Source organism: Homalodisca vitripennis, chromosome 4 (assembly GCF_021130785.1).
Source record: "Homalodisca vitripennis isolate AUS2020 chromosome 4, UT_GWSS_2.1, whole genome shotgun sequence".
Taxonomy (NCBI): Eukaryota; Metazoa; Arthropoda; class Insecta; order Hemiptera; family Cicadellidae; genus Homalodisca; species Homalodisca vitripennis.
The window spans coordinates 119,427,956-119,565,817 of NC_060210.1; the positions used below are offsets into that span (position 1 = coordinate 119,427,956).

The window sequence follows — 137,862 nt, forward strand, 5'->3', positions numbered from 1 at the left end:
AAGTTTGTTTTAGAGAACCCATAATAATCTTCACTTTGGACGAACTTAACTTTGAGACACACTTTAACACCTTAGTGTTATCAATTGCTTTGCCACTTAAAACAACTGACCCCACCGTTACAACTTAAAATATAATCATCAACAAACTCAATTGCTAAAACATTATTTGTTGGTGTAAGTGAAACAGAGCTTATAAAATAGTCATTAAAATCATTAGTATTAACAGGTACTTCTTGACTAACTTTAGAACGGTTGGTCTCAAGCTTTATAATATTCCAAGCAGCTTTACATTTATTCTTAGAATTCTTTATATATTCGTCATTCGCAGATATTTTGCCTTCTAAAATTTTTAGCCTTATAAAATTTTTTTGCTTCATTATAAACGTTTTTATGCAGTTGTTCACTTTCTCCCCCTACCGATAACTTATATCTATCATATAAGGTAACAATAAAATCTCTAAATTTTTTTTAACTCTGGGTTGTGAACCATGTGATTTTTGGCCTTTTAAATTTACTTTTTTTTTTAGTTTTTACAGCATTCTTCAAGAGAAGTTGTCAAAATAAATAAGAAGTAGTCAAAAGCTTGGTTAACATTGGTGCACTTCGTAAGTTGTGACCAGTTAAATTGTGACAGTTGTTCCTTAAACTTTAAGACTGAATTAGCAGAAAGCATTCTTTTTAACAAAAATGAAACTTTTCACTATTGTTGTCAACTATGATCAAGTCAAAAAACACTGCAGATACACCAGCATGGTCAGACAAATTAGGATCTAACACTTGACACTGTACTATGTTTGACTCATTAAGGTTTGTTATTATATTATCCAAGCAGGCTTTCTTGTCTAGTGTTTTGCTCATTTAAACAGTATAAATTCAAAGAGCGAAGTATGTTCAGAAAACAATTACATTCATTAGATTTATTGTTAATATTTATATTAAAGTCACCAGTTAAAATAAGTTTTAAATTTGCAAATTTTTCATTTAAAAATTCTACGATAAACTGTAAACTATGGAAAAAAATTGGTTGGTATCAGAATTTGGAGTACGGTAAACAGTTACAACAATGACATTAATCTTTGACAAGATTATAGCAGCTGCCCTCAAAGGAGTAATCAACACAAAACTTGTCAATATCTAACAATTTAAAGTCAATACAATTCTTTACAAAAATTGAGCTTCCACCTCTTTTTAATGGTGGGGTTTCTACAAAAAATGCTGGCTAAGGTATAACCAGTTGGTATATACAGTGTTGATTCTTCTTTATCCAGCCAATGTTCATTAATTGTCAAAATATCAAACAATATTTGTCTAACCATAATTCTAGAGCCTCTAATTTATTTCTAATAGATTGCACATTCAAATGGTATACACTTTAAGTCCCTGGAGCAATACTGGGGTAGGCCTACCGGTTGTGGGTTGGTGTCTGGAGCGGAGAGTTTCCCCGATGACGTTGTACTGTCCCTCGGGTAAGTTGGAGTGCTGATCTCCGTCGTCATCATGGCGTCAGCTACTGATTCCCTCTGAGCCGGTCCTAAGAGTTGGTGAAACATTATAAGTCTCTTGCTCCTGTTTGCTGTCCAGGACTCTGGCTATCTGATGTGCTAGCCACATCTTCCCTCTTCTGTTGAGATGCATACCATGACGGGTGTGCAAGTGTCTTTCAGCTCTACTAACCTCCACCAAACTCACGTCTCTGAATTTAATTACACATTTCTTTAAGGGCACAGTTAGTCCTTTTTCACCTCTTGATTAACACAGGACCATTCCACCAAGTCATACCTCCTTGGTATATCTACTACAACGATTTTGGAAACAGTACTTGTTATTTTATTTAGCACCAACTCAATGTTTTTTATTTGCATCTTGAGCATTATTTATTGCCACGTCATTGGTCCCACAAAGAATCACTAGTCCATCTCTTCTCCCAATTTTTCCTCCTCGATTGTTGTGGTTGTCCAAAACTTGACCTGTACGACCACCCTGGTCGAAACAAAACCCACAGCTTCATATGTGTGTTGAGTTTGGTTTAGATTCCAAGCTAGGTCTCTTCCATGACTATCGGCACAAATGAGGAGCTTCTTCTTCTCTCTTGAAGACGTTTGTACTGGCTGTTCCTTTGGCCCATTTTCTTCTTCTTCTTCCTCCACCGACAGCACCTCATATTGATTTTTGGAAATAAAATTTAAATCTTTATTCTGAAAAATGATATTTGTTGCATGTTTTTGTTTTCTATTTTTTTACAACTGTATATGGAAGTTCTTTTATTTTTTTTCTGAGTCCAAAACGATTATTTTTATTCATAATACTGCTGACAGGGGTCGATAGTTTTGCAGGAAGACTCCTTCTTGGACCAGTTGCCTTGTATTTATTCAGGCACTTGCATTCAGACTTATTTTCAGAAATTTCCTTAACTTTCCTTTCCAGTAACTCAATACTTTCCTCTTTTTTAAGGACTAGAGTTTCAAGATTTAAGGTATAAGTACTTAAATTTTTTATCTCATCATTAGCTTTAGCAAGGTCCTCTGACAGATTTTTAATAATAAGTTCCTGGGATTCAAGTTCTTCTTTTAGTTCCACATACAAAACCCTATCCTCCACTTCAATTTCTTCATCAATGTCTGCCAACTCACAGTTTGAGCATAACCATTTTTTAATAATTGATTTTTAATTCTTTCATACTCCTCTTTACTTAAATCAGTGCATTTTAAATGCAACCATTGATTGCAGCTGCCTTTGCATAGCACTGCCTTGCTACACTTACTTTACATTAGCAAGACATTTTACCACAAGGATACTTGTTTGTTTTATTTTTCATGTTGTATAAAATAAATATATATTTTTTAATTATTATTATTTTGTATTATTAATGTTGGAAAATGTAAAATAATTTGTTTACAGTTCAATCCTGAAATATATATAATAAAAATCAACCAGCAAAAATATGAATGCAAATTGTTGGATTTGAACCGTGGATCCTCGACTTTCTAGGTCAGCACTTGGACCACTGAGCTACAACTCATGGAGCTACAACACAGCTTGAATCTCATTCCAAAGAATGTCCAGGTTACTGGTTTACGTTTGTACACCTCATCTTTTACTGTGCCCCATAAGAAGAAATCCAGTGGTCTAAGGTCTGGAGAGCGTGCTGGAAACTCGATTGGCCCCCTGCGTCCTATCCACTGGCCCGGCAAATTTGGATCCAGGTGAGCTCGTACGTCCCTGTGATAGTGCGGTGGGGCACCAACTTGTTGAAAATAAAAATTATCATTTACCGTATAATGCACGAATGGTAGGAAATATGGAATCAGCAAGCATTGTTAGGTAATTAATACCAGTTACAGTACCTTCAAATCGAAAAGGTCCAATGAGTCCCCCTTGAAGACAAACCGCACCACACATTTACACCAGGCAAATTTACAACTTTTTTAATTGTAATGTGAGGATTGTCTTCAGCCCAGTAAAACACAATTGTGCCTATTTACAGTTCCATTAAGTTTGAATTGGGCTTCATCCGACCAAATGATGCTACCCATAAATTCCGGTTCACGTATCACCATCTCCTGAACCCATTCACAAAATTGCAACCTTCGATCTGAATCGTCGTCACTTAGCTGCTGCACCAGCCTTGGAATGTAAACATGATACTTGCTTCTCTTCAGAATGCGTAGCACGCTGCTAGCACTTTCACGTGCCCCTTGCCTTGAAGATTTGTGTAGGAGAGCGTTGAAACAGTTCCAAGGACTGCCGTTGAAGACTCATCACTTGTAGCTGTTCGAGGTCGACCTGAATGGACCTTTATGCACATCACACACTGTTCCATGAACTTCGAATTTGTCTCGTATGCGTGTAATTGTTAATCTTGAAGGTGGTTCTGTATCATGATCCCTTCTCCACTGTCTTTGAACTTCATTTACATTCTCAAACTTCCAGTACCACTTAATAACCTGCTTTACGTTCTTCAAAACTCAAAAACGTACGTCCGCCATGTTGATATTACAAATTCCAACTAACAATATAACATAAAGGGACGATTATGCTGTCACCTGGCGAAGAAATATAACATTAGCCTTGTAGAGCGGGGGAAAACTACGATAGTTTAAAGTGCGTATACATTTTTTTGAAGCACCCAGTATATTGTGTAAGAAATACTTGATATATAGTTCGGTGGAGATGAACACTTGATTCTTGAATAGAATTTTGTCTGTTTGCTGAAACTAAGTGGATAGTACTCTCCTTCTTCAGCTATGGAACAAGTTAATTTAGTAAATGAAATAAGAATTAAGTGTGTTTTTTAAATCAAAGAGTTTTTGTTGTTGAAAAATAAATGGAATAACATACAAAAAGAGAGTTGGTATGAAGAACAGGTGTATCTATATAATATATATACATATAATTGCAATAAATATTGAATTACATCAAATACTTGCTCTGCCGGGAATCAAAGCCGGATCTTTCACTTGCCAGATGAGCATGATATTACATCATAAACACTAAAGTTCACTCATTTAACTTACAGTGTCTCCTTGTGTGGTAATGTTGGATTAGTATGTAAAGGATTTTTCCTACAGAAAAGAGCTGTGCGTTTAATTTCTGGAGTTTCGGTAGATGCACATTGTAGACTACTTTTGGGTCTTTTTCGTTTAAGGGCCAGCACCTTACAAACATACCTACTATACCTGACTGACAGTGCATTTAATCGTTTTTTTGGTGTTATTAGTTCGTAGGGCAGTAGTCCAGGTACTACTTCTAGTATAAACTCGTCTTATCAGTGATAAACACGCTCCACTTATCTTTTGCCTATAATGAAAACCGCGTTAGTTCTGTCTAGTTTTTCTTGTTCAATAAAGCGTGGTGAGTTGATCTGGGCTTGGACTTTGCAAGCTCGAGTTAATTTTTTTTCTAAAAGAGCAAGCAGCGCAGCGAGCAAGCATCGCGTGATCTGAATTTTGAATAGGCAAGCTAGGGTCTTTTGTGCTGGCCCTTAAACGAAAAAGACCCCTACTTTTTATTAACCTCTTAAATTTACTTATTAGACTCTTACTCTGCTATTTTATATGTACAGTATAGAAATACCCAAAATAGTTCCAGTTATCAGAGCATTATTATTTATTTGCATTATTTAACATTATTTATTGCATTATCACAGAATATTAAATATTTGCCTTGTATATTTCAACAATTTCTAGGATTTTTATAGCCTTGATTTTATTTAATTGTGACTATACTTACTATTTTAAACGTGTTTTAAAAGTGTAAAAAATATGAGACAGTAATTTGTTTCGCAGATCATATTTTTCTAAACTAAACACACTTAAAACTGACTGGACATACATAATTACATAATTATATTGTCAGATAACTAGATAAGAGATCAAAAATTGCTACTTACAGTCAAATAATTGGTCCAGATATTTGACCAATTAATGACGCTGATTTAACTTTTATTTGTCTGACAGTTTAAGATTTGTAAAGTAAAAAAATCTTTTAAAAAATTGCACTTAACCTCCTCCAAAACTACACCAAATGGCAATCAATTTCTTTCTTAAATGAAAATTCATCTATCGTATAAGAACAATGCCAGGTTATGTGCACATATAATGCCAATTGGTTCTCGGCTCATAGCCTATGTTCAACACAAAATAAAACACAGGTTGTGCAGACTATGTCAAATAGTACTCTTCGTAAGTAATTAAGTCTTTTGAACACTTTCCATAAACAATTTACTAATCTCACTCATCAGGACAAACATTGATCTGCAAAAAGGGGCTTTTTTGTCCTTTCATAAAACATATTTCATTTATCCTGGAATGCTCATTAGATCTATTCAATCAAGTTGTAATTCTTCTCAAGATAATTATTTTAAAATGCGCAAAATGTGTACAAAACCTGGCCTTACTACGTTGAACTGCTCTCCATACATTTGTGTGGCAAGTAGCAAACAAAAGAGCTAATTTTTACATTTTGGAATATCACATATAAAAGATTTATATGACAATATCTGATAGTGTAGGAATAATTTAACAATTTCTGGACGAAAGACAGGCACTGCCCGGCTGGCGTACTATGTCTCATTTCACTGAAGTATAAAATTAGTTAGTATTGAAACAATGTGTGAATTATTCATTTAGTACTATTTATTTTTGTGATGGCTGCACATACACATGGATTACAAATTAATGACATTAGTTATATACTAGATGGCAATTTAACATCCAGTGATAGAGACCAATTTGCCTCCTCCACCTGATCTAGGCGTAGATAGCCCTAATAATAGCGGTTTGTATAAATTTTATTTTTTTACAGTGTACTGGAGTGGAAATAATATCACAAAACAAAAGAAATAAGTCAAGATACACATAACATTTGTGCAAAATACCACAAAATACTTGTTTTAAGTATTAAATTAAAAATAAAAATATAATTGTGAAAAAACCATTGTTTTATACCTTGTGTTACTCTACATTTAAGAAAAATCATACATTACTCTTTTTTCAAAATAAAAATTGTTTGTTTAAAAAAATTAACTATACTTCAACTAAGTATTTAAATACAACCAGATAGAGAAATTAACACTTTTAAATAAGTATTGAAAGGGTTAATTATTTGAATGAAGTCAATACATTGTTAAAGTGTAATGCTTTTGATACACACAAATTTGCTGGGATTCCTGGACCCAGTCAAATGGGTAATTTGCCAATGCCAGTGGTCTACACATCTCACCTTTTTAATTTTACTAATGTCATGTACTATTGTTCTAGTTCTGTTAATGGCCCATATGAGTATTTACTTGTTTTCATCACTGGGTAATAAAGCATGTCTATTGTTCCACCAGTGGTAACACTAGTGTGATCAAATTGGGTTTATGGTTGAAACAAGTATAAAATTGTAGTTGTAACCAACTAACAGAACTGCAATAACAAGTTACACAAAAATTTACCTTTTTTATTTCTGAATTTAGGCATATAGAGCAAATAATTTACAAACTGTTTTTATGACGATAACATAGAAAAAGGTTATTGTAATTTTCTAGGCATTCTGGCGGTTGTCATGTTCAAACAAGTTGGCACCTGGCATAATAAACTAACAAAACCTGCTCAGTTACATCTATGTTCAAAATAAATAATTTTAAATAGCAATTTACAAAATTACACATCCAAGATAATAACTTTTAAAGGTTCCAAAACGAGATAATGCCACGTTGTTTGAACTGCCTAGTTAGGATGGTAATCTAATAACAAATTTTTTCATATAATTGAATTCTCAAAAACATACTTGTACATACCTATAATATTATATAAGAATGTAAAATATATTGGTCTAAAACAGTTTAGTTGTTACTGAAATCGTTGCAGCTATTCAATATAGTATCATGGAATGTTGGAGAGAAATTTCAGAGGTACTTATAAGGAAGAGGTTTACTCTCTGACTTCAGGACCCCATCTTTAAACTTATCTTTCAGTGACTATCACTTATCTCAGGATTGTTTGGAATACCATTAAAAAAACATATACTTACGATATCCCTGATTTTCAAAATGAAATTGCATGCAATAGCAGTCTTGTATAATATTTTTGTCATAATCAGATTATAGGTCTCCGGGTTATGCAGTTGCAGTTTAGTTGAAAAGTACAAAAACTGGTATCCTTTCAAGTTTGGTTATGAACATAACTGAAAGTTATTGTTTTTTAGATTTCATGTAATTCCCTTTGTTATAGCTCTACTACTTATTTTGTGATTAAATTTCAAACTCTGGTATCTATACTTTTTGATTTGAGAGTAAGTAATCGACTTTATAATTACTTAATGAGTGGCACAAAATATAATATCCCTAGTTCCACTAATAAACAAATTCCAAGCCAGTGTCACCTTTGTGGTTCTGGCGATGACAAACATTAGTATCATTTACTCTGTTCTACCAAAAATCTTCATGTCTATAATATAAAAAAATGTTCAGCAATAATTTGTCATTAGACACTTTCCTCATTAGCACTGATATTGGTAATTGATAATAACAGTATCAACATATTCCCTGTAATCACTGTATTTAAATTATGAGAAAGGATAGGAAACAAAAAGCAATATTTTCTTTCCAATATTTTTTTTAACAATAATAAATAATATTTACAAATATAATACAAAGTTAATATTCTATATCACAATTGAGTAAAAAAGCACAAAGGAAAACATACAAAAGTACTTTGATTACAATGTATATACAATATTATATCACATTTTATTACAATAAGGTTACTTTGTACTTTCACAATAACATGTTAAGACATTCAAATGTTCACAAATATGTCTATAATACATAAGCAGTTATAAATTTCTAGTAATAAATTATATCGATTTTAAACATTAAATGTAAAAATATTTATTATTTTAATGTATATAATATATATATATGAAGCATTTAATAAACCTTGGCATGAAAAGCATGCTTTAGTATAAACTAAAAAGTAACAAATTAATTATGCCGCAAATATGGACAGTATTTTTCATTATTTCTAAACAATAAAATAAATCAATATAACAAAGATGCAAATTTATGCTAAGGCAAAGTTTATGCTAGCTCTTTCACCATAACTATAATTTCATTAAAAATGTAACCGTAAAAATATTTAAAAAGTACATTTTTAAAATTATTTTTGGTTTTTTCTTACAAATTGCTTATCTATCTTGCTGAAAAAAATAATATGATATATAGACAACCTGAATTGACTAATACATTTTATGTGCTAATATAAGATTAAAAAATATTTAACCCTTTTAGTGAGTGAACAAACAATAAATATTTAAAAAAATCTCATAAATTATCAACATCTGGAAATTCAGTTGCAAAAGAGATTTGTGGAAATCCATATTTTTCAAGCGATCAATTGCTACCAGATTTATATTCCTCTCTGTATTCTTTTCCAAAAAAATATTATAAAAGTCTGGTGATCTTATGTTTGTTAGCTGACAACTAAATATTAGGTTTATTCAATTGTTGGTACAAATTTGACTTTTCTTATTTATATTGTTGCCAAGTTACAAAATTGTAAAAAATAAAGGTCTATTTATTTTCATTTTGGGTTCGTAATTTTAAATTTATTAAATGGACGAAAAAAATGAATTAGATAAATAAAAACGATTTAGATGACGAAGATTATTAATATTTGATTCTTTTATTAAGAAAAATAGGACTTCTAAAATTTTCCATGTTATGTCCATCCCTTCCATTGTCTTGTGCCAATTATAACAGTTGTACTACAATAGGGGATGGCAATGAAAGGGTTATTTCCTAATAGCAATATTATATTTTGTTAAACTTTTTACCACCAAATCTAGTTTTTCCACTGCCTGTTATAACAGATATGGTAAAAATGAAATGATATATGACTTCTTACTAGAAATAATATACTTTGTCACCTTCTCCGTTGTGTAGTGTTCTTGGTTCTATAGAGTGACATAGTTTGAGTTCATTCTCACCAGTCTGGACTTTATGCTGTTGCATCAGTCATGTATAACACTTCTTTTTTTTAACATAAGGCATATTATGTTGTCAAATTTATATTGAGTTTTAAATTTTTATTATAAACCTTATATCTTATACCTGAGGAAAACTCCAACCCTTGAAAAATTTGTTTTATTTTTTACATATAATGATGGCAGTGTTCAAGATCCTATTCTACTTTCTTACTTTGTTAACCCTTTTATTACTCTTGCCCTTTTTACATCTGATTTTCCTAGTGCCTAAAGCCTGTTGTAACAGATGGAGTAATGTTAGACGTGGTAATGAAAGGGTTTTACAACTTCTTACTAGCAATATTATACTTGTTAGACCTTTTACTACATCTTGTTTTCACACAGTTTGCTGTATGTTGTAACAGAAGGACGTGCCAGTAACAGAGTCATAATGTATTTCTAACAGTGCAACCTGATGTAAAAATTTATTTTGAGTACCGGTTTATTTTATCAATTATAGATATTACTAAATTGGTTTGTTCTGTCATTACTGATATCTAATCGACATATTATAACAATTCTGTCTTATACATGTTACAATAAAGGTAAATACATATATATTATTCTTTAGTAGATACAAAAATAATAGAAACTGCTTAAATTGTTAATTTACTAGAATTTTTTTCCTTTCTTAAGGCTTACCAATCTATGCTTCCTGAGTTGGAATTTAAAACTTTGGAGAGTGGTCATAGCACTTAAGGGTTAATATTGTGTTACAATTTTTAAATAAAATATAAGCTATTTTAAGTTATACAACACTATAATACTTCAATAGTTCAGAATTGTATCATTTTGTCATGTTACGATTCAGAGTTGATACTACCACCTAATAATAATGACAATCAAAACATTTATTGATTGTAATATAACCACTTGATCTGACGGTCTGTAATAAAATTAATTCTATTAAATTAATAGACAAAGTAAAATCCCTCGCAATAACTAAGTAAAATAGCACCTATGTCACATGAAAACCTGCATTGAATACTGTGCACTAATTGTAAAATCGATTATTACAAAACGTTGTACAAATTATTAACAATGGGTGAGCTCCAATACGAAAAATCAGTTCTCTACTGGAATGGTTACAAGAAATGCACTCACCTCCTCCCTATTAACAAACTAACCGACTCTATGGTAACAATGACGTGTGAGTGTGAAGGATAAGCAGGTCAGAACTGACGCCCCGAGAACGGTCGATCCGGCAGCTTGGGTGGCGGATTGGGCACTGGACGCCTGGGTAACAGATAACAGAGATACAACTAAACAGCTCTCATAACTTGAGTCAGTTTCTACAGATGAATAAACAGAAATAAAACAATTAGCAAGGGCTCAAAGGGAAAGCTACATAAATAATACAAGCACTTGTAAACTTTGTTGACATCGCCATACAATAAGCAGCAATTACGGAAACAGCAAACAATTACGGAAGACTTCACAAGATTCCTACTTTGTTATCAGGTAGTTTCAATAGTAAAGAACAGTAATAAATCATACCATGATATGTCACAGGTTTACCCTTTCTAAAATCTTAATACAATAGATATTGTATTTAATGTTTTCCTTATTACCCAAGTTTTGGTATATCTAGATTGGCTGGAGGACTCAATAAATTTAATGAACTGTTAATAAAACAGAATTTTATTTTTGAGTACATATGCTATTTATAATGGAAAAATAGATTTTAAAAATGTAAAAAACCATTACTTGGGTTTGAAAATACCCTAAGAATCCTTTAAAACTTTTAAACAATAATATTCAAACTGTTAAGTTTAGCTCCAGTTCACTTTCCTCCAAGTGCAGCGTCTGGAATCTGACACTTCACAGACTTCATTCCTGCAGTCATATTCGTCTGAAGAGGTCCAAAAACATCGTAGTGCACTCAGTTTTAGACAACTGATGAGACAATGAGAATACCTCTTTACCTAGATTACACTATATTTTGTAGTCTACGTGTCACTAAGGTGGACACGATGTACAGAGTTCATTTTGAGCTTCTTAGTCGCTGACTCTTCTTGGCCTCTGAAAGGAAGGTGAACTGGAGCTAAACTCAACAATTACATTGAATTAACCCTTTCCACCATAGCTACATTATGTAATTTTCAGGGAGATGCATTCTTTCTAGATATTCAAAGTTGAAATTTAAATTGAAGTGATGGTCTGTGCTTGTATTCAATACTTGCAGCTTATGTCCATGTCTGCCACTAGCAAAAACTACACAGCTCTCAATTGCTAACATATTCAAGTTTACAGTTTTTACATAAGATATTGTTTTACTGTAAAAAGTTTTTAAATGAACAAAACCTTTTCTCATAGTTATCCTATTGAATTTTAAGCATAACTAACAACTCCATATTTTTCTGAACATCCCTAAATAATTGGAACTGCCTTTGAACTGGTTAAGTTAGCACAAACTCAACACTTAAGATACATGTTAAGTTGCTATACTGATTTTACATTTATGTATCATGTGCCCCATTTTAATAGTGTAACATTATATTGATTAAATTCAGCACAATGTCTTTAAATTTTATAATCTGAAAGTACACATTACAATTATTTAAAAACTAAACATAACATATATGTTAACATAAATAAACTGGAATTAACATACAACTATAAATTAAAGTAATTAAAATTGTTGTATTTATGGGTAATTTTGAAAATTAAATTTAACAGCTGAAATTACATAAACACTCTTAGCCAAACATGAAGATTCATGTTATTACTGTTATATACGCCTGGGGCTGAAAGTGTTATATAGCAATACTGGACTAGCTACAGTACACAATGTTAATACAATAAGTGTATGAAATACTATTTTGTATACAGAAATATTAAGTAAGGATGAAAATCTTGTATTATTGAATGTTCACTTACCTGAACCACTTCCTGCATGGCTGAACTTCAACATAACAACATTCCTTACAGTTTACTATCTCTCTGAATGCTCTACTAATTTTAGGAGCTCATTATTTTACTCCAAACTCATGTAAAATACCCATTGAACAATATCCTAACCTAATTAGCTCTTTGGTTGTGGGATGTAAGATTTATTTGGAGAGCTGACAAACTGCTTTAGTCAAAATCCACCAGACGTTATAGAAAACACTTAAAAAGAATACTAAAAATATAACATTTTATATTTTAACACGTATTTAATACCAGTCCACATTAAAATAATTGTTCTCTCTGTTAAATGTATTAAATACAGCACAAACGCAGCTGATTAATCAATAGCATTGATGACCGCCGACAACTAATACAGCCAGGTGAAAATGTGCGGCAATTTTTAAAATGCAAAAGTATATTTTATTTTTAGATACAATTTGAATAAAGTGATTGCTATTTTTAAATTAGTGTTTTTAGTACGATAGGTTTCATTGAGAGTTTTTACGTCAGTAACTCCAAGAGCATCAATCCCAAGTAATTAAGTTTAAAAAAATCAATGTAAGATTTTATTCTTCTTCTCATATATGTGTAATATAGAGAGTCTAATAATAGTCTCTACATAAATTTTATTATATAGTTACATGGACCAAGTGGAGCCCAAAACTAAATGTAACTATCTCTTTTTGTTTACCGTCTATATGTATCTAAATTTCTAAACTAGATTAAATTTGATGTAGTGCTAAAAATATCGTGTTCACTATAATGCTTAAAAATTTTGCAGAAGTTATACAACAACAATATGTGGAAAGATTTAAAATAATAAGTTAGTTTTAATTATATAATTATCCTAATGCAATGCAATACATATAAAAATAATTTAAATGTTAAATTAATTAGCAAGTAAAAATACAAACATTAACTAAATACATGAACTATCACAAATAAATAATTGCTTGCTACATCTACACCAAGTGTAATGGCGGAGTCTCTAACAACACAATTCAGCTGTTGAAGACATCACTAACATAAATGATAATGTGTAAATTGTTAGTGTGGATCTTTTCATTTAATGTTTTACATATATTGCACGCATATTATTATCATACTATAACCAAAGAAAGAGTAATCAACAAGAAGGTCAGGTATCAATTTGAGAAATAATTAAAAATTAAATACGTAATTCTGGGTTAAGTATTAAACAGTAAAAAAAATCTGTTTGGGTTCTGTTAAAAAGATTTTCCTTTTTTATATTTCAGGAATTTATATTACCACAGCTGATGTCCTTTGTCCTTTAATCTCACATACTAAAAACGAAATTAATAACCAACATATAATTTTAGTTCCAGAAACAGTACAGCAAAGATGACATTCTTAACCAAATCTACTTACTGAAATTCAAGTTTGCATAATACTATGGCATGATTACATATTTGACACTAATTTGACAAAAACAAACTGTAAATAAACAGTACCCTGAGTGTATCTTTCTCCTATTTAATTACAACTTTTTTATGTATATCTCATAACAAATAATTACCAGCCTACTGCAATTAAAATATACAATAATTTGCTACCACTATAAATTAATATGAATAATATCGTCCTTTAAATATTTATAAAAGATGAGGGGTTCTATTCCCTATGTGCCCTCTGGAGAGTTAAGAAATTTCATGTTTTTTTGTGATAACACATCAGCTTATTGTATACAAAAAAATCAGATCATCTGAAGATTATTAAACCAGTTGTACACCATCTGAAGTTTTATCTTCCAATGCCAGACTTTGATCTGTGCCTGTGCAGAATTCTTGGAAATCAGGTTGCTTAGTATTTTCTCCAAACGTATTTTCTTTAAAATATCATACAATAAATAATTATACTTAAATTTGTTGGTTTACTACCCACTATATATATATATATATATATATATATATATATATATATATATAAACACTGGTTATTTAAACACATATGTGACAGAAACGGCCAAATACAAAATCGTAAAAAGTAAGGGCTCTGTGGTAGTGGTAGCGCGCTCACCCGGCAAGTGAGAGACGTGGATTCGAGTCCCGATGGAGCAAGTACTTTTGTAATTCAATCTTTATTCAAATAAAATTCAATAGGCTATTGCTGCTTATACATATTTAATAATTGTTTAAAAGGCGTTTGACAGATATTTGGTTTTAGGATCATATGTTTGTTTGGTTATTTAAACACATATATGACAGAAAGGGCCAAATACAAAATAATTAAAATGTAAAAAGTAAGAGTTCTCTTGTATAGTCGTAGCGCATTCACCCGGCGTGAGAAACCCAAATTTGAGTCCTGGCGGAGCAAGTACTTTTTGTAATTCAATCTTTATTCAAATAAAATTATATATATTTGTTTTGTGTGACAAAATGTCAATTTAATGTACATCAGATATTATGGCTGTATTAAAAATAAAAATATTAATGTAGTTTGATTAAGGTTTTATTGATAATATTGATAACATAAAACAAGAAAATATTAAAACATTGTTTAAAGTAGACATTAAAATTTTAGATAAATAAAAGCTATAAAATATTATTACATATTTAAAAAAACATCTGAATACAAATAAATAATCAGCGAGAATAAATAAAATTGGTGTTGTTAGAAACTACATTTACATAAAAAATGAAGTGTATCTAAACTAATTAAAATTCTTTCTATCAAATAATTCAAATTTTAGCCTTAGTGAGTTTTGCATAAAACTGCTTGCTCTGTGAGCAAATAAATTCTTTATACAGCAGTAAAAAACCAAATTATGGATTTTAGTGAACATTTTTGTATGTAAATCTAAGTTATACATACCTTTATAGAATCTTTCATTTGAAGACATGTTCAAGTTTTAAGATTTATGTTGTATTCTGCAAGTTATGGTTTTATCTACAAATTGTTATTTTTTAAGATTTTACAATATGAAGCCAACTAAGGGTTAATTGTCAATTATGGCAACATCTACAAAAGTGTTCCCTTCAAAAATATTTAATTTTTATTTCATCCTACACAAACAGTGCCTATATTACTAAAACAATTCTCCTCTTTATTCTGTTTCTATCAATAAACTACAAGGCTTGTTTACCGGAATATGATTAAATAACAGAAATAGATGTACAAAATAATCTGAAATTAATTGATATTAACTAATACTCAAATGTTTAGTATACGTCTTTTAATTTTTTGTTAAAAAACATTAACTTGTCACACTAAGACACTGTAGATTTCCACTTTCTGTTTTTATACACTAGACTACACATGGGTGATAGTGTGAATGGTGAGGTGGTGGTTGTGCATGAAACAAATGAGTGCAAAATTAAAATAGAGCCAAATCGGATGGTAACAAGTAAAATGTAGAAAAAAATTGTAGCAAGAGAGAAATTAATATGAAAAGAAAAACGAATGAACATGTGAAATTGAATGAAAGATTTGGGAGAGCAAAAATACTCGGACATGTCTTTTATATTTACATTTATTTGCAATACATTAACTAATATACACTAGCGACAATGAGGTGCAAATAACAGTTAACTTTGCACAAAACAATGGGTAATTGACTTTTATACAACTTAACTTTGCACACTATTAACAATATAGGAATGTTTCTATATTCCCCCTATGGCAAACAGGTAACACTTTACAACGGGCGGGCCCCTAGTTCTTGTGATTGTTGTTGGGCTACGTCAGGTTTACCACAGGGACAACAAATCTTTAGGCTTACTTTCTGCTGAGAATGTTTTTGAATTCGGTTATCTCCATCGTCAAAACTGCCTTCAACACAGGTTTTCCGCAATACTTTCTACGACTCGGTAATGTCACAACAACCTCAAGAACTTGGCCCTGGCCCTGACATTAAATTATAAGGCTTAACTAATGGAATTATAATGAGCGTACAAACCAATATAAATTGGTATTTTTAACCTGTTTTTGTTTACGTCAATAAGAATAAAATGTAAAAAAATGTACAAAAACACAAACTGTACTGTTCAGCTATTATTAGAAAGCACTGGCTCTAATATTAAAAGTAAATATATATATATATATATATATATATATATATATATATATATATATATATATCAGATCTCACTGTTATTGGAAATATAATATTATTATTAACTTATTATAAGAAAATTGTTCACAGAATTTAAAATCAGGTATAAATAATTTGAAGGTTTTATTAAATTATATAAGTTACAATAATGTTTAAAATTAATAAATCAGTGTTTTGTATATATATTAATGAAAACATAAAAGAATATATTTACTTACAATAAGAAATACATGATACAATTTGATATTCTGCAAAGATTAATAATTTTTAAGCTAAATATAAAATACTCTTATGTATTTTGTAAACAATTTTAGTATAAAAATAATTAATAAAAACTAAGGTTTGTAATAGAGAAGATATACACAATATATGTAAGATTTATCCTTCTGAACTGTACTAAACCAATGCCTCAACATCTACTTCTTTGCTTCATTTCAAAATCTAATATCTGTTGATAATAAAATGGAATATTTGAAAATTTTTAGTAATGCGACACCACATACTTTTATATGGCATGAAAATTGATCAATATGGGGTCACTTCACACACACAGGCTTGTAGTAAACAGACTGGGAAAAAAATAATGCCTTTCATAGGAGAATTCCAAGTTTTCATCAAAAGCCTTCATTTAAATTTGTATGTAAAAATATATTAGCATGTTAAACTTATCCCAAATACTGCATTATTTTTGTACAGAGTGATAAATAAGTCCAGAACCCAGCTATATACAATAATTTGTCAATGGGCTAGTCCAACACGTGTTGACTGAAAAACTACATAGAAAAATAATTTTTAAATTGTTCGTCATTCTAAAGGTCTTGCTGAAACAAGGACAAGGGCATAAAAAAACTAATAGAACGGAGTTCCGAAGAATCTAAAAAAGTGTAAGATGATTCCACAGAATTAATATAGAGAGAGAACACCTTATACAGTTTACCTTGCTATGAAGATGACGCTGTGGGTTGTTTAATTTTGTTTTAAACCAACAAAATAACTTCTAACATGTATAACATTTCACAGCATATTTATTTGGTTTATTCTTGCGTTTTTCTCATTGCTTCGACAATTTTAGTTAAAACTTTGGTGCCGTTTTGACCTTTTAATTTCAAAGTAGTTTTGCCTTGGGCCTAGAGAAATATATATGTAAATATGTATTCCTCCTGAAAAGTGTTCACTTATGTCTGGTTTATACCTGCTAGTAAAACCTAAACTGGGTACAGCAAACTGAAGTGTCACCAAATCTGGGCAACCAACCCTATGGATGTCCAGGATAGGCACATTATGTCACAAATGTTCAGATATGGGGGTAAAAAAAGCTTGGCCAATAGGTCTAGTTATTGCAGGGGTGACTATTGGAGCATGTGGGGCCCCATTATTGTTAAAGGTCTTTTTCAAGTCTGATCTCATCCGGTCTCTCCTATCCGCTTTGACTGGAAGAGCCTGGAACAGAGCTGGCTTCCCTTTTTCCAAGGTGACATGATTGAGATAGGACCCATTATCCCTCCCTTCTGATGGTTTCTCAACATAAGGCATTTCTAACCCCAACTTTACACATTCCTTATATTCCGTTAGTAACAATTTTAATTAGAGAGATATATAAAGTTAAACAAAGGAGTACATAAGGAATCAATTATACGCACTTAGAGATTTCTCTTCTCTAAAACAAATACAAAAGCTTTTATTGGGGCCCTCCCTCAACATTCATCTTACTTTTAGCTCTTTTACATAAATAGATTCGGTTGTTAATATTTATGTTCTAAAACCCTCAAGTAAAACATTATATTTCATGTTCAATATCTAATGCACAGACATTTTAAATTGCTTTCATCAAAGATTTACTCTTTTCCGATTCACTGCCATTGTTCTCGGCTCTTCAAGATCTTGAAAATTATATTCAACGTATTATTTGCTTACATGATTTCCTATCAACCCCTAATGGGTGGTGTAAAAACTATATGTTGTTGTCGATTTGCAGAATTTCTTTTTCAAAAGCTAAACTATCAACAATATTATTTTTCCTTCATATCATATAAATATTTTAAAAGCTTTTGTGTAAAGCTGGAAAATATGACTGGTGCTTTATTTCTTTCTATATTACCTATTTGTTTTAGCAGACCCAATAAAATTATTTTTTAAATTCGTATTGTAATGGTAAAAAACCTCCACCATTGAAAGGGTTAAAATAATTAAAAAACACCATAGTTTGTGATGTTTATAATGTAAACACCTCAATTTCTATATATGTTATAAAGAGACAAGATAAAAGTTCATGGTTTGAAGCACAATATTCTTAGTAAATTTAAATGTAAAAAATTACACAATTAAAGAATGTCTTGTGGATATAAATGAAAATTTTTTAAAATCATTGAACAGTTAGAGAAATATTTAGAAAAAATTTAATACTTTCTTGTTCCAAATAAATAAGAATTGAAAAATCCTAAATTTGTTTTATGTTTATATAACTTAATTTTATTTTACAAAATTATATAACAATACCCAATTTTATGTTACCCAGGATGTTATTATCTACATGTCTACCTGCCTGAAAAATATTATTCAATGCATTTCCTATTGATAACATGTTAATGCAAACTTCACATAAAACATCTTTTTCCATAAATTATAAATTGAATATACCTAGAACTATGGTTATATAAAAATTGTATTTACTTTGTAAAATATGCAACATAAACCAAAATTACTGTCATTTTTCAATATCATAACCAATTTTCTAAGGGTATAATAGTCTTAACAGAATTAAAATAAAAAAACAACAATTACTATTTTTTATTTCATTGCTTGTTACTAAATATTTTCAATACTAAAAACCAAAATATATTTAAATGGGAAACACACTGTACATGTAACCATGTCGTCTTCAAAGGTCCATTAGATAACGTGATGACAAACAATTTATTTGAATCATATAAACTACAATCTATTTCAATATTGAATTTGTTTATGACAAAATATTCTTGGTTAAATGAGTTTTGATGGCTTTATAAGGAATATAAAATTGTTAAAGAGATTTTGGAACTCTCCTAAATGCTAAATTTAGACAAACTTTCATTTCTTAAAGTTGTTTGTTAGCATGTTTAGGCAGATAAAACGTTATAACAGAGAAACAATCTTTTGTTTGATACAATGCCTCAAGAGTGAATACATCTGTAAAAATTGTAGAAACTTCTCAATGAAATACAAAAATAAAATTGAATAACTCTTAAAAGACAAAGAGTTAAAGAAAGGAAGATTATTGAGGGCCCGAGTCAGCACACGAACTACCGTAGTTGACGAGTTAAGCACTAAGAGTAGAGCTGTGAATACTGATCACCAACCTATTGCTAGATGCAGAGAGATCGCAATAGATCAAACTTACACAATAGTCAACATCAATACTATAGTACACCATAATTATACTGTAGGCCTACTAAACCACTAGTCACAGGATTATTGTAGTAGAGAGTTATAGGAAAGTCACAGTCATTCGTTATTGATCATCCCAAGTACTTAACAATTTTACGTTTCCTAGTTAAAAATAATTTTTCGGTGCATTAGAAAATAAAATAGATTTTTTACACTGTCTGAGAAGGCACTGTAACTGATGACGACAGAGTCGTGCGACCTGACGAGACCTCGTTGTCCCGTCTCCCTTGCCTTTCTACACTGTGCTCGCAGTGTTACCCGAAACGTTTTTATGAAAATAACTCCACACTACGATCGAGAATGACTATGACTTTGTTACTTATAATATATCTATGTCACAATATCGGTTATGAATATAAATCGTTACCTATTCAAGGGAAAACCGAATTAGGAATGCGTTAATATTTTGTAACCCAACACACTAAGCTACTGAACTCTGGTGTGTTTGTATTATCACATCTCAAACTAAGGCAAGACACGATCCTGTAGAACAAAAGACTATAGTGCGATAGAGATCAAAAACTTTGGTACACATTCGCGCGAATTGACCTTCAACTCAGATTTCTACTGGATATATTTTACGCAACGAACAAAAACACATTAAACGCTAAAGGTCTCTCTACACTTATGAGGATTTATAATGAAATAACCTAAAACCTACAAGAATGTCATAACACATTACTTTCTTTCTCTTATTATTTATATGCTAGTATTTTTCTAAATTAGTTATCGACAACAAAAAATACTAAAACAGTTTATACTTTTGCAAACTAACCAGGCTAATTAATTCAATTGAACACCAAACTCGAGGACTTAATACGGCTGCAAATGAACAACAGAAGATTGCCACTACTAATACTTGAAGGCTACACTCAGAACTGGAAGCCTGCCTGAGGGCGTATATACAACTGTACAGAACTGGTACAAGCAATTCTTACAATATATAGAAAAATACAATCACTAAATTATATAACCGTAAAACTGTGTACCATTGGCTAACAAAAATAACATTACGCTGAACTCAAAATATGTACAAATATAAAATTATACATGTTGTAAGTGTACGTTTTACTCCGGAAGTTTGGGTTCAACGTTAACCTCAGAAAAAATGGTGTTACGTTTTCAGTTCAGGTTTGCTCCCAATTTCAAAAACATATTATATCTCTTTTTAACAAGGTATTCGAAACTCAACACATATCATATAATTAATTAATTTGTTAACACAGAAGCCAAACTCCAAGAGAAAAACCGTCACCTCAAGACATTAAGCCACCTTCTACAGCCAAGCTTTTCAATTATTTTATACATTACAGTTATCTCTTTCAATGAAAAATATTACTTCATAGAAACTCATTTTCCTGATCCCCAAAATTAAAGCCTCAGTAATTGGCTCATATAATAACTAAATTTGGACATTCAATACACAATTTAAAACATGCCCTTTTGTAATATGAACATGAAACTTAATTTTGATAAATTAATTACACTTTTGACATTTAGAATATTAATGATTATCACTGGACTAGCTCGAAATAGGATTACTTTAAAAGATATATCCATTAGCAAGATTATATTGTACTGTAAACTATTCAGTCCAAAAAGAACATCCGGCTTTTAAATAACAAATAAAATAAATATTGCAACAATATTATAATATTGTTACATATAATTTGTAGCTCTTAAGAAGGTGGGTTAAGTTTTATTTTACTATTCGTTTAAAATATATGAATAGTATTTTATATTACAATATTTACTACATTTAAATTTACTTCAAACATATGTTTCTTTGGATCTTATATTTTACCGTTTATAATAATGAGCAATACCATGTATTTGTTTACACACATTTATTATCGAATTGTTTCCTTTTTTTGGCCAATCAGAAAGATCTTGTTTTGTTTTTCACTAAATTAGTTTGTTACATTATTATTGTATGGTTGACCTGTTTGTGTTTGCTGCGTCTGTGATCACATAGGTGATATGTTGGTCCGGACTAGTGCCATGTATTTTGAGTAAATGCTAAAAATATATATAAAAAAATTTAATTCATTTATATTAAAGCAGTAAAGAATTTGTATTTAACTAAGAATATTCGTATCAAGAACATTTTAAAGAACAAAATCACAAACATAAATAGCAACAAATGACATAAAAGCAACAATTTGCAACAAACAATCAGTGAAATAAATAACATTAACAATATTTATAAGCAAGACCAATCAAATCTTTTAAAAGATTAACGTATATATGAAATTGTTTTAACAACAATAAATAAACTCGTTAATTGTCTTTATTCAAATGTTGCATAAAGTGAAAGAAATCTTGAAAACAGTCTGTAAAAGAGAATTAATACTATGCAATCACAGGTGATTAATATTATATTATTGAGTGGTTGTAACTTTAGCAGTTTTATGTCAACAGTGGCTCAGCCATTGGTTAGTCCGGGGGTTAGCTCAAGCTCGGTACAGCGCACAGCACAAACACACTGTAACGTAACGTATGGTAACATGTGCCTACTTGAAGCGGCTTGCGAACGCGTTGGTTAACTCGTTGACTGCAGCTTGTGTAGCGGCTTGCATTGCGGCCTGCTGCACCCGCTGTGGTATCTGGGGCATGGGCATCCCCATCCCTCCCCCTCCACCTCTCCTGAGCCACACAAACAGGTTACAACCTAGCCCAACCTTTGTCCTCCACTTCCAACACTACTGGTTCACCAGCTTTGGTAAAACAGCATTCACTACAGTACAACACTATGCTATCGATTTAACATTTGACGGACCAATTATATAAAACTTACAAAACTATACCAAGCAAATGAAATCAATTTAAATCTAACTGATATTGATGTGTTACGTTTAACCTTTATTAATAGAACCCTTACAAGAAATGACATAGTCAATGTGTGAAATACAATTGATAAATGGTATTAAATGGCAATACAATACACTGAGTGGCATTATTATTTTACATTATTCTACCCTTGCCCTATCGACTATTTAAAGCTAACAATAAACTTAAATAAATCTTTTACTTGGTTTCATTGTGTGACACATTTTGATTAAAATCACACCAAAATAATATATGCAGCCAACAAAACAATTCTTAACACTGTAATATTTTGCCACGGCCTCAACGCTTACTGAGTTTGTATTACGTATGTACAATGTTCTATGAGCAACGATACACAAATACAGTATATACAAAAATCATCTCAACACTGAACCAACTCGGTTATATGCGAGTGAGAATGACACACATTTATACATATACTGTCCAGTAACGTTTCTAAAGCAAAGTACAGGTGCAAGAAGACAGAAGCACAGATTTCGTATTGCGTACGGAATAGTAGAGGAGTCTTGCGGGCGGCTTGCAGCTTAACGCCGCCTGAAAAGAACCACCACCATCACCACACCTCACTGGAATATCTACAATACTTTGCTACAACTAGCATACACACTTCGCTACAGTTAGCATATATCTATTAAACCCTAAGGATTGGTATTTGTACCATGACATCAGAAATAGTTTAGCATTATATATATTATACAAAAACTGAATTCTCAATACTTATACAGTTTGTTCAGTAAAAGGGTCCAATACTTTGGGATTTTGTTATCACATAAAAATGAGCAAAAAGTTCAGTGGCGGATGTTACTGGATTTTGAGTTATTTTGATGGAATAACTGAAACGTCCACCATTTTAAAACGGGTGAAAGGATTTTGTAAATACTTTATTTTCAAGAAGGTCTACCAAAGGTTAATACAATTCTCAAGTTTCATAACTTTATCTTAACTGGTTCAAAAGATATTTTTTGATAAAAAACACATACAGACAGATAGATGGAAAACTATAGGTTTTAAAACATTCGTTTATATGAACTTTTTTGGTCATTTTTATGTGTAGAACAAACTCCTAAAGTACTGGAACACTTTTACTAAACACCCAGTACAATATTATTGGAAGACTATGTTTGTTCAAAAATCTACTAACCAGATGAATTCCTCCACCATTAATATAAAAAAAAACATTCTTGAAAATTCAGTGCAACCTCGTTTATCCGGCTCTCCAAGTTATCGAGATATATTTTAACGGAGCGGAGGGATTTGAATTTAAAAAGTAAAACAATTTGTAGAATTTCCAGTATAATCTGTTTTTCCGTTAATACATGTTCAATACAGAATAATGTATACAATAAAAAAAAAACAAATGAACAATGTTGTAGTTGGCCTTTGAGAGGTTGATAATTATAAATTTTAAGATGTAAATGAGTGGCTTCAAACCAATAACACCATCTGTAAGATGACTGATGTAGAAACTGTATTAGAAGCTTGTTCTTCAATGGCAACAAAGGAAAAGGAAAACGATTATGATAATGAAGTAATAGACAGACAATGTCATGACATTCTGATACTATAACACAACCAGAAAGGCTGATTATTTATTTTAAGACAGTCTGACATATTTGTCAGCAGAAATTATGGCCTTGAAACGTCTGGGTGATCATTCTTCCCGGAAGCAGATTACCAAAATTAAACAACATTGAGACTTACTGATTATTTTACAAAACAGTAAATAACATCTTTTTTATTTATTATTTTTTTTAGTTTTTTATAATCAATCTCTGTGAAACAAAATAATAAATTAGCTCTCTTTACTGTTATATTTTTCAGATCACTTGTCGCAATTATTCTGATAAACGAGGTTGTACTGAACTAATTTCTTAAAATTTTCAAGATTTTACACAGATGAATCATTAATGTGAGTACACAAACAACAGTGTAAGAAACTTGACACTGATGTAGAGATGATAAGTAGCATACCCTCCAATACTGGTTATTTCTGTTTTCTTCATCCTTAAGCACTTCCAACGAATATGACTACAATTATCCAACTAGTGTAGTGTAGTACATGCAAAGTGATATCAATTCCTAGTTTAATACTAGGCCTATTTATTATTAATAATGTTGAACAATCTTGAGAAGTATGAATCTTTACATCTGCGACTTACTCTTTAACTGATCAGGGTGGTTTTGCTGTAGCAAAGTTAGCTCATATAAAACAGGGAACTTGGGAAGCAATTTATCAATAAATTAACATATTTCTTTGTAGAGTACATATACTATATAGCTGAATCAGCTGAATCTAATTGTCCTAAAAGTCTCTTGAACCAATCTCATCCCATGCAATACATGTTCAGAAGTCAACAGTACACTAATATATAACATTTCCGTATAATGCATGTGTTATTACAGAACAATGCAATTGAATATATCTCTATGTCAAAAATGTCCTGAAACAACCTAGTCCTGATAATGAACGTTATTATAATAAACAGATGTACAGATTTTAATCCCATAACAGCTGCAGACGTGTTCACACGTACCGTAGTGCCAAACCACTGCCGCGGCTAAATCAGAGGGTCACGGCACGGCCTGCTCTTGAACCTAAGAGTTAGATGGTGGAGGTCCGCGGGCTATTCAAAAACTGCTTATATTTAGAATAAAAAAAACTGTTTCTTTACGTAAATTTTAATTCAAAATTAACTGGTTAATAATACTGTTATGAGATCCCTCCTTTTCCGACAGGCGTTTTAGTTGTCTAATTAGGTCTTTCAAGAAATTGCCTTATTTCACTTTTGTTATTTGTGATCAGCCATATTTACCTCACATTCTGAAATAAACAAATCATAAAAACCGTCACATAACAAAACATACAAGGCGCTAATAAATTTGTTACGCACAAGCTAATACTTTGATGTGAACATGTGCTTTCGACATAGTACCAAAGTTGAGAACCAGGCTGAGACACTTGTTCAGTCATCATAGTACTGAAAATAGTCACCAGAGAGTAGTCAATGCTCTGTAGACAGGAAAAAATTATTTTAGACACCAGCTGTATCTAAAAACGTTTAATCACGAGAGTAGCAGGGAGGGCACTACATGTCAGAACATGTAAACATGACACATCAGAACGTGTGAACATGACATGTCAGAACGTGTGAATATGACAATCGTGCTGGAGGCCCGCGGCTCGCCGTATTGCTCAGCAGTTATGGAGGTTAATATTGCCTTTTACAAGAATGCAGCATGAGCACCTAATCATTTGACTTGCATCATGTTTCTGAATCAAGTAGGGAAGAATTACTGAGGAATTTTGAATCGAATCTTGATTGATAATTTGGTACTATCACAATGGTAAATGATATAATTGTATAAAATTAAACTAAATCATTATTGAAAATGTAAATTTTATAGTACAGAAAATTAATGGCTTATTTGGTGTCTAATTCAATTTGTGGATGAATTAAACACTACAATATACTGAACTGGCTGTTTCCGCGGCTTCACACGCTTTTCGTTAGCTTTGCCCATGTATTACGTACCATGTAACTTCTGGTGCAAGTGAGTTATATTTCCAATGCCGATGTAGAGCTTGCCTTGTTGCCACGATCAAAAATATCTGTCAAAAGTGTATGTTTATAGCCACTGTACATGAACATGTACTTTATTATAAAGTGGTCTCACACTCAAGCTTTAAGTTCAACCAGAAATTAATTTTAAAGCAATATATATATATATATATATATGTCAGAACTTAGTGCCTTCAAATTTAATATATGTAACTGACTCGTAATTGCAGTTTATAATGTGCAGGCGCTTTGAAAACTTTTGCAGTGCACCTGGTGACGAGTTACATCAATGAGCATATCAAATAAACCTTGTCCGTGGAAAAAACATATACATCCAAATTTTTAAAATGATTGGTCAAATAGTTTCCGAGTCTATCAATGTCAATGACGTATATATACAATCATCCTCATTTAATATAGATTTAAAATATATAAAAAATAATCTGTCATGTTTTAGAAGTTTGTTGAGAACGTTCATTTAATAAACAGATATTGCATTTTCTGTTTTATTTTTAGTGTTGATTTAATTAAGCATCAATTTTCTAAACTTAGTGTTTATTATTAGCCTATTTTGCATTATTCTCTTCAAAATTAAATTCTCTAAAAGTTTTGGTTAAGAAGTTTGTGTACATTACCTATTTAATGAAGTTAATGCACTTCAAATCTAAACAAAGCATGTTTTTTGAGACCGAATTTTACATATTTTATCTGATATCTCAGAAGTGGGTGGTCTTAAAAGGCCTGGGACGTATTTTATTCAACTTTTCAGTACATTGTACATAAAATCCAATAAATTTAACAACTATCTATACACAATAAAAATATCAGTTTCGCTTTATTTCTGTCCTTTCCTAGAAAATCAGAACAACCAATCTAACAAAGCATTTCCAGACATATGTTTATATGAACTTTTTTCATTATTTTTATGAGAAGAAACAACTTTTGGTCTGGTTACTAGTGGGACACCCTGTATAAAGATGTTTCATTAATCATAATCAAATTTCATGATGATAAAAAATTATACAGATCTAGGAGTTAAACACAGGCCAAACTTACTTAATTGATTTGGCATTCAATCAAGAGGTCAGAAGTTTGTTTAGATTACACTTTAATAATAGTAATTTAAACAAAATAAAATTCACCAATCTAACCTTAGTACAGAAAATTTACAAAAAAATTACAAAAATTGTTTTTTTATCAATTTTTAATAAGTTTCTTCAAATTTTAAGTTAATTAAATTCTATTATAGCATTGAGATTGTGAGAGGAAATTTCAAACATTTAAATTTTAAGTATTCGTTCGGTTTGGAACAAAGAGAGATGTAGCTAATACACACATCACAAACACCAACTAGTGACAGTATTTTATCAGATAATATGGTCAGGAACATCCACTGTGAATAACTCTAAAAACAAGAACTATAAAATGCAGCTATTTTCACTGTACTCCACTTGAATAATTAAGCAGTTCTTAAGCAATAAGCATTGAGAATGAACAAGTTACTACTACACAACTATTTCCACTATGCACCACATGAAAGTAAGCAGTTCTTGAGTGGTAAGCATCAAGAAAAGCAAAATCACAATGCAGAACAATATCACATTGCAGCTATTTCCACTGTACAGCACATATGGTGGTTCTTGGGTCTTAAGAACGAAGAATGAATATATCACAATACAGCTATTTCCACTATACAGCACATGTGATGGTTCTTGGGTTTTAAGAATCTAGAATGAATATATCACAATACAGCTATTTCCACTGTACACCACATGTGGTGGTTCTTGGGTCTTAAGCATCGAGAATGAATATATCACAATACAGCAATTTCCACTATACACCACATGTGATGGTTCTTGGGTCTTAATCATCGAGAATGAATATATCACAATACAGCTATTTCCACTGTACACCACATGTGGTGGTTCTTGGGTCTTAAGCATCGAGAATGAATATATCACAATACAGTTATTTCCACTATACAGCACATGTGATGGTTCTTGGGTCTTAAGCATCGAGAATGAATATATTACAATACAGCTATTTCCACTATACACCACATGTGGTGGTTTTTGGGTCTTAAGCATCGAGAATGAATATATCACAATACAGTTATTTCCACTATACAGCACATGTGATGGTTCTTGGGTCTTAAGCATCGAGAATGAATATATCACAATACAGTTATTTCCACTATACAGCACATGTGATGGTTCTTGGGTCTTAAGCATCGAGAATGAATATATCACAATACAGTTATTTCCACTATACACCACATGTGGTGGTTTTTGGGTGTTAAGCATCGAGAATGAATATATCAGAATACACCTATTACCACTGTACACAACATGTGGTCGTTTTTGAGTGTTAAGCATCGAGAATGAATATATCACAATACAGCAATTTCCACTATACACCACATGTAGTGGTTCTTGCGTGTTAAGCATCAACAACAACAACATCACAATAGAATTATTAATCATTGATAGCTTATTATTATGAAGAGGATAGCTAATAAATATTGATCTGAAGTATCTAAACAATAATAGCAATTACTTTATTTAACTTAATACTAAGGAAGTGTTTATGTACCAACAAAATTCTACAATAAATATTACCAACACAAAAATTATCAGTTTGTAAAAAGTATATTTAACTTGTATAAATGTATAGAAATAAAGTGTAAAGTAAAAGAAAATGTACAAATATAAATTTTTAAGTACTTAATTGTAATGAATAAATATATAAACTGAGAATACAGTGGTTAATTCCAATGATTTCCTCTGGTCCAATTTGATTTCAACAGTTTATTGAACAGACATTGTGGTATAAATGGGATGGACTGGGAAGAAACAGGTTTAGTTGGGGCCCTGAAAATGCAAGGACGTTAGACAGTTATACTACGTTATGGCTAAGAACAAATACAAAAAGTGTTTTTCTGTTGTCTTAGAAAAGCACTGGTTATAATAATATAATGATATTTTCTGTTTAAGAAACACAGACTCAAATAATGAGTAACACTAGGATATAATAATTAATGTTCAACATAGTAGCCCATTCACCATGAAATATTTTCCGAAAATATTGTTGTCAACATTCATACTTACGAGGGTATGAGTGGTGGCGGCAAGCCTTGTCCACCTGGTCGGCCAGGGGGCATGGGTGGGCCCTGAGCGGGGCCAGGACGGGAAGGGATGGCGGGGGCGGGGCGGCCAGTGGCGGGGGGTGGTGGTGGAGCTCGACTCCCTCCCATCTGGCCTCCCATCGTCATGGGCATTCCTCTTCGTGGTCCACCTGGTGATGGGGGTGATAACCTGCAAACAACATAAACAAGTTAATTTCACAGCCACAACATGAAGTAGAAATCAGTTATCATGAACACGTATTGCAAAAGATAAAAAATAATGATTCAATAAAAATTCTTCCAACACCCCAACATTATTGATAATACGAGGGCGGTTCAGAAAGTAAGTTTCTTTGTCGGCTAGTTGGCGAATGTGTGGGGGTAGCAGCATGATCCGAGTAGCGCTGTGTGGCTCCGTTCAGTGCGCGTCTGGCAGTGCCGCTGTGAAGGTCGTGATGTTATTTGTTGTGCTGCAACCTTGCTTTCAAAATGGCCGCCATTGTCGAGTCTCCCGCCTACTGTGAAGTACGTTCGGTTATCCGATTCATGTGGGCAAAACAAATGCCACCAGTGGAAATTCATCGTGAGATGTGTTTGGTATATGGAGAAAACAGAGTTACACTGCCGTGATAAAATGGTGCCAATTGTTTAATGATGGACGCACAAATGTCCACGATGAAAAGCGATCTGGCCGACCATCTGTCATTACTGACGACCTTGTTGCGAGCATTAACCACAAGATTAGGGGAAATCGCAGATTCATGATTACAGAACTTTCCGAGTTTTTTCCTAACATCTCAAGAACTCTAGTGTATGAGATAGTGACACAGAGACTTGGTTTTCACAAATTTTGTACTCGTTGGGTCCCTAAAATTTTGACTGATGAGCACAAAAAGAAGAGAATGGGATCCGCTTTAACCTTTCTTTCGCGCTACCATGAAGAAGGTGAAGAATTCCTTAGTCAGATTGTGACAAGTGACGAGACATGGGTCTCCTATGTGAATACCGAACAAAAAAAACAATCGATGGTATGGGGTCACACGTCATCGCCAAGAAAACCCGTGAAAGGTCGCCAAACATTTTCAACAAGAAAACTTATGGCAACAGTGTTTTGGGACAAAAAAAGGGATTATTCTAGTGGAATTCATGGAAAGAGGGACAACCATAAACGCTGCAGTCTATTCTGACACTCTCAAAAAACTGAGAAGGGCTATACAGAATCGTAGGCGGGGAATGTTGACTTCGGGCATTGTTCTCCTGCATGACAATGCGCGGCCGCATACAGCTGCCCGAACTCAGGACCTTTTGAACAGTTTTGGCTGGGACATCTTTGAACATCCCCCCTACAGTCCAGATTTGGCACCCAGCGATTTTCACCTTTTTCCCAATATGAAGAAATGGCTGGGATCTCAGCGCTTTACAGACGACGAAGAACTGAAAAACTCCGTTAGCGGCTGGTTACGTGCACAGGCGGCAGACTTCTACGCGGCGGGTATTGAGAAGCTCGTAACCAGATATGAGAAGTGTTTAAATAATTTTGGTAATTATGTTGAAAAAAAGTGTAAGAGTTGCTCTTTAAAATGTGTGTAATAAAAAATCTGAAAGTATATTCTGCATTTTTTTTTTAACCAAAGAAACTTACTTTCTGAACCGTCCTCGTAATTTATCCATATAGATTAATACGATATTTTTACCCTAATAATTTTTTTACAAAATTACTATTGTAATAACACTCTAAATAGCATTCGACTCTTTTGACTAGTAACACCGAACATTATGCGAGAGTGTGCCTTGTGCTGAACAAGCCGTAACGCTGATCGCTCTGTGAGATCTGCTACATCACTAAACAATACTTTCTGTCATAATTATTCACCGGAACACAGCCGGGAATAGAATAAAATTTTGCATAGTATCTGCTGTACCTTATACAGTATAAGTAATCGATGTGAGTAATGAGAATTCAATGCAAACACACAATGACAAAACAATCTCAAAATTACATTAGCAGCTGTCAATCATGACAGGAAGGCAAGCATTACCAGTAAAAGCGAGCAGTGGCAATACTGCAAAATTATACTGTGCTTCTCTCTTATACTGTTGCAGATTGAATCATTACAGAATTCAAAGATATTTAGCCAAATAAACGCTAGATCTTTCATAAAAGAGTTATGACAAGTCAACCCTTTGTGGTTGGATTGTCAGCACTGCTGCTCATCGCAATTTGTGTCAACTCAGTCAGTCATATCATATAGTAATTTTCTTTATCCTCTAAAGTTGAGATGTCCAGCATAGCTGGCCATTCTAAATTTGTAATTATATTCTATGTGGTTGGTGGGAAAACACAAGAAAGAAACCACAATGGCCATCCGACCTGAGACAACTTATTAGTAAGAGCAACTACTAAGCTGACGCAAAAATAATGGTGGCCAACATCGCTGACCAACCAATTTGATAGGACAATTCTTACCAATCCGAGGGAAAAGAATTTAAATATGGACCTATAAAAAAAGCAACCTCATCAGTTTTGATTTCTGAATTTTAAAGGAAAAATAAATTCCTGTCCGATTGCAGCCAAATTTCAAAAAATTTCTATTAACACACTCATGTGTGCAGATTTTACTATACAGCACCTTGGATTGTCCAGACCAGAAGCTAGCCAGTCGTTCTTGACAGGAGGTGGCACAGGCGTGCTGACTGTTGCCATGGAGACATCGCCAATGATACGCAGAGCCTCCTTACAGGCGTGATACATACGCAGCATCTCCTCCCTCTTGAGTGCTTCTTCAGGTGATTCTTCCATCATTGATGACTACAATATTAACACTACTCAGAATCCACTGAACATCATAATCAGAATACCATTGTATATTTAGTTTCAAACTTCAATTCATTTACTAGCATGTGGCACTTTTACAATTATTACAAAAGTAAGCACTATCAGTAAATAAACATAATGTGATATAAATAATAAATTACATACAAAGGACAATATTGTTATTACCAAAATACCTAAGCTGATATATTAGGAAGTAAAAAAGAAAATAATTCACTAACAAAGTAGACATTTAACTCTTTTAGGACCAACAAAGATTTCAAAAGTTGTAGATGACATTACTTATAATGATAAGCAGATTGGTATTGCAAGAAAACTGGGCCTAAGATGAATATTTTTATCATTTTTGTTTAAAAACTATTCATTCAAATAAATTTTAAGTATTATGTTTAAATATTTTTTTAGCATACACAATTTGTGCAGTAAAAATGTTTTAAATCTTTGAAGCAAGGAGAAACTATTTGTCCAAGAATCGTCTTTCACTATTAAGGTTAAAAAACATTTGGGCTATAATAATTTGGTTCAGAAAACAAAAAGTTCCCAAAACACTGATGCTTTAATACAAAATGGATTTTTCACAGACATAATACAACAATTTTTGTGTTGCTTTTCAAACCATATTAGACCAAATTTTAAACCTTAAAAGTCCTAAATAAAAATGTGATGTGCCTGACGAAAAGTCATAACACTGTTTGTATAAACTTGTAAATTAAAAATGGAAGTTTATTTTAGCGTAATATGTGTGAAAAGTTTCTTTGGATTTATATCAATATTTACACCTAAAAACGCATGTGTCTCAAATATGTTAATCAGTGAAACTTTAGCTTATTTTCAGAAATGTGATAACATTCTCAGAAACAAAGCAGCAGTAGGATGTAGATAATGAGAACGGATAAAACAGAAAGGATTCTGGTACACATATTTGGCATTTGACCTTTTACAGTTCATCTTATAATTTGATCCTTTACAGTTCGTCTTAGCATTTGATCTTTTACAGTTCGTCTTAATATTTGATATCTTTAAAAGTTCGTCTTAACCCTGCACTTTCCACCATCCTGAACTCTGGCAACCATCCTATTACACCTACTTCACCTCATCAGCTTCGGTTTCATTTCTAGCAGACATCTCACATAGTGTGAGGGGGCAGCCCTGGGGCTGAGGAGGTCTAAGTAAAAACATCTCTTTGGAAAATACTAATCACCTCCTAAATGACAAAAATATGATGTTATTTCTAACCTGATCCCCAGAAGCATAAAGATGAGCGAGCAGTTCTCCATTGATGAAGTCCTTGGCATTATTGATGATGAGGAACATTATAGTCTTGGGCACCAGATCCCTGGTAGTCTTGGTGACAATCTTCATGTAGGAGTCCACCAGGTTGCGGATGGTTTCGACCTGTCTCTCAAGCATCGGGTCCATGGATGATGTGCCTTCACTGCCACCCTGGCGATACACATAATCAGTACATGAGATGTGACAAGCACAGTCACTCTAAACTGCATAATAATTCATGTTTATCCAATCAAATACTTGAAGTCTTTCAACCAAGCCTACTGGGGGAAAAAACTATATTTTTTAGGAATTTAGTGAAAAGTATTCTACCCATATTCAATTTACTGGTATGCATATGATTTTTTTTTAATATTTTAGGTTGAATAAATGTTTGCTTTCTGATACTTTTTATAGAACGTTATTTTTTATGCAAATTTAAATATTTATCAATAGATTTTTGGTTTTTTATTATTTTATTGTTTACAGCTAAAGGTATAATTTGAATAAAATGTTGATCAGTACTGTACTTTGTTCACTCTTGAAAGTGTGAAATAATTGTGCTATACAGTAATATTTGTCATTATTTAATTGTATCTTTCAGGTTTTTACATTAACTAAAAATTTGTATGAAATCATGAACATCAAGGACACAGTACAAGCTAGTGAATTGAAATTGAAAACTTTATATAGGCAGAATTGGGGTAAAAATGGGGAGAGGGGGGGTAACAGTTATATCAGATAACAAATTATAAGATAGGGTAGAAATCTTAAAAATGTTTTATAGAATAAGATTTATTTTTACTATGTTTTTTTATGAAAGAATTGAAAATACAGGGAACGTTATGAAATCGTATAAATCAGATAATGATAATTATAGAGGGTGTTAGATCTTCATGTGAAATTTTTTAGATTGTGCTAAATACATATCACAATTTGATTATGAATCTTAGTAATTATTTTATTCACCATATACTGAAAACACAATTCAGTAGTATTACTTGGATATTTATTATTTAGTGATAAGTTACAAGATTAATATAGAACCAATTGTTCACTGGCAGTATATATCCAAATAGAGGTATTCTCATGATCCAAGTTTATAATGCTTGCTTTATATCATGGAACTTACACAAATTGAAACTAGTATAAAAAGGACATTTTTTAAGTAAGGGCCATTGTCTCATATAGCCATGTGATTCGGGCAAGAGCAGCAAAAAGTATGCGTGCCCCTTTCCAACTAAGCATCCTTTGCAAACAAGCACATGCAATCTTGCAGTTCTCTGTAGTTAACCTTAACACTGTTCAACATTACTGAATCGGCCGACGCATGTGACATGTTGTCAGTTATATGTTTTATTCAATGAAAACAAAATGTTGGCTGCAGACATTCTTTATGAGCTTTGAGTTAACCATTGATTTTATTGTAACAATACAATGAGCAAAGGTAAAGAAGGTAAAAGTGAGTCAAAGAGTTCAGAGGTGGCTATGAAAACGATCATGGCGAAGAACAATCATGATGACAGGGCAACTATAAATAAAAATAATCTTTAACAAAATGTGTTTAAACATTTTGTAATTTTAATATAATGCAGCCCATACTTAAAAAATGTCCCTTGTGTACACAATTAAATAATTTATAATCAAATAAGTTTTACTTTTGACTATAAAAATAGAAATAGCTTACAACCAACTGCTAACATTGAAACTAACAGGAAAACTATGCAAAATCACTAAATAATAACATAATACTGTATTGCAGACAGAACATGATTCCATCTTCAAATTAATCGTCTATTGAAGACAAAACATAGATTACATCCTCAAATTGATTGTCTACCATATAACATTATAAGAGTCTTCCAGAACTCTTAAATCTGTTTCAATGCAAATTACTTATTCATTATTCAAAAAATAACTTTTTATGTAAGAATAACATTTTTTTTAAAATTATGTTCTTTAATTTTAGTTTAGAAAATTAAAGTTAGTGATTAAATTCAAAATAGAAGATTATTTTTATATAATTATAGTCAAATTGCATATAAACTCGAAAAATATAATTAACCTTAATTATAAATTACTAATTAGAACATATTAATTTTCAATTCAAAAAACCCTTCATGCAATTATAAAAAAACAAATACTTCAACGATTTGATGTACCTAGTTATCAAACCATGCTTGACATCATACAGTAAAATATTATCACAGCCATGCTAACGAGTTTGGAAGTTGTGACAAATTAAATGGTGGTAACTAAATCAAACTGTAAACTAAAATATAAGACTATTTTTGACAACTCTATGAAAAATTAGAAGCTGTGAAATGATTAAAAAAATAAGGCTGTTACAAATTACTGATATATTGTAATAAAATACCATTTTGGAAATCATGAAAATAATTATTTCAGTTGTATTTATTTCCCAAATGTACTTTTAGGAAAGACATTGAACGTTGTAAACCGTTTCAGTATGAAAGCACTGAAGAAAGTTGTGGATCTGTACACTGGACACTTAACTACACTAGTGCAATCTACAGGGGAAGTGTAGAAGCTACGAACCTCATAGCCCTCCTTGTGTGTATAGCAACAAACACAATCAAATGTACGACTGACAAACCAATGTCACTTAAAACCTATCACACACAAGCTCATTTACACAATCCCTCCACACCAGGTTATAACAGTGTCACTTGCAAAACAGTTAAGTAAGAGTTTCATTTCAAGAAATTATCAAATAGTTTATCTTTATTTATAAATGTTTACGGTTAAATAACTGTCAGTTCCTGTATTAATTCACAGTTCAATTCAAATACTTTGCTGTTAGACATTAACAATTTCGACTAACCGGACACTTGTTGATTACATTTTGATCTAACTTAAAACTTGAGTGGAGATGACTCGCTTATCAAAGGTACGTATAAGTACTATTTCTACTCCAAGTACAAGTAAGAAATTACTCGTTGTTCTCTTACTCGTACTGGAGTAATGTTATTGTATGTTTCTCAAAACACTTTGAATGGTCACTGTCTTTAAAAACTATGACGCTTCTTTATAACTATTTTATAAAATTGTTCCATGTTTGAACAATGCCAACTTGAAACCTTAAAAGATATTAATTAATTAAAATACTTGTACAAACAAAACCTGTTGTAAATTACCTAAATTGTAAAGTTTTGTTCTATGATGTTTAATATAGCCGAGATATAGCTTATCCATTTTAAAAATTTGAAAGGTTCCTCCTTTAAATATTAACATAAGAACCACAACCCAGGTGTTGACATTTACAGTCGATTCCCTCAGTACGAAAAAGGTCCAAGACATTTTAAAATTGAAGCTGTTCTTTGATAAGCAGCTTGATTATGCTTTGTACTGCAGTCATCTAGCAGATTTTTACTATCCATCTGTCAATGAGATTGACCACTCTAGTGGATACTGTGAGTATAATAACTCAGGTCTTTTTTATGATACAACTTGTTTTGTACTGCAGTCAAGCAGAATTTTACTATCCATCTGTCAATGAGGTTGACCACTCTAGTGAATACTGTGAGTATAATAACTCAGGTCTTTTTTATGATACAACTTGTTTTGTACTGCAGTCAAGCAGAATTTTACTATCCATCTGTCAATGAGGTTGACCACTCTAGTGAATACTGTGAGTATAATGACTCAGGTCTTTTTTATGATACAACTTGTTTTGTACTGCTGTTTAGCAGATTTTCTGACACTTATATGAAGACACATGTTAAAAACAGTTACTAGCTTGTATTGACTTATTTAGTACTGAAGTTGACTTTCACAAACAACTCAAAAACATTTAAATTCCTATGCGAGTGCCCACACTATAAGGTAAGTAGAAAGGTTATAAAATTACTACATGTTAAGACTCCAGATCTGGAAAATTTTGCCGTGTTAGAGTACAGCAGGCGTACAAAAAAATGCTGTATACCCATTTAAGGATTATGAATTTCTCAGAAGTGGGTTAGTACAAAATCTGTTTTAAATGGTTTTGTTTCCAACAACTCACCAAACGTTGATCTTTCTCCTGTAATAACAGAGATACAAGTTTTGCACAAACGTTGTGAATAAGTGCTGGCTTAAAAATTGCTATTGAAAGTGGCTGGCAAATACCCATGCAAAATTACAATACTAAACACTAAGCTGTTTACTAATTATGAGTGTTAAGTGAAACTCACATGAACACCATATTGCATAGGTTTTAATGGGCTCTACTAGTTTGCGTAATATTTAACGTTTTGTGCACACACTGCAGATAGTATAAAAAATTAGTTTTTTACTCATTTATTTCAAAATCTCTTGATTTTATTCAAAATAAGAAATGCTAAAAATAATAATGACTGGTATTAACAACATTTGTTTTACTTTTGTGTGAAAAGCTTTCAAATTGAAAACAAAATTTTAACTCCTTTTAGAGATTTTATCAATTAAATAACAACTGTGAAAGGCTTAAGATGCAATAAACAAACAAGCACTTGCTCAAACAAATTGAACTCTACAAAAGGAATTTTAAAACTGTGATGTAGCAACCTGTTCACAACTGAGCAAAAATGTGAGAGCTTACAAGAAAAAGTTATTAATAAAACAGCAAACTTAGAAAACCTACATATTTGCCATGTTAATTCTATTTGCATAGATGCCTGGCTGCTGTTTATAAAGACAAAAGATGAAAGCATTAAATCTGTAGTTTCTAATCTGTTTTTTCCTCAAATTTTGATATTTCAGCATCATTATTTTTCCATGTGTATTGTTTAACATATGCATTAAGATCATTACAAAATAATTGTTGTGTTCAATAATACATAAGACATAGCATTAATTAATATAAAATACAATCCACACAAATATTATCAATAAACACACTCAGTTTTGTTTTAAATACAAAAATTAAGACACAGTGGTATTTACATTGGTCTTGATAGACTACAAGATATTTTGCAATCAAGCTTTCAATTGGCCCACTTAATTTCAAATTATTCAACAAAGACCAATATAAGGTTCAATTCAAATTTTAAGTTATTCGAATCAGTTAGTTTAAATACTAATGAATTAAAATAATAATGTTAACAATATTCATTTTTAAATTTCATTTATTGATCTTCATATTGTTTACAATTTAAAGTTAACTTACTAAATGATTTGTCACCTAAAACTTTGGTTGGTTTACTGACAAGATTATCATCTTCTTCTCAAAAGAAAAAAACAGATTGGAAACAAAGTAAGCGTGAAGAAAAAGGATGAGAATGAAGAGAGAACTCCACAAAGACAGACAGTGTAACCTGGACAAGTAAGCAGCAGCTGCTAGAGGCCGGAACACTTACCCTCACCTAAAACACAATGTAAGCTTCCAAATCTGGACTCAGAAGAGATAATAGACTGTGCTTCACTTTCACATCATTTACTTGGAGGATACATAAAGTTAGGAAATATCTTGTGTCAAAAATCACCAAATAAGACAGGAAACCTGTTTAATTTAAATAGTCAGCCTCCAAGTTATTGGAGCTTGAGCCTACAAGCATGAGTTTAGGAATAATTAAAGGTGTTTATTGTAGCTTATTGTTGAACAAGATGTTTTAAACTTTCAAATCGGTAATATGTTTCTCGGAAAAGCCCATTTTCATATCTCTTGATCTTAGTTTATACAAACAATTAACACTCATAAAAGGAGAGACATAAATCATTACAGTTGAATTAAATATATATGAATGAAAATTACTGTCAGTAAATAAATTCCAAATGCTCAATAATGTTTGATATTATAATTTATTTGAAAATGTTCACCCTCAAATGACAAATGCCTGATAGCTTCAAGGTAAACATCATTGAATCAACTCTTATATATTTAAGACGTGAAAGTTTTCACATCCAGAGACCTGAGAGTGTGCTGTTTGCAAAGCTTACAAAGAGTATTATGTTTCCATGGATGCTTACCTCCTCCCCGTTGGCCGTGTCTGTGGTTTTCTCTGGGTACACTCCAGCTCTCAAAAACGAAGCCTTCCACGAATCCACCTCATCCTGTGTCTCACAGCTCAACTCCAGCTGCTTGTAGTCCTGCACACAAGATAATTCTGTGTCAAAATAAGAGTTGGGTGATTGTCCTAAATAGTTTTAACAATATTTTGTAATAAAATGTTAAAAAATTAAAGAAAAGAAAGATTACCCAAGAGAGAAATAGACAGAGTTAAAGTAACCTGATTTCTAAATTCAGTCAGACCAACACTACTATTTGACTCTTCGAGTTCAATATTACTATTGGATTAAGCTATTATGTAATTATTTGATATATGTACACTATATCAATTTGTGTTTTACCTGAGAGAAAAATTGGTTGGCTACAGTTATAAAAACAATCCACTTTTCATTGACATGTATTTATACAGACTACCTAGTTTGTTTTCTTTACTTGAATTATTATTAAATATCATTATCTTTTTAACAGTACTGAATGAAGTTACTTCATAATCAAAGCATAAGCATCAGGACTACCACATTGAATTTATACTGTTTAAGACATGGTAGAAATCAAATATTTGGCATCAAACATAATTTTTAAACATAATCAACAATAATAATAAAGTAATAATCAGAACAATACTGAACTATTTGGGTAAGCGGTACAACAGAGTGTTTTTAGGCTTTTTATGCACATTCGAGAAATGTTCATAATATGTCAATGATCTGTAATGGCTTGAAAAGATCATTGAAGAAAATCAGTAACATTAGATAATTTTAAGGTGAAGGAGCAAAGGGCTAAGAGTTTAAAGAGAATTCCAAAAAACTTCAACTGTACTGACAAAGCTTACAAAAATCTGACAAATAACAGTCAGACATATGTGGTAGTGTCTATATTGACAAGGAAATGCATGTAAACTATCCAAGTACAATCTGTATCTAGACTCTGTTACCTTGTAAACGTTCCGGCCCTCTGGGTTGAAGAGAGCGAAGGTGTGTCTCCTGGACATGAAGCCCTGCTCCACGTCTCGGAGCTTGAGCCCATCCAGCGGCAGCATGTACTTCTTCTCTCTCTCCTGTACAAGAAGTGTGCATCACTTTAATTCACATCCAAAATATTTGCTTGGTTGATCCTATTTTACTTGTTAACATGAACATATAACCTTCTCCCGCTCAAAACGGCCAATATCGGGCAGCTTCGCTCATCCCGTCTCCTGTATTAGCGGCCTAAATTGCCCAGTACTACCCAGTGAGATTTGCTATTATTTTTCTCTGTATTGTGCTACAACCTAGCGGATGTCTGTAAGTATTTTGATTATCCGATAAACATAGCATCATTTATCAGCTATCCTATATTTTATATGCTTTACTTTTAGATGATAAATAAGGTTTGTTTCATGGTTATGTGAACATGGCGGATTCAAGCCCTTGATTAAGAGAATTTGATCAAAGACTTGAGAGAATTGATTATTTTATACACACAATTTATTTGTGTGATATGAAAAAGATATTTCAAGTACTTAAGTGATTATTAAAAATTAAAAAAAGGAAATGAATGATGCGTATGCTGGCACCATGGCACACACTGTATTGCAGTTGAAACACTTATAGCTGATTTTCATCATTAGTCAAGAATCATCATGAAAAATGTATAGGCTGCACACTATTAAATAATGTGCAAGTTATAAAAGATCAGCGACAGAGAGATCATCTGCATTTTCATAAAACAATTTTACAAAACGAAAACAACATGTTTCTCGGTGGTGTCTTTTAAATATAAGATGTTAATATCAGTAAATTTAATGTTTTGTTAACAAAATTCTTAATATGTTTGTTATTTTTACAACAAAGATAAGAAAGCTTAATATCCAGGGAATATCTCAAGAACTTTAGCTACTTGAAATCTTGGAAGTGAACTTCATTTCTACATAAGCAAAATTAAAGTCGATGATAGTGCATGTCACTCCATGTAATTTGCATTAATGTTAGTGAAGCTTGTCACTGAGGGGGATATCTTAAGAACGAATTGAGTTATAGACTTGAAATTTTGCATAAAACTTTGAAATATTGATAATATGGTGAAATTTTATCTTAAAACACCAAAGATGGTTATGGAGCAACTTATTTCAAGAATGTGTAAGCGTATTTTATCTGTAAACACAAATATTCTATCAGTGATCATTATGAATTAAAGAGATATGTGCAAAATTCTTTGTGTAAAAAGGAAGAATATTTTTGTTAATAAAGAATCACATGCAAAAACATGCTAAAATGTGACAGCTGTGCATAAATATAATTACACCATCACTTATATTGTTACTATATTCAATTCTCCATTTAAATAAAAAAATTGAATATTGAAAGGTTTAGTTTTTTTTTTTTCTCTTTGACTAACTACATTTTCACTGACAACTCTTCTTTAGTACTGAAGAATATACAGCTTCTATTTAGGGACGAGATCGATTTGAATATATATTGAGTTTACTGAAGGTAGGTCTGGCACACAGACAAGTCAATTCCACAACGTAGGAATGTCTGCACATTGTCCTGAACGGCGTCAAAAAAAACTTCAAACCAAGAATAGTATTTCACTTATCAAATCAAATCTTCTTTTTTCATCAGTAATACAAGAATACATTGAATGTTGTCCAGTCTTAAAATGACGATAAGTCTAAATTGCAGGACTAAAATTCCAACTTAATCTTCAATTAGATAAATCTAAACTTGTGCCATAATAAATGTTACCATGAGGCAAAATTTGCTTCAAACTAAAGGCCTAAAATTTATTTGGCTGAACACTTTCACTGTACCTAAGAAGAATGTGAGAATTCGTATTGTGATAAGTGAACATTTTTTACAATTTGAACTACTTGAAGAAAAAAAATAGGTTTGAGTTAAAATAATCCAAGAATTTACCATACAATAGCCTATATTTATCAATAGGCTATATTGGGGATCAATAGCAACCAGAAACTCAAAATAATATGAAATATATCAACTTGAATGAGAGTTGTGCCTGTACATACCTCTTCATCTTTGAACCAGGAGATGTTCTCGGAAGTGAGGACAAACCAGTAGTCTCGAGAGCCTCCCTTCATTATCCCCAAGTTGTGGATACACATCCAGCCCTTGCGTATCACCTGGTTTCCCAGCTTGCGGCCCGTCTTGTTGGTGTTCTCGGACGACTGCTGTGCACTGCAACACATCTCACACTCACAGCCTCTCTCTCGTGACAGTGCAAGGTGCAAGCTTGCATGTCACATTATTGCAAGGAAAAAGTTTCTTCAATTTAACCCTTGGGGAACTTTAAACCGTGGGTACCAACTATGCAATTTTCAGGAGTTATAAAATATGCTAAAATTATTTAACAGCAGTATAGATTATGTGAAGTCGCCATGGCTTCTTTATAATTAGATTCTAGTTATTATACAAATATTCCTTGAATATCAATAACATGTTTTTTATGATTACTTCGCCAAAGCACTTTGCCAAATAATCAGATTGCTGGCAAACTTGAGATGGTTCTATATTCCCCAGTCTATCCACCAAATTGAAAGCATTCTCATCAGAATCCTGCCGCTAGTGGAGGAGGGGCATTACTGTCCATTTGCCCATGGAACTCAGTTAATATTGTAGCTAAGTCTGGGCCTGTTAGACAAGGACTACCTGAACATCGGCTTAGAGCCAGAAGACATTTGGTTAATTGATTATTAGTTTGATACACAACTATGAATTAAACTCTACGGTGAACAAGTACATGATCATTGGCTCATCAGCAGGATTACCTTATGGTGAGTTTACAGTTATCAATCTGATACCGATCAAACTCTACGGTAGACAAGTACATGATCATTGGCCCACCAGCAGGATTAACCTATGATGAGTTTAATCAATCCGAAAAGCTGATTCGTGAGCTAGGTCTTAAACTGTTGTAGTAAAGATCAATGTTCAAAAATGCTTTTACTCCTTCTCATTATCCATCGATTTTACATTATGCTGATTGTTTGACAATAGCAAAAGAGCTTTTTGTAAAGCTTTAACAACTCATTTTTTATGAACAGTAAAGTATTTTACATTAATCTATTTAGAAATATATTTTGAACTTGTTATGTATTGTTGTGTGAAAATTATCATTTATTTTCTTTTTAATTACATGACAACATCAAGTCTAGTTGAGAAAAGCTCATTACCACCGATCCCAAAGGGTTAAAATTGAAACAAAGTACCAGATAGAATATCTACTGACGTTCCTTAGAATATATAGTCAATTCTATTAAATGTAATGGACTTTATAAGCAGTGAAGTAAATATTTGCAATATTAACTTAGAGAGCATTATGTAATACAATTATGCTTTAAATATAAAACTGAATTTTAAAGCAGCATGGTTTGCAAATAATATACAAATATTATGAAAACCAAATCTGGTTCTTCAAAGAAATCTGAAAAAATATTGTCTCCTGAACACAAAATAAACTATGCAACAAAAAATTAACATTCTTGACTTTGTGATGACCAAATGTGCATAAATAAAAGACAATTTTTACAACTTGACACAGTAAAATTTTCTGTACATCAAATAATGACAAATAACAGAGAGACAAGGAAGCGACTACAAAGTGAACCAGAAGCTCATTACATAAAAACATTACTGCTCACTGGACAAGCTAGGGAGGTAACAGACCAAAATATTATCGTTTAACAAGCAATAAGCCTCAAAACATAATTTACTCTAATTTTATTATTTGAATCATTAACTGATACAGACATACACTTGTGCTCAACAATATTAGATGGTATTAAAGAACGTCTTACAAAACATACACTGTTACCTTTAGGTGTTTCCAATAAAATAAAGTTTAAAAACCTCAACATTTCTTTAAAATCTTACAAAAATTATGATTCCTTATTATTCTAAAATAATATAAAAAGGAATTAAATGTATAATAAATTCTGTTTACAGAAAAAATGAAAAGTTTTAGAGAGCAATGAGTGACCAGCTTCAGAAAGAAAATGATGACAGTTTGAAAAGTAAAAAAGAAATAACCAAAGTAAAAAATCTACATTGGTGATGGACCCACACAGAATAGTCTCTGTATAAAGGATAAGTGTTTGTACATGTATTAAATTTATGTAACATTCAAATATATATGCAAAAATAAAAAATAAAGTAAAATATTTACAGCAATATTGATTATAAGTAAAAATTATTTTTGGGTAAAGACCAATTGTAACAAATACAAAAAAATGTGGTGAGTAAAGAAAACCTCCTGTCTCTTGAGATCAGTTTCCAAAGCAATGTCAGTACTTAAGAAGTGAGTAAAAAAGCCCACATTTTAAACAGCTATATTTATAATTTTTGTGTCAGATCCACACAAAAACTGAACAATGGCCATGAGTTGAATTATTGAAAATTCACACAAAAAAGACAATACTAGTCAACGCAGAAAAGACAAAACAAATCATTGTTGACTCACAAAAATAAAAAAATTGGGACAATTCACAACTCATTAAGAACAAACAATGTAGGAAAAAATTCTCAAGAGCAATTGGGACCAAAAATGGGAAACACATAGAATAAACAAGTTGAATTATTAAAACCTCACGCAGAATAAATAACTGGAGTAATTGAAAACTCATTAATAGGAACAAATAATATGATTGAGAACTTATACAGAATGAAATCAAATCATTCGCAGAAAACTCATGCAGAAGTAACAATCTACTCGAACATGATTTGACAGGAAAAGCAGGTTTGCTTTTTCAAAATAGAAAAATGAATGCTCTTGAGAAACAGACATTCAGAATAGAATTCACCAATCACCTACTTAGTCAACCCAGAAGTAGTCAACTTACAGGTTGACAAAGCACACAATCTCTATGAAATATATTTTTACATATTATACCAGGTGTCCTGAAATTACCTATGCTCCCCCTCGCTATTACCTTTTGAAAAGAAATATATTAACAAACATCAATGGGAGGATCATTATAAGATTAAGAAAAATCATGGTTTTTTGTATATATAAGGAATGCAAACACCTATATTAATCGGGGTAAGTTCCGATGTATAAATGAAGAGTCCGCGGAAAAAAGGATAAGAGCACTTTTTTCAATGTTGAGTTTTCCATGGCACAGAGTGCCTTTATATAAAGAGGAAGTTGAAACAATTAGGTTTGCTGCAAAAAAGATGAATGTCTTCAGATTACAGCCAATATTAGATATGGCATACAATATAAAAAGGATAAGAGTCATTTTGTAGATGACAGCACTGCTTATTTCAACCATATCAGTTGCTCTACTGTTGTGGTTAGTTTGACATTGATACATATTGCTCTTGCTACATATTGTAAGTGTGGAATAAACAACTCCTATCAACTGACAACCTGTTCTTCTTCTTCTTCTTCTTTTACAAGGTCCTTTAACATCAGTGAGTTCTCATAAATCCCAAAAACCAAGTCTTGTAACAATCCCACCATGTATATCGGTTGATGTACGTATTTCTGTTCAAAAGTTAACACAAAGGGTGGGGTGGGACTTGGTATACCTGAAATATCGATTTTCTTCTCAATATCACTCATCTTCCAAGTTGGAAAACTTAACCCTATTCCTGTCCAATGTCCCTACAGAAATTAAGTCTTCTGCTCTCATCTTAAGTTAAAGCCTTCTCTTCCCAAAAAAACTTCTTGAATTATTATATCTGTTGAGCAAGGCTTACTGACAGAATTTCTATACCCATCAAGTAGGTAATAACAGCAGGATACAACAGGTGCGTTTGTTTCACATGTGTAGTAAAAATGTGCGGCTTAAACACAAGAAATACAACTCATTTTTGCATGTTAAGTTAACAAGCAATGTATGATAACACCAAACTGTTCACCAGGCCCTACTGGAAGACAGACAAAACTTTCCATACCAGTACAACATAGGCAAATTTTTATTTTTCTTCCAACAGAAATTGTATTATCCAAAATAATTTCCTACTGGAGTAGTTACTATTATTCTCAATGCCAGTTTAGTTGGATTTAAAGTACCTTAAGTGTTATCTGTTTTTTTAAATGGTTGGTTTTATCAAACATGTTATGTCCATGTATGTACCGATATAAGCAGTTCTACAGAATTGATTACACTAATCTTTTTAATCAATGAAATCTTTTACACATTCTTTTTTTTAATAAACTATAATTTTAGCTAGAATTATATACATAAAGCAACTGCAATAACTTAAAAATTATTCAAAAGACATATTTTTATGTATGGCTTATAACCAATAATATTGTATGTAATATTTTCTATAAATAATTTAAGTTTTCTTCGATTTAATTAATATCTCTTACTTTAATTGATAAATCCTATTTTTGAGTCTTCTCAAATGTTTATTACTCTCTCCAAACGTTTAAACTATCTTGTTTAATAATAAAACTGAACCGACCTGTTTTTTATACATTTTATACCCACATTTAGTAATTTTATTAACTTGATTTATTTAATATAAATGTAAGCTACTTCTACACAATGTATGCACATTAAAACATGCTATTAATCTGTATTTACAACATTTAAGATTGAGATATTCTCATTACAAAGTGCTCCCGGTGTGTTAGTTGGACATGAAGATCAAGTGAGAAGTGACTCAATCAGAGGTTGTATGATTAGAAGAATAATCTTCAATTGTATCTCTAAATCTAAACACCATCATCAATTTCTGTGTGTGTTAGTGAAGAAACCACCCTAGAGATCTAAAGCAAGAAGACACAATGAAAAGCATTTTGGTGATATTGACACAAACTGGGTTGACACCCCTTTAACTTCATTTAGATGACTATGTTACTAGTATCAGTCTATGTGCACTGGAATCTAAATATCTATTGATATGTGCACTAAATAACTATTGAATAACTAATCTTAACTTTGTTTCTTCCATCTGATTATTCACAATGTTCATTGTCTTTCAAGAAACTTTCCACAATGAACACCAAATGATGAAATTCTGTAGTAAAAGAAAAGGAGAGCCACTGCTATTTAAAAAATTTACGTTTCCTCCGTACGCTTTCTTTAACATCTCATTGGTCTCATGTTGATTTTTTCATTAAAATGAAGAATTTGATGTTAACATTTCAAGACATCGATTCAAAATCTAGTAAATGAACATGGTCTTTTATAAAAAAATCAGAAGCTTTCCATGGCAGTAATGGAAGAATGATAGTTGACTTTACGCAATAGGGCTAATGATTCCAGGAACAGCTTTGCTCTGTTTCAATAACAAAGGAAAAATAAAGTGATTCCTCACTTCCTTAACCTTATTAAAAATAAAATTAAAAGCAAAAGCTTTACAGAAAGTTTATCACCCTAGATTAGCACACAAAACACTCATTTCTAAACATTTTATTTTATTTTGCAAATTTTCCCAAAATGGAAAGGAACATGGGGCACATCTTTGCAAACGTAACTTTCAATTTTCAACCAATGAGTTCAATTAAAAACCGATTTAATAGCAGTCCACAAGAAGGGGTTTCATAATCCCATATAAAATAACAGGCAGTTTAGTTAACATTTGATATTTTGTGTTTTGGCTTAAAAAAGCAAACAGTGTGCACAGTTATCACTTATTTACTCTCACCAAAAGAAGCCACTGGGCAATATATCAGCATTTACTGTGGCTTGTGTACAATTTTATCAGTGAGTTTCACTTAGGTGTGCTTGCTGCTTCTGCATCAACTGTCTTAACCAACTGTCTGGCCTTTTCAAACACAATATTCCAAAAATATCAATAAAAGTTATGTAAAATATACATTGCAACAAATTTTACTAATAAAAAATTACTCATATGATTTAAATTAAACTTCATCTTCCCTGAATTTCACAAAATTATTTGTCATTTTAATAGAAGCCAAGTGTAACTAAGAGATTTTAATGATTAATACTATAATTTATTTATTGGCTAAACTCATTAAACATTCTTGTTATTGTCATAATATTGCTGGAAGCCATGCCTGTTGCTGGCAATGGACAAAGCCAGTTGTATGAAAGCAAAAGCCAGTGTTAAAGAGCCAAAGCCGTTCAACAGATCTCTTCTAACCAAGATTCACAAGACAAAGACAGTGGAGAAGGATCCAAGTGGAAAAGTGCAGGAGTAATTAAAAGAAATTGAACATAACCAATTTTTAGAAAAATTAAGATTTTCCATTGTAAAAGAAAATGATTTATCCTTGTTAGTTTGGCAAACTCTGCACACATTTTCATGTTTAATTACATGCAATGTGTGTTAGTGATTAGTGGTAACTAAAGTTACCTACGGCCAAAGTAAGTGTTAATACTGTAATCAAAACTAAAAACATTTTTTGACCCGAAATGTATATAAATCTGTCACTACTACTCCCCCAATCCAACACCTAACCACAGCAATTTCCTGTACAGAGCTTCACTGTTCATTAATTGCAATTTAAAATTTTGTGAAACATTTCCAATTATACCAAATATGTTATGGCTTCATTCGCATTATAAATATGTTTCAAATTCATTCAATTGGAATGTGAAAATAATCCAACCTATCATAAAGCCATAAAGACCTGTTTTGATCTTACAGGTCTTTATGGCTGTTAGGATTAGTGAGTATTGCGTTTTAAATAATATATAATATCATTTATAAGATGGATAATTACTAAATTACGAACATTTATTTTATAACTTTTTAAATTTTAATCAAAAAGCGTTCTTGCATAATAAATAACCACAGCAATAAATTAATAAAGCCGATTGAACATTAATCTTCACATTCAAATATGAAATTTTAAATGAATTAAACTAAATAATTTAAATAAATGGACCAGGTAAATAATTTTGTAGTTGTTATGACTAAATGAACAATGAGCAAATGTTATTTTTCTGATTTTATTGTTCGTTGTAATTATTAATAAGAAAAATGTTTCTTTTTTACTAATACTTTATGTGAACTTCTAACACATTCTAAACAGTACATTATTATTATTAATGTATATTGATAATTAAATTATTGTAATCCATTAAAAAAAACCTTATATCAAACAAATTATAACTTATTTATGTCATACTATATCAGATATTAAAAAAACTGTTACAAATTAATTATTATACATTTCTCTACTCTTAGAATTTTCACTATTTCCTGTTTAAAAATCATTGTTCACTTACAAACAGTCCTTTTCCTACCGTGTTTAATATTGATCCTTTAAAAGTTTACTTAAAATAAAATTGTGATCACCGTTTTTATTTCTGAGGTTTAAAATTTAAATGAGACATAAAACCATTACAATAACCAGCTGTTAATTTCTTGCACTTAACTTTCTTAGATCAGGTGTGATATTAATTATCCTTTATGCAAACATGACTTAACTTCTGGTGTCAATAAATAAATAAACAAAAATAGTGCATTAGTAATAAGCTGGTGTTTGAAAATCTGCCCTGTCACCATTGTGCTCTTCACAGTTATACAAAAGTTGATATTAACAATGTTCTGAAACTTCAATAAGCTGCCTGCCATTTTGGTCAACCTTTTGAGGTCGGGTTAGTGACATTGTATTCTACTAATGAAGACTTATAATTTGGTATGCTACTTGACCTGTGCTCCTGTTAAAATTTTTCCTCTGACTCCTTGTGGGTCATTCTGGAAACATAGCAATCCACTGAATACACGTTAAAATAGTTTTCCATAGTCACTAACATCATGTAAAGTTTTGAAGCTCTATCTGTAATGGTTGAAGTAATATTAACCCTCTGAGTGGCGGTACTTTTTTCTCCAAGTGGCAGGATATTTTTACTGATTTCGTATGTTCGCAAAAGGAAATTTATATAAAATACTGTAAATTATATGAGTATGACATATCATATATCAAGTTAAACTACATAACACATAGAATAGAATGGTAATAATATGAAACATTTACCTTGGATAAGTGTAAAAAACCCATGGGTTGAATTCCAAAAATAAAAATTCAATTTTTGTTGTTTTATGTTAGGCTGAGTAAATGTTACTAAATTTAATTTTTTACACAAATCCAAAATAGCCATTTTGTTTAAAATTTAATTCTGAACAAGAATATATACATAGTTTATATGTATTTATTCCTAAAAAAAATTACACTAATTGCTGATCAAAACTTTTATGTACACATTTTTTTACTGCATTTTAGTCAGTATCAGAGCCTACATCATTCTTCCCCTTTCTTCCTGGTGAGAGAGGCCTACAGTAATGTTCGATGTAAGAGAAACACTCCCTATGAACCCCAAAGTTACAAGCTGGGCACCAGAAGTGACTTTTGCCCTTTTTTTGTCTTTCACTACTGCCTGGTAAATGAGCAATCCGGTGAGGAAGATCTCCACTTGGTCCAGGAGGTAGTATAGTAGGTGGATGAACTGTTTGTAAGGGTTCCACTAGTGCCAGTGTATCTAAATACTATATCAAATGAAAGTTTGGAATCTGGTCTATCTAACCATACCTAATATATAGCATTTAGGTTGCGGCAAAACATCGGAAATACCGGAACAAAAGAGGCTTGCGTTAATAGACGCTGCAGCGTCTTTCACCACTCGGAGGGTTAAGCTGCCTCGGGACTTGACTGGCATTCTGTATATACTTGTTTAGAACTTGTAAGATTTTGTAATAATCAAGTTATATGACTTAGTGCAGATTTCTTAACTAGTATTTTTAGATCAACCAAACAAGTATCAAATACTAAAATCACCAAAGGAGTAATTAAAATATTAATGTTGATAGTACATAAAGTCTGTACAATGGTACTACATGGATAATTGCACTGATTAAAGATGATGTTTTGAATGTACCATAATTGAATATAATGGTAGTATGATAGAAAAATACCAAACACATTATCGGTAATCGATTTAAAACATTACAGTACAGTAAAACCCCAGATAACTGAAATAAAGAGGTAGTGGCCTCCATTTAGGATAATCAATTTTATGCTTAACTCAATTACGTCTAAAAAATCTATGAGAAATGGAAGCGTAGGGGAAATGAATTACGTACAAACGATTTCTCTAAGTTATAGTTTAGAAATAGTAGCAGGAGCAGAGGAGATGACTAATAGCATCGGTGTGGGTCGGCTGGTGTAGCAGTTAGTGAGGGTGCATCATCTCAAAGACACGTTATTTGCCCTGTCCAGGGTTGGCGCAGTAATCTAATTTGCTCGGTTATTTATATACACATTATCACTCATGGAACCGCTTCTGTTAACCTGAGTTTGGTTAACCGGGATTTTATTGTATTTCCATCCTAGTCAATTTCTATTTTTTATCCCTTAACTGTAAATTTTACCACCAATCTGTTACGCAATCATACCGTGCATTAATTATGAAGTCTTAAATTATTGTTTTAAGTGATTTTGATATCATCAAGTTTTAGTTACAATATTAAATTAAACATGTCCATCCTACCCTACAACTGAGAGAGAGATATAGAGAATTGTGAGTGAAAACAACAAAATTCCCATGCAAAAAATATATATCAATGAAGTATTAGAAAATCAACAAGCAGTAAAACAACAAAAAATATCATGAGTAGATTCCTAAATAGTCTAAACCACACCCACACAATGTCTAGACTAGACAGGCGTAAGGCCAACTTGACTCATCACGGTTTATTAATTACAGTTAAATATTAATCTCCTTAACACTATTCAGACTGTAGAACTACAAAAAAATAAAAGCCGAAAAGCAGTTCCACTTTGTTCAGCCGTCAAAACTGGGTTGTCAGAACAACTGAGACAGATTCCAGGGTTACATCACATGAGAACAACATCCAACAACAATACATCGGCAGACACAAGCGCCAGACATCACCAAAGCACGGGTCTCCACTCAAATATGGAAAAGCTCACTGCAACAATATTCAAAATTTCCAAGATCTTATTCTTTTGAAAACTGACATTATATACTAGAGATGTGCGAGTTTGATTTCTGCATCTAATTTACTAATATCGGTATAACCATATTAGATTCTTTAATCAATATGGAGTTAAAAAATCAGGGCATGTCCAGAAAAGTAAATAAAATGCCGGATATGGAAGTCGTTCTCCCTCAACTGGCAAGAGACTGGTGTGCAATTACAACATATGTACAGTATCCAAAATATTACACATAAAATAGAACTTTGTAATAAGGACTCTTGAACTGATTTCAAGGAAGGAGAAACCGAGTCAAGTTTTTGTAGTTACACAAACAGTACTAATTTTAGTTTTTCCAAGATTTTTATTTCAGTCTGTAATTTTATAGATAAATATATATATATATATATATATATATATATATATATATATATATATATATATATATATATACATACATGATATATGATTTGTATAGATTCATATACTTGGGTGTTGTATACCCAAATATATTGTCTAGAAAAAAAATCTGATAATTATATTAACTCTTTAAATTATAAACAAGGTGAATCTTGTTTAGCCATAAAAGTGCAAATCTCACCCTAACTACATTCCCATACATATTACCTTTTTTCCCTTTAAAAACAACATTAAACAAATTTTAATTTTAATTCCAAGTTGACCCACAAGTTATGTTTCTCAAGTAATAACACTTATTTTCCAAAACACAGATCTAGAGTTATGTAAATGACGATAAACTACTATGCATTTATTTTATTGTTAACTGTTATTTTTGGTTAATTAAAAATACTTTAAGTCAGTCCTTTGTCCTTTAAATTTATTAAAAGTTATATTGCGTAACTTTGTGCTCAACTCAACATGGACAAATTCGACACAAAATTCAGACCATCTGTACTCGCACACCTCTAGTTTTTTACTTTAACCAAAAATTAATACTTACCAGCAATGGATCTATTTTACATAGCATTGCCAACTCACCATACTATGTTGGTATTAACAAAAGCTTGAGTGAGGTCATATTAGAGAAAACCAAATTATTCACAATCTAGGAATGAGTAATACTTTAGTGCAGAAATAAATTCTGAGGTCTCAAATTAAATTGAATACACTCTGGAAGCAAGATTAGAGCAACAACGGAAATGTAGAAACAATACTAAATCTTACGTAGCACAACTGACGTGACCGATAATAGATTTCATACTAGACAATACTACATGGGAAAACAACCCAGTTAACAGTGGAATTAGAACCAATTTACACAACATTTATAACACTAAACCACATTATGAAATAAAAATTTGGTTACGATAAATATAAAGAGTACAATATTACATAAAGGGACGACACCATGTATTATCGAATGCATGAAGATGACATATTTAACTATTAGGGTTATATCAGCCAATGGACTACATGAAAAGAGGATACTAAAGTTATACACATTTGTACATGAAAGCTATAACTATAAACAGTTTGAACAAATACAGCTTTATCAGCCAATGTACAAGAAAGTGAGGATAATATTGTGATGACATACTTCAAGATAACAGCTTTAACAAATAAACCTTTATCATCCAATACATTTTTGTAAAGAAGAAAATTCTACAGAATCTGTTGACTTATAAAATTCAGTAAATGGTTGTTAACTGCCACCAATAATGAAGATAGTTTTTCTAAGTTCCGTTCGATAATATTTCACTGAATATGTCATCAAATGGGTGGAATATTTTACTGAGTTATATGAGGCTATTTCACCAAATAGGTGTATCAAGATATAACAAAAACTTACTGTAGATATTGTACAGTAGTAACAAATGAATGTAATTCTACTCAATTAAAGAGATACTCATTTTAACTATACTTTTCAGCAATTACAAAGATATTGAATAATATAGAAATAATCCTTGTCCACAAAAGAATGTTGATATGTTATTAATTATTGTAGCTGGTCCGCTTTCATGAATCGACTCAATATCACATAATGATAAAAAGATGAAACATTAATTGGTGGAAATGAAACAACTTCCATCCATAAAATATTTCTTTCCTCCATCAAACGAGTGTTACATATCATTGAATGAAGATGGTAGTCTTTCATAGAACAAGGATGATGTATCAATAATAAAGATGGTAGTTTGTAACTATTTTTCAATCAAACGACAATCTCTAAGTGAAAAATACTCTTCAGACGTCAGACAGGGATTGTGTTTTCTATCACTAAGTGTAGACACTAAATACCAAAATTAGACGACTATACGGTTTTTGTGTTTATGTAGATGATGGCGTTCTTGTATCAATTAAAAATAGTGTATTGTTAATTGGAAATGATATCCTTCGATCAAATAAACATGATACACTACAAAGTGGAGATGAAAGTCTTGCGTGATTCACTAAATAGAAAATATACTTTTCTATTAGGGAAGGATGATAAATCAATAACAGGATATGATAATCTATACAATGGTTAATATGGCAGAGATGACAATCTTCAATAAATCATGGATGACGTATGCATCACTAAGTGGAGACCATGTGCTTCCATCACTGGTGAGATTTTAGAGATTATCCACTAAACACAAATGACACTTGGATTGTACTGTGCCACCAAGTACTGTACCACCAACTGATGAAACTATTCCACAAGGATGTCACTAAGTGCAGTGTATTATGTTCAGGTCATTTTAACTATGTCGCACTGAATGTGTTGGCAAATAAAAGCAACACAAATACATAAGCAAATAAACAACAATAGTGGAGAGAATAATGCATCAACTAAACAGTGATGTAGTTTTTTAAAATTTAGTTACATATCAAAATGTTCAATATAGTTTGAAATACAAGAACATATTACACAATCTTCAGACATTATCTTTACAAACCACAATGATACAACGTAATACTATCAAGTTTCGGAAATATAACGTTTTTGGAACAGAATCAGTAAACCTGATTACTTTATAATATATTAGTAGTTTCTTACTTTAATAATGAAGTTGAACTGATAATGCTGAGTGTTCAATCAACACAGAATATAAGTATAACTTATAAATAACTTGTAAAAGAAAAGAGGAAAAATTGTTGCCATTGATGACACTTGAGAAAAAACTATTTCTGATATTTGGCTCCAAGTGAAGTGTTAAATTCGAGTAGATCTAGAGCCTCCTGAGTTAAGATGTGTTTGGAACGAAAATATGTTTAGAGAACAGATGAACACAAGACAACAAAACAAAACAAGAAAGAAAACGATTGGTTGTGTGTACATACCTCGGTGAGCGGCCAGGACTAGACATGAACGTGTTGGGGGTGTGGCACACTATGGAATGTAACGTAAGCATTCAATAATCAATTAGTACGGTTAGTCAAGACCTTGGCTTACCTATTTTGGCTGAAATGGTCGGCGCCCCTGCAAACAAACCTCATGTTAATTGACAATCTGACTCTAAAGACAAGGGCCTGCACTTTTAGCGTGTGCCACTCACCCCACACCCAACGAGGCCAACATAGTCATCATACAACCCTCTCTAGTGGAAATATTTAGAAAAAGTATAACCAAAAAAACTACATGGAATTGATCCAGATCAGTTCAAGACCGAGATTTATATATGTAGGAGTTGATCACTGTAACAGAAATCAAATATACTTTATTCATTATCTTCATAATTTTTTCCATATTTTAATTATTGTTTCGTCTACATAGAAGTTACAACACAGAATTAACACATTTTTTTACAAAATTCAGAGATTTGATAGTAAAATTGACAGTAAAAGATGATCTATCATTTTTATTTTGACTGTACCACTGAAAAGCTTTTTTACTGACTTTTTTTTACTAAAAGGCACGTAAACATGATTCAAACTTGTTCAGTAACGTTTTTAAATGACATATACGCTTGATTCTTTAACACACATTTTTTTCAATGGGGAAACTTTACAATCAAATTATAATTCATATCTCAACACATTGATTCTGATATCAACTTGATAATTAATAGGGATGTGCGAATAGTTATAAATTAGAGCTTTACTTCTTCTGTTATTAAAATGCTTGATCTAACTCAGTCTAAATAAACATTACAAAATAATTGACAACATAATTATTTGACAAATATAATAAAAAATACAGCTCGCACACCCTTATGCTTAAAGATTTGTTACTTTCCAGTCATTCTGATGAAAACTTTACAATTTACCAAATTAGTGTTTTTGTTTAAATTGCAATAAAATGTAATTGAGATTAATATCATAATTATTTTTATGCTGCAATATTAGTCGAGTAAACATTTTCTCTGTAAATATATTATATTCAATTATTTACTATTACTTAATAGTTTGAGGCTATTTTTCATCCTAATGGAGATATTAAATGTGTTCTTAGATGGTCTATTTTAGGTTAAAATGCAGAGACTAAATTGTGTGGGTGTGTGAAAGGAAAGCCTACACTGCGTCAAATTTCAGCGAGATCTCAAAAGAGAACATAACGTTCAAGAACAGAAAATAGCACAACAGAAATTATTGAAATATGAAAAATGCTCAACAAAGAAATGAATACAGGATGATTGATATCTTACAGTCTAAATTAAGACAATCAGGAAGTGACCTTATATAAGATATGCTATTTTATAATTTTAATTTTAATTAATGAATCTTGGTTGTTACAGTATAAATTACATAATATGTAAATACTTTTTAAAGGGATAATTTTATAAGTTTTTATAATATAAAACTTGTAAGCAAAAGAATATAATTAAATTACGTAATAAGCATTGATTCTCAAATTTTTAAAAGTCTTCAATTTTTATGAAAACAAAATAATATTGCCCTTTAAGTAGTCTTTTACTTTTAGTAATCTTTCATAAATCATAAATAAACAGTATTACATATCTGCTTTATCAGTTACTTTAGATTTTTAAACTGTAGCAGTTGGTTTAAATATAGTAAAAATGTAATATTCAAGTAAGGTTTTTATTAAAATTAAGTTCATGGTTCCCAGAATAGTACTGTTCTGAGCAAACTTTGACCACATAAAGGGGCTCCTCCCATCCCAAACGTACCAATTTCGATGCATCAATTATATTATTAATACTATATTTGAACTGTTATACAATATTACAACAGTTACTGTGTAACTTCCATCAAACAGGAAGCAAATTTTATAGCAGCCAGTTCAATCTGATATAATGAGGAAAAACAACGAGCAATGAAAATTGCTCCCACTGCACAATGCTCAACTTGCAGGACCACATAAACTCCGCTAAGACCAGTACTATTCAGGAAACTTCTGGACACCCCTTAAAAAATTTGTAAAATTAAATTAAACATGGACTATGCGCTGATATAATATTACAAATAAATGATCAAGTTTCACAAGAATAGTTACATACCACCGTCTTGAGCTTCTGTGCGAATCAAAAAAATTGTGCCTTTTAGTGTACTTAACATTTGGAGTATACTCACTGGAACAAACCAAAACAACATTTGTACAGAAAGATAACAACTTGAAAGTGTGCACGCCCCAACATGCGCGCAAGCCCCGGTGATGTGCGCAATACACTTGCGACTGCGTGTGACAGACGTGACAAAATGCAAGAATGTCAGTTGTACCCACACATTCTCCAATATTTCTTTTATTCATTTTCTCTTAGTGAAATGGCCACTTCTAATATCAAAATGAGTCTGCTTTGCCAAAATTTCAAAACATGAAGCCTGATGTCTAATTTGTAAACTGTTCCAAGCCAAATAATGAAAGTCGTCAACTTTTTAAGTACACAATGTTGGAAAAAGTTTAATATTTGTAATTATTACTATAGTAAGTAGTGAGATGACTTTGCTAAACTTTTTAAATCTAAATAATATTTTATTATATTGGTTTTTATCAAATTAATGCATGTTTACAACCGATTACTTCTTAGTGATTAAGATTAAGTATAATCAGTCTATGAAGTAAGCAAGCTGTACTGTCTGGTACATGGATTGAGAGAGTTGCTGAGAGGTGTCAAGAGTAGAGAATGAAAACGTTACATAATGGCACAGTCATATCTTAAATGTGTTCACTTCTTAGAAAGATTTCTTTTTTTACCTGTTCACAAGATATTGTGGCAAGTATTTGATTTAGTAGAGGGTATTGTGTTTTTATCGAAGAGACTGCTGAGGTTTTCAATATTTCCAAAAACCTATGGGTCCATGAGGTGCCATAACAATACAAATCTGTAACTAAAATAATTCTAAAAATAAAATATAGTATCTATGTGTTGTTTTACTTGTATTCTGCTCATTTTGAACAAATATATATTTATGGTTTTATGGAGTACAATTCATAAATAACTTTTTAATAATTGAAATGTAAATGTCAATCTGTGGTTTCATTTGTTTACTGTGCTTCTTGTCATCTTGACTTTCAGTGTTATCTGATCCCGATAGCTTATCTGAGTGTTCTGTGGTCAGAACAGCTTAGTAAAGCATCAACAATGGTTCCGTGCAGTAGCCTTCACTGACTCCTGGCGTCCATTACACGAATGCGGTACGTTAAATCTAATACTGTCAATTAGTTTTTCAAGTTATATATGTGTTTGATTGTTGATTACATGAGCTGTTAAAATATTAATATTATTAATTTAATTCCTTTACCCAGCAAGGATCACTTCTGGCTGGTTTATACCTCCCAGTTGAACCCACCACTGGGCATAGCAAAATCCGATATGTCACTTAAATCTGGGCAACCTTATGGATGTTCAGGAGCAGCACATCACTAACCGCAAATGTTGAGACACCGGTAACGAGATTCACGTTATTAACCTATTGCAATCATTATCCTGAACAAAACAATATAAGGTTTTAGGGGTTAAAAATTACAAATAATGAAATTTAGAATATTAAAAGTGGAACTACTTTTATTGCAAGACAGTAGTTTATGGTATGGTTAGGTAAATTTACAATATTTGTTTGTTTAGTCAAGTTCCGTTTCCTAGCTAGCAGTAATGACCGGAGATATTCGTGATCAGATGCTCTAGAATTTAATCTTTTAGTAATAGATACTATCTCGAGGGATGTTATATATATGTCACCGAAGGTGCTGCTGTAGCGTGCTGATGGCCAGAGGCACTTGTGTCAGGCTGATATGAACTACTATTGTTAGAAGGTCTAAATTAACAAAACAACCCTTTATTTGTGTCAAATATCCCTGATTTCAGCGTTATCGTTATTTTACGTATCCAAAGATGGCATAACAGCTGAAGTCAGCAGCAGCCGATACCTCGTTGATTTACAATCATAACAAGACCACATGATGCCTACAGAACAATGAACTATTACTTTACGAGATAAAAGTAGTTCTACTTTTAATGTTCTATAACTTTGTTATTTATGATTGTCACCCCTTGAAACCTTATATTGTTTTGTTCAGGAGGATGATAGCAATAGGTTAATAATGCAAAACTCATCTTTTACTATTCTAGCCATTAAGTTTACAATGACATAGTTTTTAAATTCTTCTTATGAGTAACCAATATGGCAGCAAGAAAAAGGCAAAATACATGAATTTTTAAACAAACTCCGAACAATTATATGACATTTAAACATATGGCATATTAGCACATACAGCTTAACTACCCCCAACATCATCTTTTGATGACTTTTATCATAAACTGCTATGAAACCCAACTTAATCCCTTAACAACTGTAGACATGTACAGTACTACTGAGCCATCACCGCAGCTGAATGGGAGAGCGTTCAATGTTAGATCATGGATGTCAGCACACTGTTTCAGCAACTGCTCAAATAATGTTCTCGAATAAAAAACTGTTTCTTTACCTAAACTTTAGTTCAAAATTAACTGGATATATTATACTGTTATAACAATCTCTGGGAACAAAAGAGCTGATGCCCTGACCAACTTGGACTCAACGTCCAATATGATGGGACCTCAACCATTCTGTAGCATTTCTAGGTGTGAACTCTTTGGGGCTGTTTCGAAATGAGTTCAAGCTGAACATGAGAGAAGGTGAAGGCTGCATCCGGGTCTGAGAATGAGCAAAATGGTTCTACAGTCACCTTCCCCTAGGGTGGTGTCGGCCTCATGGTGCTTACAGGGTGTGTAAAAGGTCTCTAAAGCTTGCTTATGGGGAGTGTGAAAGGCCCCTTAGGCTTAAGTGCATGGCAATAGACCGCCCCATAAAAAAAGAAAAAAAGAATATCCATCATTTCCGACAACCAGGCGTTTTTGTTGTCTCACTGTAAACTGAGTTCTTCAAGAAATCATCTTATTTCACTTTCTTTATTGTCACTATCAGCCATAATTACCTCACACTCTAAAATAAACAAATCATGAAAACTGTTGCACAACAAAACATACACAGTTGTAATTAATTGTGATTGGACGTAAGCTAATATTTTGATGTAAACATGTGCTTATGACAGAGCACCATAGTTGTAAACCAGGTTGAGACACTTGTCAAGCAGCATTTCAATCATCGTATTATTGAAAATATCACCAGGGAGCAGTCAATTTTCCTTAGGCAGGAGGAAATAAACAATAACCAGCTGTGTCTAAAAACGTTTTATCATGAGAGTAGCAGAGAGGACACAACGCGTTGGAACATGTGAACACGAGAGTAGCATAGGAGGCACTTGGCTTGTCATATTGCTCAGCAATTAACGGGTTAATAAATAATATATGATAATGTATCATAGAAGAAGATATTTCGAGAAAATTTCATCTTTAGACTTAAGTTTTGCTTGAAACTTTATTACTACATACACAAAAGAAAGTTTCGTGATGGTGCATGACCAATTCTGGAATTTGGCTGAGCGTCATTTGAAGACTATCAATTAGTAGACTGACACATATTCTATTTTGTCTGCCGAGAGGATGTAAAACTTCTTTTCTGTATGTCTGTCCACAAGACATCTTAAGAATAAAACGAGCTATAGACTTGAAATTTCACGTGCAAGCTCACAGAATTCTGACACATAGTGAGTGGCACTCCTACCTTGAACTAGAGTATCAGAATACTGGGATTAAAGTTCATTCTATCTAAAAATTTGACTAAAATTTTTTTTTAATTATACACATTTGACTGTATGTCTATAAACTTGGTAGGCTACACAATTTATATAAAACCTATTGTTTAAGAATTGAAAAAAGAAATTTTTAAAATAGAATCACTTTCTATTTTGCCAGTTATATGTTGTGACAATAATCATACGTGAAAATCAACTATAATTGTTACAAAATCATAAAAAATAAATGAAATATTTACTTTACTATATTAGTTGAACATAATGTAGTAATTGAATTAAAAATGGTTTATATTACTTTTTGGGTAGTAAATTAAATTTTATTACTTAATTCTAGTAAGTCACAAAAAATAACTAACTATTTCACAGCCTAAGAAAGCTGCAACATACAATATTTTGGCTTTGCAGAACTTCAAAAAGTTTTATTTAAAAATTATGAGATAAAATGAAAAGATATGCATTTTGACAGTGTGAACCTTATGAAACCATTTTGTGTAAAAGCACTAAATAGCAATTTATATAAGTTATTTTTATTTTCACTTTAAAAAATATATTTACATTGATATTGTTTGTTATTGGAACACAAAATCCCGTATCGCATAATAAGTTTACTGGTAAATAATTATGATGACAAAGTCACACATATATAAAGGGTAGAAAAGAATATAAAAAGATAACTCTTTAAACTTTTTTGTAAAATGGTTTAATTTAAACTGAGTTACTGAAACGAGGTAGGGAGGAATCTTACTCTAGGAAATAGGTGCTTAGACTAATTAAAGGAATAACATTGCCTGAATGTAACTGAGTTACTGAACAAGGTAGGGAGGAATCTTACCCTAGGAAAGAGGTGCTTGGAGTAATTAAAGGAATAACATTGCCAAAATGAAATTGAGTTACTGAACGAGGTAGGGAGCAAATTTACTATAGGAAAGGAAAGTATAACATCGCCAAAGTGAAATTGAGTTACTGAACGAGGTAGGGAGCAAATTTACTCTAGAAAAGAGGTGCTTGGAATAATTAAAGGAATAACATTGCCTGAACGTAACTGAGTTACTGAACAAGGTAGGGAGGAATCTTACCCTAGGAAAGAGGTGCTTGGAGTAATTAAAGGAATAACATTGCCAAAATGAAATTGAGTTACTGAACGAGGTAGGGAGCAAATTTACTATAGGAAAGGAAAGTATAACATCGTCAAAGTGAAATTGAGTTACTGAACGAGGTAGGGAGCAAATTTACTCTAGAAAAGAGGTGCTTGGAATAATTAAAGGAATAACATTGCCAAAATGAAATTGAGTTACTGAACGAGGTAGGGAGGAATCTTACTCTAGGAAATAGGTGCTTAGACTAATTAGAGGAATAACATTGCCTTAATGGAACTGAGTTACTGAACGAGGTAGGGAGGAATCTTGCTCCAGGAAATAGGTGCTTAGACTAATTAAAGGAATTACATTGCCTGAATGTAACTGAGTTACTGAACGATGTAGGGAGGAATCTTACTCTAGGAAAGAGGTGCTTGGAGTAATTAACCCTCCAAGTGCTACTATCGCACTGTGTGATATGTTCGTTTTTGTTAAATTGCCGTAAAACGGTTTATTTAATTATTCCGTAATTTTCATAGTACAACATAGGAGAGATTTCTCTACGCACTGGCTCTATTTTGTAAGCCTTTAAGTAGAATGAAAAATAACAGTCAGCTGATTTTGTTAGCTGTTGCCGCGCTTGCCACACGGTACTTTGTTGTAGTTTTCGTCTAGGTTAGTTATCGTTCGGCCGTGACGTATTGTTTTGATTTGTGTTATTATTCACTGTGCGATAGATTCTTGCTTCTTGTGTGTGTATTTTCTATTTTTTTATGAGCTGCTACAGTGCCTTAGAGCACTTCAGGAGGCCTGTAGGGGGAGGCAGAAGAAAGAGGGTAGCGCAGCAATCAGAATCTGACTCTTAAGTTTCTTTAGTCAAAAGTAAATATGTATATAAACAAAAGGACCATAATAAGATTTTTTTAACTATTTATAATTATTATAACAGACATTTAGCTTTTGTGAGGTTATATGTACAGTAGAACCCCTCATATCCGGCCTCGGTTTTACCGCACCTCAGTTTATCCGGCCACTTCCCGGAAGCCAATATCGAAATTTATTTACCACGGCTTGCAGACGCGCAGTTGCACGCACTAGTCTCCCACGACTCTTGCGTTATTTTGGTGTATCTATTTGTTTACATTTTCCTGTGTTGTCCTCAGTTGAGCTAATAGGTTTAACCTGTAAACAGTTCGTTGATTATTTCCAGTGCGGTTAGTACAGTACAGTACAATTGTTTTGTTTCGTCAAGTGCTGTGTACTGTAGGTTGGTTTATCCGGCCGAATCGTTATCCGGCCAGGGGCTCGGTCCCGTGGTGGCTGGATATGAGGGGTTCTACTGTACATCCAAACCAAAATTGTTTGAGAAGTGTTTACTTTGAATGTGTCCATTGTGCAAATTTTGGTTTGCAGAACATTTTTTTTAGTTTTTATGTTTTGTGTATGTAGTTTTTTTTCAAAAGGCTTTGAAGTGACATTTTTATTGTTGTCAATGAAATTTAAAACAATTTGTATATTTTGAAATATTTATAACCATTTTTTATAACGCATATACAACCTCACCATCTAAAAAAACAAAAATTAAAAAAAATAAATTACTATTCATCAAGACTTTTTTTCTAGAGAAAAGTGGTAATTGTTTTGTATTATCTTTATTTCCTAAAGCATGTTTTTCTGAAAAGAATGATATATTACACATGATCTTTGAATGTATATTTGTCTATAAAAAGTGGCTTTTAAGAAACCATGTATTTTGCTTCAAAACAGCCCAGCACTTTAAAGTGATTTAATTAGCACTTGGAGGGTTAACCCATTGCGGATCATATTGTTTTGGCGCACAGGCACCAGCGGGCACGAATTAATTTACGGTCAGCGGACGCACGAACAGTAATGGTGCGCCACATTGTATTGCTCTACTAGTAATCTCATCAAACAAGCCAAAACTTGGAGATTATCACCAATATAACACCAGAAATGCCTCAGATTTCTCACTTCCAGCACATCACCTGAGCTTTTCTGAAAGGAAGCCAACCTTCAGGGGAGCACGGTATTTCAACAACCTGCCAGACCACATCAAACAAGACACGGGAAAGACCTTCAAGGGAAAACTCCTTCGGTGGCTTGAAGATCATCCCTTCTATAGTGAAAAGGAATTCATGGAGTGGAAGACTTAAAGATAACACTCGCAAGATAGAACTTCATTTTAATGTAACATTGCTTTGACGCCAATACCGATCTCTATGATTGTGTAAATAAAGAAAGATTGTCTATTGTCTATTGTATACTAGAAAATTCAGCTGTGAAGGTATTCGTTCAGATGGAACATGGGCCTGCTGGGATATCCGTGATGTAGGAACGATAACACGCAAGCAAGGTTCCGGGGTGGCAGGGATGATTTCTGAATCATAGTCTAAATAAAGCGGCTCGTGCGAAGCGATTGCAACATCCGGGCCATTGTCTAGACTAAACACGCCAATATGTACGTCTGCGTCGTTTAGTTCTGTGTCACTAGCCTCAAAAGTATTATAATAACAACTGAGGAAAACATCCAATCAGAAGCGCTAAAAAGCAGAGAGTAAACTCATATGAATGATTTTTCAACTTCGATATACAACTGCGATCTGTAGGATATTTATAAAACTTTCGAAAACTCTAAACGTAGACCGTTGTTAAACACTCTTAGTTGACAAGTGAAGATGATCGCCCGATCTATCAAGACATTAATAGAACTATTTGGAGGGAAACTTAATTGCGACCTGAGCTCGTCATCGTGCAGTGAGGCCCTGTTGCTGCGTGACGAGCCCAGCTAGTCAGTGATCCGCAATGGGTTAAAGGAACATTGCCAAAATGAAATTGAGTTACTGAACGAGGTAGGGAGGATTCTTACTCTAGGAAAGAGGTGCTTGGAGTAATAAAAGGATCGGCACTGCTGAATACACGCAACACATGTAAAATGAGAAATAAATCTGTACACAAAGGTAACTTCCATGATGAGAGGTCAGAAAGACTAAAGAAGTACATTAGCTAAGAATCAATTTAACTAGAATAAGCGGCTTATATTTTCTGTTTGTTGAAGTTGGAGAGTCCAAGGAATTAACATGCAGATTGAGTTTCAAAATGCGATTTTGAATGTATTAATGTAATTGATAGAAGAAAACCATTGTGATAGAAAAATCAGGATCCTAATTTTATTACATTTTATTCACCCATTTATTAATTAATTGTTTTCCATGCTAGAGAACTATTAGATAAACTTAAAGTTAATGGAAGCACCAGTCAGTAGCTATTTAAATTATTTGAATCAGAAACAAGGATATTGAAAATTAATAAGTTTTTCTGGTTGAGAACATTTAACAGTTTTTAATATATCTAAACACTGTAATCCCTTTTAGAAAGTTATGTCCTTACAGAGATTAAAATGTTAAAACTTCATTCAGTGTATGGACTCTAGTCAATTTGAAATTTCCAAGAGAGTAAATATGAAAAGTATTTATATTTTAATTATTGCCTACATTTTTATGAATGGAAAATGTTTTAAGAAGAGGTCCTTAATAATACAGTTCAGAATATTATCAAAGATCACTTCAGGACACCTCTCCTTAACAAACACTAACAAATTATATGGTATGGATACAGTTTTACTTGTAGGAATACTAAATTCAGGCGATGAGCCGTGTTCTGTACACTAAGTGGTGTACTTCGCTATCATATACTTAAGAACCAGACAGAATTTTCCCCTCTTTATGGAAAGATTGGGTGTACGCCCTGATTAAGATACAAGGTTAAAAGAAGCCATTTAACTGTGTGGAATCAATAACCAGTGAAAAAATACCCTGACAATTATTGCGACTTGAAGTAGAAGACAATCTTCAACCGTAAATAAATAACTTATTTAAAATTGAATAACATAAGAAGCATTAGGAGAATGAATAGATACAAATACTGAATTCTGCATGCAAATGATAAAATTTGGTGACAGTAAAGACAACTTCTTTTTCAAAAATTAAAAACTAGAGAGTAATCCTTCTAATTGGTGTTATTTATATAGAAATGCATCAGTTTGTTATTATTTTGTTAACAATGTTACTAGTGTCATGTGCTAATTAATGAATTGAATTGACTGAAGATGAGGAGAAACTCTCAGGAATTACTTTATAAAATTCAGATCTTCTACACATGATATACGGATTGAGTGTTGATGTTTCTGTACAGTTTGTGATGGTTTGTCAGCGGAAGAACGAGCGCAATTCAGTGACCTACTTGGCAAACCCGATGAAGTCCTCATGATTGGTGTTCATGTAAGCCAGCTCACAGTCCACCAGCATAACCAGCTGCTCCTTACAGAGCTGCTCACGCTGCCGCACGTACGTTGTGATGATACGTTCCGTCTCTTCGCGCAGCCGTGGATATCTGTTCATCTAAGACAATAAAATTATTTTACACCTTCTAGTCAATTTGAAATTTCCAAGAGAGTAAATATGAAAAGTATTTATATTTTAATTATTGCCTACATTTTTATGAATGGAAAATGTTTTAAGTAGAGGTCCTTAATAATACAGTTCAGAATATCATCAAAGATCACTTCAGGACACCTCTCCTTAACAAACACTAACAAATTATCTTCATATTGAATGGTACTAATGATGTTAGAATTTATTGTCATTGGTAGGTTAGCTTAAAAAATATAAAACATTAACCCTTTCCACTCGTGTGTCGGACATCGTCCGACATTGCTATTTTACCGTTCCACTCGTATGTCGGACGCCATCCGACATTGCAATGACGTCAGCTTTACTTTATTTTAGGCGGACTACGATGTTTCCGATTTGTACTGCGATCGTACGGCATTCTCAGGAACTAATAAATGACAGCTGAACTACGATTGGTCAGCTGCTGATTTATTTTGCTTTGTCATTGTAGTCACGTTTCCTAACCAATTTTCAAACGCGTTCGCATTAGTGACTCGATATGTCGTTAACAAGTACATCTTTTCTTTCTGATTCAGAAGTTATTGCTGAATTAGAATGAAGAGGCAAGGAACATCAAATAAACATACAAAAGCCAACAGTTATCTGTCAGTTTAACAAATATATGGGTGGCTTGGACCAAGCAGACTATTATATTGCTTCCTACAAATTTTCCCGTAAATCTCTGAAATGGTGGAGAAAGCTATTTTTTGGATGTTGGAAGTGAGAATAGTAAATAGCTTTCTCTTGTTAAACACGAATGAACAAAACCATGGAGAAAAAACTATTCAACACAGGAATTTCAGAGAAATCATCATCACTGAACTTGTAGGCCATGTCCGTAACCCTATGAGTTTGAAGCGGGGTCGTCCTTATTCAATATCAGTACAAAAAGAAGAAAGGCTAAACAAACACCCAGCTCATCCAACAAAAAAAATCTAAAGACTGTGCTGTTTGTAGCAATAGAAAGGTGCCAGGAGGAAGAAAGGAAACACTTTACTATTGTAAAACCTGTTCAAAAAATCCTGGTCTTCATCCTGCAGAGTGTTTTGAACGATACCATACCGTGCTAAAATATAAAATTATTAGTGTAAGTATCAAATTTTATATCTCTATGCTATAAATTACAAATAAAATAAAATTATTATACAATATAATAATCTATATACTTTATTGACTTCCAGTTTGCTAAAAATGGGTTTTTACTGAAAATATGCTAAAATAAATACGAGCTGAGGGGGCAGACTGGTGAAAAAAATCCGAGTGGAAAGGGTTAAAGAAACTAAGATTGAGCTTTGCGGGAAGCCAGTATGACTTGTTTCCAATAAAAATAAAAACCTTTTCTCGTTTGAAAGTTTTACCTTTTGAGTTTGATTGTAGAAATAACTGTTATAACTAGTTTGATCTAACACCTTGTATCTCATAATTTTCTATTTTGTCAAGTAATAATTTCATGTCTACAAAGTCAAAAGGCTTTAACAAATCACATAAAATTGCTGATGTGTAAAATGTTGAATTTAAACTTTCATGGATTAAGTTTCTAAAATTTGTTAATGCTTTTATAACTGTAATATTTTTCTGAAAATAAATTGTACTTCGTTAATGACATAGTGATCATCAAAGAAAAAAAATAGGTTTAAAATTATTATCACAAACGAGTTAGAAAATTTCGCCATTAAGGATATGGGATGGAGATTGTCTATATCCTCACTGTAAAGACATATTAATAGGTTTTACAAATACTTCAATTAACCCTTCCAACGCGGCTAACGCCTAAAGACGCGGAACTGCCGATGCTTTAAACGCGGATTACGTCTACAAACGCAAAAGCTTTACTTATGAAATGGCGAAGAATTAGTTGTTAAAACTTCCGTAAGAGAGCAGATCGATGTTCCTTTCGACTGTCGGGACTAGACAAAACGCTTTGTCACCGTTGGTGGACTTTGTAACGGTATCTACTCGGGTTGAAAGCAATCGCCGCCATTTTTTTTGTATGGCATGTGACGCGGCATACGCCTACAGACGCGTTCGTTTCATTCAGCTGTTTAACTACGTGTGTGTTGGTCGTATGTTGGTTATATTGTTAAACAAAGTGTTTTGAATCAGTCCGTTGTAATTCTTATACAATTCTTATAAAATTGTTTTTACTAACATTTAGTATATTTTTTTGTTATAATGGCTAATCCAGATGATCCAAGTTTTGACAAATGAGCGCATTTTTGGTATATGTGTAATATTTTTTTCAATTATTTGTTTTGTATTTTATACCAGTTTCACCATACAAGTCCAGTTTATTTATTCTAAATAAATAAGGTTTATAAGTACAATATTTGTTTCATTTCCCTTGTAGGCTATCTATAAATAAGTTTGTGTTGAATTTCACATTATTACATATCAAAATCTTATACTGAACTTATTTATTTTATGTACTAATTATACAGGAACTTCAGTTACAATTTACTCATTATAAATAACCTGTATAAATGTAATGTAATCTGTCAAATAGTGTTGCTATGTACATTATCCTGCAATGCAGTTTATTCAAAATTTCAAATATTTTCGTGTGTATAAAATTTTCAAAAATATGTAATATTACATGTTTATTATTTTTTCTTATTAAGGTAATACCAAGGTATATGAAACCAAAATTAGCATTGGGAAATTTTAAAAAAATATTTTTTTATGTCTTAGCGTTTGACAGTAATTTAGATTAGCGCTTTAAACCCATTCGTGACTGAAGTTTTAGAATACTTCAATTTGCATTATCATGTCCAGTAACTGTTTAACATCTGCAAGTTTTTAAATTGAAAAACCCTAAATATACACAAATACTTATAAAACTGTTAGTTTTATTACAAATAAACTTGTCAATAAGAATATATAAAAATGTTCCTATTTCAAAATAATAACTATTTAAAGTAAACATTGTGTCAGAATTGCAGAATTGAATGAGAAACAGAAAAGTTTTGTTTATTTTGTTTAACCAGTGTGGTGAATACATACATTTTGATGCTTAATTTAGTAAGTACAAAAGTTAATAAGTTATCAGTTAGTTTTTTCAAGGAAGAAGTATGCACTGAGAGATAGTTTTAAAATCGACTTGCTCCAGACTATTTTATTTTGCAAAATATATGCTGAATATACAGGGTGGATTATGAAAGTACTGCACATCTTCTAAGAAAAATAGATTTATTCATCCAATTGGTATAATGATTAAAATTCTTCAAAATAGTCTCCTTCTGCATCAATACACCCGTGGAAACGGTTCTGACATGCCTGGAAAGCACTGTAGAACTCCTTGACTGGAATGCCTCTCAGGAAACTTATAACGTAAGCTTGGATGTCCTCCACAGACTCCCGGTGCTTTCCCTTCAGTAGGGGAAACAACAAAAAGTTACATAGAGCCAAGTCAGGGCTGAAAGGAGGCTGGGGCACCACGGAGGTCTCGTTCTGGGTCAGGTAGTTGTTAACGTCGAAGGCCATGTTGCTGGTGGCATTGTCGTGATGGAGCTTGAAGAGGTCTTTGATTTCAGGCCTGGTGCATACGTGATCCAGTGTTTCGGTCTCTTGAGCACCTCTAGGTAAAAGGCTGTGTTGACAGTTTGTCCCAGCAGTACAAACGCAAAATGGACAATTCCTCAAATGGACAATGGACGTCAAAGACAATCAGCATTGTTTTGATGTGAGATTTGCTCATGCATTCTTTTGGGGTTTGAGAGAAGACCGATTGTGCCACTCAGAGCTCTGCCTTTTAGATTCTGAATTGTACTGGAACATCCAAGATTCATCCCCAGTTAGAGATTTAAAAAAGCCTCGATCATTTCTAATCAATTCCAACAATTCTTCACTGCATGAAACTCAAACTTCTTTCTGTGCCTCTGTCAAACACCTATGGCACAAGTTGTGCACAGACTTTTCACATTTGCAAAGCCTCTGCCACTATCCCATGTACCGCAAATGTTGAAAGGTTCAGAGTATCACCGATTACGTGGATATTTAACTGATGGTCTGAACTCAAAACTTCACACACATGCTAAACGTTTTCATTGGTTCGGACTGTTGTTGGGCGTCCAAAATGGGACTCATCGATGACCTCCTCCCGGCTCTCTTGAAGGCCTTGTACCACCTTCCACATTGAGATCTTTAATTACATTCCTCCTCAAAGACCTCTTTGAAGCATTTGATAGTTTCTGTTGCATTCTTCCCAAGTTGCACCCAAAACTGAGTCATGTACCTCTGATCCAGCGAGCACTCAATCACACCTTGACAAAATCGTGCAAAGATATGTCATACCAGTCCTACTGCTAGGAGAGATCTGAGACGGCGCGTTTAGAAGAGCAGAACCCCCACCAACATTTCTCACTGGTTCAAGCGTGCCATGATAAATAGTCACATCACAAAAATCCATGCGCATTACTTTCATAATGCATCCTGTATTTCTATATTTGGTTGCTCTAGGAGTACTATTAAAACATTTTAAACTTTACCACACTGACAGTGATAACAGTATTATTTTGTTTCATTTCCTTCAGACATCTACTACCATAATACACCAATTATTGTAAATATACTGTTTTCATGGTTTATGACATGATAGTTGGTTGACAAAAAAGATGTTATAATTGGCTATTGGTAAACCCTTTCTTTTTTTATGATTTTTTATATGACTTGTATAAAGTGTGCTGAATTGACTGCAAAGTAATTTTATGAAAGACTAATTGTACATAAAGTACAATTTCATGTAGTGAATTTTTGACTTGGCTCTGTGTTGTAGTCATAACTTTTTTGATGATTGTAAAATCCAAGTAACAAATAAAGAGTTCATTACTTATTGTTCATTAATAAAACATATATTTATATTTTGGATAAGATTATTGAAATTGCAGTACAGTTATACTCAACTCACCCTTTCTGTGCATATCCGAACTACGTTACATAATTCTAGAACCACTAGATCCACACACTTTAGGCAAGGCTCTTTTAGTCTATTGATCTGTTTTTTAACAATTGCTTCAAAAGCCATGTCTGGGGTGAACAGTCCAACTCGAATACCTGCAACAAATAGGATACTGTCATATTGTAATATTTAACAAATTAATAGGATGCTGTCATATTGGAATATTTAACACATAAGAGATGCAGGTCATATTTGAAACTATTGTTTTTTATGCATTCACACATTTCTAGAAGTTATAAAAATTATATTATTATATTAATCCTATGTTACACTAAACATTTTAATTTACTATAATTCTATTTTTTAAATCATCCATAGATTGGGCATTTGTATTTGTCTAAACAAGATTGTTATAGTATAATAATAAAAAAAATTTAACAATGAAACTTTTAATACCACTGGTAAATGAACACAAATTGTCCAATATTAATTTTATTATTTATAAAACTTGTATTCATTTACCAGTGATATTAAATTAAACTTTTTCCAATGCTCCAAGATTCTTCATTCAATTAAATTTTTATCCAAATCCTGCTTTACATATTGTTTAAGAAGTTACAGCTAAAATTTTGATATATTTACTAAAGCGTCATATCTCTCTTGAAAGCACTGAAATTGTATGTTTCTGGCTTTATGCTTTACCGAAACTTTACACAGCCTCCTCCAAAAATCTTACTATCCACTTGCAGATGAATGATAAAAGGTTGGCCAACTGTTGGGATTGAGTTTTTGGTCAGAATCTCAAGGACGATCACTACCAAATGTGCAGGTTTGTTGCTATAGCACAGAATTCGTCCACCCTGATGAATCAAATTTGATCACATATGAACTCTTAAGCACCTGAGAACCTCCACAAGGTAGAAGGCATTCTTTGTTATCAGGAAGAAACTCATGCTAATCAGATTGCATGTCGAAAACCTATAACATACCTCTTAAATTTAATTTACTTTTCATGGATTGTTAGGTTTGCGTGTCATTTTATCCTTTCCACTCTATGCTTTATACATAAAAAAATCAAGACTCGATCCCAGTTTCAAGAAATCCACCATTACTTTAAGCTACATTTTTATGATCAATGGCATATTATTTTATCTTTATTTCTGATTTCACCAACTCCGGCACAATTTTAATGCAGTTGTTTTGATACCAGATGGTCAGTCAAAATTTTATGGATGGATGACTTTTTTTATTTTCTTCATCAGCAAACATCCACACTGTTATTGGAAAGGTCACATAAACTCTATTTTAGAATAGTATTCAAATTTATTGGACAGACTTCATATATTGGAGAATTAAATACAAACTGAACTAATTTCACAGATTGAAAGTGTGCTTTAAATTGGATAAATACAGGAATCCAATTAGTTCTGATTGAATTCCATTGATATTAATAATTATTGGGTAGCAAATTACATAATTCAATGTATTAGTTGTACTGAATTACTAACTTTAATATTAAACTGATTTCAAATATTCTATACCTCCGAGTTCTATTATTATCTTGATCAGACCAGTCAAACTAAATAACGTTATTAAGTAGATATATATAATATAATGCTATCCAAACGGTCATTTTTGTTGTTTAATAATATTAAAAAACATACTCGTTGAAAATTGAATCTAAAATCATATTAGAGCTACATAAGAAAAATTATTGTTCTTTAATTATAAAAATAAAAATTCAAAAGTAATCAAAACAATTAAATTTCTCAAAAATTGAATTGTTACATGAAAGAAAATTAACTAAAGAACAAAATAGAAGTTCATAATCTTATTATAATAGATATTTTTTAATTTATAAAAAACTACAGAAAATGGATTTGACAAGTTGAAATAATCAAAACACATGGAGTGGACGAAATCTACAAAAAAGTACAAAACAAATAGTTTAAATAACAATCATATAACATTGTTTTAAGTGACTGTATGTTATCTCTGTCTAAAGATAAGTTGACAGTACATTACCGTGTATGTTTCTAATGGCAAAAGCAATTTCTCTCCTTAATTCTTTCTCATCAAACTCCATTTTGACGATTTCAAAGGGAAAGCGCTCGTGGAAGAGCCGATTGATCTTGGCACCACCTGAGAGTTCATTGGTGTTGATCTGGGCCGAGCCGGAGCCCTCGATCGTCCGTTCAAAGTCAGACTGTAACTGCTGGATCATCCTGCGACATAAAACAAACGTCTTAATTTTTTTTTTTACTAAAAGAACAAAGATCTATCTAAATTTGATTAATTTAGCATTACAAACTGGATTTAATAAGCAATTGTCAGACCATTGGAAGGAAGGGTTTCCACCCACCACGATCCTCCCACTGACACCCCACCAGTAGAACCCTTGGCAAATTAAGAGTCAATGCTCTTGAGCCATATAACTCTTGAAAAAGGGCCTTTGAACAAGCTGTGTGTAAGATCAGTTACTCATAGTTCACATGTCCTTTTCATAATTAATAAAAAAATTTCAAAACCATTATTGAAAATAATCCAAATTGTTGAAAATGTTTCTTAAGCGAGTGAGTACATATAAATTTCCAGATAACACCCTGAAGTAAAGAAAAACAAAATAGGTCTCTCATATAAAAGTTAGGACTTGCAATTCTTAGACCTATATTTAGAACAAAAATAAAACCATGTGAGCTACAAAACAAACTGAAAAAGCAGACAGTCTAAAGTCCTCAAAAATCTTATTACCTTCGGAAACTTCAATACTTGTTCGAAACTGCTTGTGCACAACCTCGATAGCTACATCAGTGTAACACCTGTCCCTTGTGTACATGTATAGAGCAACTGTCATTCATCATTTGTAATATTTGACAAGATATAAAATCAAAACTGTCAAACAAACACTAACATGCAAAAATATGTGTAAAAATTAACGTCAGACATTAATAAAAAACAATAATACTGTATAATAAACAAAACAAGACAAGTCAAATTGAAAGATGTAACATTGAAAGAGAAGTCTGTATGCAATTGTTTCACTTTTTAAAAACCACAAGTGATACGACTGACATATTGCTGTATTATAATTCGTTAAGTATCTTTGAGAGGTAAGTTGGTAAGAAGGGAATATTATGAAAATCGTTAAAATAAATATTTACGAATTGCAATAAACCAATTATTTTAAAAGTAGAGTGCACCACACCATATGTCGCATAATAGGCTTCCATGAGGTTACGTGCAAAATTTTAAGCTTCTGCTTGCAGGAAACGAATAACACCCTCAGTAGTGACAAATGTTGTAGCGGAGAAAATGCACGATCAGCTACTGCGCTCACCGCTGACAAGCCACTTGTCTGACCGTCATGGCATGAGATCAAAGGTTGAAAAAAATGGCCCTCATACATTCAAATTTTTGTTCACTGAGCTATGTTTCATACCAATGTAAAAATATTTACTAACATTAAGCCAAATCCCATGGAGTGACAATGAAGCTTCATAAAATATTTCAAGTCTACAGGAAGGATTTTGAAGAAAAACTGAAATCAAACTTCAAAGGAAATAAGAAGATTTTTTATGGGGTGATAAGGAACAAGACGAAACCTAAAGAAATGTTGACTAAGGTGGTGGATGTTTCAGGGGAAATCAAATGGGAGGAGAAAGAGGTTTTGAAGACGTGGAAAGAGTATTTTAAGGAACTACTGGAAGGAACAGAAAATGAAGAGGAAAGAAGAGATATGACAGAGGAGACAGAAGATGAAGAGGATTTTAGTATGTGCGAATTGGAAAAAGCGGTTAAAGAGATGAAAGAGGGGAAATCTGCGGGAATAGACGAGCTGACGGCTGAGATGATAAAGGCGGCGGGCCCATTGGGAATTCAATGGTTGTACAGAGTGATGAGAGTGATTTGGAAGGAAAAGAAGATACCAGAAGACTGGAAAATGGGAATAATAGTGCCGATTTTTAAGAAAGGCAATAAGCAAAAATGCGAGAATTACAGGGGAATAACTTTGTTGTGCCATACACAAAAAATTTATGAAAAAATACTGTTGCAGAAAATTAGACCAGTACTGGAAGAAACAGGAAGAGAGGAGCAATGTGGTTTTAGGAAAGGTAGGTCAACGGTGGATGCTATTTTTGTGATGAGACAAGTGTTAGAAAAGAGGTGGGAATACGGAAAAAGATACAATGGTAGCGTTTATAGACCTACAGAAGGCATATGATAAGGTACTGAGAGAAAGGATATGGGAGAGTATGAGAAAGAGAGGATTGCGTGAGGGAATAGTAGAAAGAATAAAGAACCTGTACGGCATATGTAAAAACAGGGTAAGAATTGAAGAAAAATATACAGATACTTTTAAAACAGAGAGAGGAGTAAGGCAGGGAAGCATATTGTCACCTTTCCTTTTCAATATTATAATGGATGAAATTATTCTAGAAGTACAAGGAAACAGAGGAGCAGAAGAACTTAAGACAATAGCATATGCGGATGACATAATGATATGGGAAAATAGGGAAGAAGAGTTAGAACGAGAGTTAAACAAATGGGCAAAAGTGGCGAAGAAATATGGTTTAGAGATGAACATACAAAAATGTAAAGTAATGAAAGTAGAGAGAAGGGATGGAAATAACAAAGACGTGTTAGTTGAAGGAAAAAGACTTGAAAAGGTGAAGGAATTCTGTTATTTAGGAAGTATCATAACAGATAGGGGCACAATAAGAGAAGAGATAGGAAACAGAATATGGAAGAGTGGAAAGTTTTTCAATATGGTAAAGAAGATTGTGTGGAGTTGGAACATTGGGAAAGAATCAAAAGTATTGATGTATAAATCTTATTTCCAACCAATTTTATTATATGGAGCAGAGACGTGGACGTGGACTAAAAATGATTTAAGCAGATTGCAAGCTGCAGAAATGAGATTTTTAAGAGGGATAGAGAAGACTACAAGAAGAGATAGAATAAGGAACGAAATAACTAGAGAAAGATTGAAGGTAGTTTCACTGCAAGAGACAATGGAAGGAAGAAGAATACAGTGGATGGGGCATGTGAAGAGGATGGGAGATAATAGAATGCCTAGAATAGCACTGGAGAAGGAGGAAGAAGACCAAGAGGAAGACCGAGAGGAAGATGGGAGGACCAAGTGTGGAAAGACATAGAGAGAAGGGGACTACAGAAAATACAGGTGGATGAAGAGGAGACCTGGAACGATAGACTAAAGTGGAGGAGGCTGTGTACGACGACCCGTGAGAACGGAAACGTCTGACGATGATGACGATGATGATGATGATGATGAGGTCAGTTCATTTTCAAAATACCGTGCGGTCAGGCAGACATTCAACCTCACGAGTGATAGGATTTTTCTAAAGCTCAGCCAATAAATTTGTCTATAAATAACAACAACATTTTACATAACTGGCATAGACAAATGAGGTTTAAAAATCAATTTATTTTGAAAGCATATATTTTGTAATATAAACTAAGTCAATATTATTTTTTATCCCTTTAATCAATGCTTAAATTGCTTTTAAAATAAACTGGTTTGTACCATACGGTTAAAATGTCTGTACAATAAGAAAATTCTACAAATTTGCTATAATAATTAAACGTACAAATGTTTGTCGATATTAATAAGAAACATGTTCCTGACTTCAAGATAAAATTTTGGCATGTTACATACAATTTAATAGATGAAATTACTATATTCACGTGAGACTAAATGAGAGTTAAGAACTTAGGCCTTTAAGATGGTTTTAATAAGTTGGTAATTTTTTGTTTTCAAATAGATATCCTTTCTGGCCCAGTGTCCTTTTCAAACCTTAGGTATTTGAAAAGGACTCTCCAGGAGGGTTCACTTTTGGCTGGCTTATACCTTCCAGTTGAACCCACAGTGGGTACAGCAAAAGCCAATGTGTTACTTGAATCTGAGCCTTATGGATAACCAGGAGCGACACATCACTAACCGCAAATGTCGAGATTCTAGGGTGCAAGGGTAATACGATAGGTCGAGTCTACTGTGGGAGATGGCTGTTAGTGGGGTTCGTTCCCTACATATCAGAGGTTCTTGCTACACTCAGCAAGGGTGTGCCTGCTTTGACTGGAGCCTCCCCTTCTTTCGAGGGAACATGACGAGATTAGTGCCCTAAAATCTTCTTCGACCCTCAACCTTACCCATCCTGTCACTACGGAAGCAGTACAGAAGTCTTTATAAGACTAGGTACAATTTATAAGCTTCTTGTTCTAAGAGGAAAAAATTTGAACAGCATTTGACAAACATAAATCAATAGTTGCTTGATGTAACAATTAGTGGTATTCTTCCATGGGCTGTTTCTCAACTGACTTCTCTGTATCGCATAACGCAGTAATTGGTACAATTCGATTAATTCATAAAATTATAACTCAGATGAAACAATATATGAAGCCAGTGAATACAGCAATACACATGCATCAAATATTAACCCAACATTACTGCTTATATGGTGACAATTAACTGTGAGTTATTTTAAAGTTAATATATGAATGTTGTTAAAAATTAAGTTTTAGAACGGACTATAGAAGAACAGAAGAAAGGTAAGATATTTCTCTTTCCACTTGACATTAATTAACCCTAGAACTGGCAATGGTATCACTCTGTACTGGCGGCTCTATTTTTACAGCCTCACAGACGTTTCTTATAATGCATCACATTTCATAACTGTCCAAATATAAACTATTATATGTGAATGTATTCACAACTATATGGGGAGCATTATAATAACAATATCTTATTGTTTTCATGGAAAAATACTTATTTTTTTTTTTTTTTTTTTTTTTTTTTTTTTTTTTTTTTTTTTTTTAATCTAAGAAAAATATTTTTTGGACATTATTTTTGTAAATATTTCGTTGTGTAACTGCTTAGCAATAAGCTTTACATCAAAACTGTAAATGTATAACTTATTCAAAATTTTGTCCTGATTCCAAAAATATATAATTATTGTAACTTTTACCTCAAAACGTATGTGTTACAGGGCTTTGTATGAAAAAGTATGCGTATTTACTTATTTTCAAAAATGCGTAGATTTCTAAATAAATATTATTGTTCATGGGTAAACATAATCTCATGAGTGCATTTATACTTATATAAGTCTGTACTAACAACACTAAAACACTATAAAATACAATTTCCACAAATACTATTGGATTCGTAACCTCAAACACAAAACCCGGCACTTGTTTACAGAGTCACAACAATGTGTTTGACCCGTACTAAGTTCACGTCAGCTGTCCATAGAGAACGATGTTTTACGGTAAACAAAGAAGACAATAATCGAAGTAAGAACAGTAAATCAGTACTATAGTTAATGCTCTTCCATAATATATAAAATATAAATCATTTATATGACCTTAATTGCCTAAAGTTTCAATAACTGTAATGTCTTCTTTGGTGACGAATATTCGTCCTTGCCAAATCGGACGGGCCTTTGGCGACGAAAATTCGTTTCATACCAGCTAGAAGGTTAAGTTTCATTGCTTTGGTCCATTATTGGTCTAAAAAGAGAAATTAGAAGTTAAAAAAAAAATAGAGATATAAAAAAATAACAAATCATATATCTAGAAAATTATTTATTATAGGTATTTTAACCAATTTGGTTTTAATTTGGTAAAGAATTGAGTTAAACCCACCTGGAAACAAGGCACTGCCACCCAGAAAACGAGAATTGATTGCATATTTTGGGAAAATGTTTTAGATGTTAACCCTAGAACTGGCATAGAATCCAGGTGAATTGAACAGCAACAGTGGGTGTCCAAGTGAACTATCTGCACATGAAAGACCACGTCAGGATGGCTGTGTAGTCTACTCTTGGGACGTGGGGATTAGGTTTGAAGTCGCGGGTTCGATTCCCTCACTTGATGTTACTAGGGATTTTTCGTTCTGTTCTTAGTCACTTATGATAAAGTCGGTGAGAGGGCATACCTTAAATTGACTGTGGTTGGTGGAACTCAACGGGATCAGTGATTATCTTATATAAGTGTAACAAACCCAAAGTTTTGCATTTTTTGTCTTTACTATTATTTGTTTATTTATGCTCTACAAGGCATTTATTATTGAATCATAGCCATAGTAATAGCTTTTGAGAGTAAAAAAAAAAACCATTTATACTACAAGAACACCCAAATTGTAATATGCATAAGTCCGTACCCAAGGCAGGAAAAAATGAGTGGTAAATTATGACTTTACCAGTTCTAGGGTTAATAAAATTACCAAATTGATTAATAATAATTAATAAGGCCTTCACTATCTATTCTATACTTTAAAGTTAAATTGGTTAAAGTTTCCCTGTACAAAACCACGTACAGTATCACTAAACTAATTTTTTCCCGAATTTATGGTGGGTTAGTTTCTCACTGAAACAAATCCATATCACACATTTCAAAACGTTGTCATACCAAAACATGTTCAATTCCTTGGCAATGCCTTTTTCCCTCCAAATTTTCTGTACTCTGTATCAGATACAAGGGGCATATTAAAACTAACACATTAGTGCAATAGCTTTTACAGTGAATGTAATAACTTAAATAATTACACAATATTCACAAGTATAACTGAAATTTTGACTCAGGTTTATAGGGTGTATCAGATCACCTGTGCAGCATGTTTTCTAGCGGATAAACAGTGACAGCTAAATCTTTGCTTTAAACATTTTCCCACTACATGAACCACAAAGAGTCTTTTAAAAATATTTTCATTAATTTTTAAGTACAAATATATCAAAAACCAAGGCACATATGTTCAATTCTTAAGAATTTCAAACGTAAACATGGGTAAAGTTGTGCACCATTTTAAAAAAGTCTTGGTGTACAGAATATTTTTAAGAAACAAGATTGAAATATATCTTAATTAATTTCAAAATGGCGGACAAAAACATGTAGAAATTTGAATTGTTATGTAATTTTTAATTAGTTTATTGCTAGAAACTTATTAATTTGGCTTCACAGAAAAGAATATTAGATTCAGGAATAAGTTTTTCTACTATTTTTAAAAACATTTGTAACACAACAAAATTTTAAAAGTAAAACTTGTTTGTTTTTACAAAACTTTTATTAGGGTGCATAAAATGGCCTACCTTGCCATTTAAGTATTTTGAGTTTTGGGAGTTTGATTTTTTGTCCCAAACTTAAGATTTTTAGGGCAGTCAAAATATGAGTGTATGGTTTTTTTTAAACCTGTTTTACAATTAAAAATTATCTATTTTCGTAATTTGATATGAAAATTAGTTCGGTCGTTACAAAAATAAATAAAAATACAAATTTATACACGTTTTTGGCCATTTTGAAATTGAGAGATATTTTAAAATTTATTTCTTCAAAATACTCTGTACTCAATGACTTTTAAAACTATGCACAACTTGACCCATGTTTAAGTGTGAAATTCTAGATAATTTAACCTTAACCCTTAGTTTTTGGAACAACTACACTTAAAAATTAAAAAATATTTTTTAAATGTTGATTTAGTGGGAAAATATATTAAAACAAAGACTTAGGTATAACCGAACATCCGCTTAACACACCGCACAGGTGGTCTGATACATTCTGCATATTTATATACATTTATAAATTGTTATTTTTCTAGATATACAATGTATTAGAAGAGAAAACTGCATGTTATTCTTCTGACCAAAAACCTAGCCAAAACAAAGGAATTATTTATGTTTTTATCAAACAATTAAGTAATCAATCATCCTTACTATATTTTCTTTATTATATTTAAATATTCCAAAAAACTAAAACAATTCATTTGGAGGAAGAAACTTTATTAGACAAAGTGCTTGAGTGTTAAGTGTTGTGATTATAAAAGTGAAGTGTTCCAGAAACTAATGACATCATACTGATCAAATGGGCAACCTTGGTTTATATTTAGGTCTGATAATATAAAGATTTGAAATCAAAGTAATAATAAAGCACACAAATCTGGGTATACCATAAATTAACCTCTTTACTATAACAATTATTTACATAATGAAATAACTGAAGGATAAGTAAAAGTTGTAACACAACTGATAATTAATATTATTTCGTGAAATAAGTAGTCCAATCCTTTAATCTATGTCAAATTAATAAAATAAATAGTTAAAATAGATGGTACGAGATAAATGGGGTTGACAAACATAAAACTGTTCAGAACACGGATTACACAAATCTGACTCTGATAGGATCTAAATGCAGGAGAAATCAACTAGAATAATGGGAACTAATGTGTAAAGATTGTGAGCACAATGCAGCCACAGTGAAGGTCAACTGCATGCAGCATAAACCTAGTTTAGGGACATTCCTGAAACATGACTGAAACGCGACCATGTTGTAATATACGAGAGTGCGACAGTCAGCAGATATTCTGGTTAAAAACTGTGTAATTTAAAAGAGCACTGCACACACTCTTTATTATTATTCAGACAACAATATCTTTAATATCCATTTTTACTGCTACATGATGTGATGGATGAATTAACTGAATTCTAACACTTTTACTGTTGTGAAAATCTACAACAAGAAAACAATGTAAAGCAGTAAAAAACCTAAAGACCACATTGAAGTATAAAATCATTTAACAATTTAAAAATTAAATTTGAAACACTGAGGAATGTCAACATTATTATTGTTTTTAAAAAGTGGCTATTAACAAAAGTACAATAGTTAATAATAAAATAGCTATTGATATTATAGTTGAAATATAATTTAGTTATATAGGATTATTAGCCTCGTTTAGATAGTATCAATGTGCTATATATTTGAAATAAAATTTAGTGATGTAGGATGACTAGTCTCGTTTAAATGTTGATAGAAGTGTGCCATGTATTTGAGATAAAATTTAGTATTGGATAATATTATAATTTAGTATTTAGAAATAGGATGGCTTCTCATTCAGATTCTAGCAGTGTGCTATATATTTGAAATAAAATGTTGTGATGTAGAATGACTAGTATAATTTAGATTACAGCAATGTGCCATGTACTTGAGCTAAAATTTAATGATTTAGTCTAATTTGGATTATAGCAGAGTGCGTATTTCAAATGAAATTTAGTGATGTAATATGACTACTCTAATTTAGATTATAGCAGTGTGCTGTAATCAATCTCAATCTAACTGCTAAATATCTATCTGGTGACAAATCTTGGGATAGACTCAATGGTATTGTTTCTGGGCAGTAACTGAAAGTTCACCAGGTCTACCCTGTCATTACATCAATGTTTTATTTCATTTTCTTGTCTTCAGACAACTAATTAGGATAACGGCGTTGTGATAAAAACTCATGACTATTAATACAAACTTGAACAAGGTATATTTTAACGTAAGAGCCATTGATAATTTGAAAAATAAGATTTTGGATCACATGTCTGAATAAATTATTATTATTTACGACAGCTCTTACTTCAAGAATAAGCCTCGTACATCATTATTTTGAAAAGAATTACACATATAAACGTATAGATGATCATAAAAACACTCACTGCAACATTGCCTTGGTCTTGATAGAAGGGTCATCAGGCCTGAAATGCTTAAATTGTTCCACATCTTTCTCCAGCGCCAGATATTGTTTCTGCAACACAAATTTATGTCTTAAAAACAGATACAACACACAGAGTGCATGCATGTATACTTAGAACTACCTCAACTTTTTGAAATCAAGTAGAGTACATTATTACTTATAAAAGGCTCTGGTGTCAATCTCAAAAAAACAACAGTTTCAATAGAAGAAATAACACATCTACAGAAAAATTACTTTCTTAAAAATATATAAAAAAAAAAGTAAAGTAAAGAATGTCTTATTTTACCAGGCGAAGTTAGGGCTAAGAAGCCCTCTCTAACACTTAACCTGGGGACCAACGGCTTAAAGGTGACTTCCGAACCACCACCAATGGCCGGGCAGGCGGGCCGCTTGCAAGGACAGGATCGCTCAGCGGTCACCTGTCCAAGCAGCAGCCACGCTCGGCGTTGCTTGATCTGGTTATCTTGCGATAACCGCCGTACCCACTACACTGCGCCATTGGCATATATATTAACTGATTATACAACTATTCTAAAACAAGGTAAAATGTTGGCTTCTTAAACTTTTTGCCATAAGCACCATCTACTTCTGATAAAAGAAAAACTTACAAATCACAAAATTTTGTAATCATTAAAAATATATGTATAATTCAGATACTATATATACATTCCAATAAAAAATTTTAACATACCTGATTTCTTTCTATAAATTTCTGAATTGAATAGATTAATTATTAATGCTATGGCAATGGGAAACAAATTCCTTTTTTCTTGCCATAACTACTCAAGAGAATACTGGAAGTTTTATTTGTGGCAGGAGATATAATGGAGACTCCCATGAACTCTGGTCTGTAATGTTTGTTAAATTATTATTATTGTTATTATTAGTTACAATTATTATTTGCTTCGTAACAGACCTAAATCAAATAATTCTTTAACATTTTCAAGATTATAAGTTAATTTTTATCAGAATATTTTATCAATCTTACCTTCAAGTTCAATAGCAATGGAACTGATTTGGTCATTATTATGTTTTATAGTATTATTGTAATAAACTACCTAAGACATTACCACTTATAATGATCAAATAAGGCTCTTCTATAAAGATCAAATTATAAAAACTCTTGTTTTGTACTGTATATTTATTGTCCTCTTAGTTACAATAATATTAGTTATTTATGTGCAGCCTTATAAATACAAATACCGTCTAAATAACTTTGCTGTGGCAAGAGAAGGGGCGAATCTGTCTCTACCATATGATGTGTTGAGTGACAAATGCATCTAGCCTGATTAGCAGACAATTCTGTTTGCTTCAGTTTGCTGCAGCATAATTGTTTACAATGTCTTTTGCAGTTCAAAACCCCACCAGTTATAAAGTACAATCTGTAGTTAAACTTTTGTTGACAAAATAATGAACTCATTAAAATTTTCCAACTTTAGAAGTTTATGCTGAACATATAATTATTGAAGGAGTGAGTCATGGTATACCATGTTCACAACTGTGCACTAAAGTTCATGACGAGGATCAAAATGATCGACTGCACATCTAACAATTCACAACTCCAAAGTCACAAAATGTAAATTGAATTCTTTCTGGAAATTGAATAGAGTTTACTGCTAATTGTGACCTATAATCCTACCTGGAAAGATATAAACAGTGATGAAGGGATAAGCCTACATCAAGATGCTATCTAAATGAAGATCTAAGACCCTCTATCAAAAATCATATAGTGACATAAAACACCAGACGAAGACACAGTCTAAGTATAGAGTTGCGATTGCATAGATATGCCATTTGAAGGAGGATTTTCATGTCTTTGAAAGATCCCACCTAGACAAAAAGTCAAATTTAAAGGATACCAAAGGAATTACTGTTACCTGTAGTTTGTCCCGAAGGCCAGGCAGAGTGTCACGGATGTGGTTGGTCAGTTGCTGGTTCAACACTCTCTGTAGATACGGAGTACCAAGGCGGTCAGCCAAGTGTCTGTAGGATGGGTGACTGCAAACACAAGGTTCACATTAGTAAAACTTCCGCTGTGAGATATGTAACAACTCTATATCATTATGGTGCTGATAATGACGTCACATTCGGCGTCGGGTTAACCCGTCACCAGGCCCACAGATGAGACACACATAATTTTAATAGTTCTAAGGTAAACAAAATGAAGTACACAGATTTTCTTATTGAAGTTGATTCCTTTAACACTTTTAAAAGTTATTTTTCAGGTTCTGGGAACAAAATTAGTTCATTACAAAAACGTTGGGTATACCAGTCATCAAGCCACTGAACTTAGTTTATAAGTAAAACACAAAAAATAAGACCAAGAACAAACATTTTTAAGTTAACACTGTAGGATATTTATTGTTAATGTTTATTTACGTTATGAGCTATTTACATCCCCACCTACCCCCATAAAAAGGTCCGAATTTTATTCCTTGTGGTACTTGTCAAAGCACCGCACTACACACAATGCTGGCTCTTCAGGACACTGCGAACAGAAATACATGCTTTCTTTTCTTTTCCCTTCTCTGCTGCACACTCTGCACTTTCTTCCTCTGGATTTTCCACCAGGAGTTTGAGAAATTTTTGAAATGACATGTTCAGTCAGTCGCTGTCTTTTTGCTGGAACATTAGGTATGTCGTCTTTTGGTGGAAGAAGTCGCTCAATGATACTCAACCTAAAGTCGTATAAGGGAATTTTCACTTCAGGATTTGCAAAGCAATAAAGGCGATAGGCACTGGTGACAAACATCTGCAATACGTGGACAAAAACCTTTTTATACCTGCGCAGGGACTTGTGATCACATGGGTAGTAAGATAAAAGTTGGTCACTGCGATCAACACCCTTCATTTTGGCATTGTAGTGTATTATCGGAATGGGTTTTTGTTTCATTTGTCCACGCCTGTTACTTGCCTCACCCATGTCGTTTTCAAACTCTGTTGATATATAATTGACAACACTTTTATCTTTCCACTTGCCTACCATAACCCCCTCCGCATAACGTTCTGCTTTTTCTCCCTTCTTGAGTGTAATAGTTTTCAAGTCTGGTGGTGTTTTTTTTCTGTATTTTCTGAGAGTTCCAGTGCAATAAGTATCTTTTTGCAGAATTCCCAAGCAAGTGTAGGACTATTATAATAATTATCCATATATAATAAATGCCCCTTGTTCAATTTTCCAGTCATCAAATATTTTACTACTTTTAAGGTATGACCTTTCCCTGTCAGGATTCCCTCACTCCCACTATAAAATGTAAAATTAGTAACAAGGCCATCAGGTTCAGTCAAAGCATAAATTTTTAACCCATACTTATGGTTTTTGTTTTTTATGTACTGCCTGAAGCTAAGCCTTCCACAATATCATTCCAGATATTTGCCAGGAGAGTAAACCTGCAACATTTTATTATTAAATTACTCAATAAGCAGGTTTACTTTAGACAGCTTGTCAGTGGTTTCCAGAGTATTATTATTGAAATGCAAACACCTCAAAATCAAAAGAAATCTGTCTCGACTCATTGAGTTCCTGAAGACCTTAAAATCAAAAAGATAATTAGTCTTCCAGTAATCTTTCATTCTGTTCAGTCTGATAGTACCCATGTGCAACAAGATTCCAATAAAAGTTTTAAATTCATTTACTGTCAGGCCTTTCCAATCATTTATGCGTGACTGAGGTTCCAAGTTGGGGCCAAAATATAGTTCCCTGGCATAGAAGTTGGTAAATTGTATTATATTTTCAATTAGTATGATGTCAAACAAAACTCAAAGCCAATCAACTGGCCTATTTTGTGTTGGTTTTGGCCAAAAAAGTTTGTTTTCTCTTGTAAAAGGGATATTATGAAGACCAGATGTAGTAGGAATCCATGTTGGATCAAACGTACCTTCTTCACCTGAGTCGGTGTCATATTCTTCCACGCTATCTTCGCTGCTTGAAAGTTCATTTTCACTGTCTTCTGAATTGTTACCAGAAGTTTCCGCCATATTCATGAACAAAGTACTCAAAATAATAAACAAACTTAACACTAAACACAGCACAATACAATGTAAACAATAAAGTATAGGTAATAAACTGATATCACAATGGAAGCCTAGACTGGCGCGCACAAAGAACAAAGGAGTAATATCTGAGGGCCTGACAGTGAAAATAACTTCCTCACTCGAGCCGAGCTCAGACTGAGCCAGTAACTGTGGAGGAGACAAGCGTCGGGTAAACCCGCCGCCAGGCTGCGGCAGTATATAGGCACCGCCAAATTCATCAAAACTTATGAATATAGTTTTTTTGACCTTAAGTTTGTAAATGCATTCTAATCATTAAAAAAGTAAACCTTCAACTACTTCTTGTTTTATATTTCCAGATGAACTGGTTTAAATTTGAACTGGTTTAAATTTGAACTGGTTTAAATTACCTCCATCTTGAATTCACATAGCTTTTGCTCCAATAGGAGACAAACTTTATAAAAAATTTCTTTCTTCAATGGCTGCTTCATGTTTAAAATCTTGCAACCATTTTGAAAAGGGATTAAATTCTTCAATTACTTTCAAATTGAATTTTTACATTATTTTTCAGTCAAATGTCTATTCACAAACAGTTCATAATAAAGTGATCCTTAAATACAGAGAATTTAAATGAATTAATTGTAATTGTACATTAAAACAAATGTGAGAATATGTTTATGGTTTATTCTGTGCACGTGCATCACGTAAGACTTTATCCCACAGTTGCTTCCATGTCAAAGCCTAACATCAATTTGTAGCAGTATACATTATCAGCGTGTCAATGTTCAAGCTACAAGCGGTTTTAGTTCATCTTTTACTCTAGTAACAAAAATAATCTTATGACAATCGCTTAATTGTTTAATGGTTTAATGCTATAGTTAATTGTTTAAAGTTAATTTAATTTTCCATTTTAAAAAATGGGAACGCCTCCGTCAAATATTCCCTGTTAAATAGCTGTATTTAAAAAGATACTGTTTATATGAAAGAAATCACAATTATGTGGACAAGTAAATTATAAAACAGGTATTTTGCAGGCTGGAAAAATTCATTTCCATAAATTTTATCACAATTTTATGTTATAATAAATAAAATGTTATAATATATTTTTCTGAAGCTGTCAAGTTCCTTGGTGTGCACCTTGAATCTAATTTGGGATGGGAGACACAAATTAGCTCGCTCGTCAAGAAAATCTGCAGCGGAATATTTACTCTCAGAGTCCTTTATCGCACCATCTCAATTCCGGCCTTGCTTACCGTTTACTATGCCCATGTTCATAGCCACTTGGCATATGGAACCATTCTCTGGGGAAACCATTCTACTGCTATTCGTCTACTGGTTCTTCAAAAGAGAGCATTAAGGGTAATGACAGGAGCCCCATCTAGAGCACATTGTAGACCAATCTTCAAAGTACTTGGAATTTTGACCTTGCCAGCAATGTTTGTACTTGACTGTTTAAGTTATGTCAGATGCAATATTTGAAACTTTTCAGCCTTTGAAGATATACATGAGCATAATACCAGACATAGACAGGATCTCTTCATTAATTTCATAAATACACAAGAACTCAAAAAGGTTTTGAGGTGGTATCAGAGAAGCTTTTCAATCTTTTACCTGTTTATACAAGACTGTTGTCTGTAAAGCACTTCATACAAAAGCTCAAAACATTTCTTACCAACAACCCAATTTACAGTTATTTGAAGTTTTTTTATATTATACATCTTTTTGAATAATGTACAAAAATTGGTATTTCTTTGTATGTAATTTACTGTTTACTCTAAAACTAATTTTTTACACTATCCCATATAACATGATTATCACAACTAAAGATTGTTTGACTCTTAACTCTTCACTCTCTATAAACATAATTTATAAAAAATTAATTAGTACATAATGAACCAAATTCTATTTTGTATGTAAACAATTAAACATTATTTTAAGCTGAAAATATTCTGAATAAGAACGAGACATAATTAAATGTTGGACAATCATTTCTTTAATTTTTAATCGTATATTTAACAGAAACGCAAAGTTTAATAAGGTTAGATTTTAAAACAATGTAGGATTATGATATACCATAGCAGGTTTCACTAAGGTTGCGTTAAGAAATTTCAATCGTATAATTCATTTCATGTCGATTGTCGAAATGTTCTGCTGACAGATAGTCATGTTTTCATTTCACCGGCAGACAAAAGAGAAATTGTGTCACCTACTAAGAGATAGGCTGCAAAGACACTCAGCCAAATTCAATCATTAGACATGCACCAACATAGAACTTATTATTTTTTATGTAAAAATACAAGTTTTATGCTAATTTCGAGATATCTTGCAACACATAAAATCACATTTTTGTTCATTAAATGATGTGTCATGGCAGTGTTCAAATATTGAAGTTTTAGTGAGCTAGGAATGGTAACACAACACAAGAGTGTGCTGAAATTAAATCTTGTTACCAACTTTTAACACTGAATAAATCATTTTTTCCACTTAATTGTTTTTCATTTTTACTCTATGAATAAAATTGGCCCATGATAAAAATCTCATACAGCTGTACTCAGTTTGTTTAAAACATCTATTTATTCTACTATTTTCTCATTTCCATCATGGTTATCTTAAGACTAATTTCATAAATATTCGCTAATGCTCAGCCAAATCTCATGGAGTGAAATGCACCATCATTGAACTCAGTGATGTTTATATAGAAATAAAGTTTCATATAACATTTCAAATCTATAGGCCAGTTTATTTACGACAGATCGTGTGGACAGATAGACAGATAGAAATGAATTTAAAGTCAAATTTTTGTAACCCATTCTGTTTTTTTAAAATCCCAGAAACAAAACATACTCTACTATAAATTAAAAACTGTTTACTTTTACAATTTTAACACCTTCACTGCGGTTCTATACTGAGTGAGACCAACTATACTCATTGCGACTGTGCACCGTAAGGTGTCTGCCGCTGTCGATGTGTTAATACAAAAAATGTTTAAAATAAACTATCAATGATACAGAAAATTATGCAGTACATTATTTTGAAAGTGAGGTAGGTGGAAACAAAAGAAATTGAATAATTGCAAATTAGGGAATTTTTAATTACATTGCAAAAATATTCTACAGTAAATTACTTTTGTAGCTTTATATTATTTGCCTACTTACCTAAGAAAGAACTTGCGCTCAGCGGCCAGGGCAGCCTTGATATCTTTCCGTCCTTCAATATCCTTCTGGCTACGGTTGACGACACCGATGTAGCCTCGACGCAGGGGTAGCAACTTGTTCTCCAGGATATCTCTTGCATCCGTACCCTCGTCCATCAGATCCAGCTTGGTGATTACACCGATGGTTCTTACCCCTGCCATACGACAAGCGCTTATTGTATCACAGTGTCAAGACAATCATTTTAAATTTATTGAAAAACTAAAACTTTAAACATTTGACTGTAGCAAGTCTCTGTGTTGAGTTTTAATTCACGTTCTGTAAGTTGGAAAAGCTGGATTGGAGTATCAGTTTTCCTGTATTTTAACATTTTTCGTCAAAGTATATAGTTATTTTCTTTTTTCTGATTGGTTTTAACTTTTTCTTTATATCATGGTTGCAGTAAGAATTATATTTTAACAATGAAATTTCACAATAAAATTACTTTAGACTTTATTCAAAATAGTAGTATTTAGATTTTAACGTGAACTTTTTATCCTATACGCTAGGCCAAAGTTCTTCAATATTGAAATAAATAATGAGACCCATTAAAATCCAATATAAATACTACTAATCATCCTAAGTTGTATTTATTTTTTCATGAGGAAAATAAATTATATATATATATATATATATATATATATATATATATATTAAATGATATCAATTAAATGGCCAGAAAACTCCTGGCCATAAGTAATCCAATAACACTCATGTACTCCATCATTGTTCTTTTAATAAGAAACATTTAAGTTAAGATAGTCATAAATTAGTTTCATTGACCTTCAATTCGAGTTGCACTTTGTAGGAAGTTCTTTCCCCTTTTAAAAGTTTCGACTATCACCCTAACCCATAAACCGCATTATGTTAACCCTGAGCAGAACAACTAACATGTAATTAATTTTTCTCCTTGCCCCTACCCCTTATTCACAACAATAAAAACCAATGAACTTGCAACATAACTCTATAATAAATTATCAAATAATAAAATATCAAGTAGATTATTTTTAATTTTTTATCAAAATTGAGGTCACAAACTCCCAGATTTTACATAAGATTTTATCACCTCAATTTCAAAATAAGAGTTACCACAATGTGGAATTTTTGGTGTTTGATAGCACAGTTCTGAGCCATACCTGTCGAGAATTATAGACTTGGACCAAAGGCACAGATTATACTTGTTCTACCCAGTGTTGGTTTAACAAGAACTAAATTAACTTCCTTAGTATTATTTGCTTTGCCTTGACTTAACTTGTGACTTCAGTTTTCACTCTATACGATTTTGCCACCACTTATAGAATGAAACTCAGTCTGAATTCTACAAAAATAACTTCTTAAAGTATCTCAATTCAATATCCCTAAACTGCACTTAAATTGTTTACTCTTGGACAACTCAAAATGGGGGAGTGACTTATTAAAGCACCAAAAAACAAACTATGAATAAAACAAATCCAATATAATCCCTTTTTACTAAAATAGTCCTAAAAACTTTAACTATAAAAGCTGAATTATTTAACTTCAATTTATAAATTAACTTGCACAATTAAATTAAAATTTATTACACTTCATATATTCAAGACATAAGCTAGAACTTTAATAATTTAGTCCAGCATTCCTTAACACCTGATGTAGCAACATAGGATCAGAACCCATTTTTTATATTTACACCCATATCACATCAGATTTAAAGTTATTTTTTAATTTATATTGATATTTGATGAAATGAATGTCATTTGTCTATAGTCCAGTACTGATGTAATGTTTGTTTATATATTACAAAACATATTTAGAAATTGAACACATCAGTATTTGAAGACTAGAAGAAAACATTGATCCAAGAATTGAATAAGCGCAATATGAAAGAGTTAGACCATAATAATTAGCCATGGACAACTAATGGTTCAACTCGTACTACCGGTTGGTTGACAGTGTCTGGACCCTGCAACAGCCCATTAACTTTTTGTCTCTCAGCTGTGTCAGTGGATATTGCTGTATGTGCATTCTATTAGCCAGACACATGTTGTCGTACTGCTGTAAAACAATCATGGTAGACACATGCATCTGAAAACACTTTTTAGATTAATCAGCTCCTCTTGTTCTGACCGAGATGATTTCGGACTATGCTGTTAACAACTGCATAGTGCACAACTGGTTAACCAGGTTAACTAGTTGTCAACCAACCTAGGAAAAGGAGAGGAACTGAGTCATCATCAGTAAGTGTTTACTGAAACTGCCACACTCGAGCACAATAAAGATAAAATATGATTGAAGACTAGTGGGGAATATTAATCCGAAGATTGAATAATACCACTTAAAAGAGTAAGTAAAGGAGTGGAAGAAAAAAACCAAATTCTACGAGGCATATTTTTTAAATGAGTATTGTGATACACAAAAAAAACCCAGTAAACCTTTTGTAAAAATTTTATTTTTATATGAAAGCCCACACTGTTATCTACTTTTCAACACAATTTCCAAATATATTACATTACTTATCATATCTAAAGACAACCTTTTGTATACTATCTTCATAGAAGAGTGCAACCCGAATTAACGGAGACAGCAACATGATCATTTTGACACTATTGTCGTCGTTGCGGAGCTGACCTTTAAGATGCTTTTTCAGATGAAAAAACAAATGATAAGTCACTGTGTGATAAATTGAGACTGTTTGGGGATTATCAAATTGTTCCTAGCAAAATGGTGTGATAAGATCTTGAGCTTTTTTTGCCACATGTGGACGAACATTGCCATACAGCAAAACATGTTTCTTCATAAAAATATAGAGAACACTTCTTGAAACTTGAATAAAGTCTTCTGATAATGAAAAAATTGTTAAATGACTGCTCCACTTTCAAATTATTATTAACTTTCTGCTCCAAATCATTGGTCATCATTGAGTGTCATATATACTGCTTTTCTCATCATGAACATTCTTTTGGCCACCTTTTAAAGCTCACACCCATTCCATCACTCATAATGATAGTGACACACATTTCACAATTCTAACAGTGAATTCAAGAGCTTTCACACCTTTAGCACCATTAAAACAAATAAATATTTCCAATTGGTTATTGCGTATGATACAAAGATAATGAATATGCAGTTTGAAATAGGTGGATTGCCCAAGTCGATAAAGTATGAACAGAATTCAAGGAAAAGAGAGCGGATCTGTCATTATTCATGTTCTTTTGCCCAAGAGGGGGTGGAGAAATGAGACTCTTAATTCTTGACAAAACTTCTGAGATACATTATAAACAGTTCAGGGTTGGATAAAATAAAGCATACAAGATTCAAAACCTAGGAATCAACATTTTAAGATTTGGGATTCAAACATTCTGAATTTGACTACAATAATTATGAACTACAGTAAAATATAGTTTCTTTGTGGCCTGATTTGATGTGCAAAACTTCATTTTTACGAGTCATATACATTATGGAACTTTCCAGAGATATTGTACAGTAAAACTACATGTATTAGGGTAACTGTTAAACACTAACATGCAGTGCAAACTACTCAATGGATGCAGCAAGTGCCTGGAACATGTAGACTTACATAGAGGCAACACAGGAGCAAAACACAACATAGTAAACCAACATTAAACATTGTAGAGTAGTTAACCACAATAATATAATATAATCTGAACTAGCATTACCAAAACATGCAGAACCTATTACTCATGTTTTGATAGAGCATGTATTTTGTTGAATATTTTTAGATCCTACCGAAACAATAAATAAACAAATAAAATTTGAGCTTAAAATTACATTTAAAGCAAAACAGATCTTTTATGTTTGCAGGAATTGTGTTATTTTCTTATGACTTTTAGAGAACTGGCTGAAGAAGGCTATTGATGTAGATTTTCAAAATTTTTATGATGGCTTAAACTCTAATTTAAAACAAAGTCTTATAGAATGTCATTCATGTCTCTTCAATTCTTTAAAAACTAAAATATTACTTAACGGATAAATTATACTCTCAGATAACACTTTTGTATTCAAATGTCATGATGGAAAATTGTTTGCAAATTAGTTCATATATTTAGTTGTTTAGAGTTTAGCTAACATTTAGGAACAATAAATTTAATTGAATAACCATTATTACTTCAATAAAAATGTTTAAAGCAAAAATTGAGTTTAAGGGCACTTTTTCACTTGACGACATGATACCAATATCCTGTTAATGATGGTGGTAATCATAATATTAATGATCATGGTAAAAATATTTTTAGTAGTTAAAACTGAAACCTAAATGATTGGAAATTACTACATTCAACAGACCTTTATAATTCTGTCCCTTAACCCTGTATTCACTTTTGTCATGTACAAACTGTTTGTTACACTGTTATATACTACTGACAGAAATATGGCATCACATTTTCACAACATAAAAAACAACATATTTGTAAAAAATTATTGTATTTTATTGAAAAATTACTTATATAGTGCATAAGATAAATTATACACTGACCACTACCAGCTTCATAATGGATTTTGACTATTGTATTTCAAAGAATGAAAAGTATTTGTATAATATATTGCCATTTATAGAAATAAATAAACATTTTCATTACTGTTTAAGGTATAATAAGTAATATATTCAAAGAAATATAGAGAGTACACAAGCAATTTTAAAATTGAACATTAGCAGTCAAAGAGTTGATAAGGTTTCTTTAAAATATATTAGAAAAATGTTTCTCCCTGATTAGTAAATCGTTTATATAAATGTTAAACTATACATAGGATGCAAAACTTTGCAATCATCAAATATGTACGACATAAAAAATTAACTATGTAGCTGGAGTGCCCCAGTTATCATTTTGGTTGAGCCATCACAAAATGATGTCGTAGAGTGAAAAAGCACCATACTTTGTTGCTGAAACCGACTTCCCCTGATTAACAGTGGCTATAGGGCTCACTGTACCTGGACTGTCGACTTCCTTGGCCAGTTTGAGCGCATCACTGTTGGCCAGATCGCTGTTTGCCGGCGTGACAGCCAGAACCAGGCAGTTGTTTTGCTTAATGAACTGCATGATCATGGCCCGTATCTGGTGCTCTATGTCGGCCGGCTGGTCGCCTATGGGAACCTTCGTCATGCCAGGGAGGTCTACTAGGGTCAGGTTCAACACTGTAACATATACTCCACTAAGTGGCTACCGTACTTCCGTAAGGTAACTTCAGAGAGCTGCATTTCTTTCAGGTGCAGACCGACTTTCACCGGAATAAAATTGTTGCTGGATAAAATGCAATTTTATGAGATTTTAAGTCACTTTAATATTGAAGTTTTTTTTTAAGATTATTAGATTTTGATTCTATCTGATTATTGCAACTATAATCAAATGGATTTATAAAATTTTTTACCTTTGACCATGAATCTGAGATGTTGAAGTGGTGTCTTGTGCATTTTTGTATTGACTGTGACTTTCAACCTACACTTAAACGATAGTCCAATGAAATATCATACGATAATTATTATGATGGATAGCAAATTTTTACAACTCAAAGAATTAAAGAATCCACATCAAACGTTGAGGAAATCAGTATTCACAAAATTCGCAATATCACCTGAAATTCAATGCTCTCAGAAGTGAACTTTCAGAATGGAAACATAACAAACTGAAATAAAACGAGGCAGTGGATAAATAAACAAAACAAAATAAACAGATGACGAAGCGGCGATGTGGTGCTACAGGGGTGTCAGACAGTTACCGTCAGGGTCGACCTGCTTCGAGATCTGCAGTGCATCGGAGGTAGCGAGGTCAGTGTTGGCCGGAGTGACAGCCAGGATCAGGCACGTCTCCTTGGTGATGAACTGGAATAACATGTCCTTGATCTGTTGCTCTATGTCCACCGGCTGGTCACCCACAGGTACCTTGGTCAGCCCCGGCAGGTCGATCAGTGTGATGTTCAGCACTACACCACACACCGTCAACATTACCCTGGTCATTACACCAACCGCAACACTGGCCCGCACAGTAACAGATGATACTGACTTGTACTTTGTTATGTTGGGGTCATTTTCTACGACATATCATCCAGAAATAATATTGGAAGACAACAGAATACACTGTCTGTATTAGTAAAACACCCTTTATTGAGCAATTATTTATCTACAGAACAAGAATAAATTCGATCATAACCAATAAATTATATGCAAGTAAAAAAATTAATAATATTTCCAATAGAAAATATTGCTTTTTGAATAAGTAGTAGCTGATTAAAGACAAGTTTGCAAGACTTAAATGGCTAGTTTACCTAGCTGCTATACAACCTACGTTGCTTTGGCTACACCACCAAAAATAAAAACTGCTTTCGATTACGGTACTAACACCATGAGCAAATACAGAATTATCGACTGTTTTACAGTTTTAACAATTTCTGAACTCACAACGTTAAATTTCAGTGCTCCAATATTACTTCAGAATGATACCAACATAAAACCTGACCTTCACCACCTTCCTATTAGTTCCTAGAATAGCACTGTGTTGGACTTAGTTTTTGTGGTACACACCTCCCACAAAGTGAGTCTGTGGTGTTGACTTAAGATGGTTATGCTGATCTAGATTTTTGTCAAAATGGATTTGCAAAATTTAAAACTCTTTTGTGTTGTTTGGATGCAGTCCTTTTGAGTTTCACTTATGGAACCACATATGGGGTAAAGTGAAATAAGAGAGTCACTTAAAAAAAAAAAACCTTAACCACTGAAACAGTTAGGCGAATGGTGAAGTTTGATCACTTCTATCCTTATATTGTTCAATAAAATTTGCTAAAATCAAGCTCCTAGTCATTCCATATAACTAAACTCCTGAATTAATCTTCAAACACAAGTGAGTGAATTCCTTTGACCTTTCCCTTGACAATAGAAGTTGATATCCAGAAAAGGTTTGTCATCATTCAAAGTTTTATTTTACTTTAAACCAGAAAACCAGTAATACAATTGAGTTTTCTTAAAGCATAATCCATGTAAGCTCTTTTTAATATCACAAAAGTGTCAGCAGCATTTTTCCAAGCAGGAACCAAAATTTCACAGAATCTTGAACATTTAAAAACAATGTGACAAAAAACTGTGACAACGTGAATAAGTTTTCCCAGAAAGATTAATTTGACCAGATACAAACTTCAGAAACAAAGCCAGTAGCTGCACTGAACTGAACAAATAATATGCTACTCACATGGTGAAAGATATGAGTAAATACCAACCGTGTCCAGAAAACACTATTCCAGGAACTATGAGAGGTACTTCCTCATGATCTACAAAATTAACAAAAGTGCCTTCGAAATTCACTTATATGTTAGAATTCAGGCGCTCATATGTTACCATTGGGAGAGTACACCCTCAAGTTGATGGGGATGTTGGAGATGCCCTTGTTGCTACCAGTGACTCGATCCGTCTCCGCCTCGATCTCCTTCCGCACCTCTTCAAAGTCGACGAATTTCTTGCCCTTACAGTGCAGGAACTCGGCATACTCTGGAGCAAGCATGTTCTTATCACAGAGTGTGCGAAAGGCATACTATTTTATTGTAAGGTTCTTTCTACTGCTAAAGTAAGTTGAAAATTCTTTGTTAACGTATGTCAAAATTAAACGGGAGTTAATAAAAAAAGTAGAACGCCTAATTAAACAACATGTAACTAGTTAAATTGGTGCCGTCTTAAAAATGTGTAGTGAATCAAACTACGACTCATATAAGATAAATTTAAGTACCGAAGAAACTGTACACGGATTACAATGACCTATATTTCATTCTTTACTAGAATTATGGTACCTTGTTATAGTGTTCATGAAGTTGCATTATACAGATAAGCTTATGTGTTTTATATACAGGGTGTATATTATGTCTGGAAACACCAAAATATATCCTTTAATAATTTAAATATAAATTTGAAACCTCTTACAATCGTGATAGAGATTGGGCATCTACTTTTTGGAACAATGTTTTGTTATGTCACACCAACGGGGGACGTCCTGCCGAGGGTATCGTGAATATTCTTAATGGAAGCCTATACCTTGTGATACATAATTTTAAAGGTAATAGCTTACTGAATTGAATGCCACAAACCGCATCTCAAGGGAATTATTCTATCAGAAAATAGAGCAATTTTAGTATTGAAAATTTACTGATGTTCAACAATGTAATTTTAACATGGTTCTTGCCACAAAATGTGTTACACTAATTTTTTAGCATTTTTTTTAAATGTTCAATTAAATAAAACAAAAATTTCATTTTAAGCTGGTTCTATTAGCACAAATTTGCCAGTTTTTATTACAGTACAATTATGGAAATACTTATGTTATTGATTTCTTATTACAAATAAAAAATTAATGTATGCTGTTTAGAAAAGTCTTACAACAAACGTTTTTTACCTGCATTTGGTGTCAAAGCAATTGTTCGAACTGTGTTCCTTCTACGGTTTGACAATGAGCCAATCTTGTGTAAAATGATTCGACCACAGTTGCCTAACATTTCTTCAGTTATCAAAGCAATCTCCTCTATAATCCTGTTTCTTAGGTCTTCCAAATTATGAGGCTTTCTTCTATAAACATTGGATTTTAAATGACCCCATAGGAAATAATCGATTGGTGACAAATCCGGAGATCTTGGAGGCCATTCGATTTCTCCTCTTCGGCCAATCCATTTTATGAGGAAACCTTAAATCCAAATACTCTCTTACCTGTCTCCCATAATGGGGTGGAGCACCACCATCCTGCCTGAAACCATAACATTATCAAAGTATTCTCCTGATGCAATTTGAATAGCTGGGATTATTTCATTTTGGAGGATATTGTAGTAAAGTTCGGCATTTAAATTTCCATTGATGAAAAAGGGTCCAAAAATTTTGTTACCTAAAATTCCACACCATACGTTCAGTTTTTGTGGTTGCTGTGAATGGGAACTCAGTAATCCAATGTGGGTTTTCACTAGCCCAGTAACGGCAATTGTGCCTGTTAACATTGCCATTTAGGAAAAAAGTTGCCTCATCAGAAAATAGTATGTTGGTCAGAAAATCTCTATTGTCATCACATTTGCGCATCACAAGTTTCACAAAACTCAACTCTTCTGTCGTAATCATCCTCACTTAACTGTTGGACTAAATGAACTTTAAATGGTTTGTATTTATTAATTTTTCAAAATCTTACTCACAGACATAGGGTGCATATCATGTTGCTGTGCAGCTTTTTCTGAGGGATGTATGTGGGTCTTCAATAAATGTTTGCAAAACATCTAGTGCATGTTCTTCATCTGTTGCAGATTGTATCCTACCCGACTTTGGCCGATTACGTACACTCCCTGTCATTTCAAAACGCTCAATAGGTTTTTGATATTGTTGAAACACTTATGGGATTCCTTTCTGGGAAAGTGTCATTAAACAAATTACAAACTTCCCGATAAGATCTTTTGACGATCGCCATATCCTCGCATCATCAACAGAGTAATTCGTTCTCTTTCAAAACAATTCCATTAAAATGCCAAATAAAAACTGAACTACTGTAATTAGATAACTTGTTGACAGCAATGCTTCAGAGACACTGATTAACTCGACAGGAATGATATGACCTTTGTCCATTTGTAATTCCCAAGCTTAGATCTGTCTAGTGAAAGCTCCATGCTCAACAAACTGAAACCTGTAGACCAGATGATTAATAAACACAATAATTTTTCTCATAGGCTAGTGACCTTTGTCTCTTTAAACCTTCCTGCTGAGTGGAAAACACCAAGTACAGATTCATAAGTAATCAGAGAAAGTGACTCATAAGTTTTATTCATTGTAATAAAAACTGGTAAATTTGTACTAATGAAACCCAGCTTAAAAATAAATTGTTTATTTTATTTTAATTGAACTTTTAAAAAATGCTAAAAAAATTAATGTAACACATTTTGTGGCAAGAACCATGTTAAAATTACATTGTTGAACATCAGTAAATTTTCAATACTAAAAATGCTCTATTTTCTGATAGAATAATTCCTTTGAGATGCGGTTTGTGGCATTCAATTCAGTTAGCTATTACCTTTAAAATTATGTATCACAAGGTATAGGCTTCCATTAAGAATATTCACGATACCCTCGGCAGGACGTCCCCCGTTGGTGGTGACATAACAAAACATTGTTCCAAAAAGTAGATGCCCCAATCTTTATCAAGATTGTAAGAGGTTTCAAATTTATATTTAAATTATTAAAAGGATATATTTGGGTGTTTCCAGACATAATATACACCCTGTATATATAAATATACTTTCAAACAAAGCCTGATTTTGTTGGAAAATTTGTCTATTTACATTATAATTGTTTTAAAAGCTTAAGTATAACTGAATCATTAGTAATTACTGTGAGCAAGTATTATTTTGTATCTTACCTGTGGTACTGTTTATCAACTGAAGAATCAGGGGTCTTCTGGTTACAATACCAGAACCTCGGGGTAGGAAGTCTCTGAAAATATTTTTTATAAAGTGTTAATTTTGGTTGTAAAATATTCTATTCTATTTATAAACAAGTAATATACACAAATCAATAACTATATTACAAATACACATTTTTATTAAAATAATCCTATCATACAGTGAAAGTTAACAGATTTTCCTGAAGGCCTTTCATAAAACAGCCTATTGTATCAAAACACACAGTTAAACAGTGGATTTCAAATTTGAACTTCGAAACATTTATCCACTTCACATTTTTAAAATAACTGATAAGTTTGGAACATGTTTTGGTTACCTGAAAGTGTAACCACTGTAGCCTTCGTATTTCGTGATTTGATGCTGATACAACTTAAACTGATATTAATGTGACTGATATTGTTTTCAAGTGTTTCAAGTTAAAAAAAAGAAGGGACCTGTGGAAAATTTATCAATTGCAATTTTGAACCCTTTTTCTAACCTTTCCTATCTTTCCATATCAATACAAAATACAAAAATAATAAAAAAAATATACAAAAAAATTGTTCCTTTAAGATATTTATAGATTTTATGAAAAAGTAGGTTGTCATCTTGTACAATTGCAAATTGGTTATTTCCTCCTACACTAAAAAAAGTTTTAAGGTTTATTTATTAGTATTGTTTAGAAGTAACAAAAATCAAGTGTTGACCAATTTGGCAGTGCAAGTTTGCTTAACAAATTTCAAAACATTTATTAACATATTAATATAAACCTTACAACTCAATAGTGCTTTGTTTGGTTTTCATTATGGCTGTTGCAACAAATTCATTGCAGTAAATTATGTCAAACAACCTAAAATTAGAACTAAAGCTTAAACATGAGACTTTAAACTTTCTATTGGATGATATTCTTCAATTAAATAGAGAATTTTAATAGCAAATATCTAGACAACAAATTGTTTAAATTCAATATTTGATATTTTTAATTACAGAGAATTTATTATCGAATTTTCCATTCTCCTACTACATCTCCCCCCCCCCTTTTATGTCACGCTTTTATATGAAACCTTTGTTATCAGTATCACTATGATATTAATGGGCGTTTTAAATTCTTTAATGCAGTCTCCACCGTTTAAGCTCTACTCTTGTTTGCTATATTATTTATGTCTGCCCACAATTCTTTTAGAAATGCATCAGAAAAAGACACCAAAATTAATGTTACTATGTATATATTTAAACATATATATTAATAGTTTTATCACTACACATTCTAATCCACTTTTAAAGCTAAAAGTGTTAAATACGTTTCCTGCTCAACACATACATCCCAGTTTAGATTGTATTCGATAGTTAAACCTGAAATTTCTTTTTTGGATATTTTCTCAATTTTAAAACCTTCAAAAAGCTTATTTTAGAAGAACATATTTTTGTTGATTAATGTTGGAATAGTCTCTTTAATGTGATAGATTGAAGACAAAATTAAAGAGGAATTGTTTTGAGATGCGTGATGAACCACCAACATCTCAATGCCGTAGTGTAATGTTTGTATCATTCCATATCTCATGTAAAAATGGAGACCAATTGTCTCAGTGATGGAACAATATTGTATCATTGACAGCAATCAGCAGAAGTGAGTGAACTGTCACCTCTGACTCACACCTCGCAGACAAAATTGGTCTTACTTTAGGTCCATGTAGGAGAGAAAATTTTTGTTTGCATTACTCTACATCAAATCCAGTTTCAGGATTAAATTAAACACATGTTTTGACCTTACTACTTCATAATTATTTTACCTTAAAACAAACTAGAAAATATTTCACTTAATCCCATCTTCAAAATATGGGCAACTTAAATATTGTTATATGGTAGATTTAACTTGTAAGCATTACTATATTAAAGGGATATTATTTGTAAAGCTAAAAGGAGGATTATCATTCTGCTACAGTTATACTATTAATAGATAAGATAAGGCTTATCATAGTAAGCTGTGCCTGCACTGTTTTTGTTAAGTGATTTTGTGTAACTGACCATACAAATACTGTACTGAGAATTCTATTAAAAATCAAGCTAAGACTCAAACATAAAAACTGCATCCATTAAACACAAACTAACAAAAATGTCAAATAAAACATTTAATGAACTTTTGTATACTAATTTATTACCAATTCTTATATCTTAATAATGAGTCCAAATATAAAAAAACAGATATTCCAAATTATATTTTTTGTCTTCCTTGTTATCTACTTTTTAAACTATCATACAAAAATTATTCAGCTTAAAATCAAATTGTGAAAATACATGTAAACAATGATAAAGCAATCACAACCAATACCTGGGCAAAACTAAGAGCACTGAACAAAAATAATTTATATTTACCCCCTAGCGTGCAATTAGCTTTAAACAAAACCATTTTTATTTGCTGAAAGTTCTATTTGAATTAAGATTTCTAAAGTTATTATAGGAAATAAAAACATTAAAACTGATATTTTTATACTTATTTTTTACAAATAAATAAATAAAAGGAAAACAAAACAAGAAATCTTCAAATTCACTATAAAACAAACTAGGATTAGGAAAGAAGTCCTAGACATAACCCTATCCACAGGACTCAAAAACATAAACATTGTAAGGTGGCACGTCTCTAAGGAGGCCTCACTATCGGACCACTGCCCTATTAGGTTCAACATAGAGGAGATAGGGGAAAAATACGTGACCCACAGGGTTCCTAAATCTACCAACTGGAAAGGATACAGAGTGTCCCTAGTAGAAGAGTTGGAAGAAATAGGAACCTTCCAGAAGAATTAATTTGAATTAGAAAGGTCTGTACAAATAGTAGAGCAAGCTATAATAAAGGTCTATGACAAAAAACTCCCCTCCCAGGCAAAACAGGTTGAAGAAGGACGTGCCGTGGTGGACTGGGAGGTTGGAGACATTAAGAAATAAAACTAGGAAACTATTAAAATGGGCAAAAAGGACAGACGATTGGTTCCCCTATCTACATGCCCAAAATAAATATAAAAAAGAACTTAGAACGAATAAAAGAAGAACCTGGAGAAATTTTTGTAAAAACATTAACAGTCTTCCTGAGGCAACCAGGCTTAAAAAAACTCTCCAAACGGAGCACACTAAACCTATGTGGACCCTAGTAAAGGACAATGGTGACCTAACAGTGAACAGGAAGGAGACCTTAGAACTACTTCTGGAGACACACTTCCCAGGGGGTCACCTGATTCGAAATGAGAATACTTATTCTCTAATCAGGGGGGGATCCAGCCGGGAGGTTGCCAAAGCCAGACAGCGGTCTAACAGACTATTTACACATGAAAGAATTAAATGGGCTATAAGATCGTTTAAGCCAATTAAATCTCCTGAGGCGGATGGAGTTTTAAATGCCCCCTCTTCCAGCCCCTTCTTCAAGACGGGCTGAACATACTTTTAAATACTCTTAGCATTCTGTTTAGAAGCAGCTTCGCCTTAGGATACATACCAAAGAACTGGAGGTCAGCACTAGTGGCGTTTGTACTGAACAACGACAGGGACCCGACAAAACCCAGCTCGTACAGACCCATAAGCCTAACCGGTACTTTGGGATTATACCGACCACACCCAGACATGAATCGTTATTTCACATTTTCGTTTCTACTGATTACTAGATTAGCGTAGAACAATATTTCGTCAATATAAAACAGGAATTGTCTTATCGCAAACCCCTCCCCATCCTCAGACAGAGGTCAAAGTCGAGCGTCTAGTAGATAACGTGATTGCAGAGTCTCGCCGCCCGTTCAGCTGGTGCATCGCTTTGTTGTACTTCCGTGTTTTACCTCTACATTTCTCCAAACACAAAAATTCAACAAAAACAAACATTTACCAAACTAAACTCTTTATTAAAAAAACACTAAAAACTTGTTTTTATTCTTGATCACATTCCGCCACCCAAAATGCGAGTGCCTCCGGCCATCAGCGCGGGCTTTGGCAGCACCTTCGGTGCTGCCCCGCGCTGATGTCGACGAAAGAAAAACATCCCTCGAGATAGTACCTATCAGTAAAATATCAAATTCTAGAGGGGCTAATCAGAAATATAAATTGAATTGTAATGGAAAGGCAATTATGTACCGTGCAAATCACGTGATGCCGCGCGGTCTGCCGTAATCAGGATTCTCGAGAAAGATAAGATAACAGCGACAACAATAACGATCACAATACCTGGAAATGCTTGTAAGTTTGTAATTTTGTAATTGAAGAGTTGTTTTTTCGTTCTATCATGTTTGTTTCTATAAATTTCTATTTTTGTGTTCTTCATACTAGTGTGGTCGGTATAATCCCAAAGTACCGCCTAACCTCCTTTATGGTGAAAATTATGGAAAAAATAATAAACAGACACATAAGGGACATAATATTACCAAATCACCCACTTAGTCCCACACAACACGCCTACATAGAAGCCTACAACCACCACTGCTCTCCACAGGTGGAGAACACCTTCGCAAAAAAGGAAGCCCTTGTCAGCGTCTTTATGGACATTGAAGGAGCTTTCGACCGAGTAGCATATCAATCCATGGAGACTGCGATGGAACGTTTTGGAGTTTCCCCAGATGTAGTCAAATGGATATTAGCCCTCCTAAAAAGCAGGTGAAAGTAATGTACGGAGACGAATCTGCCGCAATCACGGCCCAGAGAGGCTGCCCCCAGGGGGGAGTCTTGTCTCCTCTCCTGTGGGCCATGGTAGTGGATGATCTCCTAAGCAAAGCAGAGAAGAGGGGAACTAGGCTACTATGTTATGCGGACGACCTAGTGCTTATGATCAAAGGAAAAAACAAAGGCATGCTGGAACACCTAATACAAACAGAACTTAACTTCATAAGCAACTGGTGTCATGGGGAAGGTCTACGGATCAACCCATCTAAAAAAAAATATGATTACCTGGTACTTTGGGATTATACCGACCACACCAGTATGAAGAACACAAAAATATAAATTTATAGAAATAGACATGATAGAACGAAAAAACAACTCATTAATTGCAAAATTACAAACTTACAAGCATTTCCAGGTATTGTGATCAGTATTTTTGTCGCTGTTATCTTATCTTTCTCGAGAATCCCGATTACGGCAGGCCGCGCGGCATCACATGATTTGCACTGTACATAATTGCCTTTCCATTACAATTCAATTTATATTTCTGATCAGCCCCTCTAGAATTTGATATTTTACTGATAGGTACTATCTCGAGGGATGTTTTTCTTTCCTTGACCTTTGGTGCTGCCCCGCGCTGATGGCCGGAGGCACTCGCATTTTGGGTGGCGGAATGTGATCAAGAATAAAAACAAGTGTTGAGTGTTTTTTCAATAATGAGTTTAGTTTTAGTTTGGTAATGTTTGTTTTTGTTGAATTTTTGTGTTTGGAGAAATGTAGAGGTAAAACACGGAAGTACAACAAAGCGACGAACCAGCTGAACGGGCGGCGAGACTCTGCAATCACGTTATCTACTAGACCGCTCGACTTTGACCTCTGTCTGAGGATGGGGAGGGGTTTGCGATAAGACAATTCCTGTTTTATATTGACGAAATATTGTTCTACGCTAATCTAGTAATCAGTAGAAGCAAAATGTCAAATAACGATTCATGTCTGGGTGTGGTCGGTATAATCCCAAAGTACCGATTACCTTTACCAGGAAAAGAAAATTCCAGCTAACACAACCTGTTCTGGAGGGAATCAGCACCAACCAAACAATGGAAGTGAAGTGCCTGGGTTTAATCCTGGATGAAAAGCTCACTTGCAATCTCCTCAGCCCCAAGGACATTAGAGAACAGGAGCCCTTAAATCTTGCAAAAGCCTTGGTCTTTGAGGGCACAAAATTAAGTAAGGGAGGCGCAAAGGTCCTTTTAGGACTAAGCGCGGGGACAAACTGTCCTTTTCCCTCAGGAAGGAGAGAAGAAAAAAAAAATCACACTACCTGGGCAAAACTAAGAGCACTGAATAAAAATAATTTATATTTACCCCCTAGCGTGCAATTAGCTTTAAACAAAACCATTTTTATTTGCTGAAAGTTCTATTTGAATTAAGATTTCTAAAGTTATTATAGGAAATAAAAACATTAAAACTGATATTTTTGTACTTATTTTTTACAAATAAATAAATATAAGGAAAACAAAACAAGAAATCTTCAAATTTACTAAAAAACAAAACCTCCAATTATATTAAAAAAAACACAAAATTAAAATCACATCTAAAGTCATCTTAACAATGTTCAGATGTAACATAGCCTATCACACGCAATCTGACATAGGAACGGACTTGCGCACAGATCTCAAAAACTGAACTGTCATCCTTCTAGTGGAAAAAGCTGTCAAACGTTGTCAGTGTATAGCAGAAAATAACTTAACTTTATTGAGTCAAACTGTGTTTGAGCAGCATAGTACTTACGATTATTTTAGCCAATTTGAAAGGTTTTTTCTGCAGGTAGCCTACTGATGCCATAAAAATTACGGTAAATCTTAAGATCAGCGACTACCGCTCCAATCGCCGTAAGTTTTTGCATACTAACACAGGTTAACGTAATTTCACAAAAAAAAATAGTCCCGATTATCGCTAACATGTAAAAACAGTTTTTTGGCAGTACAATGTTGGCAATACAAAACACATTAATAACAAGATTTTCGACTATCAAACTAAAAACAATGGCCGATCATGGTCGTTTTGACGAGTTGACAGTAGTCACGTGACAAAAAGGAAAGTTTCCGATTGGCCGGGCGGATCACGTGACCTATATAGGACGGCTTTCGATTGACCGCCAGACGTAAACAAACAACCCCACATGGACAAGGAATAATTAGTGAAGTTATTGACATGGCGTGCGATGGTTCTTGTCACACGCTAAAAAGACCCTAGCTTGCCTATTCAAAACTCAGATCACGCGATGCTTGCCCGCTGCGCAGCGCCTTTGCTCTTTTAGAAAAAAATTAACTCGAGCTTGCAAAGTCCAAGCAGCCCAGATCACGCCATGACTGCTTACACACACAAAACTGACAGAACTAACGCACGTTTCATTACAGGCAAAAGATAAGCGGTGCGCGTTTATCACTGATAAGATAAGACGAGTTTATACTAGAAGTAGTACCTGGACTACTGCCCTTCGAACTAATAACACAAAAAAAAACAAATAAATGCACTGTCAGTCAGGTTTTTTTTGAATTTTATTTTTTTCACATTTTTTGGGGGGGGAGTAAACGGCTACGGCGACAATCGGGACTATTTTTTTTTTTGTGAAATTACGTTAACCTGTGTTAGTATGGAAAAAATTACGGCAATTGGAGCGGTAGTCGCTGATCTTAAGATTTACCAAAATTACATTTATTACTTAAAAAGTCATAGTGTGTTTGATTCCGACTACATAGTACACAATTTTCAATATACCAAATTTAGAATGTTCAAAAAAGTTTTTACAAGTGCGTTTAAAAATTCATATAACGTGTTTGTTCTGACTTTTCTTGTAACGAAACGCTATTTGATTCCACAGTCTTTAATTCTAGTAATCTCCTCAATACAAACTGGACGCTCCAGATATAAAGTAGCAATGCAATTGTTTATAATTATATTGTAACCATTTAAAATATTGATCAATGTTTAAAAATAGATTTTGAGGCAATAACTGAATTTTCATCGCTATTGTACTACTAGTGTCATTAGCCTACTCACTAGGCTACATAAAAGAAATAAAACCAACTGGCAATGAATTCACTAGCCTACTCGGTTCGTAAATGAAATAAAAACCGCTAGCAATGATTAATTATGAATATCTATATCAAATGCTGTATTCGAAGCTAGAGATTAATATGCGGCCACCAATACAATCAGATGATGATTATCGATTTTAAATATTGATACTATCGAATACATTTAATCTCTAGATATTAAAAATTAATCATTGCCAGCTTTCTTTATTTAGACTAGTGACGTCATTACCAGCTATTTTTTAAATGCTATCAAACATGTCTACCCTGTGAAGTAACAGTACTATGTGGCTCAAGAGTGCTTTAAATATAATTTAGTTATCTTATACAATTTAATAAAACAAATTAATTTCTTTTACATATAGTTTCTCTGTATTAACATTGTTACAGCCTAAAACATAATTCAATTCGACATCATCGTTCAAAATTTATTATTCAAAGAAAAACGTGTTTGGAAATAAATTCAAAATAAAAATCATGTGTTTTGTTACTGTCTAATGACGACAAGAACATTGACGTACATGTCTTCTTTGTTCTCAACCAGTCATGTTAATCCTTGAAAATATATAAGGTAAGTAAATGTTATTGTTTTGATGTAATTATATATTTTAATTTGTAAATTATATAAATTTCTAAGATTGAAAACTAGCCAAACCATTATTGTTCTTTGAAATATCTTATTATAATATTTGGTCAGAAATTTTGCTTCCAGTTCTTTAGATGGTCATGAATGTCGATGATTCCATATAATTCGATAATCATCATCCGATTGTGTCAGTAATCACTTATTATACTGCAGCCGTAATTTATAATATCAATATTTATAATCATAATTTAATTGTGTTGGTGGCTCCTTATTATACTGCAACCTACATTTGAATGAACACAAGTGTCAGAAAATTAACATAACCTAAAATAAGTATTTCACAAAATGTCAAATAAAGCAAAAGAAGTAATACTCTATCCCTATCTACTATGTGTATTACATGATACAGATTTGATAAGCAACCTATTGATTTGCAATTTATTTTAACAAAACAACTTTTTTTCATTTAGAAAACGACAGATATTTGGATTGACTTGTAGGATGGAGACTGACAGTAGGCAGTAGGATCTAGTCTACTTGAGCTTTACAGAAAAATTGTATTGCAAGTTATCTATAAATTTAAATTAGGTTACAAGGATTTAGAACTTCTATGATACAAAGGCAGATTTTCAATTTGTTTTATGTGGAAATTGAATTTTCAGTTTTATTGCATGTCTTTAACATGAGAGTTTAGGCCTGGGTTAGGCCCAAGCCCTTATTCCAGTTGATTAGCTAGCCTATTGCTAATATACCCAGAGTTCTTGACTGTGAAATTAAATTACAGTTGTAAAGCCATTTTTAAATTTATATAACTCGATGAAACTCCATATAAAAAGAAAACTAATGACTGGGTATGTAACAGACAAAAATGGGCTATCAAAATTCACTGATAAAGAGCTTAAGTCAAAAGCTGATTCATAAATCAATAACTCAAACTCGTTTTGGACCTACTCAATACAGTACAGAAATTCTTCAAAAGATAACACTTTTGAGTTTGTTGTCTAATTCAATTATTAATGCGATCATTTTAATTGACAAATTATGCAAAATGAAAAGAAAGGCCTAGCCTAGGCCTACCTGCCAACGAAATTTTCCAACACGGAACTCTTGCCAGCACTTTGCCCACCCACTACAGCAATTTGAGGAAGATCCAGTTGCATATGCACCCCAAGCTGAGTAAATGCATCTTGAAGTTTGTTGACGATGGGGATGAGTTGTTCCATCCCCACGTTACCCGCCATCGTACCAAATTTAACTGCACAACTTGACCCCAACAACAGAAGATTTTCACTCCGGGGTGGAAAACTAATATGGCCGTCTGCCCACAATGCAATGCGCTCTCGCTGATCGAACTTCCGAGCAGTCGTGAAGAGGATCAATGAAACAGTCAGCTGCTTCACTCATTCGTCATTCAACAGTTCGGCGATTTTCTGTCCTCAGGCAAAATCTGGTTGCGTATAATGAAAGAAGAAATCGTTTTATCGTCTAAATTCAAGAATGACAATATTGTCTTTACAATAATTTTCATTTAATAGATTTAAGTAATTTGCAATGTTTTAATTAAATATTTGCTACTTTGTATTTATACACAAATAGGTACTTAAACTAATAAATTGTCGAAAAATAATTTTGCTTTACTTAATAGATAAGATATACTACATTATTTTATACATTATTTCTTCACTTTACTTAATCTTATTGATAAACATTTTTTAACATTATTTCCTTGCAGATCACATTAAATACTTTTAATTTTAAATAATTATGTTGTAAAATGTTATTTGTATATGCAAGTTTAATTATTTAGAACTTCTCTACAAAATTTATTTGGACTTATTGAGTTTTATCATGCTATTTTGTTACTTAATACTCTTCTCCTTATTAAATAAAAACTAATCTTCGGATTTCTGTAACGAATAAGAAAGGGTTTTGTTGTGATATAAAATGTTTATTTAAAATAGTTTGCCTCACACAGTGGTATTGGAGAAAACTCCGGAAATGCGTTTTTAGTGTTATCGATTGAAATTAAATTAGCTATTTCCATGTTATGTAACTTATTTTTGTTGAAATGTTGCGTATTTCCTATACTTTAGAGCATTACCTACATTGTGCAGAATTGCTTGAAAATTAGGTTTACATTTTATTGCAGGTTTCAAACCGTAGGTAAAATCAGTTTTAAATAATGGTGCTTGTTTATTGTTTGTTGTTGAAGAAATTTTACGGTTAATGGCTACTTCTAGTGGAATTGTGTACTAATATAAAATTGCAATAACACTACCTAAATGAATGCGTCAGTAAAATACAATAGGTACTTCTAGATTAATAATCGAACAATCTCTGATGTGATGACTTTTTAATAATCAAACGCCATAAGATGAAAAGTGTTTAAAAAACATTATAAATTTGAATTGCAAAGAATATTCCACCATGCAAAAATGGTAATTTGCCAGAAGTGCAATATAATAATAGTGTTATAATAATATTTAAAATATCATAGAGAAACAGTTTACTTATTAGTACAGTCTAGTAAAGTGTGGGTAGGTTGTATTAATTAACCGCTTGCCCCTGAACCACAGGAAATGTGGCAATTACTTTTCATCGTAAAACTAATTAATCGTTCTTCTTCAAAGGAATAGAACCAGTAGCTCTACAATCAAGAAAAAGTACACAGTATTGGATCTTAGTGTTTTCATAAATTCCAAGCTCCTCTAGCACGTAAAAAGAGTTGCTTCGTTTCAAAATCAAGGAGGCACTTGGGTCTTGTTATATACAAGCATAAATTTTTTTGGGTTGTGCCAAAGAAATTGTCTTCGTCGAAGTTTCCTAAACTGGGCGAATTGGATTTTTATAGCCATTACTATATATTACAACAATACAACCCAAAGTTTCGAGGATTGGAAGCCACGCTCTTCTTCAGGGGTTAAAAACTCTTAATGCATAAGGTTCCAATGTATCACTCTTACCCTACTTACAATGTAGGGGTGTACGATACGGAATTAGACATACGAGTACCTATAGACGTATAAACAACAGACGCTATGACTGTGTAACATCTTCTCTAAACCAATTAGGTAAGTAGGTTTTATTCGTTACAATTGTTGCATATTGATTCTTAGACCTATTTTTAATTTTTGATTATTCAAGAGGGTACTACAGGTTGGATATCGTTGGCAGACAGAATTCGGATTTGTGAAATACCAGGATGACTAGAAGCTTCACTAATATATTATTACTGAGCAATTATCATCAAATACAACCTATGAATTTTGCATAAGGAATAAATAAAAACAAATTTAAAACGTAAAAAAGGAACATACTATTTAAACCTTTAATTAATATGAAATGTATGTTTCAATCCGTTCAATACTCACATCTTGAAAAACTTTTTGATATATTTATTGTAGTCAACCACCTCAAAATAGCCGTTTCTTGTATCATCATCGTAATTAATCGAATGTTTCACTTGTTTTGCTTCATAACAAACAACTATGGGGGAAATCGTTTGCCCCTCTCCAAACTCTTGAAAAATTTATAACCTTCTTTCACGAAGTATACTTTTTACTAATGAATGTTTAATCAAATTTTATATTTCACATATTTTTCGTTTTGAAAACTTGAATTAAAACTAAAAAGTTAGACCTAATTGATAGGCATGTTTTAGTAACGGTTTCTACCCAAATTATAAGACCTGTATTGTTGCTTGTATTTGTTAAGTTTACAAATTTCCTTTCGTTCAACCAAACCCATTGAACGTTTCTCGAAATGTTGGTCCACATTAACTAAACGCCTTATATTTTAAATATACCGTATTAAAAGAAGTAAATACACTCTTTCACTCTGACAGTAAAATTGAAGGGGGTAGAATCCCCAAATTAAAATTCTAGATCCATCACTGGTAGGACAACAAATGTAATGTACTTCTGAATCGAGGTATATTAACTTGTCTTAAACGAGGTGAAGGCTTAATACAGACCAAGTTTAAACAGACTATTGTGTAAACTTTAACTTCATAAAAATTCTCTACGAAAGTCTGTCAAGTGTAATATTACAACTTATGAAAAATGGGTTGGTCGTCTCAATTTTAAATTGGACAGCCCCAAATTATTTGTAACAAAGAAGTGTCTATATTTCTAAACTTTCGATTATATAAACACACACATAAAAACGCCAGAGTAAAGAATTATTATTGGTGCACAGCATGACTTCAATAATGCCTGCTACATTTACTTTAAATTTAATATTCAATGTAATTCACACAACAACGAAAGGACATTCACCTTGACTTACAATGCCTTACGGCTCTCATACGACAATGCTATTGTGATATCACATATTATCTCTTCTGATAAGGATGACCTCATTAAACAAACTTTGATTCATCAGAGAGTGACTCATTCACTGTATGTAATTTTTGCCGGTAATCACTATTCACTGAAATATTGATAATAACCTAAAGAGAGGAGCCCCCAGACAATAAGGGTCATACCTCTCTCTCCTTCACGAAAGAAGCACAATCATTTTCATACCAGACTTTGCTGCCAGTTTGGTACGTCAGCTACGAACCTGAAAAGGCTGTACTGGTTCATAGCTGACCTCCTCTTACCCATCCTGACTGTCCTGTCACTACGTAAGCAAGCGTAAAGATCCTATTAAGACTAATTGCAATGAGAGGTTTCTCAGCTTCTTGTCAAAAAGAATTGAAAAAATGTAATGTTATGTCAAATTTAAAATATATTTACATTTAAGGGTAAAGATTAAAGGAACATAATTTTTTTTTTTTCATTTTATGCTTAAACTATAAATATTTATAAAATATTTAAAGTTTTCCGAAATATCAACATTGTGATATTTTACAATAAAATTACAATTACTAGCAACAATGTGTATGAATTTGAAAATAGGAGTAACATTTTTGAATCTGATCTTGACAGGATAATGAATCAATGAACTACCCGATCAAGTATAAAAGTTAAGCTGGCAATTTAACAACAAACGTTTTAATATAAGTCTAAAATTACGTACTAAAACAGGACATTTGTACTTATCTTGTATTTGCAAATTTGGTTTTAATTGGATATCAAGTTTCTGAGTTATGAATTTTTAAATTTGAATTTCGTTGGAAACCACCAAAACCATTACCTTTTTGTCCTTTTTTATTCTTACTGACTGACATAACTGGAAGTTATTATATGGAAATAATTTGTTTTATATGTCTAAATGCAAATAAACAATCTAAATTAAAATTGGCTCCCGTAATAATCGTAGTTCTGCTAGTTATTTTGTGATGAACGTTTAAATACGGATATCTGTACTTTTAGACGCGATAGCAAAGTGATTCGTGCGGAGACTAACTGAATTATGCGTTAACAGCAGTTGTAACGCAGCGACTCCACCTTCTGTATAATTTTGCCACCCGGGTCAAACAACCCTTCCCCTTTCCCCTCTAGCTGCGGCTCTGGTTGAAAGAATACCTTCTTAAGATGCTGATACCAGTGGAATATGAGCACATGATTAACTGATTCGAGTGTGATAATTGTTACAATATGTTATTCGTATTATAGTTGCAGCGCAATGCCTGAACCGTAACATTTTCTCCTCCCTGCGTTGTGTTGCGGATGTCGCAAGATTTTGCGGTTGTTGAACGATTATCACACTTCTGATTTGTATTTCTACTTTCGTTATCCTCCAGCCAGCCTTCTTCCAGTGTGCCTATTAATATTAGGACAGTTATGTGCCTAAGTTCTGATTAATGTGAAAATTAGTTTGGTGTTGTACTATGGACATTTCAATTTTCGAATTTGTACGAATCATTTTCAGATTACTTACAAAAATAGTATTGATAAAGAGATGAAAATCGTTTTATAACCGTATAATTTGAAATTTCGTCAATTTGTAAATTGTTTACTGATATAATTATACTCTTTATTCTATTTACTTCAAATTTTGAGTAGATGTTTCTTGAACTAATAGGCTGTATATCTTGAGAACAAACTGACATGCTTAAATTTTGCATGCAGTTTAATTTATATAAAAGCAACATCGAGTACGACGATGATGCATGCCACTCCATGTGATTTGGCTGAGCGTTAGCGAATATTTTTACATTGGCCTTACGTGTAACCATATAGGAAAACGATAAAATAACTAAATTTGTAAACAAACTGCGTACCATCAGGTGATTTTTAACATGTGACATAGTACACGTCAGGCTTGATAAAAATTTGCATGCAACCTTGGCGAAGCCTGTTTAGTGATATGGTGTACCTTGTACCTTGCAGAACTTATATATTTGCATTATCAGTGTGTTTTAAGATTCTCCCTACCACCACCACCCGTTTAATGGAAAGATTCAAATGAGTTGTTTTAGCTTTGGATATTAAATTACTATATTAGTAGGCCTAACAATGATTAATTAACAGTTGCGTTCAATAAGAACAATTCTGAGAGGACTTTAGCACACAATTATCGAGGCAAAATGAAAATGTTAATACAAACAAAAGTTTTGAAGTGTTGTTACGTATTTTTGTAAACATAACTCGTTTGTCTAATAAATGTGAACAAACTTGATTATGTATTATTATAGTGTCTTTTATAAGGGGGATTATAAAAAAGAGTTCTTTATTTTATAACGAAATGAGTCTTTTGATTTCCTGTCTACGAGTAAAAAAATTCAACGCCGGCGCTCCAGTCTGTACCAATGCTAGGTTTACTTAGTTATATCACAAATGCAAAAATAGATTTAGACCGACCTTTATAAATTTCTTGCTACAGTGTTTTCCTGCCACAAATTAAAGACATTTTAGTATACCATTTTCATACGATCTCAATTAACCATAATTTTCAGCAATCACTTTTAAAACAGTTTAATACATTTTTACATAATATTATTATTCTTTGGTACTAATGACATTCCCAATTTATTCCTCTAAAGTATTATATGAAATTAAAAAATATAATCTGATATTCTGAGAGTGAAATTGTCAGATGTTTAGTTGTTTTAGTTTATCGTCACATGGCGGTAGTAACATGGCCTTGAATAGAATTCACTGTACCGGCGCGGTTACTTTTCCTTATTTAAGGAGTGATCAATTTATTCATCCAAGTCTATTAACTTTACCTAATTCAAATATCACAGAATCTTCAACACTATGTTAAATATTGGTAAAAGCTACATGCCTAAATAGTTTATAGATATTAATTTGAACATGGTTATAAATGCCGTGGTTCTTTTCAAATAAACAAAATCAATATCGAAACATAACCTCAAATGGCGCGGTTGTTGTACCGTAAAATTCCAGTGTAAAGGTATGACAGCAATAAGTCTGACGTCATTATAATTGGTGCATTCAAGGCCATCTACTTGTTTCCTCGAAGTGTGTAAGCGATATTCTCAACGATTGCACAATAGATAGCACAATGAAGATGATCCCACAACATTCTCAAGGTTTACCATCTTTTGTTATTTAAGTGGATGTGAAAAGCTAACAAGTGGACTGATAGCTAATTCTGGAGAATGCTAAGGTTTTGGTCAATTTGACTTGTTTTTGAACCGTCGTGTCTTTCCGATTTCTATGTACAATTAAAAACCCTTAATATTACTTCATAAACAAGAGGACTTTGTCTAAACTATCTAGTTTGTTTCAAAATGTTATTGTTATACCATTCATAATGTCATCATTTATTTGCATTGAAAAAAAAATGTAAATGGTAAATTTTTGAACAGCAAATTTTATTCAAGGTCTAGAAAGAGACGGAGGGCATAGAATTGTTATGTAAATAGGTTGTAGTGAAGTTATGAACTATACAAATATATTAAATAGACTGTGTTTTATAGCTTACATTTATAAGCAATCAAAATTCCATACTTTTGACTCAAAATAAATTAAATTTAAATTATTATTTCCTTTTTTAAATATATATATATATATAATTTCAATAAACGTAGAATCACAAAAAAATACTTGCTCCGCAGGGACTTCAACGTGTGTCTCTCACTTTCCAGGTGAGTGCACTATCACTACATCAATAGAATATTTTACAGTAAAAATCCGATATTTCTATGTGCTTTAGAAGTCTGAAATTATTTAGATTAACGTTTGATATAAAATAGTTCTTTTTGTTTATGCAAAAACTGAGAAGAATTGTTTTATTGAGTAGTGAAAGAGTTTGGAGCTTTAGTACGTCTCAAAGAAGAAAGATCGTTAATGCAGACACAAAAGGAGAAGAAGAGGAAAAGTGGGTGTCTGAAGGACGCATTAGTATCTGTTATTTGTTCAAGGCAACACTTTTCTTAGAAAATTGCATCGTCTTTTAAAAATCTCCAGGGAGTGTTTCGATGGGTTTGAAGTAGAGACAAATCTGTGGGATAGATTTACAGAATTATTCCTCATTTTCAACTACACTTACAACAAATTAAATTATTATTAATAGGAATTTCAGTGTGAATGGTAATGTAGAAAAGACGTTGCAGTATAGTAATTAACTTAAACACCTATTACATAACCACTTCTTTTATATTAGAAACGGTCCAAAATAAAAAACTAGGTACTCTCGCGGTTGAATCTTAATAAACGATTCCCTAAGGAAACTACACTACTACGTTTTCTTACAATAAGGCCGCCATTATTTCAATACCAAATGTAGGTCAGACCGCTGTGGCTGTGGAAAGCGCAACCTTGGTTAGCAGGAGTTGAATGTAGAGGACCCCCCTCACCCAAGGCTATTACGAGAGTGAATGGGTGTTGGGTGGTAGGGGTGGTTTGGTGGTGGGGTGGGGGAGGATGGGAGGATATCTCCGATTGTCAGCCCAGAAGCTATGTATCTTTCCTTTCCTGCAATTAAAGCCCTGCCAATACAAAACAATGCTCCCTGTGTCCATGGAAAACGGGTCTTCGTAACTTCGCTGCCCTCATTCACTTACATTCCGCCCTGTAAAGCTTTAAAATGTATTCATAAAAATAAAGTAGATTAAAACCGTTATTATTTTAACTACACTGTGGGACAAAAAAGTGGGACAAACTTATTTTGACTGTATTTCTAGAACCCTTATATAAGCCATTGGTAAAAGTGAATATTTTTACTCTTATCGTTATATTATATATGCACCTACATCATGCAAACCATTAGGGATGAATTAGCTGATATAACCTGCTTTTATCAGAAAACATATAACGGAGTTGTCATACTTGTTGTCATCACCCTTTCTTAAAAAAGCCTTGAACTCTTATGCAGGCTATTGCAAACATTTTTGTCCAGTTCTAATGTTTTTACTGGTCAGTTCCCACAGTGTATATTCGAGGAACACTGTACGTTGATATTGTATTGTCTTGCATAGATACATTACTACCTGAATTGGAAGAGTACGCTGAGTCATTCACTCCTTTTTTGAGTTTAAACAACAAAGTACTAATAAATGAATTTTAGAACCGCTGTAAATACTGCAGACATAAATTGTTTGAATTTAGCATATTTTTTAAACACTCAAAAATTGCATTTGCAGATAAACGCCCAGGGATGTCAGTGGTTGTTCTCTTTACTTGGTTAAAATCAACTATTAAATATTTGGGAACGTGAAGTAAATTACATTAATATTTGAAAATTTCAAAACTAATTTCTACTAATCTTTGGGCATTTTGTCTCAGTAAGTATATTGCCTCATTATTGTTTTTCTTAGAAAATAAAAGAGAGTTCTGCCAAAAAATGACTTGCGTGCACCAGCGATCGTAAAGACTGCCCGCAAGCATTCGCGGTACACGTCAACAAAATAACCTCTAACGATATTAAGAATACAGGATTGATAAGCCAATGCGTCCTTCTGAAATCCTATTTTACCAAGACAACGCACCATCTCACACCTTTGCGGTTGCCATGGCGAAAATCCACAAATTAAGGTCGGGACACACATATCCGCACCGCGCCCGACACGTGAGTCGGCCGATTGTTGGCCGTCATACGTTGAAAGAATTGCAGCGCAGTATTCAACCTGCAAGTCCACACATGTCCGCACCGACACCAGACCGTCGTGGCCGCACTTTTTTTTTTTTTTTTTTTTTTTTTTGTTAAGCAGAGGGAACCTTCAAAAGGTACCGGCGTCCCGGTTATGTGGGATTCTTACCGCACTAAACCACTCTGCTGCCACGTCCTTCGTGGCCGTACAGCACCTGAACTCTAGGTTCACTGGCTGTAGAATGAAGCGCTGAAACTTAAAATTTTTTTATAGAGTCGCCTAATTAGAAATCACTGTTACGAAAGCAAATTAATAATTTAAAAGAAAAATATTGAATTTTGACAACTGCGTCTCAAGTTGGGATCGCAGGCTCTCTCCTGTAGATGAATTTGCTACGGTGGGTCGTCCAGGATGGTGATGGGGCGCCGCCTGTAGTCGTCCGGACCATCGTACGGCGCTGTGATTGCAGCTATATGTTGATGATTCGACGCTGCAGCTGTCTGGAAGAACTTCTCAGCCGATGCTCTCGCAAACACCTCCAACGTCGGGACTTCTAGGGATTTCCTTATGGTTTCGTTCCGCACAAACCATGGTTGCCGGGTGATAGATCGGAGGGCCTTGTTTTGTATGGTCTGAAGTGACTTGCGGTTAGATCGGCTGCAGTTGGTCCACCAAGCTGTGGAGGCATACATCATAACCGATCTAACCACAGCGAAAAAAATTGTGGTCTTGACGCTCATAGGGAGGGGCGAGCGACGGTTTGTTAGTGGGCCTATTGACCCAGCAATTTTCCTCGCCTCCTCGGCTTTTTCTTAGCGTGGGGTCCGAAATTTAATTTTGAGTCTAGAATAACTCCTAGGTATTTGGCATGGGGTTTCCATGCAATTGGATCGTCATCCAGAGTCACGGGTGGCGGGAGTCTCTTCGGCATTCTTCTGCGCTTTCTGAAGCAGACAGCTGAACTCTTCTCAGTGTTGATGGAAATGCGCCACTTTTCCAGCCACGGAGAGAGAAGGTCCATCTGCTGCTGCATGACGTCAGCGGCTCGTGTCGGCTGAAAGCTCCTGCAGAGGAACATGGCGTCGTCTGCGTACAAGGACAACGTTACCCTAGGTACCAGTGGCATGTCGTTGGTGTAAACGAGATAAAGCACTGGTCCTAGTACGCTGCCCTGTGGCACGCCCGCCTCGATCGTCCTTTCTGTAGATAGTTCGCCGTCTACGGCGATGCGGAAGGTCCTTCCTGTGAGGTAGGAGCGGAGGAGATGTACCATGGTGGGGGGAACTGGTGAATCTGCAAGTTTGTATAGGAGCCCCTCGTGCCAGACTCTGTCAAACGCTCTGCTGACATCTAGAAATACCGCAACTGAGCACAGGTTGTAGTTCATGTTGTCGGCCAGCATGCTCACAACGCGAACTAGTTGTTGTGTCGTCGAATGATCTCTCCTAAATCCGAACTGTTCTGACCGGATGAAGTCATTTAGGTAGGGAGCTAATCTGGAAAGGAGAAGCTTCTCGAAGAGCTTAGAGATAGTGGGGAGGAGTGATATGGGGCGGAAGTTCTGTGGGAACAGGCGGGATTTTCCAGGTTTGGGAATGAGAATGATTTTGGCCACCTTCCAGCCAGCCGGGAAGTGATGCAATCGGACGGCGCTGTTGAACATACTAACCAGGCAATTCAGCAGTGATGCAGGGGCAGCGAGTAGGGCTCTGTTACCAATTCTATCCAGTCCGGGAGCTTTTCTTGGTTTGGATTTTTTGATGAGCGCCTGTACTTCCTCCATGGTGAACTTCTCCAGCTCCTCCTCAGGCTCCATACTAAAGAAGTGTTCAAGAGTTTCCTCCACGTGCTCGCAGTGGTCCTCATTGAAGATTTCTGCGTTTGGCCTGAACTGTTCCTCCATGGTGTCAGCAAAGGCCTCTGCTTTGTCCATGGCGGAATAGGCCAGGCCTCGCTGTCCGTGGAGTGGCTGGTTTGTCGGTTTCTCGCTGCGCAAGATCTTTGCCGTTTTCCAGGCACTGCCATCCTCCAACTCCAGGCCAGAGAGATAGGAGTTCCACGTCTCGGTCCTGTAGTCGAACAGCATCCGCTTGACGATGTTACACTGGGCGTTGAAGGCTCGTTTAGCAACTGGCTGCCGGGTTAGTTGCCAGATGCGTCGCAGGCATCGTCGTTTGTCCACCGCGGCTCGGATGATGGCAGGCAGTGCTGATCTGGTGTGCGGGGGGCGACCAGGTCGAGACGCTTCCACCAAGCTGTCCGAGATTGCGGTGTGCAATTCTGAAACATAGACGTCAAGCTCGTTGGGCGTCGCTGCTGGGGGTGGGGGCTGGAGTCGTTCGCTCAGGAGGCCACTGTAGCGTTCCCAGTCCGTCCTAACTGACAGGCCAGTGGGTGGAGTTTTCGAGACTGGGGATGTAGCTATTGTCGCCAGTACGGGTAGGTGGTCAGATGACAGGTCGTTGGCTACGCTTAAATCCACCTGATGTTGGAGTTCTTTGAACAGGAAGAGGTCCAGCACGTCAGGGAGGGCGTTGAGTCGCGGTGGGTAATACGTGGGGTCTACAGGTGCTACCACCTGCGTATCCTCCCGCTGATCCACGTAGTCTCGAAGGCGTCGTCCCTTGGTGTTTGGCCTTCTGCTGTGCCACGACGCGTGCTTGGCATTTAAGTCCCCGCCAATGATGACAGAGTCTCCATAGCCAAACAGGGCGTCTAGCTCAGCCGGGCGAAGCACTGCGTTCGGAGCGCAGTAAGCAGAGAAGATGCATATCTCGGCTCCACTTGCATTCACTGCTATTCCTGTGGACTCGAGGTCAGTAGTGGCGACGGTGATGGGTCTGTGGACTACTCTCCGGTGGACCAGGATGGCAGTGCCTCCGCCAGGGTTTCTTCTTCCACGCGGTGGCCTGTCCGTCCGGTATGTTTGGTAGCCTGGAACGTTGAACACAGAGCCGGGCTGAAGGTGTGTTTCCGTCAGGAGCAGCACATCCACGTCGTGGTCGGTGGCAAACAAGTGGAGTTCATTTTTTCGGGACATCACTCCATTCGCATTCCAAACAACCAGTCTTAAGTGTCTATCCATAGACCAGGAGTTCCTGGAATGAGACAAGAATGGCTGCAAGCAGCTCATTCGGTGTTTTGCTGGTGTCGGTCACGATTGTGACTAATGTCGATATCCACTTGAAAACTGCCGCGTGAGATAGGTAACCTGGCTGTTTGAGTGTCTCATCAGCAGTGCTGCTCTGTTGAGTAGGTTGGTCTGCGTTGCGGTGTCGATCTGCAGGTGCAGGCTGGGTTTCCCTTGTCGTCGTGGCCGCACCGTCACCGATATGTGGAGTTTGAATTTTGACGGTCACGGTGCGGTCTACGAGCGGCACGATATGTTGTTTACTGTTGCGTTCTTCTTTTTAAAACTATTTAAGTAGTCTACACGTTCTATTTTATTGAATTATTTAGTATAACCTACTAACGGTTTGAACTGCTCGACTATCCGTCTCACTCAACAGTTCTAGCACCAAGCGACTTCTTTTTGTTCCCTCATCTAAAAATTGCGCTCGGAGGACAAAGATTTTCGTCAAATGAAGAGGCAATCACCTTCGTGAACAATTATTTTGCAAAGAAAAATGCCTGCAAACTACGTTAAACTATGTTGAAAAATAAAAAATAATGTTCATAAAAACATTCTTGTATCTTTGATAGGTCGGACATTTTTCAGGACACCCTCGTAATATCTAGTAATTATGAATCGTCCATACATATCTCAATTTTGCTTATTTAAGAGAGATTTTAACTAGTTTTATTTAAAAACCCACTAAATCAAACTAAATTTATTATTAAGTCGTTCAGTAGCTATAAGTATTTATATCTTATTGACTAAATATGTTTGTATGTATTTAATTGCTGTAAAATTTCCTTCCGTTAGCAAAAAATGTCGTGAGCATAATAGGACTCGAAATACAAACGATTTAAACGAATTTTTAATGAAAATACACCCCTCTCCTCGGAGCTATAGTTCTCCAGTCATGAAACCCCTTATTTGGTCACTACGAAAAAACCAAATCACCAAATCACTTCTAATGAAATTTGCTATTGGTTTTTTTTTAAATAAAAAGTGTTGTGCTTGGGTGATTTATGTTTATGATAATGGAAGTTTTTGGTACAAAATACATTCAGATTCTTTTAAGAATTCATGCAGTCTAAAAGACTTTTTTCTTTCTAGACATCTTGTAAAACGATACTACTACGATACGCCGGTCTCGGGGTGATTCACCGTTTTAGCAGCGAAAAGGGGTGGCGTTGACGGTGATGGTGGGGTTGTCAAGAATGGTCACCTCCTTTCCTTATATTTTAAAATTAATTTCCTTCTCCTCTTTAAGACATTTGAAAATAAACTCTGACTAATTTTATACACCCAAAATTTTCCCTACAAACTAACTTTTTTTTAAGTTTTAAATAATCAAAAAAACCAAGACGACAAAATGTTGTGACTAATTAGTGACATAATATTGTTTACCAACTTTTAGGCTATGTAATTTCCACACACAAACAATCGTATTATTATTTTTAGCTTACATTCTAAAATCACTGGCAAATATTTTTCAAGTATTCTTACTTTTTTAGTTCATAAGTCGTAATTAGGCACTGTACAATAACACGAGTACATGTAGCACTAGCAATGTAACAGGATTTACAAATATTATAGATTAAAATTCATCTTAAATAAATAAGATAAATATAGGCTATCTATACATTTTTAATATTATCATATTAGTTAGCAGATTTAGTGTTGTAAATTAAAAATAGCGCATCAGAAAAATGCGTATAAAACCAACTTAATACTATTTGATGAAGAGTTTATATACAAAATATTAAAATTCTTTTTGAGCTTATACATAGTTTGGACGTCCCAGTCGCTTCTAAACTAAAAGTCAATAACTTAACTAATAACCTGAAAGTAGGGTACACAAGCAATTTCCAGTTAAAAGCAGGAACACTGTGGGTATATTCTTTTGAAATGACGTCTTTAAAACTTTGATATACGTCATAGTTACTGAAAGATATTCTAATCTCCTTATGCATTTTAGATTTAAGTTAAAAGTGCAATGTTTTGGGTCCCTGAAGTCGAAGAGTGAAACAGTTTTTATAAGTACTCATGAAATAATAGGATTTCTCTCCAGTATTCCATGATATTTGATTAAATAGTTCTGAGGATTTCGGTTTCAATTGTACTATTTTAGGCCAGGAATCCTAATGTCACATAATAGATGGCTTCATGTGTTAAGCGAAATTGCCAATGGCTCTTATTTGCGCTTGGGTTAGCGAACTTCGGGTACGAATGGATTACACGAGTATTTCCAATGCTAAAGTTGAAGATTGCCTTGTTTCTCTGATGAAGAAAATATGTCAAAAAGTGTATACTATGTCAAAAATGAAGTAACTGTAATTCATTCCAGTACAAGATATTTCTGGTGCCATAGTTGAGTACAGTAGCGTAGCCAGAAATTTCTTTCGGGGGGGGGGGGGGGTCCGAAACCGGAGGATCAGGGGGACGTTTTTGTGTGTTATTTGCCAATGAATTCACTGGTAAAAGGTAAATACCAAAAATATGGAGCTTTAATAACTACGCCTTATAGAAAGTGGAAAGATGTAATAGGCAAATTAAACTCTCACAGCAACTCTAGTACCACAAATTTTCTTGTATAGCTACAGAAACTTTACGAAGTTCGATTCTGGCCGAGTAGAAGGCACCAAAGTGATGTTGGATTCACTGGATAAGAAAGAAAAAGAACAAAACAGAGCTTCATTCAAGCCTATTGACTCAACTATATTCTGTGGAGAACATGAAATACCCCTTCGGGGACATTGGACCATTGACGGCCGAAAACCCTTTAGAAAAGAAGGGCGATTTTCGAGCGTTGCTCGGGTACAGATCAAACTAACGGTCGGAAAATGCACCGGAAAAACTCTACTGATTAGAAGTTCGGCCACTTTGGATTTCACTGATTGGGGTATTTATGAATGAGTTATAATGACGATTTTGTGTATCATTACACTGTAGACGAGTATATAATTATTGGAAAAAATCACTTTCGGTCGGAAATAAAATACACCTGAAAAACTTTAATGATTAGAACTTCAACTACTTCGGACTTCGGTTATTGAGGTAAACGTGGTATTTTTTATTGAGTTAGGACGACGATGTTTTGTTATCATTAAACTGTACTCGACTACCTATATAATTATCGGGAACAAAATCACTTCCGGTCGGTAAATACCGAAGAAAAGCTCTCTACTGATTCGTTTTGACCATTTTGGATTTCACTGGTTGAGTGGTTGAGGTAAAAGTAGTACTTATAATTATGTTAGGACATTGAATTTAGAGATTAATTCAACGCCGACTAATAAATATATAATTATCGAGAAAAAAAAACAAAAATAATCACTTCCGATCGGAATATACTAAGGAAAATGAAATAATACCTCAGTCAGTGAAATCCAAAGTAGTCGGAAGTTCTTATCAGTAGAGGTTTTCCGGTGTATTATCTGACCGGAAGCGATTTTTTCAATTTTTCTTTGATAATTATATAAGTATTAGTCGGCGTTCAATTGATGCCTAAAATCAATGTTCTAACATAATTCTAAGTACTACTTTTATCTCAACGACTCAACCAGTGAAATCCAAAATCGTCAAAATCTGATTCAGTAGAGCTTTTCCTCGGTATATTCCGACCGGAGGTAATAATAATATAATAATAAAAATACTTTTTATTGTGTCAACAATAATAAAAATTACACACAATCGTCAAATTAAATTATTTAGAAATATGTATATCTATTTTAAATTGCCCCCATTCATACCCGTTCATACACAGTCCACACTCATTCCTAAGACTGATACATACTTACAGCCATACGTTTTAAAATCTTCTAAATTTTACCACCAGAATAGAGGATGATCGAATTACTTTAAATTGCATCCCAGCGGCTCATTATAATCTCTTTCACTGAATAAAACACCCTCGACACCAAAAAGTGTCTCAATCGACCTTTAAATTCTGTTGGTTAATTCAAATTTTTGATTTCATCAGGGAGCTTGTTGATCAGCTTAACACCAACCTCGGATGGCAAACGTTTGAATGCGGCTGTTCTGTGCGGATGTAACCGAAGGTTGTCCCTGCCTCTTGTCCCGTATTGATAGACGTCCCTGCCCCGGACGAACTCGCACTTAAATCGGCAGTACAGGGCGACATCGAGGATGTAGAGACAGGATAAAGTTAGGAATCCAAGCTCCCTAAAGGCATCTCTGCATGAGTTTTGGGATTTAAATTTTGAAATGATGCGGACAGCTTTCTTTTGACTTCTAAATACTCGCTCAAATTTGTATTTAGAACAGCTGCCCCATAGCCTCGACTCGTACATTATATGGGGGTGTACAAGGCCATTTTTAGTACATCCCAGGAGCAAAATTTTGAAAGGTTCCGTAGAGCATAAATGCCTGAAGAAACCTTTGAGCAGTTACTTTCAATGTGATTGTCTCAAGTCAGACTTCGATTAAGGTACATTCCGAGGAACTTGGTGGAATCAGTTTCCTCTATGAGGACATCGTACTGAATACATGAATTCAGTTTTTTCCCTCTCAGAAGCGATGAGTTCCGCCTGCTGATGTACACAAGGAACAAGACTGGTCCAAGTATAGATCCCTGTGGGACTCCATAGTTTCTAATTTAAAATGATTAAATGTTTTTTTCTCGATAATTATTTATGTATTAGTCGGCGTTCAATTAATACCTAAAATCACCATCCTAACATAATCCTAAGTATCACTTTTACCTCAACCACTCAACCAATGAAATCCAAAATCGTCAAAACTTGAATCGGTTGAGAGCTTTTCTTCGGTATTTACCGACCGGAAGTGATTTTTTTCTCGATAATTATATAGGTACGTGGTACAGTTTAATGATAACGAAAATCGTCGTCCTAACTCAATCGAAAACCCCATGTTTACCTCAATTATTGAAGTCCAAATTAGTTGAAGTTCTAATCAGTAGTTTTTCAAGTGTATTTTCCGACCGAAAGTGATTTTTTTCGATAATTATATACACGTTTACAGTTTAATGATACCTAAAATCAACGTCGTAACTAAATTCTAAGCAGTCACTTTACGTCCCCACGACGAATTTGAACGAAGTGGTCGCTAATTTAAACTGTTCGCCGTGTTACGGTTCAGGTTACTTTGCGACGTCACGTGACCGCGCCCTATAGAAATACCGTGATTACACAACATTATCCGAAAGGCCGAGCCCAAAAGTATCGTTTTATACCTTATGATTTAAACGAAAGGACAATTATATTTTTAACAACGGTCACTTCAATCAGTGAAATCAATCAATTTAATGTTTGTAGACAAGAGCAATGATAACTGTCCTTTTTTCTCCTGCTCCATGCTTTATTTTTTAATACGTCTTAAAATTTCGGGGGGGTCCGGACCCCCTGGACCCCCCCCTTCGCTACGCCACTGGTTGAGTAGGTGATATTTGAGTGCAATCTTTCTCCGATCAAGAATATGCATGCTCAGGTTTAAGTGGCGTACTTCTGTCAAAAATAAAAGAACATAGGCCTATAGAGGTTTTATAGAGGTTTTCAAATCTGGATTGAAAGTCATATAGTAAGTTTCTCTTTGATATCTATATCACAGTTCGTATCAAGCACTACATACACAATATTGCCATAAACTACGGTTAAAAGTATGCTTTTATTAAAATTTCCAAAAGTCTAATCTGTATTAATTCTGTGCTCAACAGCGGTTGCAGAAATGCTGTTAGTATCAAACTTACGCTATGATTTCAAAGCTATAATGCAAACAAATTTAAAATAGTTGATGGATTAACTAAGCATGTGGTTGTATTGTCATAACACAACATTGTTACACATAACATAACATTTAACTGGTTCTTACAATTAATTAAATGTTTGCTGAAATGCTTTTATTATGGGAATTTTCACAGCTTTAGAGGCCAGTGGGGTGGAGCCCTGAGGTCAGAGAGAAAAATCCTTTCTTGGCGAGCCTCTGAGGTATAAGATACGCCTATGTGCCAAATTTCATTTCTCTATCTTTCACGGATTTTGCTGGGCGTTTAATAATAGAAGCAATTTGTCTATACTTCTTGAAATTAATTTTAACGTTGTATTTATAATAAAAGGATATTTCGACCACAACAATTGTCAACGTAGTACGGGCCCTCATTTGGGAAGGGAAGGGTGGGGAGGAGGCAGTTTCCGCGCTCTGAGGGCAATGATTCCAGATTATATCACAGTCTGCCTTGGCATTCTTCCAATACTTCTAGATAGTTACGCACCCAGACATGCTATTGTCCACAAGCGAGTGCACTCGTGGAGTCGTAAATCTGTCCACGTGTGAGCAGTGGCCTATTCTTGCGTGATTAAAACCAATTATACGACTATCCACGTTTGTAGCCATATTTCTGGAGTTTAGGCTAAAAGTCCGAAATTTAGATTAGTTCCGACAGAATATACTATTTGATTAGACGCAAACTACAGGTATAGAGTTTACTTGGTGGGAAGTACCATAGGTAAATAATAAAAGTTGAAAACGTACCACTATATTTTATTTTATACGTATCTACTTTATACCATTACTGGCTGAGCGTCTTCGAAGCCTATCACTCAGTAGGTTGACTCAATTGTTTTGGGTTAGCACGGGATGTAAAAATGTCGTTTCTGTATGATTATTGTCTTGTCTGTCATTTTATTCAATGACGTGACCGGCAAAGGGATCCAAACCACCCCAAATTTCAATTTTTTAATTTACTTTTTTATTAACTATTATTATTATTTAAATAATTCATTATAACTGACATGTACTGCTGAAAGATCGTTATAAACAAAGAAACGAGTCAAGAACTTTTTAAGGAACAAAATGGTGCCTTACTCTCTGACCACTACGGGGAAATATCAGTAGTATGGACCCCCGCCCCCCAATTTTTCCTGGCTACGTTCTTGGTTTTATCTGTGTAATGGAATGAGGTAGAAGTATACACTTGAAATTGTGCATTGGCCGTCAGCGAAAGTTGTTACGGCGTCACGTGGTGTGACGTACTACCTTGTCGGCTGAGCTTCAGCGAAGCGTATCGTTCGTGAGACTGTAACAATTAATTTCTGTGTGCCTGTCTGTCTGTCTGTCTATCTGTCTGCTGTCCGCGCGAAATCTCGAAAACCTCACTAACATTATAAAATGCTTGTTGCTAAAAAAGCGTTTCAAACGAGTTTTTAGCACGTTGGGTGCTGCGGTATTCTTTATCCAATTGGTCAGCTTGCTGATGAAGTGAGCACCTGCCTGTGAGGGCATATGTTTGTAAATTACTATAACATGTTTACCAGATAGATATTTACTCAAGGGTAACTTACCTCTGCTCTCATAGGAATGAATTCCTGTATGTCTAAATGTGCCATGACAACATTTAGACATTCAGACCAAGGTTTTTTCGAAGATTTAGAGATTTGGTAGAGTCAACAGTTGCAATTTTTGAAGGTTTCTGTACAAAACTCTCTGAAATGTAAATGAGCGATTATTCGAATCACTTGCTTCTGCTATTTGAACACGTTTATCAACTGCTTGTTTGCATACGCTCAGTTAACCTTCTGTAGGTAAGGTAAAGGTAAATCTAAATTTCTGAACCGTCATCAGAACCTGAGTTGGGCAGTACTTGACTATAGGCCTAAAAACATAAATGTCTGAGGATGATCTGGCGTGAACATAGTCAATGCGGTCATTCCATGTCAACCCTCGATCTAGGTTCATTCCAAGGAATTTAGTGCTGTGGACTTCTTCCAGAACTGAATCTGCCAACATGACGGCAGGGCCACAGTCTGCAGGCCGCATAGCAAATTTCATGACATTGGAGTTTGATGTTTGTTTTAAGATTGAGGCTGTTGAAATGTTTAACACAATTGTTGATTCAACATAAAAGCCGTATCATCAGCATACTGCACGATTTTCCCATGCAGTATTAATGTCCCAATGTCAAATAACGAAAGGTCTAAAGCCTGCATGCTTTAATTGAGGTGCCTAGAATCAAAACCTGCCAAGTCCATATTTTTTCGAAATTGAGTTTGATATTGTTTCTTATAGATTTTTCCTTGCTGGATTCAATTCAACCGTTATTTTTGATTAAATCCCGCCACATCCTACTGTATTTTAGTCAGTTGAGGCTTAGTTGCAATATCCGCCAAGTCCAAACGCAGTTTCACCATTTTTAGTATCAAAATCCGCCAAGTCCACAACGGCTATTAGGAGCTCCTGGTTTTGTCATGTGACTACCCGGCGACTACCCATGATCCTCTGCGAGTTGTTTACTTTTCTTGTTTCATTTTTCTCATTGTGAGTATCCTATCTTTTGTGAAAACACGTGGATTTTTGTGATTACAGTTTTGTTTTTATAATAATTACTGTATTAAATTATATTTTGTGATAGTTAAATTACTATCACACCATATTATCGCTCTCATACTTTCGAAATGAAGGATACTGTGGGCACTAACTTAGCAATCTGCCCTGGTAAACTAGCTAGGAAGAAAACCCCTGACAAAAAGGTACGGAAATGGGAATAATTAAACGCCAATATAATTTCTTCTGTGTTTGGCAGATGGGTGCGGGGGGCAAAACAAAAATACAATCCTCATTGCTATGCGTTGAAAATGGTTGATATCTGATGCTCCTGATCATGTTACTTGTATTGAAATTACATTTCCCGTAGTTGGACACTCATTTCACCCACCTGATAGGGTGTTTGGATTAATTGAGAAAGATTTGAAAAAGAAGGACACTATTCTTCAGCTAAAAGAGTATGAAGAAGTTCTGGGGAAACATGGAACCGTTCATCATGTTGGAGTCATAGTCCTGGTTAAAGACTGGAAGTCTGAATCTGAAAAAGTGCAAAAAACCGAACTTGTGGCATTTAAATTTTAACCCCTCAAAAAGGATCATTTTAAAACGGAACAAGAAGAAAAATAACATTCTGGTCCAGGGTGAAGTCTTTTATAGAACTGAAGGTTGTGCAGAAAAATCTGTCACAAAACCAAATTTTGATATGGCTCACATAAACCCAAAAACCATCAACAAGGGGGTTGGCCTTAAATCTGCAAAGGTAAAGGATGTTGCCAGACTTCTCGCAAAGCACTTTGGACAAGAGAAGCCACGAGATGCTAAAATTTTATTGCGATTTGGAAAACCAAGAAGCTGAAGGTCACAACAATGAAGAAGATGAAAAAATCATTGTTGATGAGGAAATACAGAAATAGTGTGATAACAAAACGATAAAGACTGTGTTTACTTTTGAAAAAAAGCGTTAAATTATTTTACGAGAATTTTCAATCTTTTAAATAATTAAAACCAATATTTTTACTTTAGATTTGTTTTATTAAGCCTATACCTAATTAAAGTGTAAGCAAAGTAAACTTTACCGTTAGTAAAGTAAGTTTTTATAGCTTATCCCCTTTGCAGTCTTAGTTTATTTTGGCATCAAATCCCACCAAGTCCCAATCTTAGAATCAAAATCCGCCAGATCCAAAATATTTTTCTAAATTTGTATGAAACTATTGTAGGGATTTTAATCATACATTGTCACTATATAAAAGTAAATATTATGTAATTTTTGGTAAAGAAATTGGTTAGTTCTTATGATTAGTCTGTTTGTGGCAGTTTTCTCCACTTTTCCGAAAATTTGTTGAGATGGACTTGGCGGGTTTTGATTCTAGGCACCTCAATTATCATATAAAAGTCATAAGCGCTAAGCACCAAGCAATTATTGCTATTGTTTTTCTTGAGAAATGTTGGTATGTTAATTTGAAATTTGTGTTTATTATTTTTGTTATTGTACTGTAACTGCATTATTGGCGAGGTGTTTACTCTTGTAATAAAACTGCATGGACTTGACCACAAATTAATTTATAGCATAAAACTAGTAATTAGTATATTTAGTGAAATGCAGACAAACCCAATAGGGTTTTTGCATTATTTATGAATAAAATGATTTGTAATTGTTGTCATTTCAAAGAATAAATACATTTTTTTTTAAATAAATAAAACTTACGGTTAAAACCATTAATACCTACGTCTTTTCAGTTATTTCAGTGATTTTAAACTTAAAAATAATTGATTTATTATTTTTTCATAAAACAATTTGCAGAACGAAACATAACTAAGACAAGTTTTTACTACAATAAATACACGGTCAATATTTTTTTCAATGCTTAATTACATTAAGATACTGATTTATCATTAATCGTCCTAAACCAGACAGTTCAAACGAATGATGTATCATTAACAAGATATCTCTTCGGCGTAGACGCGGAGGCTGTGACTGTGGCAGATAGTGAAGCGGAAACGGAAAAGTACAGATGGCTATGAGGATGTAATACAGATGGCTGTCGTGTACTGCAACGACGCGGCGAGCGGTATCTTCAATAAAAACAAATTTTTTATTAAATTTCGCATGAACATAGCACAGTATGTTACTGGAAGTGGTATAGGCATACTTTAATTAGTCAAACTTTTTAAGTTAGGTTTATGCTACTATTTGCTATAATAATTAGAAAGCTAATAATCACCCGCAATAATTCCATGAGTTTTAACTTCTCGATGCATGTAATATTCAGAAGAGTCTATAGTTCAAAAACCCAACATACAAAATAAATACTCACCAGGTAATTATTTTCTTTTCTTTCATATACATAATATAGAAGAATAAATATCAATTACAGTAACCAAGTTCTGCTGCACTCGTACCAACTGGTAAAATCTTTGTGGTATAAGGACGGCGGACGTTATGTAGCGCTGTTTTAATATCTAATGTTGAACATGCTTATCGCCATCCAACCTATTCTTAATTTATAGATGGTGCAGAAAACGAATTTCTGAAGAACTGATAATTTAGAGTATTTTCCAAAAATTAACTTGGCCGCTCTAGTTAAATTAGAGTAGCCTACTAATTAAATTTAATGTAGATCTAACTAAGGATTTATTTTATTGACTACATTTTACTTTATTTATATTTGAGATAACATTGGGAGGGAGCACATATCTTAAATTTTCTAAGAAGAATTTCAAACTAGACAAACTTTGATGTGTTTTAAAATGGATTCTGTTTATTAATCTTATATAGTTTTGTTTGATATTGAACCTGATTTTCTAATACACAATCTACTAATAATAACTAAAGGTTGAAAGGGTAATAGGATTTCGGAAATTTGCCATCGTTTAATGTTATAAAATGTGTAACATAACGTTTCGTGGAATACAATTTTATTCCCTTCTTCAGGTGGAAGAATGTACATGAAAAATTTAATAAATTAAAGAAAAAATAGGTTTTATCTCGTTTTTTTCTTCTCTTTTTCTCTCTTTTTCCTGTAGGCTACTGATTATCTTTTCACCGGAAAAGAGAGGATAGATTTAAATCTTCGAAACTGTGTTACATTTTAAAACTATGGCAAATTTTCGATACATTTTGAGAAAGGGGTACTCTGCTCCCACACTATCAGCCAGCCCTGCTTCTAGACATTGTTCAGAGCCCCAACCTCCAGGAGGTCTCTGTACCTCCATCATCCAGATGTAGGTCAGCGTGGAGGTCAGGAAGAGATGCAAACCCACGCCTGCGCGGGGCGCTGACAGGTTGTGTATCGATTTTACCATTAAACGCCGCGCCGCTCCTGGTATGTATAAGAGGGCGAGCAACAGTTTACTTCATTGTATTTTATAGTAATTAACCCATATCGCATTGAGTGAAAACAAACTGTTTGTTTACATATCTATGCCAAGATATCTCTTTGCTACAACAAATGTTAGTTAAGGGTTTATCTATAATATAAAAATGAAACTGTTCGTGTGTAACAGCATCACTCACAAACGGCTGGACGGATTCGCCTAATTTTTTTTAAATTTGTTCGTCTTGATCTGTAGAAGGTTATAGGATACTTTTTATCCCTTTCCCGATTCAGGATTCCGCCCCACTGGTTACAGAAATACCCGTGAGAAATGCATTGCAGCAAACATATGTTATTAAGTGAAAGAGTCTTTTCAAATTTTTAATCAGCTGTTCTTTGTAAACATATATAATGCGACAAAAAATATATTTATATATAAATTTCTTTACACTTATAGTTTTAAAGCATAGAGTAAGCTTAAGAGAAACGACAAATTTTGTTTAAACTGTTTCTGCAATCATAATATATAAAAATGAATGTTTGTGTGTTTGTCCTTTATAGACTCAGAAACTATTGGACCGATCACTATGAAAATTTGTATTTTTCTATGTAGAAGGTTTATACGCAATGCCCATTGATGTAACTAACCACCAGGCTGTACTGCAAGATATAAAAGTTATCAAAGCGCCTGCACATTATAAACTGCAATTACAACACAGTAGTTACGTATATTAAAATATCCAAACACTATTTGAAGGCAAAGAAATATACGGGCAAAGCTTAAGAGACGCGTGCGAAGCCGCGGGAAACAGCTAGTCTTTTATATTATTATCTCGATGTTCCCAGATTTGGTTTCCCAGTAATTTTCATGATGTGGTGGAAACGGTAAAATCTGTTTAAAGTCTGTCAGGGTTTAAACTGAGTTTTAACTTAAAACTGAAGTTTAACTATGACGAAGATTTATAAGCATAACTTTCAAAAGACTGATAAGTAGCTCAGTATCTGTGAATTAAAATGAACCTAGTATTAAACACCTGATGTCAATGTCAACAATATAATCAAAATTGATGAGATGGTTCTAGACGAAATGTTGTTTGTATGTTGAATGATGTTTGTATTGTTGTATCGTGTTAAAAATACAAATTCTAAAGAAAAATGTAGTGAGTAAATATCTAAAAGTTGCATCTAGATAACAAATTAAAATTAAAGAGATGCAACCTATCTCAAAATAAATATTTCAATATGCTTTGTTTAAAGTTTGTTATTGACGATGAAAGATTTGAAAGGATAGCAGGATTTCGGACATTTGTCATCGTAATATGTTACAAAAGGTATAACACAACGTTTCGAGGGTTGAATACTAACCTCTTCGTCAGGTGGAAAAGTATTAATACATACAAAAATAAAGAACAGACAGAGGAAAAGAAGGAAAAGAGGGTTCAAACATATCCAAACGCTCCTTGTATTGTTCTGGACTTGCATCTTGTGCAGTGATAACGTCTGGACTGGACTACAAGTAGATTTGGGTATGTTTGAACTCTTTTCTTTTCCTTCTTTTCTTCTTTCTGTTATTTATTTTTTTTTATTAATAACACCCCCACCTGACGAAGAAGATAGATTCCAATCATTTCAATATAGCTCTAAAACCCCCGTGTTCTGCACCGTAAAGATTCTTTCTATACTGTTTACATTGAAGAAATTTAAAATGGATGTACAGTGTACTCTTGAGTCATAGTTTTAAAACGTTACCGTCGTAACAGAAAACTCATCGACCATAAATAAATCAATAAAATATTCCATTATTATTTAACAAATCATATTGATTGATTGTTGCTTCAGATTTGGTCACTAAAAGCCTACACAATACTGTAGTTCGTAAAGAGTACAGTGTATGTTTTCGATAGTAGAAAATAACACAAATAGATATTAATATCTAGGACCAAATAGCGCCCTACTTATTATAGCAAGATGCAAACGTTACATAGGCACACTGTAAGTAGTGGTTTACTTTTTACAGGCGCAATACTTGGTGAGCTAATCACAGACTAGGAAAAAGAAACTATTTTGTTATCTGTTTGTTATTGACTGAACGTTCGCGGAGCCTATCCCTCGAGGAAAAGTTTCTTTCCTGTCCACATAATACATCGTGAAGGAACTAACCTATAGACTTGAAATTTGGCACTATGATGAACATCGAGTTTCTTGATGGTAGATGTCACTCCGTGTAATTTGGCTGAGCGATAGAGGACTTTTTTACATTGGTCTTTTGGATAACCACGATGCTAACGAGAAAATCATGGAATTTTTTAACATTTTGAGAACAATTGTATAAAATTTTAATATGTATTATTTGGTAGATTTGTTGGTAAGACTTCTGTTACATTCTATCAAGCCCATTTTTCATGCTCAAAAATAACTATACGTTCGTAAGTTATTTTTGAGCAGAAAATAATATATCGTCTCAAACATTTTGCTCTCAATCAATGGATTTTCTTTAATATGTTAAATAAAAATCAAATCAACTGTTGCTCGACCCGTTTCACGTACCAGGAGCGGTACAATCGATACAGGATCTGATGCGCGGCGCGCAAGCGTGGGTTTGCATCTCTTCCTGACCTCCACACTGACCTACTTCTGAATGATGGAGGTACAGAGACCTCCTGGAGGTTGTAGCTCCGAACAATTACTAAAAAGTGGAGGGTCGACTGAATAGTGGGACCAGCGGGACCATTCCCCAATAAAAGGAAAAGTCAATATTGATGACAGTTTTAATAATGTTAGCAGGAACACTGTGGGTTGAGGGAAACACAAGATAAGACATAATGAATGAATATGTCAATATATACCTGAAATTTCAAAAAGCGTTTATTCCATTCTAAAGACGTCAATTTGTGTATTGCTCAAAACTCGTGTACATGCTTAGAGATAGAATGGGATGAGTTCCAGGACTTGGATCATAAAGAGGATTACAAATATTTCTCTAGTACAAATTTAAATTGTATTGGCATTTAATTACTCAACTTCTACCATATACCAATCCTTGAAACACCCATATTTTTCAATAAACCTCTTCTTTTGTTTTCTGATAAAATATCTTGTCTTTAATTTTTACACACCTGAAACATGTTACAACGTTACTGAACTAATTTGATTTGCTGATAATTGAGAGTTAATGCTGTTCATTCATATTATTGTTATATTAGAATACCAATTCACATTGCAGAATTAAAAGTTTTCTCCAAACATCACTAAATCAATGTAGTTGATATCTCTTTAATGTGCGGCAGTAATTATCAGTACGTGGATGTTGGAAACAAAACAAAGAAAACTTTCCCTTTAGAGGTATGTCATAAATTCTTCTTTTACCCGCTGTTTCCCATTTTACTAAAATATGTATAAGCATATGCCAATGCCTCACAGTACCTTTGAAAATCTACTGACTTCGCTGAGGTTATTGCAGCGAAGACTATCTCATTCAGACGTAGTGGCTACTCAATTGTGTCATGATCAGTAGCGTAGCCAGAAATTTCTTTCGGGGGGGGTCCGAAACCGGAGGATCAGGGGGACGTTTTGTGTGTTATTTGCCAATGAATTCACTGGTAAAAGGTAAATACCAAAAATATGGAGCTTTAATAACTACGCCTTATAGAAAGTGGAAAGATGTAATAGGCAAATTAAACTCTCACAGCAACTCTAGTACCACAAATTTTCTTGTATAGCTACAAAAAACTTTACGAAGTTCGATTCTGGCCGAGTAGAAGGCACCAAAGTGATGTTGGATTCACTGGATAAGAAAGAAAAAGAACAAAACAGAGCTTCATTCAAGCCTATAATTGACTCAACTATATTCTGTGGAGAAAATAAAATACCCCTTCGGGGACATTGGACCATTGACGGCTGAAAACCCTTTAGAAAATAAGGGCGATTTTCGAGCGTTGCTCGGGTACAGATCAAAC

General features: G+C 33.4%; 1 protein-coding gene across 17 annotated transcripts; it reads right to left on the reverse strand.

The window, feature by feature from the left end:
• Positions 1-8,081: 8,081 nt before the first annotated feature.
• On the reverse strand, positions 8,082-110,578 carry LOC124360027 (dynamin). 17 transcript variants are annotated; one of them, XM_046813259.1, is made up of 21 exons: positions 110,317-110,578; positions 100,905-100,978; positions 97,871-98,020; positions 96,262-96,465; positions 90,520-90,712; positions 85,252-85,372; positions 83,337-83,425; positions 73,879-74,078; positions 71,863-72,008; positions 66,751-66,908; positions 57,780-57,851; positions 42,524-42,692; positions 40,451-40,573; positions 39,477-39,596; positions 38,867-38,872; positions 37,555-37,572; positions 33,498-33,704; positions 32,059-32,237; positions 29,412-29,618; positions 22,412-22,540; positions 8,082-10,743 (listed from the first exon to the last, which is right to left on the reverse strand). In XM_046813259.1, exons 1-21 carry the CDS (start codon positions 110,478-110,480, stop codon positions 10,680-10,682), a joined length of 2,793 nt encoding a protein of 930 aa, XP_046669215.1. In that variant the 5' UTR covers positions 110,481-110,578; the 3' UTR covers positions 8,082-10,679. The 17 variants fall into 17 exon arrangements, with proteins under 17 accessions (XP_046669215.1, XP_046669220.1, XP_046669214.1 ...); XM_046813264.1 differs by lacking the exons at positions 57,780-57,851; positions 96,262-96,465 and adding exons at positions 55,775-55,801; positions 95,477-95,680 and having other exon boundaries at positions 110,317-110,577; XM_046813258.1 differs by lacking the exon at positions 96,262-96,465 and adding an exon at positions 95,477-95,680 and having other exon boundaries at positions 110,317-110,577.
• Positions 110,579-137,862: the final 27,284 nt, after the last annotated feature.

What these genes read in the sequence shown, in the direction of transcription:
- LOC124360027 (XM_046813259.1), bottom strand. Translation starts at nt 110,480, where the DNA reads ATGGCGGGTAACGTGGGGATGGAACAACTCATCCCCATCGTCAACAAA. An exon ending in GTTGATAAACAGTACCACAG is followed by an intron (nt 98,021 to 100,904) that starts GTAAGATACAAA and finishes TGCTTGCTCCAG; the next exon opens with AGTATGCCGAGTTCCTGCAC. An exon ending in CCTGGTTCAAAGATGAAGAG is followed by an intron (nt 40,574 to 42,523) that starts GTATGTACAGGC and finishes CTTCTTGTACAG; the next exon opens with GAGAGAGAGAAGAAGTACAT.